Source organism: Cygnus atratus, chromosome 4 (genome assembly GCF_013377495.2).
Source record: "Cygnus atratus isolate AKBS03 ecotype Queensland, Australia chromosome 4, CAtr_DNAZoo_HiC_assembly, whole genome shotgun sequence".
NCBI classification, from domain to species: domain Eukaryota; kingdom Metazoa; phylum Chordata; class Aves; order Anseriformes; family Anatidae; genus Cygnus; species Cygnus atratus.
The window spans coordinates 15602816-15739255 of record NC_066365.1 but is presented as its reverse complement, the minus strand read 5'-3'; the positions used below and the strand labels follow the sequence as shown (position 1 = coordinate 15739255).

General features: G+C 42.1%; 6 protein-coding genes across 12 annotated transcripts; 2 read left to right on the top strand and 4 right to left on the bottom strand.

The window, feature by feature from the left end:
- Positions 1-4651: 4651 nt before the first annotated feature.
- On the bottom strand, positions 4652-15857 carry NAAA (N-acylethanolamine acid amidase). Of its 2 annotated transcripts, none has more exons than XM_035536878.2 (11): positions 15585-15857; positions 15097-15261; positions 13566-13692; positions 12696-12786; positions 10512-10588; positions 8990-9162; positions 8094-8156; positions 7436-7502; positions 6856-6884; positions 5823-5904; positions 4652-5016 (listed from the first exon to the last, which is right to left on the bottom strand). In XM_035536878.2, exons 1-10 carry the CDS (start codon positions 15791-15793, stop codon positions 5829-5831), a joined length of 1077 nt encoding a protein of 358 aa, XP_035392771.1. In that variant the 5' UTR covers positions 15794-15857; the 3' UTR covers positions 4652-5016; positions 5823-5828. The 2 variants fall into 2 exon arrangements, with proteins under 2 accessions (XP_035392771.1, XP_035392778.1); XM_035536885.2 differs by having other exon boundaries at positions 4652-5013.
- Positions 15858-17174: 1317 nt separating this feature from the next.
- On the bottom strand, positions 17175-34959 carry SDAD1 (SDA1 domain containing 1). The gene is made up of 22 exons (XM_035536896.2): positions 34823-34959; positions 34584-34688; positions 34073-34171; positions 33800-33910; positions 33015-33086; positions 32827-32927; positions 31465-31522; positions 30470-30544; positions 29641-29742; positions 29113-29182; positions 28249-28352; positions 27013-27070; positions 26380-26438; positions 25940-26016; positions 24733-24830; positions 24267-24343; positions 23758-23890; positions 22471-22568; positions 21834-22024; positions 21216-21300; positions 20663-20824; positions 17175-17557 (listed from the first exon to the last, which is right to left on the bottom strand). Exons 1-22 carry the CDS (start codon positions 34910-34912, stop codon positions 17507-17509), a joined length of 2076 nt encoding a protein of 691 aa, XP_035392789.1. The 5' UTR covers positions 34913-34959; the 3' UTR covers positions 17175-17506.
- A 19080-nt stretch (positions 34960-54039) lies between these two features.
- JCHAIN (joining chain of multimeric IgA and IgM) lies at positions 54040-59635 on the bottom strand. The gene is made up of 4 exons (XM_035538996.1): positions 59572-59635; positions 55765-55900; positions 54709-54789; positions 54040-54241 (listed from the first exon to the last, which is right to left on the bottom strand). Exons 1-4 carry the CDS (start codon positions 59633-59635, stop codon positions 54040-54042), a joined length of 483 nt encoding a protein of 160 aa, XP_035394889.1.
- Positions 59636-64183: 4548 nt separating this feature from the next.
- UTP3 (UTP3 small subunit processome component) lies at positions 64184-65861 on the top strand. The gene has a single exon (XM_035552776.2). It carries the CDS (start codon positions 64223-64225, stop codon positions 65789-65791), a length of 1569 nt encoding a protein of 522 aa, XP_035408669.1. The 5' UTR covers positions 64184-64222; the 3' UTR covers positions 65792-65861.
- A 4482-nt stretch (positions 65862-70343) lies between these two features.
- RUFY3 (RUN and FYVE domain containing 3) lies at positions 70344-126258 on the top strand. Of its 4 annotated transcripts, XM_035552898.2 has the most exons (18): positions 70344-70657; positions 100065-100238; positions 101523-101640; positions 103452-103553; positions 104571-104694; positions 105353-105414; positions 106608-106673; positions 106770-106839; positions 108764-108856; positions 109609-109689; positions 110323-110490; positions 111919-112016; positions 115474-115593; positions 118502-118604; positions 120412-120491; positions 121901-121928; positions 122626-122700; positions 123727-126258. In XM_035552898.2, the coding sequence occupies exons 1-18, from the start codon at positions 70363-70365 to the stop codon at positions 123868-123870; spliced, it is 2001 nt and encodes a 666-aa protein (XP_035408791.1). In that variant the 5' UTR covers positions 70344-70362; the 3' UTR covers positions 123871-126258. The 4 variants fall into 4 exon arrangements, 3 of the variants coding, with proteins under 3 accessions (XP_035408791.1, XP_035408876.1, XP_050566226.1); XR_007708175.1 differs by lacking the exons at positions 121901-121928; positions 122626-122700; positions 123727-126258 and having other exon boundaries at positions 115454-115593; positions 120412-120447; XM_035552983.2 differs by lacking the exons at positions 115474-115593; positions 118502-118604; positions 120412-120491; ... (1 more) ...; positions 122626-122700; positions 123727-126258 and adding an exon at positions 113107-115265.
- On the bottom strand, positions 125717-134783 carry GRSF1 (G-rich RNA sequence binding factor 1). Of its 3 annotated transcripts, none has more exons than XM_035553107.2 (10): positions 134585-134783; positions 134276-134423; positions 133240-133395; positions 132769-132909; positions 131141-131270; positions 128847-129007; positions 128573-128697; positions 127766-127901; positions 127466-127549; positions 125717-126710 (listed from the first exon to the last, which is right to left on the bottom strand). In XM_035553107.2, the coding sequence occupies exons 1-9, from the start codon at positions 134747-134749 to the stop codon at positions 127491-127493; spliced, it is 1221 nt and encodes a 406-aa protein (XP_035409000.1). In that variant the 5' UTR covers positions 134750-134783; the 3' UTR covers positions 125717-126710; positions 127466-127490. The 3 variants fall into 3 exon arrangements, with proteins under 3 accessions (XP_035409000.1, XP_035409069.1, XP_035409153.1); XM_035553176.1 differs by having other exon boundaries at positions 125717-125980; positions 134585-134773; XM_035553260.2 differs by having other exon boundaries at positions 125717-125977; positions 134585-134753.
- Between the last annotated feature and the right edge of the window lie 1657 nt (positions 134784-136440).

The following is a 136440-nucleotide window of genomic DNA, read 5'->3' as shown; positions in this document are numbered from 1 at the left end:
GGAAAAAAAAAAGGCAAAAAACAACAACAGCAACAAAACCACAAGCATTTGTTGTTTGCACAGCCCTACTTTAAATATGAATTTTGGCCATCTGTACAGAGGTGTAGTCTGTGTTAGCGTACCCTAGGAGCACCTGCAGAGAGCAAGCACAGGCACTAGCACTTACCTACATCTCTTATCTGGTTAACAGGTTTCTCCCAAGCAATCCCTGCAGCTGCAAACTTTTTGACTTTGTTACCCACAGATTCTTCTGAGGGCCACAGCCAGAGCAAAGTCATGCAAAGCAATAAACCAGAGAATCCAAAGGAATGAAACCTGCTTCAAGGGTGGGATGAGTGAGGAAGAAATAGAGCTAACCCAACTGCTCAGCACCTCTGATCCTTCCTCATCCATCCCACAGTGAAATACAACCCTCCCATACCTAAAACCCCGTTTGCAAGGAAAAGTTGCAGTCTAGGAGTCCATAAGGATACAGCCTGAATGACATGATGAAGTTCAGTGGTGGCATCACCTCAAATACAGGCTGTACTAAACAACTAGCTGAGATAAAACAGTGCATTTGTGGAACAACTGTCTGCCTACTCCTTTCTCACCAAAAACACCACTGAACAAGGCATAGACTCGAGAGCTGCACATAGATACAAGCAACTAACAGATCAATAAAGCTCAGTGCCTCAGCAGAAGACCACAGACACATATTGATGCATATTTCCTGTTCAACAGTTAGCGCTGAAAGGCAGAAGAAACTTCTACAGCCATACTCCACATACACCTCCCCAGACATGGGATAACATACTTCCTTTTGCAACACAGGCTGCTGATCTGTTTAATAGTACCCCACGATAAAATAACACATAAAACCCAGTAAAGGAAAACTTGCATAAATCCCTCTGCGTCAACAAGAAGGAAGGAAAGAAGGAAGGAAAGAGAAAAATAAAAGAAAGAAATGAAAGAAAGAAAGAAAGAGAGAGAGAGAGAGAGAGAGAGAAAGGAAACACTCCAAAACAGCAAAAACAAAAGCCTAGGTTTTTCCAGGTTTTTCCTAGTTTTTTTTCTAGTTTTTTTCCAGGCTTACTGCAAGTATTAACTCTTACGAAATGAAAAACAGTGACATCATTTTGAATCAAATTCTACACACACTGTCACATCACTGAGCTCGTCCAGATTACAGATCTGTGCAGAATTTGGGGCTCCACCTACTTGAATCAAAGGCCTGAAAAGAGCAACAAACTACTCTGCCATGCAAAGTTAACTCTAAAACAATGCATTTCCTAAGAAAGACGACACATTCACATGTCATATGCACAACAGAATCCCCACTAGCTTGTAAATTTTACAGACATTTGGATGACCAAGGGAAGAGATGAACAGAATCTAAAATGCAACGAGAGGATAAAACACACATACTGAACGTTTACTAGGAAGAAAACAGTGAAAGAGAGAAGCAAAATTGAAACAAATTTTAAGTTCTCCTAGTAGAAAAACAGCAACAGGTGATTTAAGAGCCATCAATGAATTAAAACAAATAAGAAAATAATTTTGACAAGAATAAAAATGCTCGCTAGCACCAGGGAAAGTGATGATCCTTCCTTTCCCTCCTAGAGTAAATACCCCTGTTCCACGTGTACGACAGACTAAGCTTTGCTCATAGCTGGAAACAAGACAGTGAAACTTGGTTAATTTTACACATGCACTGAACTCTGCACCTGCTCAGTTACTGCAGTGCCAAAAAGGAGAATTTCACTTAGAAAAAGTGATATATAGAAAGGACATTTCACCTCAAACTATGGGTACCAAGTAACTACTGAAGACAAAACAGTTGCAGAGAAAAGAAAAATAAAACTTACCTTGCTACCAATTTCTATCTTAAGGATTTGTTAAAATAAACACAAAAGAAGCTCTCCACTTCTTAAATATTTGTTTGTTTGCTTGTACAACCAGCATTCAGTACCCAAAGCGATCAATAATCTCTGAAGTGATTTACTTGATTACAGATTAGAAACTCCTCCTGAGATCTAAATGATCAAGTAGGCTGTTCCCTTGGGCATGCAGCAGAAATTGCCATTGCTTTCAGCACCTGCAGTACGCAACATACGCGCTGCTCTGCAACAGGCACAGACCCTTCGATTTACTTACCGCACCGTTTTGAGCAGCCTTAAGAATCCTCTCCCATGTGATGCTTAAGAAAGGTTACAGGTCTGAAACGGATTAGGATTACTGAAGAGGATTAGGAATGAGAAAGATGGTACATTGGCTTCTCTCATCTTAAAAGGACCAGTTTGTAAACAGTTTCAAGTTGCCTTTTGTTAAATGCAAATTTCTCAAAGAAAAAAGAAATAAACATTTCACCCGCTCCCCATAGTGGACTGAAAAATCTTTTGGGCTTTATAGCTAGGGAGTCTGGACTGCAGAAACAAAACAACAGACAAAGCAAGGATAACGTAACTTAGTTCTAGTTAATTACTTATCAATTCTAAGTCATGAAGCTGACTGGGCTTGAGAAAGCAGAAAAGCTGTTTTATTTCCCAGTCTCTAAAATGTGAACACAAAGCAGATGAAACGTCAAACAGAAGGATGACCAGTGAGCAATTCCAATAACTATGAATGATCCTTCTTTTTTTAAAGAACAAACAAACCAGATGCCACACACACAAAAAAAACACTCTCAAAACAACCAGTGCTACATTTATTGTTTCCTTATATATCCAGCTTTGTTTTATTTAAACTGTTTAAAAACCTCTCTGCGTTTTTATCAGATTTCAATTCTTAGACAAAAGAAGCTCAACACGTTTCACAGATTAAATCATCTAGTTTGTAATATATGTCATTTAACACTTTGTTTCTATTTTTAACATGTAATTAAACTAAGACCAGAAAGTTATACATATCCTTCTGCTTAGCAAAATACACATGCCTATATCTATATAGGCATAAAGGCTTCATTTTATTGGCAGAGTGTCTGAATGTTTGTTTATAAACTGATAAAACGCAAGGCTTTCAGAAAATATTTTAAAGGAACAAAAGGAAAAAAAAACAGATTACTTCAAATCTAGCTTCCCATTTAAAATTCAAAAAAAAAAATTTTTCACTAATGTGTTCTGTGGCTGAGCCTTACCTGATCAGCATCTGATGAGCTGAGACAATACAGGAGTGGACAACTGTTTGCTGAATATTCATGGATACCAAATATTTACACACTCCGGATCTGCTTGTACACTTGGAAGCAAAAATATTTGATTCATTTTATAAAGGACTGAGAATCTGGGCACACCGCTGGCAGAAGATAATCAGCCTAACACTGCTGAGGTCAAGAAGACTATGCAAAATTATTCCTGTGAGGATTGTTTTGACTTTACTTGTGGGTGGCAGTTACATAAGGAAAACCTGGTGGAATGAGGAGTCAGTGTCTGCTCTGTGGATTAAAGCAACGTCATCCTGGTATCTCAAAGATATTGTAATTTCCATTATTCACATCCTCTTCCAGAAAACCTCTATTTTTCAGCTTTATCAGTTCTGGTATATGACTACTAACATCATTGTACAAACTGGGTCAAGGCAAAGCTGGCAGCGCATTTATCCAGGCAGTAGAGGATGCAGGTAAGTAGGTTACAACACTTAGCCAGACTCAGCGCAAGGAGATAAAGGGACCACATCTCCAGAAGGCTCACTCAGGAACAGTTTGCATAACTGGCGCACCAACACTGCGGATGGCATTGCACATATCTGGAAATGGCTCTCTCACCTAGCGCTATGATCATACCTTCTTCTCCTAGGTAAAATTTTTACAGGCACTCACCTGAATTTTGTCTGGTAAAGAACCAGACCTCTAAGCTTTATGTGAAGGTATCCATTGCTCTTGACTCCTTAAATCCTGTATTTCTGGGGTGCTTGCAAGAAGTGCCTGAATTCACAATATGCGGTCACAGCACAACTAGACAAAACAAAACAAAAAACCACCTCTGCACTAGAAAAGTGAGTCGTAAAGTTTCTATTGAAGACAGCTTTCAAATATTAAAATGGAAAACAATCCATTTTCTAATCTCACAACTACTCCATCACAAAATTCTATCATCTATTGTGGGGAAGATGTCCGTATCATCACATCTCCTTAAATAACTCCTGATTTCTGATGAGTAGCCACATTTCCTCACCTTACACTAAATAGACAGTCCTTAGACAGACTGAAAATCTCTGTTTATGGTCCACTACCTTATCTACTGCTATAAGTCAAGTGCTTTCCGCATCACCTGGGAACCATCTTAAGAATATATACCTCTCAGTCATCTTTCATAAGCCTAATAAAAACAGCTGAAGAACCTGTGCACTGGAGAACCATAGCTGAAGAGGAAAGATACTGCCTGCAGCGGTATTCACACAGTGTAGTCACACTCCTTTGCACTGATGCAGTAATTTTTGTCTTGAGGAAGATCTACAGAGCACATCTGGACAGGATGGCCACAGTGATGCAGCTGAACGAAGGCTGAGACAGCCTCAGGACCTGTGGCAACCCTGTTTTGTAACTCTGCCAGCTTCCCCAGCACTCAGGCCAGTTCTTGCTGGGCACTTGACCCTGCTGGGCTCACACTCACAGGCCCCATACAAGTCAGAAACAGATGATGACAGTGGTAGTATCACCACAGGTCTTCATAAATCAAGCAATCAGCCGCATATTTTTATTTAATTATGTTCAGACCTACATACCACACAAAATATATTTAGTTTTTATTTACTAGTAAGTACATGAGTACAATCAAATTGCACAACTCTTTCCAAAAACAATAAAAACAATTTTTAGCCATCAACATCTGCTAGAACATGAATATAGTTAAAATAAAATCAATCTTCCTTTACAGTTCATTAACAGTATCATCTGCAACACTTCAAAGAACTAACAAGTCATTATTTCCTGAATGGTTTGCACAATTAGTAAGCCAAAACAACTGTTGTGCGTTTGAGTGTGATTTTAAAAGCTTATGCCAGTCTTGGAAAGCTTCAGCTTTTTGCCGATATGGTCTGCTGAAATAAACAGATACACAGGTAAGTAAGAGAGCATAGGTTTGTATGAAGTTAAAAAAGAAACAAATACTTTAGAATCTCTAAAAGAAAGTCCTGCTAAAATCTAATGTCCAATATTAACTGCTATGAATATAATACTAATAATGGTTTAAAAAACTATTCAAACTGAAATGCGATTTCTTATGGTCCTGCCAAGCCTCCCCACACAACCAGAGTTTCTTGGAATAGAAATATCTGTAACTTAATATTTTCCTTTGAACACAGTAAAGCCACCATCTGAAGCTCTGTGGGAGTTCAATCACTTTGACTTTCTCTGCAAAACCACTGGACAAAACCTTCTGAGAATGCTAATGTTCAGGTGGTTGTGAAGGGCTGTTACGAGCTAAGCTTGATCTTTCTTTGTGCCAAGTGCACCGACTTCATCTGCTACAGTTCACCACTGGCAGGGCTTCCTGTCAGCCACTGGAAGGCATGTGAAATATATCACAGTAGTGGAAATGGTAAAAATAATAGGTAAAACGTTCATATAGCCAACAACTACCCATAGCTCACCACACCCACCCTTTCCAATAAAGTACTTTTCCTCAAATAATCCCCAAGGGTTTTGCAAAGAAAGTCAAATACTTAACTCTTATCTCTAAATCAACTAAGGGAAGGTATTTACCCAAGGTCAATAAGCAAACCAAGGGAATGAGGAATTCAGACTAGGTCACTTGAGTGCCATTGCAGTGCTTTGCCCCTCAATGACCCTTCAGTTGAAATTTTATTTAAGTACAAGTAGCTAGGAGTACCAGCACATTACTTACACCTCTTCACTTCATAGTTCTGATCCATGTCTGGTACTTCTCTGGAAATGCAGCGCTCATTACTGTGGTATACACTGTGTTACTGGTAGGGGAAGAAGAAAACAGTCAGTGAAAAATCATTCCAAAGATGAGAAGAATAAGTTATAAAACTAGCAAAGCAGCAGGACAAATTTTAGTGGAAACAAACATTCTGCTTAGGTACAGAAGTGCTAGGAAGAGAGCGAAAGAGACTGATAAAAATGATGGCTGCTGGCACAAGTTTTCAAATTTTTCTTTCCATTTAGTACAGCAAAGAAACAGTATTTCTACATTGGTTTGGGTCACTGTATTAAAAAAACAGCATTGCTAATCTTAACAGTCACACAGATATAATCTTCTCCTTTCCAAATTTCCTCACATTTATAAGAAAGAGGAGAGGAAGTCCTCATACTGACTTTGAAGAAGCCATTGCCAAGCTGTAATGTGAGTGACTGATCTAGAGAAGGTACTGGGTTCCATGTAAAAATAAAGCAAAACAGGATAACCTGCAAAGGTGCAACCTGTGGAACTATGCAGAACCATAATGTTATACTGAAATTAGTCTGTTTTAAAAAGGCAGTAAATGGTACCTAAAAGCTATGTCCCCATTTACGACTTCTTTATTTTTCACACATCAAGCAGAGCGAAATCAGAAGCACCAGAGTCTAGCGTTAACACAAATCCAACCTTTCCAAAAGTCAAAGGTACAAATGAGTTGGCAAAAAGAACGGTAGAAAGTACTGCTGTTCATGTAAGCAGTTACTTGTTTCACTACTACAAAGGAACTTCCCATTACCAGACTAAGCCTAACAAAGCACAGTTCCATGGCTAAAGAGACAAACGGAGTTCTGTGAAAGTCTTCAGCACCATGTGCACAAGCAGAAATCTACACTGGGAAACGACAAGATACTCAAACAGATGTATAGGAAATTCCTGAGGAAATTTGTGATGGCCTTTTAAGTGGCCCAAGGCATGGTAGGAGGCACTGATTGACATCTCTGAATCTAATACTTACTCATTTAAGACTGGCTTCACTGACAACACCTGTACAGAAAGTTTGAAAAGGTGTCATTTTGGTGAAAAGGGAATTAAAATGCTATTTAGAAACAGCAGTAGGATGAAGTTATAAACACAAATAATACAGAATCAAGAATTACTCTTGCTGTGTTTTATTTTTAAGTATTGGACCATTTAACAAAAGAATTAAATAAAAATTCTGAAATATACAAAATTGAAGTTCTCAAAACTAAGTGGTAAATATCACTCTTGTCTAACACTTTAGCTGCCTGCTGTAATATTTATCACTGCGCTTGAACGAGGGAACTGCACGGAGATGATGGTGATGGGATTCATCGCTTACCCTTTCAACTTGGATCGGCAGACTATTATGAAATGACTACACAGGGAGTTCAGAACCATTTTAATGCACAAACTTGTCAGCCTTAAACTCTCCAGAGGTGGCTGCATGGCACATCCTTTTCACCATGCCTTCCTTGCATAGCTTTAAAATCACTGACAACCACGTAACCACTTCTGCTTTGAAAGAGTTTCAAGTGAAAGTCTACGTGCCACAATACAGAATTTAAAAGAAATACCTGAAAGAGCGTATCAAAATTGATATTCTGCTGTCCAGTAGCATTGAGAGCTTTCATGGCTGGAGTTCTGTGGGAGAACAATGCAATATCATTAAACACAGTTTATTGTTCCAAAGGCTACAAACCACCACTGTGAAGAATTTCCTCAGTGAATGCCTTTAATTTTAAAATGCCTGTTTTGGTCTAAAATTATCCACAATTCTGTGCAACATAATCTAGACTCACACTGCTGAAGTTACTGTGTTACTACACCCTGAATTCAGACCCACAGGGAATCTGCCAGCAGCTTTTTGCAGACCACACATCCTAAAGATTGTGTGACATCTGCAAGTCTCTCAATAGTGCCATCAAATACAGGATTTAGATTCACAGTGAAAATGTCATTTTTACTAAATTTTATACGGAAGTTTTTGATACGCAATATATCCTTGCTACTTCTCACCTTGCATGCCATTCAATGCCACACAGACTTACTTTCCTCTGACACATGTCATTGTCACTCCTTAGCTTATCTGTTCTCATTTGAGTGGCATTCCAGAAACTGAACAAACTGCCTGCTCAGCAAGCTAACCCCTGCTCAGAGAAGAAAACACCCAAGTCTCTAAGCTTTTTAAAAATGGAAGCGATATCTCACTGCAGAGGTCTGAACTAAATTTACCTTCGGTCATCAAAAGGAGGAGGGGTAGTCCAATGGTCATAATTTGTCTCCACACGAAACCACCTGTCATGTAACACACAAGAAAGCAAACAAAAGGTGCATCAGCAGGTAATTAACAAAAACCAAGAATCAGTATTTCTGTACTGCCCAAAGGAAAAAAAGTTCCCTCAAAAACCTCTTCCCTGTGTCTCTTGCAAATCCAAGAGATCCTATACATATAGCAGCCTTTACCATAAGCTACTGAACACAAATGAAGAGGAGTGATCTCTTGAACTGCTAATGGCAAAACTACTACTGACGAGGAAAAAAGTAAGATTAGACCTTTAACGAGATAATTAGAGAAAGGATTATGGGTACACACTGCAGCCTGCAGCATTCCACTTGGAGTACACAGAGCCAACAGGCCATCTGGCTGTTGCCAAGCCAGCACTTACTGACTGACAGCAATCATTAAGTTCCATTTTGTCACTGCAGGGCAACTATTAAGGATCTCCTTCATTTATCAAGCAGCTGATTTCACAAAAATCATAGAAACAATTATTTTTGAGCCTTCAACCCTTCTACCATGCTGTGCGAAAACTAACTTGGGAGCACTGAATTTAATCATGCAATACTTGGCAGACAACCAGGATGTGCCCTCAAATCTTGTCTCCTTTGAAATCTATCTAAAAAATGAATACATACAGATGCTTTTTTGATGCTCTGAACTGCCCCAATCTGACAAGGTGGTGTGATGCCTTCCCAGGAAGGGACCGGTGTTCCTTTCTGAGGCTCCCAAGCTTTCCCTTCTCAACACTGGTAAGAGATGGGCCTGGATCTCTAAAGAAAGCTGTCCCACTATCCTTGCCTATCACTTAAGAGGGAGCATGAAAAAACAAAACATTTTGTGTACTTACGCTCCACTTAAAGGATCAAGAGGCCAGAGGTCAGCTGGCCCTCTTCTATTCCTCGTTATGACCATGCCTTCTTTGGGTGATACACCTCCTACAATATAGTAAACTTCAGCAATGATGGGAATGCCAGCTAGTCTGAGAACAGCTGACTGAAAGTCCTCTGCTCTGCTCAGGGTCTAGTGCAAAAAGGAGAGCACAATGAAACAAAATTCACAAAGCACAGTCAAGCACAAAGTAAGCACTGGGACACCTGAAAAAGCACAACAGTCGCAGCTTTATTGCAAACTGCAATCAACTATAAGGTGCTATTTGAAAATACTTCTTTGAAAGCACTTCTGTGATTTTAGCTTGTGATTTTAGCACAGGAACATGAAATGAGTGACTAGCAATAGACCTCATTAATCCCAGCTTTGCAAATACACACAAAGTAAATATACATACATATATATACATGTGTACACATATGTACACACACACATGTATATGGTGAAAAAAGATGAAAAATCTGCCATAAAGGCATGTCCACACTCTGCCAGTTCAATCCTCAAAGTCTTTCAACTTGCAAAACGGGACAGAAATGGGATGAGGAGAAAAAAAAACACACTGCATCCTTGTCTTGCCTTTAGTTTAAGAGGATTTTGGTAACAATGGAGAAGCACTGGCATTGCTCACAGCAAGCCTTCCTTTTCTTGCTATAACCACATGACTAACTTAGTATGAACTGGTAACTCCACCACAGCCAGTGAAGCTACTGTTTACAGGCATAGGGCCACAGTCTACTGAAGTACTTCTTTAAAAATAAGTGCTGTGCAGGAACTAAAGCCGAATATGGAGAACAAACATAAAACAAAATTGCTCTCAGTTGTTTTAAACAATTAATTATTTCTGACAGCAACACTGCAGCTAGTAGTAGGCAAGTCACAGCCTCAGCTCACATCTCAAACTCAAAAAATGTCAACAATGAGGTCTCTAGTAAACATTCCAGTTCTTCAGGGAGGTTTTTAATTACAAAAGATATAATTCATGTTTGCTATAATTCATGAATTGGAGAAGCAGCAAACCTGTTTTATCTTAGCAGTTATACTAACACAACACTCACAAAAAGTGCTATACAAAACACCAGTCTAACTCCTGCCAATCACCAGTAAGCTCTCTGTCTTTAATATGGGAACATATCAAATGTAATAAAACAATTACGAGTTCATATGTTTACTATCTGATAGTACAGCTGCTCAATTTGCTAAATTACTATATCCCTCACAGCTAGCTGAGATCCTCCCTTGGAAGGAAGTCTTTGCACAGATACTCATAGATTTTTGGCAGTGATCAGAGATCGTCCCCCTGAAGGGCTGGAATTGCCTTTATCAAACACGTTGCTGATGATTTGGGGATAATACCTATCTGCCCTTATAAAATACAATCTTAACAATTTATTGAATTTTCTGTGAAAAAAGTCAAATTTACTAGGAGTCTGTAAATTGAAATGACATCACTGAAATCTGAGAATATAACGTAGTGCACTTACATCTCGGACAAGCCAGCTGACAGGGTAATTTCGATTCAGAAAAGCAGCTATTGCATTTTCCCACCAGCTACCACCCGCTGGAAAAAAAAAAGAAAAAAAACTATTGCACATACATGTTACATACACTCTGTAAAATCTATCCTCCTTGTCTTCCTTTCTTCTCCAGGTCCCATCTCTAGCTCTGCAATCTTACCCTCTACTAGATTAAAAACTCTTAATCTGTAGATTAAAAGATTTACAGCAACAGAATTCTCAACCAGTCTGAAAGTTTTCAGTCAGGAAACATGCTCAGAAGTTAAAGATCTCTGTTTCAGTGCCACTGTCAGTACTTTAGGACTCCCTTTCTTTCAGCCTATAGTGATTCCAGCAACAGCTTCAACAATTTCACTTCCAAGAATCCAACAAAGAGCTACAGAGAGATCACGCTGCTGAGAAGGGCCACAGTAAACAGAACATCTGTTTACTGTGCTCTTTGCTTAACTTAGAACAGAAGTTCTCAGGCAAATCACTGTAGGAACCATAATGTGGACGAGAAGCAGAGGATCCAATATCGGCATTAACGAAAGTGAAAAAGGTAGTTAGCTCTTTAGAGAAAATATGCAGTACCTCTCAGAACTTGCAAGTGCTAGCACTTTAAATCAAAAACTCAGTATTGATAATTTACTAGCTTCTCAATTTTTCATCATTTTTTATTCATAGCTGAATGCTGAGCACAGAAGAGTCAAAGGTTACCCTAACAGGAAGAAGCACTTTGCAACACACATTGCAAAAAAGACTGCAGGTCTATTGATATGATTTGTTAGTCTACATCTGTCAGCTCAAATATTAGCATAAATCATCTCATTGTTCATCTTACTGAACTCTTACTACAAGAAGAATTACACTGAAATCTTAAAGTAGCTAAAAAAGGAAAAAAAAAAAAAAAGAGGTAGTAATAGTGATTGTGTGTTTCTGGGGAAAATTAGGAGAACCAAGAAAAACAGAAGGACAACTTTATACTTATTTTTATGCCCAAACAAGAAAAAGGCAACAGAAATAATGTCTGTTATTTGAGAGACCTTCACCCTAATTTAAAGTCATCTCCCTTTCCAGCCAGAGTGCACAAGTTTATTTCCCCAAATTTTATTTCAGTTGTATGGTGACAGATAGACAAGCAAGCAGTCAGTAACAACTGATTTACAGGAGTGCAGCATGTGTTGAGTGAATTACTATTGTCTATAGTAAAAAAGCAACTGAAACAAAGGCATGCAGGTGGATGACAGCACGTCAGCTCCTGACGGACAAGAGGGGCCCATCTCACACAAACATTTGCAGCGCTTGATTCCTGAGATACATTAGAGAGAACAGAACAGCACTGGTTTTGTCCCCAGGTTATGCCCATTCAGACTTTGGTCTTCAAGACTTTCTAAATCAAGCCTTTTGCAAAGATTCAATACATTTAAGACTCTATGTCCTAGTTGATTTTAGTACAAATTAAGAGCATTTTGCACCTCTCAGTATTGGCCCAAGATGATCCAGTTTTGAAAGGATTAAATAATTACACTAGCATCAGAAGCAGGCTTTTAAAAAATATGAATATAAACTATGGAATGAATCTAGAGAATCTTAATATTGCAAGAAAGCAATATTAACAAAGGAAGCAGGAATCAAAAGGCACATGTGCTCCACACCAGAGTCCCTAATTACGGAGATAATGAATATGTATATAATTCTCTCAGTCTTACTCTTCTCTTCTGATCCTTTCATTCAAGCTGTCTTATGGGGACAGAGAAAAACGGGATATAGGGAAAGGAAGAGAGAACTAGGAAAGTGACAGTTTATTTGCTATACAAGGCTCCCTTTTTGTCTCAGCATCAACTCTGTCATCTCTCATTGTGTCTCTCGGACAGATCACAAGATTTTTCTCTTACTGCCTCCTCCTTCTCCTCCGTCTCCTCTGACACTTTTCAAGCTCAGATGACACTGCTGATAAACAAATGCCTCTCTCCTCAGTAGCAGCCAAAAACTGGCAGCATGTGTGCTTTCATCTCCTGAGGGCCAGAGAAGTCATTCAGTTTCATCTCCTTTCTGGCAGACCTAACAGTATTTTTCCCTCTTGGAGAACGTGACAGAAGAGCTGGAAGAGGCAACAACCAACTGAAATAGTATACATGATGTCAAGTGTGGAAGACTGATTTTTTTTACCTCGTTCATCACCAGAGACTGTGAACTTGTGTGGACTTTGTCCAGTCCATAAGCCTACGTAACCAAGAAATGTGGTTCCTTGATATGCTATCTGAAACCAGGAAACATACAGTATTTTAGCATTCTGGAACTAAGCACTTTGTGAAATATAAGCAACATTCCAAAACAGCATCCTGTATTTTTTCCTGTGACTTTCATATATTGTTTTGGAAATCCCTTTAAAACCCTTTGCCTTAAATTATAGTAAACCTTGCAAAGTAAATGATAAAAAGACTCTGGGGACCACAATACACTGCATTTCATTTGTTAATGATCACCAACTGCTACAAAAATTTTGCTCAAGTTAGCAAGGGACCAAGTAAGAAACAAAGAATTCTGTATTTGCAAAAAGGACAAATGAATATTGAGAAAATGAAACTAACGAGGACTGCACTAGCAACTAGTTCATTTTAGACAATATTTATCTAAAACATACACATTGGTCAATAAAATTAACAAGGCCTTAGAAAAGGGCCAAAAAATTGGTCCCTGCCAAAACTGATCTCTTTTCTACATTCTGTAGTATTTCCTTTTTTTTTAATGCCTTGGCATTTTCTTCTTTTACCATCTCCTTCCAAATAATGATCTTGACACACTAGATTACACTGTTTTATTTGTTCCAGTTTTTCACCACTAACTGGATGTCCAGAAAACAAAAAAAACAGCACTCATCCAACATTCCCAGAAAGAGGGACTGTGGTGCTCTGATAATTCAGTAAACTTGGGTTGGGAACCATATTCCCAGATTAAATGCTGCTGCCTGTGCAGCTGTACAACCACACACCATTGCTTCACAGAATACCACCCAGCCATATCAACCACAGTTCATACCTGTCCGCTTTTTATAAACTGCACATCAATTGTAATTTTACTTAATATATCTACAAAGTCATAATCCAGGTTCCGACCATGGTAAATGTTTCCTTTTTCATCCTGAGCAACAATACTAGTACAGAACCTTAAAAAAAAAAAAAGGAGAAAATTATTTTTGAAATATAAGACAACATTATGACAACACTTTCAACATTACAGTCTAGTTGAACTAGCACAGCACTTCAGGAGTAACTGAGTTTATTTTCTTCTAAGTACTTTACACATGGAAGCATACAAATAAGAGCTCACGTTACATCATTAACACTTGCAATTCACAACCTGAAAGAATAGTCTCACCTTATACTTTTTCATACCATTTCACACAGCCTTTACTTTCAATTTAAAGGAAAAAGAAAAGTACGAGAAAGTTTGACAGTGTCCTGTACAAGTCATGCACAATATCCACAAGGTAAAGACTTTCCAGAGAGCCTGGCATACAAAACTGTACAATATTTAACTTACGACATCCCACCTGACTTAGAAAGTCAAAATCCCTGCTACTGTCTGTATCAGGTCAGATATAACAGACCAAGCAGGAATCATGATTTCCACTTAGGAAAAATTTCATTATTTCAAAACTTAGTTTTTCTAAATCAAGATGAAAAGCCAACATCAAAAAATGTCCACAAAGTATCAGTTTGAAACTTTTTTGACTTCCTTTTTTTTATTATTATTTATTTATTTATTTATTTATTTTTACTAATTATAGATTGTTTCATTTCTATCTGGACCCTGATTATATTTTGATTACAGTTAGATTAAATGTTCAAACAAAATCTTTTCAGTTGGGAAACTGATTACTTTCAAAGCGTTGACCATTTCAACAGCAGTCTAACTTCTCTGGGACAGGAAGTGTGCTGAAACTCATTTTTCAGTAATAGTTTCACTTTCATGGAAACAATTTTTAGTAAGTATGTTGTTCAAGAAGTATGCTGTTGCACAATGATCTTAGATATATGTTTGATCACTTAGGTTGCCCTGTGTGGAATCGAGAGTCAGATTCAATGACCCACATGGATCCCTTCCAACTCAGGATACTCCATAATTCTGTAATTGAATTAGCAGGTAATTCACAACTTATTATCTCTGGAGTTGTAAGTTTGTCATCCCAGTGATGCACAGCACTGTCTGTTAAAATTGTAAAGGTAAAGAAAAGTTGCAGACTGGTAGTTTGCTCCTGGTTGCTGTGCATTCTTGAGCATCGTTAGAGCCGAGAAACTTAAAATTTCATAGGTCTTACGGGGGCTCAGGATGATGAGCATGCTCTGTGAAATATGAAGAACTAGCATTTAAAAGACTATTTTATTGGGTATGCTGCTCTGTGCCTCATTCAAATCAGCATGCAAACCGCCTCCCAGCTGAACATCAGAAATAGTATCAGATCGAACTGCGTGATTTATCTGTCATATCTTTATCTGCCTTGTCAGATACTAAGCTAAAATGAATCTGTGTCCACGTCCGTCAGATTCTATTACTCTCAGTCACTTACGCAGTGGATTCATAGGCGAAGTTGAGCAGAACTCCATCGCCCAAACTGATTCCCAGGGCTCTGCACAGCCCCAGGATTTCCCCTGCGAAGGGCTGTGGCATGAAGGACTCCAGCTCTGCTGCAATTGGCTGAATAACTTCGTGGACCCATTTTGGCACAGTTTCACTGCAAAACACGCTCAAGGCATTAGCTACCTATTAGCTGAGAAAGAGACAAAAAGGTTTGCAACTTATGCTCCACTGCGTGCCTGTCCCAAACTGGGACCAGCCGTGCCGGTTGACACCGACCACTTAGCACCCTCGCCCCGCATCCCAGCCCTCGCTACACCTCATCGCCTTTCTACACATCCCTCGAGCACCCTGCACAACCCAGCCATAAGCCACAGCCCAGGCGATTTTGGGACAATTCAGAGCCCTTCAGCCCCTGCACAGCTGTCCCCGCCACCCCACCCCGTCCCAAGGAGGGTCCCCCCGCCGCCCCACACTCACTCGATGACCCGGGCGACGGCGGCGCGCAGGAAGGCGGGCTCGAAGTGCCGCAGCACCGGCAGCCACCGCTCCTCGGCGGGGCTGTCCAGGCTCACGTTGCACAGCAGCGGGGCCGCCCCGAGGCCGGCTGCCGCCGCCGTCCCGCACAGCACCACCGCCACCGCCAGCAGCCCCCACAGCCGGGAGCCCCACGCCGCTGCCCACCCCATGCTGCTGGAAGCGGCCGCAGCGGCCCCCGCCGCGCCCGCAGCCCCACGCCCCCGAAGGGCGGCTCAGGGGGAAGGGCCACGATATGGCGGCGGCGCCGCGAGCCCCAAGGAGCCTCGCCTCAGGGCAGAAGGCGGCCGGCTGCGGCCTCGCCTCTCCCGCCCCGAGCTTCCCCGCAGGCAGCAAACGAGTAAAGGAGAGGTTAGTGCCTGTGTTTCGTTTCCCCTAGCGTTGGTTGATAAATACCTGAAAGAGTGTCTACACCCTCGGTTTTAAAAGGAGGGTAGAGGGGAAACTCGAGAAAGGGAGCACAGCTTGTGAAATTGGCTCTTGGGCACATTGTGAAACTGGGCACAGCTCCTCCTGCCACATATATACCCGGGAAACTGTGCACAGCTGTTCAGCGAAGAGAGAATAGTGCTAGGGGGTTTCCTACAAATGTATATGGCATTCCTACTGTTCTCCCCTACCTGTGATCTCCAGACCCTGACAAGTCCTCTGCCAGCGCCCAGTTACTTGCCCCATTCCCTAGAGAACAGGAGTTGTCCCTATCTTTCCCTCGGGAGAAGCCTTGATTTTCATTTACAGCCTCCAATAGAAAGTTGACTTTCATTCTGTACAAGCTCCCTCAAGCTTCTGTTTTTTTCTTTAGGATACAGGATGTGACCAAGAAAACCCAGCCACAAGCAAGACAAATGGTAATAATTAAAAGTGATACAATTGTGTATTCAACATAAATATACTTATGTTGAGTGAATGCTGGTACAGGATATAAACATTAAGCTGGTTTCTTGAAAATTGAAAACAAGAAAAAACACCCCACCATATATTCCATTACACTGTGCATATGTCACCTGTTTCTCCTCCCCAAGGAAATGGAACAGAACTTGACAAAGGGTAGTATAAGTAAGCTATCAGGGAAACAGGTGACTGGGTAAGGGGCAGAAAGGCCATTAGCAATCCTAGGTGAGGTAAAGGCTGAAACACGAGTTCAACCTTTACTTTAAGGTAAAGAATGCATAGACCAATGTTTTTCTCACACATTCTCACAAAAAATCAAACACAAGCATTACCAAACAACGCATAGATATGGGAGAACAAGACTGCGTATTTCTCCTGCATGTGACATTACCCTTCTATTTAAATGGAAATATGGAGGCCCCCTCCCATGTGTTAATTTTATTCTTGTTACCTTCATAGACTAAGCTGTTCTTTCCCTCCATTTGGTTTTATTAGTAGTAAACATCTTAAAAACAACCACTTACTAAGTCTGTGAAATCACAGCGGTAAGACAGGTATAAAGTGTGTATGTTATGTTTAAGGGTTGAGCTGGAATATTCATTTTCCTTCCAATTATCTATTCATTAATTGAATCAAGTCAAATAGTTTTTACAGTGAGGTTGTATGTTTTAATTAATACTTACACATACAAAAACAGCTGTAAATAAATTATATTCAATAAAAGACAACTACCTTATTTCCTAGAATGCTTTAAAAGCCAAAAGCCTGCAAGGATTAAGGCCTCTTTGGTCTGTCCTATAGATGCAATATCCAACTTTGCAGCAGCCTTCAATTTATAATTCTGAACAGAGTAGAGATGAATCCGTAAGGCAATTCAGTACTTTTTTCTTCCCTTCTTTAAGAGAATGGAAAATAAGCATTTCTAAGTTTCCTGTTTCTTCAAGGATGATTAACTATTCTTCTCCTTTACCATTTTATTTCAGCAGCCGTTTTCTCTGTCTCAGAAGTGCGTCTCTAAGAGCCAGCTGGAATATGAAACAAGAGGGATATTCAGGTATTTCAAACTCTTAACTTTAACTATTAAGGAAACAGTATCACGCTGACAATCCTCTTCAATATGCCCATCATACACATCCCATTGGTATTATAGGAACCAGACACTTGCAGATAAGATCACCAAACTTTTTAAGAGAATGCTACAGCTAACAGCTTCCATCATCTATGCTGAGACAGACATTTATAGAGGCTTTTATGTATTACAGATAAGTAAGACTGCAAGATGAAAAATTAACCTGAATTGTCTTTAAACAGTTGACTCAGGTGCTAGTAACACTGTAACTACAACAGCATTGAGTAGGCAGATCGCAGACAAAAGAGCTAGCCACACAGATCGTTCCTACTGCTGTTTTATGACTACCTATACTCAAGTTCAAAAGCCACTCAAACCTGGCTGTGAATATAGACAACCTGAATCTGATGCAAGAAGCTGGAAGGTAGTAAAATATCAGAATGCAATTAAGAAATTGTTTATAGATTTCTACAGAAAACAGGAGTACAGCATTATCTTCAGCTGTAAAATTAAGAACTTTTGGTAGCACTTATGCAGACATCTAATTGATGGTAAGTCTCGTTAAGCTATTTTCATTAAGGAAGCATAATACTAAGGAAGACTCCTAAAATTTATTCAATCTCAGAGAAATATTAATAATTGATCAGCTAAAACTGGGAGCAGTAACTGGCAAGTGCTAACACATTGGCAGAAATGCTGTGGTTGCTTAGTTAAAACAGTATAGTTAGGGAAAGAGTAGGGCTTCAAAAAATAAAACATTCCTCAATGCATCAGATCATCATTTAAGATCCTACATAGTTAGGAAAAGGATAGAGTAACAAGTTGTTCTTCTACAGACTTGTTTGGCAAGAAGAGATGAGAAAAAAACTTCAGTCCAGCTGAGAGCTAAGTAGGATTAACAGGAATTTTTTGAGATTATTACAAAGCTGCTTTTCAAGGGTAGGAAGGAGGAGATGCTGCAATTTTTAATGAGTGCCATACACAGTCTCTTTAAAGTGATATATTATACACATTTTTGTTGGTAAAAGGATTTAGATCTTGACTATAGACAACGTTCCATTTTATTCTACCACTGAGGAGGACAGCAGAAGGAATTATCTTAAAAACTACAGTACCCCAACCTACTTTTATTTTTACAGTACTTCCCAATCACCATCAACAGGACTGATGCTGTGGTCTAACTTAAATTAGAAGGAAGTAGAAGGGTACTTTCATTTCACTGTTTAGCTGTTACACTGGAACTCAACATTAAATCAGGAGTAAGGACTGAAAACATTCAAGATGACTTTATAAAAACAGGGAGCCAAGTTTAAGAGTCAGTATAATCTCAGAAAAAAAAAGATTAAAGGCACTACACTACAATGGAGATGTTTTTGAGCACATGGACACCTGCTTTTTAAAGAAAAGTTTGTTTTAAAAGAACAAACTGCTAAGAATCCTATCTCAGCAGCTAATCCAAAACTCTTGGGCTAAAATTACACCCAACTTCTCAAGAGAAGGACAGAGAATTAACAGTAGTTTCCTAAAAGCACATGGACTGTTGATTTGCTACATTTTCTGTGTTTTAAGTACTGGGCTAAGGTGTCAGCCTTATACGAGGCAAAGCAGAATGATAAAAAACAAAAGACTATACAGGATATTAGTCCAAGTCTTCTTCTTCAACAGAAATACTCAAGAAATACTTCCTGTTGAGTCTATAAACTTTTTCAGTATTGTTGCTGTTAAGACAACGAATGGCCAACAAATACACATCAACTTAATATGATCCTGGGAACAACTCACAAGGACAGAGGAGAGTTTGTAAAAGCAGCACCTGAACATGCCCTACCACAAGACAGCACTTAAGTAAACACAAATCAGTAACACAGAAAAAAAGAAGCCTGCACACTTGGATTATTCTAGAAGTTTTTCCTCAGAACACCTTCAAAGTAGTTCAGTTTTATAACACCCTGTAACACTCCTGACTGGCCACCTGCCAGGTTAGATAAAGGGATTTTAAGGCCAATTTTTGTTGTTAACACAGATCTACCCTGCCAAGGTGAAACACAGTAGGGCAAAACAATATGCCTGTATTAACACCAGCAACAGCTGCCACAGTTTAGGCATTAACCCCAGCTGTGATGCATCACAGAAGCGAGGGGGCTCTGTCCACACTCCATGTCTGCCACTTCATCTAACCCCAGCTGTGTGGGGAAGCTACGTGGGCTCCCTGGCCAGTACCCTCAGAGACAAAGTCATCAACCTTAAGTTTCTGCCTCACCTTTTAGTTATCCCTTCAGCTACCCTGGCACAGCTGCCTGTGGGAACACACGGTAACTGGACTACTGAACAGATGCATTTTTAACTTACATGTGATTTTGGGAAGACTGTTTTGAATCCTGCATCAGCCCCATAGCTAAGCTCGTAACTGAGGAAGCAGTAGGAGGCATGGGCATCGCCACTGAGAACAGAGTATTGCCAAACTATGGCAGCAGGCTAAACCAAGGAAGTGACTTATTTTTCTGATTAGCTTTAAAAAGTTCTAAAGAGCAATTGCATCTGAGCCTTAAGTGCATTTGTATCGAGCTATCAGATGACCTCAAGCCAGGACAGCTGAGTCCACAATATGACAGTAATAGGAGAAAGGTCAAAGACAGACTATGGGGAGTAAAGAAACACACGCTAGAAGCTTGTCCTGAAGACCAACTCCACTGTATCGTGGGAAAGATTTCTTCTATCACAATATGAGTTTGAACATGATCTGTTATTGCTTAAAGGGAAAAAAGAAATCAAACCACATTTCAATCATCTTGCTAGCCTACCCATGATTTTGCAACAGTGCATGGTTCTTTGTGCATAGTCACGAGCAGATTCTGACAAAGCATTCTCCTGCACCCCCACAGTCTCTGATATACTTCCTCTGGGTAGGTTTCATGGGAAGCAACCTAGCTCACAACCTTTTCCAGTGATTAATCCATCAAATTAAACACCAAAATCTTAGGGTATAGGATAGAAAGCACTTCACCAACATTACAAGTTTATTGCTCAGACTGCCCCATCTAATTTCAACATTCAATGTTACCTGTTTTTCCCTGAAAGAACGCTTATTTTTGGTCCGGACATTACGGCTGTATCTCATCATCATAAAGTTCTTCTGCTTTTTCTTCTCTTTATTGGTAGAGCTGGCAAATGGGTTAATTCTTGTTTTCTTTTTCACAAATTCTTTTCTATCTGTTTTTCCAGCCTAGAATAGACAACACACCATAATAAGAGAAGGCCATTTATCCTTCCCTACAGTAAACGTCAGCTGCTAGGGTGACAGGTTCTAGAGCAGCAAGTATACATCCAGATTCAGTATGACTTCCTGTGTGTATTAACTGCATTCCTCCATGCTGGCTGTATTAAGTATCAGTGAAAATGGGGGTGTCTGTATTTTCATCTTCACCTGCGACCAGCAAGAGGTTGCTTATCAGTTACAGCCACGATGCAATAGTAAAAAATAAGTTAATCAAAACACAGATGGCAGCTGGGCATCTGTCTTACAGATTCAACACCACCTCCTTATTCCACAGGAGACAAGAACACAAACCCCACAAATGTCTAAAAAGAGGATATGAAACAGCCCGGTTCCTCACCATTGCAGTTGCCAATCTTGTCTCCTTGTCTGACTTCGGCTTCTTATGTAGATGTTCGATATCTCTGAGTGAAAGCAACTCGCCCCTACGCACACAGAAATTCAACAGAAGGCTGTCACACACAAAACATCATCTGGCCAGAACAACAAAATGTCCTCCTGACCTTTTGTCTCTCACCCATCTCTTAGGCCATTGTTCCCCTATACATGTTCACACAGGCACTTTTTGTTCTTCCTCTCAGGCTAATCCTCATGCTTGGGACAACCCTTACAAAATTCTTTCATGACTGTTTTTTTGAGTCCAGCTTGAACCACAACATTTAAGAAACTCTAGAGATACAGACTTGCAACTACTGCTAAAAAAGTAACACTCCTATTCCTCTGAACAAACAAACTAGTCCCAGTTTCCATTGGCCCCTCTTGCTTTTTTCTCCCAGGTATAAATAAATCCCCCAGGCCAGGATCCATTCTAGGCCATGTGGCTGTTTGCTACCTGCCACCATGGGATAACGGCCAAGAGCCGTTACTTAAGGCCAAGAGCTCTGTACCCTAAGGCAATTAAAAATTTTATCACCAGACTGTGGGGAAAAAATGCACTTGACAATATTTCACATCCTACCTGCTCTCCTCTTCATCATCTATTTCAATATTTTTCCTCTTTGCAGCTTTGCCTGGTGCAGAATTAAGCTCTTTGGAGAGCTGAGCAAGACGTATTTTGTGGAAGTCTTCTTGAGTTAGCAGCCTGCTTGTACTGACTGCTGCAGCTTTAGCTTTCCGTTCCTCTATAGGCATGCTTTTCACCTTCTCTGCCTTCGAAACAAGTACAAAAGAACAATCATCCAGAGCTCTACAAACCATTTGTTCTACAATCCATGACACTCTTGCCTCCCAAATATCCACACAGGGGGAACAACGTTGGGAAACGCTACAGTTATTAGAATTCTTAAGAGTCATATCTAACATGTGGTATTAAAAAAAAAAAAGGAGTACTTTATTTCCTCTGAAATATTAAGTAGGTGAAAGTTAACATAGCTTTGAAGGAGCTTAGCACTGGAAGAGAATTCCCCAACTCTCCCCCCTCACCCTGAGAGCAAACATATTTCAGCACAGGTGCAAAAACATACTTCAACTCACTGATTTTGGTCAAGTTACCATGCAGGTAGTTATGAGCAGCCGTGAGAAGGTAAAACATGAGAATGTGGACTGCTATTAACAAGTCCCTTTTCTATTTGGGGTAGAATACGCTTGGAACTCACCACTTCTTGCTGCTCCTCATCTGAAGAGTGGTGGACGTCAATCCAGTCTCCATCTTCATCATCTTCCCCCTCACTCATACTAGCACTTTCCCATCCATCTGCTCAAGGGAACAAATGCACAGAGCTGCTAGTACAGAGCTGGTTGAACTTTTTGCATTTCAAATAATTTCAGTGTGGATCCTAAGCTCTCACTGCCTTTTACTACCTAACTACATTTGTGCTCAGGAACACACTCAAAACTGTAGGATCTCAGCATCCCAGCCTCAGAACTACATAGACGTTCGTAAGACTTAAGATACTTCACACATTTGATCGTTAGTTGGGAGTAATATTTCTAGACATCCACGGTTGAACAAACCAGTAGCTCTCATGCTGTCCCACTGGCAAGTTCAGCTACCGAATTCTACCTGGCCTGCAAAGTCAAAGCATCACACGGTGTAACTCTGAAAGCAACTGATTCAGAGCTGTACAAAGACATCTCAGCCTTCGTTTCTTAGCGCACCTACATCGTGCGCACGTACAGCTATGGACACCAATTTTTAGTGATAACCACATACGGCTGCCGTAAGATATTTGAACACACACAACAGACTTGTTAAAACCTGTTCTATCTTGTCATTACTGTGAGCTGCAGTCTCTTATTTAAAAGATTTTTGTTATGAACTTAAATAAACCTGCAACAATGGTGAACAAAGCCTTTACAGGAAATGCATTTACATACATTTCTTTCATTCTAAAGAATGCCAATCATAGAGGATAGCTAATCAGTTTACAGCAAGTCACTGTTGCAGCAAATTGTACCAAAACCCTATGCTTTGTAAAGCATAACTCTCAAGTTATGTTCAAGGCCCTCAAAACAAGCAGCTGCATTTAGGAGAATCTCTGAAGAAACACTAGTTTACAAATGCTAATCCTTACCACACTGCGTTCAGCAACATTTCCAGCCCCCTCCACTTCATATATCCCAAGGAAGGAAGCAATGCAATTTAAAGCAAAGTTGCTCTCTATGACCTATTTTGCTTCTCTCTGCTGTTCAAAATCCCTCTTTCCTCTCTCTCCTCTCTTTCATCTCTCTATTACATGAAGCAATGCAGTGACTATCAGATCTCTCAGGATAAATTGCACTTGACTTGAGGACAGTATCAGTGCTTCTTAATGGATAAATACGGACACATACAAACCATGCAGCATGTGACAGCAGCAAACAAAATGCATGAACGCCAAGTCCAAATAAAATCTTAGCAGCAATGATGCACAACATGGAAGTAATAAAGAAAAAAGGCCAACCTTCCTCTTGGTTTTCTCCTTTTTCCTCTTCATTCACAACCTCCAGTACTTCTGCTCCTGGAATATAGTCTTTGGCATCCAGTTCTCCATATTCATGAATCCTGGCTTCCACCGAGGCTTCAGTAGGTTTACCCTGTAAGTAAATAAAACACATATTAAGAAGGCTGCCATCTTAACTCACACAAGCCTATAAAAATACGGGGTGGAGTTGTAGGAAAGAAATTCTGCCTGATGAAACATGAAAAGATCCTGAATTACTATAAAGAAGTTGAACAAACTGCAGGAAGACAGGCTTCTGCAGCATGAAGCTTCTGTCAATAAGTTTGATGAGTCTGAACTAAAGAAGCCTTGAAACAAGAGAAAGCCATGTCAAAATGCAGCAAGGGAAAAGGCCTGGAGAGAAAAAACGTGTGATTCCATCACATTCTCAAGAGGCTCTGAGAGCAGTTATTATTTTTGAGCACATAAGCTTACATTTATAGTGAACGCAATACAGAGGAAACACTTACTCTGTATTTCTTCTGTAGCATCTCTGGGTTCAGCGAACGGAAGAGGTGTATCAGAGTTCTTGCAGACATCATCACATCTAGCCAGAAAAATAAGAGTCAGGACTAAGTATAGTAAAGCAGAATCCTGAGCAAACCACAGTGCACTGAGATAAACAGTATTACAGCCTATTCATGTATTTTCTGAAATACTAGCTCCCACTGATTTCTCCAATGCAGGATCCAGCTCTCAGGGCCAAATCTTTGTTAACAAGCAGCTGCCCTTCTCCAGTTCTGTCAGCTGTCTCCCTTGCCGTAACTACCCATGACTGTTTGACTAAGTATATGCATAGAAATGCAACAGACATTAAAAATGATACCTCTCAGCCCACTAGAAAATGCAGTACTATTATGAAGGCTATAACAGAGGACCAGATGACAAGAAAAAAGTAAGAAAGATCTAAGAGTCATATCCATATAACATACTCACTTTTATTTTTATGAGTCTTGTAGTGAGCAAGGTCATGGAGCAGATCTTCAGTCATGGCTAATGGACATCTCGCTGTGATTTCTTTTATTGCATTGATTCTAAAAATTCAAAGTGAAATATTTTCCTGAATAACATGGTTGGGAGAGACACTCACTGGCCCAGCAAGAGACTGAATTATCTCAAACTTGATGAATCTTCTGAAGTGTTAGGTGTAACAGAGGGGAACATAACAGGATGCTCTCTGCCATAGTTCTCCAAAACTTCTTCCAAAACTTCCATCCTTGGTCCATACTCTACACTCTCTACCTAGTATTTTGTAGGATCTTGGACCTCAGGATTCTGCAACTAAAAGCTAGGTCCAACCACACATATTTGCAAAAAGCTGTCAAACTATCACCAGGCCTAGGCCAGGCCAAAATCAAGAAATAATTCTCCTGTCAAGCATGGGCAGACAAACAACACTATAAAGGAAGCCTGTGTGCTTACACCACGTTTCTTTTTAAATCACCTTCATGCACACACACAATACACTAAATTTGTTGCTGGACTATAACCATGTTAAGAGGAAAAAAGTAGTTCATGAAAATATTCAAAACATAGCTGCCCACAGTAGCTTCCCCCGCCAACTACTTCATCTTCTTCAGGCACAGCTCAGCTCTCTCCTACATTTACTGGTCATATTCTACTCTGCCTGCACCAGACCTATTCCAAAAGCATACTTTCTTCAACAGAGATAGCAAGCACTTTATAGTTTCACTAACAGCAACACTTGAATTTGTTGTCAATAATAAAATTTAATCTACTAGACAGTAAAAGTCCTGAATTATGATGCTGTCTACTCACTCTGTGTATACAAATGAAAGTTATTTTGATTCAAACACAAGAGGGTGTACCCTCAAACTAGAAATAACATAGTACTTGGGAAGGAAGAGAAACACAAGACCAAACAAGAAATCAAAAAAGGCCATCACAAAATCCAAAAGAGTTAAGTCATAGCACTGGCTAAATACAGAAACCCATTGCGCTGAGGAATTTACAACACTGACAAGAAAATTAAGGGAAGTTTATGTTTACTGTCTTGTTTTTATTAAAGCAGGTTCTTAAAAGCAAAGATGAACGACAGGAATAGGCTGAAGGTCATTTTAAAAAATGGAAAATATTTTTCCACATTCAGAGTTTTACAGTTGTAATAAAATTCTGTACTCACCCTACAGTCATGACCTCCCCAGAATTCTTGTCAGTGACAAAGTTGTTGGCGATGGTCATCAACACTGACTGGATAATCTGAAAATACGGAAGAAAGGGTAAATATACTTACTATTTAATATAATTGTGAGGTGATTACATCTTATTAACAGAGCTCTTTTCACAGAAAGGCAGAGCTTGTGACTTAACACTATAGCCTGCAAATAACTTCTAGACAAATTCTCCTGCAGAAATTGAAGACCTTGGGCATTGGGGTTGTATCCCTTTACAAAAAACAACCACCCTTGCAGAAATTGTCAATGAGAGCAAAAATTCCCACGTGGTTTTCAAGAAAAAGGGTCTGACCAGATTCCTTGTCCCCCACCCCCAGTGAATGCACTTAACACTTCCAGCTTGCACACTGTCCATTTTAACATCACCAAAAGTTTATGGAATACTGACCTCAGGTGGTACTAGCTGATGCGAAGCTTGCGCCGCAAACAGAAGAATCTTTGTCACTTCTGGAAGTAAAAATAAAAAGGAAGGGGGAGAAGATGTCCAAGTACATCAGTGCAACTTATTTTGGCCATTACCCACATCCACCAATACATCTAACTCAATGAGATCCTAAGCTTCTAAGCCTCAAAGCCGTTTCAGGCTGAAGTTATTTGAGACATCTTGTACTCCTCTCTCACAAAGCATTAGGAACACATCTGGATCTCTACCCCAACAGCACTGCAGACCCTTAATAGCCAGCTACACCAAAATACACGTTTCCATTCTAGAGTGAAACAGAAGGAAAAAAGCAGCAAAAGGCAGTCACAGCTGTGCTCAACAAGTCAGGTTCTGCAAGGAACTAGGAACTCACTTGATCCCATTGCTGAAGTTTCTCAAACACTTAAGAGCATCAAGTGGGCACAGCTTCCATGAAAGTCCAGTTTTGGACAACTGGAGCCTTTTGCCTCCTTCATCCACAATCCCTGGACTATTCTTGCTTCCAACTTTGCTACTGCTACCTACTCACAGCACCACTTAGGAAGTGACTGTACATGTGAAATGACAGACCAACACTGTTATCAACTAGTAGCTGCTTACCTCTCTGATGGGGCTGTAGGAATCTCTGAATGAAGGGGTAGAAATTAAAAAGAAAAAGCTGCAGGAAAGATAAAAGTTGTAACAGGTTAGTCGCTTCTCTTTTGAGATCACTTTTATAACCTGACATGCTGTAAACAATCAACAAACCTACACAGCCTGCTCTGCAAATGCCTCAGATTTTATTGTGTAACACATTCACCTGTCTTGAACTTGAAATACATGGAGGTGAGAAAGGGACTTTTTCAAAGGAAATTAAGACTCAATGCCAAAATCTGAAATCCACAGTGGTTCTTGTTTGACTGCACAGAAATCCAATTGGGTGGTCTCCTGCACAATGACGTGCCACTTCTTCCCACAGCTTCAGGAACATAGTCTTCTCAAAACAGAGACTGTCCCTAAATTCATGCTCATTTAGCGTCTGAGTCCCTTCACTAACTTCTCCAGCAAGCCTAAATGAATATTTGATGCTGAAGCAGCCTAACACCTGGACACACACCTCCCAAGTGACAAGTACTTCATATTCCTCCTGGACTCAGACTTACACGTGGTTAAGTTCTATGTAAGCTTTATGCAATGAGGAAGTAGCGTGGGCTCAGGTTTGACACCACCGCAACACCGGGGTCTCTGTGATGTGCAAGACCTGACAATTCAGATGCCCTGGTCACTGCGAGGAATGCTTTGGGCAGAGACCAAAGCACAAAGTGGCAGCTGTATGTGCCTAGGCGTGAACCCAGTAGTGTCAAAAAAAAAACAACTGGACTTTCTCATGCTCCCTATATTCAAGAGTGCTCATACAGCCACAGTGAGCATTTCCACCTTTTTGTTAGCCTTGAGGATACCCGCAAGGACTAGTATTTCCCTCGCCCCACAGAGCCCCCAAGAGGAACAGATTCTTGAGGAAGTCTGATCACACTTGGTTATACCTCAGAGTGGTGTTCTTAAGCTATTGCTAGACTCAATTAAAAAACTACACTGAAGACACAAGTTTTTAAATAGGCATTTTCCCCTCTAGTCACAACATCCCAGCTATTACACACCACCAGCCTTCTCAAGCTGAATTCACTTAGTACTATACAAGCCTACATCACTGTGCCATACCATAAAGCCCACTGGCAACTCCATGGGTATACTCAGCTTCATTTTTCAACATACAGGAAAATTAACTCACTTTCCAGAGGCACAAGGCCAGAGCACACCACCACCCAACCGTCAGGCCATTACAAGATTATTATGTACCTCATGGATTCCAACTAGCCTAGATATTAGGTCCATGAGCATCATCTTCACTTCAAATCGTTCCTTACAGTTCTCCAGCTGCTTCAGCAGTTTCTCTGCAAAGTCTAGAAGAAGCAATAATAGGTTTGTGGTACTCTCAAAAGGCACTGTGCCAAACTCAGCTGAGACTGGGTTAAAAAAAGATAGTCAAGTTCTGTTGTTGTTTAGTTTTTCTTTAAAGCTCCATTGTCCTTGCACAGAAGAAACTTAAGGTGCTCAAAGCACTGCTCCCAGTTCTTTATTTTTCCTCTCACATGCCTAGAAAATCTAAAGCTGCACACGGGTCCAAAAGAAAGGACACAAAGCAGAAGCTCTGCAACATCATAAATACAGGGTCAGTATTTAAAGCTAGTTTGTTTGTTTGTTTTAAAAAGATGCATTTCAACCCATCTGAAAAACAAAATCCCCGGAGTTTCACTACATGAGACTGTGAATGAGTCAAGTGGTATTAGACAAATGGCAGACTGATAATAGGAATACAATTCTACAAAGGCGTAAGCTAAAAAAGCTGCAGAAGATAAACTACTTCCCTTTTGCAAAAACTATGGCCTTCACACATACAAGATATAAGCTGAAAGACACATCCTGATTTGTAGCAACCCAAAGCAGATGGTGCAGTATAGCTCCTTCTTCCTTGTCTGGCCACCTACACGTGTTCCACTATGACAAGTGCAACAAGACTGGTCTCACATTTTAAGTGTTTTAAGTGTAAAAAAGCATCCTATTATCACATTTGCGTCTACTTTCATTCTCCTTGCAGAGTTTTGTCTAAACTTTAGTATCTGGGAAAAACAGTTTGAAAAACAGAATACGATGCATGCTTACCCTGGGGATCATGAATCAAGTGAATAGCAGAAAAGTTGAACACCTCTGGCTTGCTCTTCTTTTTGTGTTTCTGCATGGCAAGAAGAGTAAAGGAGACATTTTTCTTTCTATGAAAAAGCTGCAGGTGCTTCAGTTTCAGGCTGCTGTTGGAAGCTGCTATTCCTCATTATTCTCTTCAAAAAGAGGTGCTTTGGTTTTTAGCAAGTAAACTACCATTCTTTTCAATTGCATTAGGTTTTCAACCACCTGACCTAACAGGCAACAGGAACCACATCAGAAAGTTGCTTCTCAAGACACAGTATGCTCTAAGTAAGGGACCACAGAAGGGGCACCCAAGAGCAGAACCAGTCCACAACTCAGACAAGTGTGTTTCAGAAAACTGCCCGACCAGCGGATGCTAGTATGCTCTAGAAGCCTCACCTAAATTAGATGGCAAAAGATAACTAAGATGACTGTGGAAACAAAAAGATTTCTGCATGTGAAGGATTAAGCTAGAACACCAGCAAGTCAAAACACCATTCTCCTCACCCTAAGAACCTTCATCGCTTTTTCCAGTTTCTTCTTGCGCTTGGTCGTTTTCTTGTTTGTTGCATACCGCACCATCAGATCTCTGGCAGTGGGGCCATCGTCCTTCAGAAGGAACACAACGAAAACAAGACTCAGGTGAAATCAGGCTTCAAACGGGAAGCAGAAATACAAAAAGTATCAACGTACTACATCTGAAAATGGTCTCTTCCCACCTAAGTTTCATCATACAGAGATAGTAGCCTTTAAAATCACAATTCCATAAAACCATTTATATAAGAGAGTAATTTTTACAGCTGGGTAATCACAGGGTACTAGGCAGTCACACACAATGGCCGTGTATTAGCAGGTTCTAAACTGTAATTGTGACAGGTTATCAGCATTCTCAGGGTAACTGAATTATTTCATTTGTACATAAATGGGAAATGCAGTTTAAGAGGCAGAACTGAAGGGATATCTAAAAAATTAAACCTGCCTCTTAAAAATCAAGTTAAAATCTCTTCCCACAACTCTAAAGTTACATATCTACGAATTCATTAGCTTAAAAAAAAAAAAGGATTGGCCAGCCCTCACTTATCTCTTACAAGTGAAGAACATCCTTCATAATGAGTATAGGAAAGCAAGGGAGCCCTTAGGCTATAGACAGATAGTAAAGGTAACCTGCTATCAACTGGGACCAGGTGGCAAAAAATTAAACATTTTTGTGAGGTGGATCAACAACTGGAGGAAACAAAACAGAAAATTCTGTAGGACAACAGTAGATGCATTGGTGTAGTCAAAAGCCTGCAGGATAACAGAACTTTGGTTGTGAAGATTTAATCACAACACTCACCTCAGATTCTGAGTCACTCTCTTGATTCTCACTTTCATCCTTCCCAAGGAAGAACTTCAAACCAGCAACTAATACCTGAGAAATTAAGTAAAATGTAGGACATGACAAACAGACAAGAGTATTTACAACAGCCAAGAATCCTGATCTTAAGTTATGCTAAAACATTTCCAATTATTGGTAGAAAAGAATACATAAAGAAAGCAAAAAAAAGCTGAAAAGACTGAAAAAGCTGAAAAGACTGAAAGCATTCTGAACAAAGTCAATTTTTGCTGCTAACCCTCATCAGCCAGAGGCACATAAAGGATCAAAAAACAGCTGGGCTTCCCCAGTGACAGGAGCAAATCCAGAGACTGAAATCTTCCTAGCTTTCTGCAAAGCAATGCAATTGCTCCATGCCAATATTATTGATAACTCCTGCACAGCCGATACCTGATCAGCTGTGCTAAGCACTCCAAGCTTTCATTAGTTTATATGGGTTTGTTGGTTGTTGGGTTTTGATTGTTTGTTTTGGTTTTTAATCAACTGGAACAGCTTTTGGACTTTCACTATGAAAGAACGTATCTCAAACCGTAACACGCATTTTTAGAGCATCTAGCATTGGAAAACCTACAAACATGACAGGCAGCCTCAGATCCACTCAGATCCCAGGCAAGATATCAGCTCTCTCCACATTTAAAAAGTAAATGCCTTAATGATGCTGATTATAAGGTGGCAATATCCTGACAGTCTCTTCTGAGTAGCAAGGGAAAGTACACCCACCCTCCCCACTCCAGCCTGCACTTGTAATAAGACAAGCATCCCATTCTGCTGCTCTGCACCTAAGCACCAAATGTGTCCTACTCCCAGAACAAAAGTGGCATTTTGAAATTAAACAACAAAAGACAAATAATCAGTGAAGCTTGTTAGCAGTTTGGGTACTGAAATAAGAAACTGCATCCCCAGGATAACGGTAGCTTAGATTAAATCCAGTTTCATCAAATGACTTCTGTCCTCACCTTTGTCACTCTGGAAAAGCAAGCAGTTGTGATGACATTGACCGTTTTGGCATCGTTCCTAGAATAAAACAAAACATTGCCTTTTACTTCAAGTTTTAAAATTCCAAGTTATTCTCAGAAAATTAAGTTGCATGAACTAGGTCTCCTAAAAAATATTTTGAGTTTATATCAAGTCTTAGTTACTTAAAAATCTACTCATTAAAACTGCAAGAAGTCTTATCTTTTCAGCAACACTAATATTTTTTCAGCTATCCTAATTTTCCCTCTGTTATAGTAATTCTCAACCTACCATTACACCAACAAAAATCTTAACATAGCTGCTGTGACCTTGTGCATGCCATGGAATAGACCGTTTCCTTGAACACTACATATCAAAACTCCTCATGACAAATACCACCTGGCACTGCATCCTGCCTGCCAGCTGAGGTTTCTCTTAATGCCAAGGTAAAGCAACGTTGCCATTCACCTCCCCGCATGCTGGAAACTGCTGGGAATAAGCAATACAAGAACTACACCGTTAAGGCTCTGTCACTAACTTATCTCAGAAATACGTAAAAAGCAGCAGACACATCGCACACCAGCGGTATTCCTTGTTGTATTCACACATCTCCGCAGTTTATCTCTGTACAAGAACTGGGAAGAACAACGGAATTAGAAACTGAAGGGCTTAAAAAAAAACCCTTTGTTTTTACAGTCAAAAAGTTGAGTGAAAAAACTACCATCTTCTCATGCAATTTTCCACTGGGTAACATCTGCTCTGGCATTTTATAACACAAGAGGAAGATTCAGCAACATCTTAGACATCAACTAGCACTGAGAAAGCAACTGAACACTCAGTGCACTTTTTCTGCTTTCAGTATTTCTCTAAGCAATAATTTTTCAAGCTGGTGTCTGCTAAAAATAAAAGCTATATTACAGCTTCACCTAAAAACAACAAAAAGCCCTCAAAGCACTTATTAGATCAGTCATCTAGAATTACCCTAATGACTTTAGAGAATAAGAAGAAACAAAATTCATTTTTTCACTGTACATCACAGACTGTATGCCAATACCAACAGCTGTATATGCAAACGTTCAAACAAGTGAGCTGCACAAGGCTTGTTTCAACTGCAGTACATACAACTTGCGTATTTTCAACTAAAATGTGAAAGATTCAACCTAAGTAACTCAGACTTTAAGGAGGACAGCATTTCTTCCCAACTAGACCATGCTCCATAAAATCCAGCCACTGGAACACAAAGAAGATAAATATACTGAAAGTCAGAGGCCTTCCACATCACATTTTGCACAACATGCCATGAGTGATGTCAAGATGGCTGCCCCACATTAAATAGGAAAAAAGCATGGGCCTGCCAAACCTACCAAATATTCCTTCTGTAAAGTTCAATCATCACATCCAGAGAGATCTTGGCAGCAGTGGGATTGCTGTCCCTCAACATGGTGTACATGAAGTTCTGTAGTGTCTAAGAAAAAAGTTGGGAAACATTTATTACCAATCTTCTATAAACACAGTAGTAAAACAAAGTGCACCTGAAAACTAGAATACTTACTGTGTTTATTTTATTGTTTTTGTGCTTAGCATTTACATTCTTGATGTCTGTCACAATGTGAGTATACAGAGTCTGCAGAAGGAGAAAGAAAAAGTAACATTTGTAAGTCACACAGGGAACACTGCACATGCACTGCAATTTCCCCAAAGCCTCCAAATACCAAAATGAGAGACCTGATACCTTTTAATTTGTAGTTAGAAAAACAACACGTTACCTCGTAAATCCTCATATATGCTTGATTTTTGTGGATTTGAAAAAAACGTACTTAATTTACAGCACAGTGAGGAAGGAAAACAAAGAGCATGAAGCTTAACTCAAAAAATCCCACTACTGTTTCATATGTACATTCTGACAGCAAGTTTAGTAATCCTGATCACAGAAAGCAACCAATCTCACGTTTCTTGCAGAATACACGAAACAAAGCTTTTACTAGCAACTTTTTTTTTTTAAACTTTAAACTAAAAATTTTCACATAGAATTCAGTAATTCCTGCTCTGACATCAACGTGCTTATGGTTTTTATCTGCAGACACATTCAGGCTGCTCAACTGCAAATGCAGGACAGGCTTACAAGCTGTTGCATGTAAAAGTGTTTACAGCGGCATGCTTCATTACTAATAAGATATACAAATCGAGTCTTGCCTTTGGCACTTTCAGTTTCTGAAGGAACAGACCCATGTCCCACTTATTTCACAAACATCAACAGTGGAACTGTCTACTATTTCTTCTGTTAGGCAGGTCAAAACCCACTGGAAGTCAAGCCCAGCTTTTGTAATCACAGCTTACTTTTCGTAGAAGTTTATCGTGACATCGCAGCAGCTGAAAGAAGAGCTCCAGCAAACTCGTTGGATTTATCAGATTCCTGTTTCTTAACAACATCAAAGCCTTACAGAAGGTCTGTACGGGAGAAGCAGAGATCAGAATCACAATTTCACAGCACCCCCCAGTTTCCATCTTTATTAAAAGATGCAAAAGCAAACTTGAAGCGCTGAATTCTCACAGGTATACTTGAAGCAGAGGCCGTGGTCTGCCCCAAACACCTTTTGGTGGCAGCCTTACCATTCGAAGGTCTGCGTCCAGCACCGTATGGTGGTACGAGAGCATCTCTTTGAGCTGCTGTGGGAAGTTGGCCATTTGGTCCGGGTAGCAGTGGGCAACCTGGGCAAAGACAGGCTGGAGTGAGCTCGCTACGAAAAACCTTGAGTTACCAGTCAGCTGCAGGAATATGAGATGTTATAAGCAACTAATAAAATTATTCATACAATAGCAGTTTATCTACACCAGAAGAAAAGTTATCAGTGAAACACTGATGTGAAACGCATGGTGCAGTTACAAGATCCTTTTTAAAACTGAACCAAAGCCTCAAAAGAAAAACTTGCCTACCTGTAAATGGCTAATAACACGGAAATTTTGGTAAATACAGCTTTACAGCAGCTCGGGGAGGGCTCTGACAACAAGATGACACGAAATACAACCTCTCACAACCCCAGCAGTCGCGGGGAGGCCGCCGTGCCCGGCGAGGGGCTCGAGCCCAGCTCCGACGTTTTCCTCCGGGACAAGAGCAGCTCACCTGCGCCAGGAACATGACCAGCTCCGCCAGCTCCTTGCTGGGCTTGTCGGGCTGGAAGGTGAAGATCTCCACATGGGACTGGTAGTGGTGGTACTGCTGCAGGAACTGCAAGCACAGGAAGCGTTACTGAGGCACAAGGAGCCGCGGCAGCCCCTGTTACCGTCTCCCTCGAATTATTAACCCTTTTTTCCCCCCTTTCTCCCCCCCAGGCGCCACGGGGGCTGGCGGAGGCGCCTCACCTCCTCGGTGTAGGAGGTCGGGTCGCGCTTGATGAGGTTCTGCAGCTGGGGCAGGTTGCTGGGCAGCTTGTTGCCCTGCCGGCCCGACATGGCGGTGCCCACGTGACTGCCGCCGCGGCGCCGCCATCTTAGAGTCCCCGCCCCGCCACGGAAGCCGCCCAGGGACAAAGCTGGGCGCTTTGACAAAGCTCACTGGGGGTTAGGCACCAGGGCTTTTGCCCACCACTATCTCGTTTGGGTGGTTTAGCCTACCAAACGTTCACAACATTAAAGCTTTCTCACTATACAAATGACTTTCTTCACCCGTAGTATCAACATACTACTCCAGTGTGGTTAGTAAGCTCCATATGCTTGATCAAAGCATGATAGCACATAACATTTTGTCATGTGGAAGAGAAAAAGCTGTTGTATTCATCCAGTCTCATCTGCTAAAAGGGCTACACTGCAAAAATGACAGGAAGGAAAACAGCTCCACTGCATACATATATGTTCAATAACACTGTTGTAGTTAAGGTGCTGCTAATCTTACTCATGACTCTTTCATGTTATAAAGGCATTCATTGCCTCTAAGTTCCCTTATAGACTTTTTGGACAGTGTCCTCTTATTCAAGGATTACTAGCACATGCAACTTATGCACCAGAATGAAGTGACTTAGGCATTCCCTATGTCACTTTAGTGAAACATCTGACAGTCAAAAAACGTTTACAATATAGATATTAAACATTATACATCTATACAATATAAATAAGTACAATTTAGGCTTTGTTAGTAGTACAAACAGTAAATTCCCTTTCCTTACCTAGGATTTCAATTAAAATGACAAGCATGGAACAGAACAAATATTTATTCATGATGTTCAAAATGGAAGTTTTTCCTGTAATATTCTTGAATAATACCTCCTGGAGTCTGGAAAAAACACAAAACTAGGGAAATATTTCCCAACATATAGTTATACTCAAGGCTTTTTCCTTTTTCCCCACCCCACACTTATTGGTCTGCAGTAACATCCTATTGTCTAAAGAGTAGGGACTTGACAGTCTGAAGGGAAAACCTAGTAGGCAGCTGACCTCATGAATTCCCTTTTCAAAGGAGCTGCTCATCTGTCATAAGAAAGTGGGCTAAAACGTTACTTCAGTAGTTCTAGGGGAAAGGTTTGGCAGAAGCACGCAGATGAGATTGTTTCCCCCCATGCAGCCTGCTCCCTGCCCTCTGGAAAATGATGGAAGGATTTGGGCAAGGGACTAGCATGGGGGGCCAACTCTAACAGACCATATTTGAGTCAAGTCGGTCTCAGTTTAAGTAGAGCAAGAATAATTATTCTTCTGTATCAGTAGCACTCAGTTAAGACGTTAGGGCTCAGAACAGCTGATGACAGCTACAAACCCCAATTAATTTAACCAAACTAGGAGCAATAGGACAAAGCTAAAAATCATGTGTGATCAAGTGCTGCTTATTCCCCACAGATCTTGCCTTTTCTTCTTCATCTGCCTTACTGGTCATACATGGACAATTATAGGCAGCTACCTAATCAGAGTGCAGTGAGTACTTGCTTACATTTCCTCCCTTTGCAGTAGCTGTTGGCTTCAGGACTGCAGCCTGTAGGTGTGAGTCATTGCCCTTATGTTGTAGGGTAAGAGAGGACTCCTAAGGAGTGATACTGTCCCCTCCTGCACTGAGGAAGATTTTCTGCCATACAGCCACAATGAGTGCACAGAAGTGGTCAGCACTAAGTTGAGGCTTCACCCGAGGAAATGCATCATTTCAGTTTACCTTTTAAACAGTATAATAGGAACCTGAAGTTGCATTGCTATTTTTCCTTTCTATAACTATTTACACTGTGGTGCATTTATACTTATTTTACACAGTATCATTCACTTCCAAATTATGAAAGCATTTGTTTATGAAAGAACTGGTATCCAATAATTACTCTCATTATATACAAATAGATGTAAATTAATAACATGCATTTAGGGCTTAAACATGCCATTGTTAGGGCATCCAAAAGTATTGTTTCTTCTCTTTCAGAGTAACCCAAGGCTTTCTTAGTAAAAGGCTTTTAAGCATAGTGGTACCAATACAGCAGCCAGCTGTAGCCACTTAAGCATAGACTTACTTGTTAACAGAAGCCACTGCTTAAGATTACACCTGTCTTCCCTGAAACCTTTAGAACAAGGGGATTTCAGTAGGAAGGACATCCATGCACAATGCCTGTTGGGACATGCAGGATATAGCAGGCATCCCCAAGAGCCCAAATACTGAAAATAAGGTAAAGCCCCAGCATTTGGTCAGAGAACGGTACAGAGCTGATGGGGAATTACATCCTAACTTCCTCTTGGCACAAGCACTGGATCTCCATAATGGTGGTCTAACAGGCCTCTTCTAGTTACTCATAGGAAGTCCCTCCACAAAGATAGCAAAGCATACACACCAGAAATATAGTCCTTTTTTCCAATTCGGATTTACAGGACAATTTGTGTATCTCCTTCACTTATAACAAGTACAGATACTTGCTAGAGTATAGTCCAAGCCTGAAAGACCGGATGTTACCACCAGATACAGGGTTGTAGAGGTTAACTATCAAGGTTTTTTTGTTACTCTAGCATACTGACTAGAGCATAAGCAATGTGTTCTTCCTTTATGCTTACCCAGCTGTCAAGAAACTTGTCTGCATCCAGGAGCTCTGGGTGAGTGTAGAAATAAGAATATAATCCACATGTAATCTGTTATCAGCTTTTGGGAGAAACCAAGCTGCTTGTTATTCAGAAGTTACTAAATGCAATTATATTTCAAAAATGAAACTTATCTTTATTTTACTATTTTGTAATTAGCTTGATTATACCTTGACATGTTTAGCTTTCAGGTTCAGGCATCTTTGTGAGTTAAGATAGCATTGTACTGAAATGAATGTGCTAGGGATTATTTTATCCTGCACATTCGCTTACACGTTTTAGTCTCAATACTTTCAAACCGTAGCTCATTAAGGATTGAGAGTCCTCAAAAACAAAGTGAAGTTACATAGCTATTCTAGAGGCTAGTAACTAGAAAGTCAGGAAGATTTAGTCTAACGTGGTCAGGGATGAGAGAAATAGTTGAGTAAAACATAGCACCTTCTGCAAGTGTTAGGAACAACCCAATCAAGACAGTGCTTTACTTACACTCTCAGCATTCACAGAACAAGCTCTGAAAAATCACTGTGTTTTTTTTTTTTCAGTATTTTTCAAGAAATAGTGTTATATCAAGAAAAATATCTCTATAAAGAGCTCAAAATGCTGAAAAGTGACAGAAGTTATTAGCTTAAGAATAGTATATTCACCTAACAAATACAATAATGCATTTAAGAAATTGTTTATACATGAAATGATTTTTATGCAAGAAAAATCTTGTTTCTTACATTAACTGCGTATTCTTGTAAAGACAAAGAACTAATGCATAATTGCAATATCTTTAACGAAGCAATAGCTTGTTGATTTTTTCTTAAAGTTTTAACATTATGTTCATAGAGAACTTTATTATTATGCTGAGGATTTTCATAATAACAAAAATAAAATGAAAATTATTCTAGATATTTACCTTACATAGCAATTAAGAATATAAATATTAAAAAAAAAAAATACAAATTTTAAATGAAAAATAAAAGACCATTCCTTGCTACTACTCCAAAACAACAACAACAAAAAAAAACACATACAAAGCAAAGCCCACAGTGAGAGTATTTATAATCCAAGCCCTTTCCCTCCTGCATGCTGATTGGTCTGATTTTCATGACCTAATCAAGGCAGGAATTATTAAATTCACATGCGAAAACCCTCATCAGTTTTGCTAGTTTTTTTTTCTAGGAGAAAAAGATTTTTTTGTTTGAGGAAAGAAACAACAATTTTATTTTCAGTATCTTTCAGGAGGTGGTTAGGGAGATTATTATATGCGTAATGTGAAGTATGTTTACTTTAGTTAATTGTTACTTGGAAAATTCTGCTCTGTAAACTATTTGCTATCATTAGATGGAGAACTATTTATGTTATCTTTGTTCTGTGTTATACTTTCTAAACTATGTGTACTTCTAAGCTCTATAGTTTTTTCATTTGAGCACTGTGAGCTAAAATCTTCATTGCTATCTATTTTCTACAAGGTGGAGACTTTTTCTGTTTTTGAAAATACATTTTTTCATTTCTCTGCAGAGCACGTGTGGATGAGTAGCTTTTAGCTCTGTTTTGCCCAGACCTAGATTTTTCTCTTTTAGTGGGTTATTTAGGTCAGTACTCAACTATGTAAGAAATGCTTGTTTTCAATGCTGTATAAAAAACATTTCTGTACTGGGCTGCAACAACTGGCAAAGTAGAAAAACGTTGCTGTCCTTGCTGTAGTCAGTCCACAAATTTTCATATCCCATAGGATTTGTAGGGTTTAAGTAGTGTTCATTGAAAATCTGGGAGGTTTCACTTAAACAAAATACTATAGTACTTTTGGTATTATATTTCAATTACATTTAAATTTATGGTGTTCAGTTCTTGCAGGGACCTTGTCTTCCTGGTCTTGGGTTTGTCTTTTTTTTTTAATTGAGAACAGCAGCCACAAATGAGTTCGTACTAATCACAGTTCATTGCCTTGAAACTGCAGTTGGTCAGGCTGTGCTTCCCAAGGACTCTACTTCTCAGCTGTACCATATGCTTCCAAAAGCGTTTCTACTCTTCACCTGATGGATGGACAGGAGAGAAGCAAAGTCCTTGTAAGATGACAGGAGTAACATAAAAATTATATTGGACCTTTTAATAGAGGGAGAGTCAATTTAGGAATTCTGTTTTGCAGTACCTCCACTTTGGTCATCTGTGATTACAATACACCTGTTAAAATAAACTAGTGAACTTAGAGCATCAGGCTATAGATAAAGCCTTCAAAAGCCATACTAGTGGTACCTGTATCCATAAAGGAGAGATGTATGTTGCATGCATAGGTAGTTACATCAGACATTTGCTAGACAAAATGTGCCAGGTGTTTTCTTCAGTGGGGTTCAGTCACTTTGGGATACACATTCAGCTAGTATTAGCCCATTATTATAATAGACCACTGGTGCAGAGTGAAAAGGAGGCTTAGTAACATTAAGTACAGACAAAGAAATAGGATTTGTTGCTGAAGGGAAACTGTACCAACATGGTAGCTAAAACCAAACTTTAACAAATATGTTGAAAGTGATCTATAGCATAGCAGGACAAGCTACTGTTGTTTGTATTCAAACCAAAATGATAGTCTGGCTTTAATATCGAGTGAGCACTCCAGAAACAGAGGTCTGCTTGAGAAAACATTTCTTAGTCCATTAATTAATATCATGTTACTGTTTTACTGTCTCCTCATACAGCATCTGTCTGCATTTTAAAAGATATCCTAGCACTATCTTAAAGACATGGATCCAGCACAGATTTTTTTCCTGTTATTGTCTCAAACTAGAAAATGAAGAAAGATGTAAATGCATTGTTCCAGTAGCAAGAGCCAAAACCTCTCACACAATATTTGCAAAGGCAGCTAAATGTGTTGCGTGCTTCCCTGACAGGAGCTTCCAAGTTCTTCCTGCCCCAATACTGCCCCTTCACTACTGCTGGGTGGAAGAATAATCCAGCTAAATACCACTTGGCCAGGAGCTAAGTATGGCTGTGAGAGAGATGGCAGTGTTGTGGAATGGGGCTTTGTCATGATTTGGGTGCACAGCTGGGAGGATGTTTTCACTTGGCTTCTGATTTTTTTTTTTGTAGATTAAAGGGACGCTGGCTGAAAGTGAGTACAACCTTGAGAGCAGCAGCAGGAGCACCTGCTCACTGTGCAGTTGGACTTTGGTTTTTACTGGCCCTGTCTCTGTCATTATCCAATCTTACAGGCAAAGGTGAGTCTGAAGGATGAGCTATGTTTAATGACATTGGCCAGGCTTGATTCTGTACATGTCTTGGAAGTGTCTCTAGATATTTCAGCAGAATTTTCTGGGAAATGTGTATTTTACAAGATGTATAATCTGTGTCTTTACTCAAAAGCACAAGACGTTAAGTGACACACTTGGCCCATGTTTGCTTCTTATGTTTTTCTTGAAGAACAATGTTAATGAACACTTAAGTGAAGGCACACTGAACAGTGTATTGTATCATGTTTCATCAGCAGTAAAGACTTTTGACTGTTCTGTTCTTGAATAAGTACTGGTGTTAAAAAGATCAAGATATATGTTGTGACAAAACACAATTTTTCTTTAATTCAAGTTTTTCCTCTAAAGTCCCTAGGAGCTCTCTGTATATGTCTCTGTGGAAAAAAACCTTTGTTGTAGGCAGACAGTCATGGATCTGGTTTCCCCAACAACCATCTTGAGACATGCCTAGGGTATTACGCCAGCAGGGGCTTGAAACTAGTGCCTCATCTGATGTAATACTACAGAAGTCTTAACTTTTGCATGTTTTCCTGTAGGTTTTTAAGATTTTCTGGAGATTTCCTTGCAGAGTGATGTTGAATTAGTCTACTTTACACCTTGTATTCCAGAGGAAGTTGCCATTTTTGCCTAGGGTATCTTCACAGTCAGAGCTGTAAAATGCCAGGTATGTGCTTTTCTCTTTACAGTTCTTGTAATACTTAATGGTACTTTCTTAGAACACGTTTTGTACAGAGTTACTCAGGGGTTTCTTTGTCTAGAGGCATTTGCTATCTCAAGTGAATAGCACTGATTATCTCTGAAGCAAACTTTTTATGGCGTTCTGTACTGTTATGCTTTAGCAAGCAAGGACAGTATTGCTAAGGCAAAGTAGCCATTTAAATAGTTTGTCATTTGCTACTGACACAATCATTGAAGCAAGCCAATACAGGTAAGCATGAAACTAACCACATGAGTACAATGAGCAGTTTGACCTGGTAGCACCATGTACAGTTTAAAACATGAAATCTAGGTGGAAGAAGATTTCTGTAGACGTGAAAGCAAGCCAAGAGTGAATTACAGCCCATCAAAATATGGGCAGTCTGGGCTGAAGGAATAGATTATTTTGTCTTAGAAATCCAGTGTGGTCTCCATATCTCAACTCTACAGCTGCTGGAAGAAAGTGAAGTAGGAGTGCAATGGCCTTCTTTGGCCTGACTGCTCCTGTGGAGGTGGCTGGGGTGGCATTTTCTCTGGCAGCATTTGGAGGCTCTGTTTAGCACTTTGACCTGGAGCAACTGTGAAAACTGCTCATCTGTGCAGTACAGCTGAAAATATTTGGATCTGGCTTTGTATCACTAGAAGCATCCAAACTAGCTCGTGCATGGCTTTGTGGTGGCACTTGAATATTTGCTGTAAATAGACATCCTTCCCAGATGCTGAATGATTTGGCAGAGAAAAAAAATGCCCTGCTAGCATCCAAAGAATAAGTAAAACCAAGAGCAAAGCATAATGAGGATGTATTTAGTGTGACATAGTGAAACTGAAGTAGCATCGACACTTGTATCAATATCTGGTACATGCAGAATGCTGGAGGTTTAGTGATGCTTATCTTGTTTTATTCCATTTGCTTTGGAGCAGTCTTTACCATAGTGCAGACAATGCTTTTCTTGTGAAGACAGATAGTAAATACTATGTCACTACTTTATTGTCCTCAATTTAATCCCTGATCAAAAAGGATTAAAATGTTTCATAATGCTGAATCACCTTGTTACTGTGCTTGTAAAGTTCAAAAAGTATTTGAAGAAGTGAATTGCTGCTACCTGGCAGCTAATGCAGCTTCAGACCCTTGTAGCAAACAGTCAGGGACTCCCAATCCAGTTTGCTTGTTCTGTGCTGGCATGATTCCCCTCCTGCAACAACCTGAACCTCCTCGGAAACTGCAGGTTGGGCACTTGAAAATGTGGATTGGTTTAGCCACCAACTTCTACCTCTCTGAAACTGCCAAAACTATTTTGCTCAAAATATTCATTTAGTAGGCCACCAATGAGAGATTTCATGTGGAATGGATGAAAGTTGGAAAAGTTAGTGATCTGAAATGAGGCAGAATAAGAATAAGGGCATTCTTTACTGGACATTTGGCTACAAATACTTGATGGAAGGATCTGCTGTCAGAAAATGCTGTCCTGGATCATGTCTGAATCATGACAGTTTTATCAAAACCTTATTTTGACTACATTTCTGACTACATACATGGTATAACACGATTTACAGTGTAATGGTGGGAACAGTCAAAACTAAGCTTTAAAATATTTTGATGTTGATGGTGTTGAAGCAAGCTCTATAACATCATGACTTTTTTTATTTAAAAATAAATTTCTGAAATGCCAGAAATTTCTGTGAGTGGGCAACTCTGATGTTTGACAGTTGTTCAGTCATACAGAATAAGTCAGTGTTTTATAAGCTTTTTTCCAAAGCTGAATAGCAACAAAAAGATGGCTAGTATGGGTAAGCATGCTTGGAGCAGAATATCCCTTTTTACTTTCAGTGTACTCCTGTCTTTTTCATTAGAACCCAGCCTTTGTAAGCTGGATTCTTTGTAAGCAAATGCAATTTGCTTACAGAAAGGAGAAATGTCTTACAACAACTTCCGAGAAAGCAGACTGCAGTTCTCAGACTCCCTTAATGGCCAGCGCTGGATATTCCTGAGAAAAGGCCTAGATGACTTCCGAGATGGCTTTCCCCCTTCATCTGATAACATGATTGTGTATGGTAAAAAGCGTCCGTCTCAATTATCGTGAAAAACAGCACAGGGAACTCTTCATACACAGCTCCAGGGAAGAAAAGCAAGAAGTGCACCAAAACACAGATTTATCTTTCCAAGCTCAGCCCTCTGCAGCAAGCCAGGAGGGATTACGTTGCACAGATATAGCACTGCCTGAAACAGCATCCCACAGTGCTCCGCCCACATTTGGAAAAAAGTAGCTCCCCAAAGGTAATGATTTTTGTAACCCTGGTTATACAGATTCTTCAGAAAATTGAAACGGGAAACTAATCTAACTGATGACTATTTTCAATTAACAACAACAAAAATAGATAAATCCACCACCTCTTTCTTTCCATAGTAAAAACAAAGTGAGTGATATCAAAGGTAGCTTAGATTTAGACAGTAGGTCCAGATTGTCAGCAAGTAATTCGCAGAACACTATTATAAACAGGCTGAGAAATTGAGTGCCTGCCTTCACAGATTACAGAACATCTTATCTGTTAGGCTATCACCAGGCACTGACACAAATGGATGCTATGGGGCAGGAAGCAAGTCTAATCAAAATTGAAAAGTTATCTGTGCTCGAGATAGTTGGGTATAATCTCATTACTTTTATTTTTCAGCCTGTTTACAGAAGCTTATCTCTTTTCCCAGCCTCTGGTTCTTCAAATTTCTCTCCTTCATGCAAGCAAAAGGTAGCAGATAGTTCTCTTGTTTGTCTCGGAGTTTTCAGAACTTGGTTATTTGGATATTGCAAACAGAGGACTGTGACCAAACACAGTGGCAGAATTGGTCTTTTCACTTCTAGTACTTCACAAAAGGAACAGGGGAGAGCTGGGAGACTGTATTGGAAAGGGCAGACTTCATACTACAGTACAAGGGGACACTGGGTATCGAGCACCTTCGTCTGTATTGCTGTTTAGGCTGCTCCAGGGGTTTATACTAACCTAAGCTTGGATGCGGTAAGATGTTGAAGGATGGATTCATTGAGAGAAACCTTAGGGTTCGGAAAAGGGAATTGGGTCTCTGTTCTGTAAGATTATGCAACAGCAGAGCTCTCCCTGATCCCTGGCTGCTATTACCGGGGGAATGGAACATGAAACACGGGGTTGTCCTGAAGGGAAGAAACTTAAAATCTGCTGAAATAAAATCTTATATGTAGTACAGCAGATTGCCATAGGAGATGGCTGAGACCAGAAATTCAGCATGATTCAGAGGTTTGGCAAGCAGCCTGAGTTGCAATTAATACTTTAGAGACTTTGGGGAAAAAAAAAAAAAAAAAGTCTCTTAACTTGAAGCTTCTGCACTATGAACAGCCTTAACTGCTAGAAAACTTCCAGAGACTTGTATGTTGCACAGTCCTTCACACAGCCCCCAAGAGCAATTCATCCAATGAGTGTTTTTTTTTTTGAACAGATACTCTCCCTTTGCTTGGCTTGCAGCTCTTCAAAGAGGTTGCTGGTGTCCTAGGTCCTGAAATCCTTTTTAAGAGTAAGGCTGGATACAATGACTATCAGTGGGAGACCCAAACTCCTCAGGAGGTGCAGGATCACACGGAGGACAAGCAAATGAAAGTAACAGGTTGCAAGAAGCTAGTACAGTGAGTACAGGACAAGATGAGAAGAGCAATACAAATGGCTCTGGATATTCCTTATCCGAAATCAGATGTGTGGAAAGAGGAAACTCAGGTGCCTATGAACAGGCTCGTTTACAATTTGAACCAAAGACAAACTCACTATAGCGAGCCTTCTCAGCTAGTGCTGATGAACTTAACATACAATAATTTGCTTGCTGTTTCTGTCTTAGATTCAGTGTTCCTATGAGCATTTTCTAAAAATTTTCCTCTTCAGCCAGCTCTTTTGCCCGAAATCTGTCATGGGGGTGGTTTCCATCGAGATAGGTTCCTTTGTCTTCCTCAGTGATAGTAATGACAAACTGATATCCCACAACCTGTTCAGAGACTAGTCAGGATTAGTTCTGGGTGTTAAACTGTAAGAAGTCAGCCTCACTGCTGGTTAATTTTTACAGTCTGAGTCAGTTGAGAAAAAATATAATCAGTCTCATTTTATGCTTTCCCAGGCCCTTTTAGTAATGACATATAGGCATGTTGATGGGCACCATATAGAGCTGTACGCTTCCATTTTTAAGAGTTTTCTATTTAGAAAATGGTAAATTATTTCCCAAGTCTTGCTTCCAAATGCTTCCAAACCTTGACTGTCTTGCTAGACATATCAGGTGTGGCCAAACTGGTCTTTACAACTAGTTCAAGTTGCCCAGACTATTCCTGGCCAAAATCATGTCATGTCTGGTGGTAAACTGCACCATTTGTGATTTAAAGGCATATGGCTGTTGTCTACAGCTATTGCTGCAGCTAATCAAATGGTGTTTCTCATTTTATTGCTTTAATACTGCAGCAGTAAGGAGTCTCTGGGCAAAAAAGCATGTACCTCGCTTTCGAAGAAGAAGGTAACAGAAGAAGGAAAAAAGGCCACACAGAGTCACTTAGCTCCACTTGATGAACACACAAAGCGAGTAACCAAGCATTTTTGTGACTGGCTTATGTCTTTGGTAAGTAAAATGAAACTGCCACCATCTGTTCTCTTTCATTCTAAAAACCCAATTACTGTGTTCAGGGCAAACGTCTTTAGATTTGAAAAGTAAAAATATGACTCAGGGTATGTGAATACAGGAGCCAAAGTCAGAAACAAGATTTCTTGTTTCTGACTCCCAGCTCTGTTGTGTCGTGCCTACCAGGGCTCAGTCCTTTGAAATTTAAAGCAAAGAATGAGTATCTTCGTACAAAAATACCGTTAAGTAAGCTTGCTTCAGAAAGATTTTCCAGGGGATCCATCTCTGTTCAAGCTACTATTTAACTGTCTCACCTGGGAGACTTCCCTATATATCTGAAATGGATACAGTAATTCATGTCTTAGCTCCAGACTGACTTTGTGCTTGCATCGTCACAGTGATGCAAATAGCAAGCGTATGTGTAGATAAGCCGAAACTAACCCTGGTTTTAATTGTACTTATAGATAGGAATGGGGGCAGGAAGGAAATACATGGAAGGAAAAAATATTTTCCCCCTGCCACTCCGAGATTGTTTTGATTTCGTTTTGCCAGGAAGGTGGGAACTGTGGTATTGAAGAAGATGCACTTAAGAGTTTGCTCCACCCCAGCAGTGAAAGTAAGGAGGCCGGCCTCCTTACACCTTTCTGTGCAGTGAAACTCAATGATGGGCAAGCAGACCAGTCGGGAAAACAGGAGATTTCACCTCTCAAGTTTGCTGTCAGGAGTTCTCATCATCTAGGTTGCCTGCCCTGCCAAGTTAAGGTAAAAGAGCCCACATTTACATTTGATAGAATCATAATCATAGAATGGTTTGGGTTGGAAGGGACATTGAAGATCATCCAGTTGCAACCCCCTGCCATGGGTAGGGATGCTACCTGCTAAATCAGGTTGTCCAGGGTCTCATCCAACCTAGCCTTGAACACCTCCAGGGATGGGGCATCCACAGCTTCTCTGGGCAACCTGTTCCAGTGCCTCACCACCCTCAGAGTAAAGAATTTCCTCCTAACATCTAATCTAGTTTAAAGTTTAGTTTAAAACTGTTCCCCCTCGTTATTTCACTGAGCAAAAAGTCTTTGCAAAAGTGTGTTTGGGGTGGCTTGTGGTGGAGACTGCTGGAGTTGAGGATGGAGCTTTGTTTTCACAAGTACTGATAATTCTCTATATGCTTATCTCAAGAACTCCGAGTGTAGTTAAAAAAGAGCTATTTAATAGCAGTTACTTTTTGCAAGCAGCAGGGAAGTAAAATAGGAGAATGAGAACTAAGAGTACTATTTAAGGCCTTGACCATACAGTCTTTTTGCTGGTCAAACTGTAGAGAATTCTCAGCGGTTTTGCTTGTACCCAAAGTCAGTGAAATCAATGGAAAAACACAGCTTGGATCAAGTTAAGCAGGCCATGCCCGATACACCTCAGAAGCAGTTTGTTAGGTGTTAGTTACACTTGGAGCCCCTAATCTTCTCATGGTGGAGGTGTAAACAATTGGAGGAAACTGTAGTATAGTACAATGATCTTCCAGTCCCTACCTTTCCTGTTACCTGCTTTTCTTGCTGTACTTCCTTTTAATCATTATTAACAGACGAGGGCTATATGCAGCTGAGGTAAAAACTTGAGGAGGATCTGAGGGAAAGCCTCTGCTGGGGGATTTTAGGTAAGTGGTTGAAATTGGACCAATTTTGTCTTAAACTGAAAGCTTGCCATTTCTCTAACCTTGCAGTTAGTTCGGTCACCGTGTTCAGAAATTCTGTTTTGAAATAGAAAAAGAATTTATCTTATTCTGACTCCCAAAGTTTAAACCTCACAGACCTTCTTCCCAAGTTTTCCATTAAACAAATCAGTTAAATAAAGTAGTGGCCAGGTGACTTGAGGCTAGTGATTCCCAGTAGCAGCTTGTAATACTGTTTACCTCTGTGAGGAAAAAGAAAAAAAAAAACGCTAGTCAGGTTTTCTCATCAGCCATCAAAATTTGTATTACAGAGTTTAGGGTACGGGATTATCCCTGGTAGACTCTTCAGAGATGGTATCCAGGTTCTGGGACAGTGATAGTGTCTTTACTACCTGTGGCTTAAGGGAAAAATGCCAGTGTGATGAAACAAAACTGCATTAGTATTTTTGCAGGTCCCTTACCAACTGAAAAGGGAGAAGATCCGATACGGAGCGTGGTATCTTGACCCCAAAACATGGAGAAAAGAGATAGTGAATAAACCATTAGAAGCTCTGGAGAAAGCAATAGCCTCAGGAATGCAAAGCATCATTTGAGTAAAAAGGTACCATGAATGTAAAACTGATGGCTTTCTTTTGTGACATTGCTACAAGAGAGCTTATGTTATGATGCGAACATCTCTGAATAATGTGGAACAAATGTGGAACAGACCATATTATCCAAGCGGAGATAACTGTGGTTCAAACAGGCTCATTGATGTGAATGATTAGGCTGTAACTTTATGGCACCTACATGTGGGCAATAGCTCTAGAAGGTGAATGAGCACAGATCAGGATTTTGTTGAAGGATTTTCTTTTAGTTCCTTCAATACAGTTGATGCACATGCATACGTTTTGGCCACATATGGCAGAAGACAATGAATTGGCATTCTAGAACAATGGAGGGTGTTTTTATCTTTGTTTTGTAATAGCAAAATACCTGCCTTTACAAAGGAGCTGGATTCAGCTGCGGTAGTTTGCCTACCCAAAATATTTTATGGAGAGATGGGACATAAAGGTTACTAGCATTCTGCTTTGGGATTTTCAGGTTATAGGAGGAGTAGGAAGAGCAGACAGGCTTTTTTTTTTTTTTTCCCAATTGCTACATTTATCTAGATGTAGGTTTAGTTTCCTCTGTTTAAAAAAAAAAAAAAAGTCTATTCCATCTCCATTCTTGCTGCATGCACAAAGGGAAGACATTGTTCATGCTCTAGAGGGCACTCCTTCCAAAGGTAAAGCTGAGTTGTACATGACTAAAACCATGCCCTGTGCAAGGGGCTGGTGAGCTGGATGACAAGTGCCACTACTGTTGTCTTATGAAGAAATGCTGTCTGTAAGACAAAGGAGTTTTCGCAAAAAGGATGCTTGGGAACAGCTGAGTCAGAAGAACACCAAGACAAAGGTCATGGTTTTGTTAATACTGTCTAAAATTAAAGGTCAACTTTATGGTTGAATGGGTGACCACCTCATTTTGTCCAATACTCCTGGGAATTCAACGACCATTGAAGGTAGGTGTATTTACTGCATTATAGAGTAACTCTTGCTGCCTTCATTAGCAAAAGTGCTGAGGGGAAATGGCTTTATGTAGCATGGGACATCTGGTTTACAGGATCACAGGTTATAACTTACTAAAAACCACTTCAAATTCATGAAGCAACCTCATTTCTTTCAAAAGAACAAAGATATAGCTCTTGGTAGATAAAATATTTATTGGTTAGATTAGCTATAACAGCTGGAGGGATGCACACTGTAGTTTATTTAGAATAGTGGAACCTACACTTAAAAATGAATTTTGAATGTTTTTTAATCTACTTTGGAAATTAATTTAGGAGATGGAAGTTGCACAGCTCCACAGCACACAGGCCTTTAAGGAGTTCCTGGAGAGAAAGGGCTACCAAAAGCCTCAGGTGAGTCACGAGAATCTGTTAATGTCTGTGCCTCCATTTTATTGTGCTTGTGGTTATTGCTGTGTCATCCCAAAGTCCTGGCTGTAAAACTACCTAGATCAGGGCCTCCTGGTTCCCCTCTCTCCTGTGTGCTGGAGCTTTTGGAGGGGAGGGACTCACAGACAGCATCCTCAGAATGCAGCCAGGGACTCAGTTCAGCAGGGGAACTTTAAAGTGGTGCTGGGATTGCCCTGTTCAGGCTTAGCCTGAAGGACCCTGTAGCAGGACTCAGTGCTATGTCAGCAGCAAGTGAACAGTTATTTTGATGTACAATCGTAACTCATGTAGCTTTTCAGCTTAATGTGGCTGAGGCACTTTCAAAGGTGCCATCAGCAGCATGTGCAGAAGACAACGATTTGTGTTAAGTGTGGGAATGAAAAAGGCTTTTAATTCTCTGAAGGCCCAATAAGGGATTTCACAGCATTTGGTTTAATACTGTAAGCAACAGCTGCAGCTATGAGCAATGTGTGCACTGGCTTTTTGACTCTTTCCCTTTACATGTTTTTGCCTTTTTTTTCAGTTTCTCTCCAGTAAGTGTTGCTTGAGTCTGTTAATCATGCATTACATGCTTTTGTTTCAGTTCCTTCTGAAAATGCTGGCTGGGGGAAATGATAGTGGAGCTCAGGAGGAGACATCCAAATCTTCCAAGAAATGGTGTCCAGAGAGAAACGACAAAATCAAAGAAAGTTCTTCCACTACTGTTAATACGGATTTCTAAATTCTCTTAAAATGAACAAGCTAGTAGCTGAGCTGTTCCTAAAAATGTTCTTATATTAGAGTAAACTTAAAGATAGCTTTGAGTTTCTTCTGAAGTGGCCAGATTGAAGATCTTATTTGTACTACTAAATTGTAAGCATAAACTACATAGCGAGCTTGGTAGTGCTTCAGCCTGCCTAAAAGGCACTTGAGATGTCTTGTGTGTTTTAACATACTGGCTTAATTAAAGATCCTGGGCTACAATCGAATTTTTGGTTTTTAATTATCCACATTGTGCCTACTGCTTTACAGAATATAAGTAAATAATTTCTGTGAAATCTTTAAATTATATCTGGCAGCAATCTTTTTAACCACTGAAAAAAAAACACAAACCTTCCATCTGAGAGAACAGTACTGCTTTGTACACTGCAGAATGATTTCTGCATGGACGAACCTTGCACTAACAAAAGCAGTGTTAATATAGGAAGGCTGCTAAAAATCATAGCCTGTCATCTGTTTGTATACCACAAATACCTAATAAAGACAACTCAAACCCATTCTCGCATAGAACCATTAATTCCTGGTTCATCCTGTATACCCTAGGGGAGGAGAGAAAACACTTTTTTCAGCAGGGATGACCAGACCTAACTTACTCTTATTTTACTGTCCTCATCTTTCAGGTAAGAATAGAGAGCCTGACTGTTTATTGCTTTGAGCTATCACTTAAAATTTGTCTAACACAATTGAGTAACAAAGGGTGAGCAAGGCTGTCAGTTTTGGACTCTCCCTCAGAAAATATGTGGAGAATTAATCCTGCTTTATTAGAAAGCTCAGTAGCATGTGGACTCTGCTGAAACCTTTTTTCTTATTTCCCAGTGACTGCTCTAAGATCATCAAAGCAAGTATTTGTTCACAGCTGCTTGGACCATGTTCTGTGCTCTGATTTCCTTTTCCTTGAATGCCTTGTGTGAGTCTCTTCTGCTGCCATTGCTGGACTCCCAAGATGTGCTGCAGTGTGATTTCCAGTGGTCCGTCCTGTTGTAAGTAAATAGCTATCTCCTACAGCCTCTACAAGGTCAGTACTGTGCTGAGCAGGAGTTCCAGGTGCATGGGTTTGAAGGACCAGTGGCTAATACCCATTGACTAATATGCAAAGTATTCGAGGGAGGTTAACTAGTTACCTCAAATACTTCTGTCCATTGGGTATTTGTAGGATACTACATGCTGGAGGATTTTTCTGACATGTTTGATGTAGTTGTGTCCTGGTGTGACAACACCTGCTTCTGTGTTGACAAAGTGCTTCACCAGCTCTGGGCCACGTAGATCTAAAGTCTGTTAACGCAAGCCATCTTCTGAATATATCTGCTATGGTTCTGTGTCCATGTGTTACACATGATTTTCCTTAGAGGCAAATGTTGTATGTGTTCATTTTCTTCATGGCAGTCTTTTGGACTTTGTTACAACAGTATTTGAGCATTTTGATGCCTTAAATCTGTATTTACCAGCAGCCCTATGAGAATGAATTGTATGTTCAGCTCTGTTTCAGCGATGAAAAGCTAGTCCTACAAAGGAGATGATGTTGGTGCCTGTTCATTGTGCTAGGGAACTCTGTGTCTAAAGGATCTTGCAACACTAGATGTACAGGCTGAATCATTTGCTGGGTGGGTACCTGTGAGAGGGGTTTCATACCACAGGCTTTCCATTGCATACGTGGCAGTTTCACAGTTCTGCTGAGGCTTAGGGGCTCAGAGCACTAGCAACTGAGGCTTCAGCTGGTGTCTGCTAATCTGCCAACTATGGTAAAAGCTAGATAGGAGGCCCTCTTCACTCACCGAGGTGTGACTCTTGCTGTATCTGAGCCCAAGGTGTACACCACACAGCCACTTGAAGGCAGCTTGCAGTAAGGCCAAGAGCTGAACTTGGTCTCCCAAACTCTGGACTGTTACCTGCTCTAGCAGCCTTCTCCCCCTGCTCAGGCTGAACTTGGCCCACAACCCAAACCTGAATGATTTCCAAGTCATTTACCTACACCTTACTCAGAATTGGAAATTTCACATTTAGGCAGATAACTCCTGTGGCAGAGCTCCAAGCGCTGTCAAGAGTACCCCCAAAAGGTGCATTTTTCAATAGTGTGGTAAAATTCCTATCTGCAGTTTAAAATGTAGAGAGGGATTTAGGTGTTAATTGGATTTTTTTTAATTCCAATCCTGTGCAGAATCACAGCACCTTGAAACAGCTCAATTATGCAGAACTGATGGTAAAATAAATCAGTTCAGCCTCTGTCTATCATAGGTTCCACAAGTGCATCATAATATTTCTATCTCAGTATTTCAGGAGGGTTCTCCTGTACGTAAAACAGTTGCTTAGTGAGAGCTTCCTGTGAAGTAGGCAAGAATATCATTATAGACTTGGCTTCTTATGAACACCACTGGAACATAACAGTGCTGCAGAAAAAATTTATTTAATGCCTCATTGATAAAATTAAAACTATGGTAATAAGGATTTTGCTGTTTTTTCATTATTGCAATAATGTGTGACGCCAGATGTGACCTTTTCAGAACAGCCTAAGCCTTTACAATCAACTTCTGACAACACTGAGAAACATACCAGCCATCCCAAATACAAAGCTAGACACCTTATGCACTCGCGTACATGATGTATATATGGAAAATACCAGGTGTAATACATTTAAATGTAATGTACAGTACAGAATCAACTTTAATTGGGGAAAGTTTCTTGTATGAACAGAAAGAAGACTTGTGAAAAAGGGAATTAATCCCTAACTAGGGCCCTGCCCTTGCAATTGTGGCAGCTTCGTAGGATTTTTTGCAGCTCTAAATGCAAAATCAGGAACAAGAAATTCAAGCCAACTTGATTTTTTTTTTATCCTCGATTGAACTGGGAATGCATCATTATCAGTTAGTAAATGTGGGAAGCGAAGTACCTAACATGTCCTAAAGAAGTTTACTACTGCAAGAAGAGCTGAGGTCCTGTTGGCTTTGCATAACATTTCAGGGTGGCAACATTTTCACTATATCTATGTGAAAACAGGAAGCTTATCATTGTCAAAGCACTAAAAGGATCCTAAATGCCTAATTACAAAAAAAAAAAAAAAAAGTTGAAATGTGAATTCAGTCTCACCTGATTTTTTCTCAAATGTGATTGTACAACAGACTTCTAATAATGGCAAAAATTGTGCTAATATAATCAAAGAGTATTGTGGAATGTTTGTGCAGAGGTTTGTTTTAGATTGCTCAGGAAACAATCAGGAAACATGGACATTGCTGCTGATGTCCATGATAGTCTTGCTGAGATAGACTGATGGAAGATGGTCAGGAAAGATTCTATACTGTTGTAAACTAATGTAGTTCCTTTGATTTCAAGGGAATTACTGATTTACAGCTGTTTGAGGATCTGGTCTAGCTGGTGATAATGTCTAAGACATATAATGGTGTTGCAGATATGTGCCAGGGATAAGAGAACAGAATCTGACAACCAGCGAGTATTCAAGGGGGTGGTATTCTTGATATGAAGCACAAGAAGTAAGCTTGCATTATTCTGGGAGCTGATACTTTGGACGCTGTTGTCCAGGTACTATGGTGCTATACATGTATGGCTGATAGGAAAAGAGAAAGCAACAAGGTGTTAGGATAGCAGTGGGTTGAGCTAATCAGCATAGCAGGATGCTGGTGTCAGAGCTGCTTGAATGTGTTTGGTCTCCCCGCGGTAGATGAATGGGAAGGTTGTGGTGTAGCACTTGTCCCTGTTGTAGGTGTAGCAGGTTTCTGGCTCGTTGCAGGAGGTGCTCTGCTGGGCCTCGTATATCTCACCACCTAGCTCAACTTCTACAGGATCACATTTTTTGCAGCTGGAAGAGATGAGGAACAGAAAAAGTATTCAGAGCTGTGATTAAAATGTCCCTGACGAAACTCCACTCTTCCTCACTGATCTGGCACCGCTGGCGACTTGGGTACTGTGGCTTTTCCAGGCCATGTATCTTACACAGGCACTCCCAGACAGCTGCTCTCATTTTTTTCAAACTGCTGTTCACATAACTGGCCCCCTAAAAGGGAGGCTTGATATTTCAGACATTCAAGATAAACAGGGGTCAGCATGAAACCTTACCTGCAAATGTGAGGCCTTTTTATCCAACTTAATCATGGAGATAATTTATTGGTTTGCAACAGAATAGAAAAAACAGGCTGAAAAAGAACAACTTCACTCTGTAATGTTGCCTCATTTTATCTACTATCCTTCAAGATGTTTGTGAACCATTGGGGGCAGTGCTGCAGGGTAGGATGTTAGGAAATGAATTTAGTGAAGAAAAATACTTACAGTTCGGCCATGCGGTAGACAAAATTGGTTCTGAGCGGGGATGTGGGGTCAGAGATGTTCTGTCGGCTCCTGAGTGGGACACTGGAAAGGAAAGGAGAGAATTCCTCTTGTGAAAACTGCTTGTTAGACAGGGGACTACTCTGCTGTAATGAATTCCCAACTCTGATCTTGTTCTTTGTTCAGGTTATTTCCTTTCTGACCCTTCTCCAAGAACAGCAAGTCTTAGCCTTTCTGTGCCCCTGAAGGCAATGAGATATTTTTTGCCTGGTTTCTAGGCATCTCTGGAAAGACTGTAAAATTCACCCCAAGAATAACGTAGCAACTTCTGGAAGTGCTGCCTTTCACTAATGATATTTTCAAGCTATCAGTTCTGATATTCCTTTTTTTTCTTTAAAAAAAAAAAAAAGAAAAATCTGAGCTGGCAGAGGCCTGTGAGACTTGCAAGACACTGACAGAGGTATTTAATGATTATTTCTTCTGTTGTGAGCTTTGCCAGAACTCCTGCGGATCTGAGCCTGTGTTGTCCTGGAGAGATACACGTGCACTTCTCTGTCAGGTTTATGTGAATAAAGAGGACAAAGTCCTGAACTGAAATCTGCCTCATAGGATCAACCTTTTCTGATAGTTTTGGCGTTAACTAGTTTTCCCAGCCTGTGAAATCGCAGGCTTGTAACAAAGATCAAATCTGGAAATTAGAGTTCAGTGTCACCAACCCAGTTTTGTTTCAGACAAGATGAACTGTAAGAAATGTTATGCTCTACTTCCATAGCCTATTTTGTGAAGCTGCTACTAGACCTCTTAAAACATTGAGATGCTTCTTGTACCTGAAGGGACAAACACTGCACAGCTGCATGTGAGCTAGGAAAACATCATTAGACTCTGGATGGAAGCAAAAGGAGTTAGTCCAGGATAGCACAGAAAGTGGTCCATGGGAAAAACAGGTCTAAATTCTCAACAGCAGGACGTGTGAAAAAATGCAAGCAAAAAGGAAAAGGGGAACCCCTGCAACACAGTCTCCTGCTCACCATCTCCATGTAAGACTTGTCTGCCACTTACGTGATGCGTATGTTTCTTTCCAGGATTTCTTCATCAGGATTTTCTTTGGAGGGGACGAACTTTGAGGTCACTGTTGTGCATTTACACTTGTTGTTCACCAGCACGCGCTCCTCACCATCATAGTCCTGTAGAGTACCTGCAAACACAGGATATGCCATCTCAGGGTTAGAAAAGAAAAACCTTGTGACATGCTCTGTCAGAAAGCGAAGAAATGAGAAACTCAGCGATGCCCCATTATGGCATCTATATTGATTGAAGTTGAGGTCACAACAAGTAGAAATGAGATGATTGACAAAGATTAGTTCAGTCTACAAAGATTCTGCTCAGCCTACAGTCCATTTCTACATGTGGAGGAGATGCAAGTGGCAGGGAGAAAATGATGAACCTGAGCACTGTGTTGCTGATAAGTGAGGCAAAACAAGTAGGGATCTCTCATGAAACGCAAGCCTATGTCTATACCTGGCAGCTAAAGTGCTGTTTTTACACTTGCCTCTGCTAGGAGGTTACCTCATTGCTGTATCACGCACAAGGACTAGTCTAGCAGTCCAAACCCTAGTTGGGGTCTGGGCTTTCTAAACATCTATGACCATGCCAACACGGCAGATGTGTCAGCTTTCTGTTGGTGTTATTTTTCCTTCCAGGTCCTTGAGGGAATCAACGCCAAAAAGCACTAGAGGATGAAGCAGAAGGCAGCCTGATGAACTGGTATTGGAAGGCAAGTGGCCCTTACAATCCCATGGTTTGCACAGAAAACTCCAGTCCTGAATTTCTGATCTTCTGTTCCTAATGAAACTGAGTTTGGCAGCTGTGGAGCTGAGTCAAATAGAGAAGAGCCAGCTTTGGGTATGTTTGTATCCTGCACTTCTAGCATATTATTCAATATGAAACTCAGTCAAAACAACTGGGTGAAACTTCCCATCTGTCACCCAGAGGCTTTTTGAATGTTCCTGTTGGCATGCAATGCCTGCTTCCTCTCTGAACATGCAAATGGATTTGAAATAATTTGTTCTCTCCTAGCTGTCTTTCCCCAGCAGCCTCTGGTCTCCTCACCTATAACCAGCTGGCTTTGCTTTTACATGCACACAGTCACACCCTTCTTAAATGGTCACTTTCACATTCCTTTATCTCTTAATGCTGCTATATAATCACCGCCATCACTTTGCTACACCATCCACCTAATAGGTGGATTCTTCTGGGTCACCGAAGAATGGCTCACTAAGGGAGTAGCTGCCCCTGCTGCATAAGCTCACGGCTGCTTTTTCATTTTCATGTCCAATGCTGCCGGCTTGTATGAACAACAGATCCTGTTTCTACAGGGTGAGTGGGATAGTGCTCAAAGCCTGTGGGAGCACTAGGAAAGCTGGGATCCAGGAGAAGCACGTGGAGTTTACACTCTAAGGTTTCTAATTGTTAGATGCTATTAGCGGCAGCTTAGCTGTCAGGTGAAGCTGTCTGCAAGACTGAATGGGAACAAGTCCTCTGCAGCACTGATCAGGAGACCTTACTTTATGTCCCAAGAGTATATAGTCCATACAATGCCATGTAAAAGCACTCCAGGTTTTCTACATAAGGTTTCTTGGAGCTTCACTCTGTCCCTACAATATGCTGGTCCCATCTGCTTGCATTGCACTGGGTTATTTACTAAGATCCTTAGAGGCCTCATATTGATGAAAAAGGCACTAAAACATTTTGAAATCATGCCTCAGAGTGATCTTAAAATTCAGCGACTGGTAGGAATGCTGCTTCTGTGACAACTGGCAGCAGAATACCTTCTAAAGAAGGTTCAGTGGGGCTGTTCTCAGTTGGGAAAGAAGCTTTTGCAGTCCCTCACTTTGTCCAATAGAGCAAGCCACTACAGGCATGGGGGAGATGCTGCCTTTGCTACTGCTCTCGGGGATATCTTTGTCCCTCTAGAGCATGTGCTTGTTTAGCCCTTTTACAGCAGTGGCTGGCATTTAGCATTTGTCTGTATTGCACCTAGCACAACTAGCCGTCTATACACATGCCAATTGCAAACCATGCAGAATGGAAGTCCGGTTTCACATCTGATTGTGCTGTACCAAGGCAGAAATCCAAAACATGACACAGATGAATATTCACAATTTAGTGGTACTTATCTGTCGTTGCACACCTTCTTCCATTCTCTATTGCTTTGTATGTTTCCCTGCTGCCAACTCATCATATAACACAAACACTGCCCTCTGAAGCAGAAGCTAACTAGTAAAGTCTCTTTAGTCTCTGCCTCTTTGAGTCTTGGTCTTTCTTTTTTCTTATAGAAAAACTCTTTGAAGAACAGAAGCTAGAGATCTTCCTCTGTTGTCTGTCACTGTATTTTCTATGCAATGTTGTGTGTGATTCTTCTAAGACATTTATCAAAACCCAATATTTAAGTTGTCCCCAAATCTTTGGGAGCGGACTTTAATTTATCTTAATCATAAAATGCTATTAACAATTTTTTTTAATAAATATGCAGGGATTTTTAGATTGTACTCTAAAACCACTGTCCTGAATTTAATTCCTTGTGTAATACTACTGGTGTCAGTAACCATAAAATTTACAGGTGCTCCACATTTTTAAAGTAAAATTACAAAGCTGCAAATAAGACTCTTTTTTTTTTTTAGATTTATCAGTGATGATTCCATGAATTGACCTATAAAGTTCCTTTAAAGAGAAGGTAGTTAAATGCAAAAGTTCTTAATGCTGTTCTAAATGTTTGCAGGGTTGGATCTTCCGGTGCATAACTTACTGCAATGTGGTGTTCCTTCCCTGATGAATACTCATGCAGAGATTTTGATAACATTTCTCATATTTGAAAATGTCCTGTAATATGATATATGGAGACGAAGCTCAACAAAATCCCGCTGCTGCACATTGAAGAAGCAAACTAATTCCAAAAATACCTGTTCAAACTCTGCTGCATGTGAAGGTGGCTACTTCATTAAAGGAAGAAGAGGCTCAGTTAGGCCAGAAAGATGTTTTGATGAAAGTAGTAAAAATGTCACTCCTGTAGCTGCACACAACTAAATTTTGACTTCCCTGCAGTTATAATACACTTCACAGAAAGCAGGGCTTTTCGAGGACCTGCCTGGCTCTGCAGTAAGATGCCACTTTCCAAAAGCTGGAGGAAATGCATGGATGCTGTTATCCATGCTGCTAGGGTAGTTCTTCTTAAGCATGGGTTTAGTCCTGTGGACAGGATCCGCTGTGTGAATGAGGATGACTTTAAACCGTTTTATAGAGATCTGGCAGTAGGATAGTCAGAATCCATTACCTGTGAACCACACTGAATAATGTGCTGGGATGAGAGTCTGATCTCAGTACCGATGGTAAAAATCAAGAGTCCTTCCACAAAATGCAGTGGAATTAAATAACAGTTTAATCAGAAATGGCCACAGCCATGTGACAGGATCAGCAAGAGGATTTTAGAAGCCTCAAAACCTAGCAGCTAAGTCTTTCAAGCTTCCTAGGGCTGCATAAAAACAGGCTGCATTTTTGTGGTTTGTTGCTTCAGAAACATGATTAAGAATGGCTAATTATAAAAGCTTGAATTTGCCGCCATTCATCACTCTTTTAGGCTTTATTAAAATAAATATAGTAAAATAAAAAAAATATTAAAATAAACGGGAATTAAAAACACACTGCTCTGTGTGGTGCAGGAAGACACCAAGGTGTCCAAGCACCACCAAAGCAAGACTTCTTCAGCAGGCATCAAGGTTTGATTTACACTGTTAAAATTATTAACAGACACCTACACAGCACACATCCCTCATAAAGCAAGTTTTTCCATGGTTTTCATTTCTCACCTACCTGCCACAAGGACGAACTCCAAGGAGACGGCGAAGGCCACCCACGGCAACAAAGAGCTCTTCATCTTGCCTTCACTTCTTTTGAAGAATGTGAGTGGAGAGCGTGTGTCTGCCTATAAGGGCGTGTGCAAATGATACAGCTATTTGTTTCCTAAAATAAACAGCCCAGCCGGCTACCACTGACACTGTGAAAGATGTGGCTTGGGGACTGAAACCTGGCATGTTCAATGTGCAGAGACTTCTGCCTTTCAAAGGTGATTGGGGGCAGGGGGTTGCACTATTACTATGCACTTTTATTCTGTTCATCACCAACATGCAACAAAGTTGCTGGGTACAAGGGAGTGGAAAAAAAGCCCTGGGCTTGAGGGACTAATTTATCACTGGGGTCACTGGCACTCTACCACCTCAAGCTCAGGAGTGTAATGTAAGAAAGTGTCCAGGTAGCCAAGAGGTCACAGTTCTTACTCTCGAGTGTTGAGAAATCAGATCTTTGTGGGCATAGTTTGACCCATACTATAAGAACATGCTAGGTAGGCTTCAGAATCAGAATCCTTTTTGCACCAGATGCTATGCAACATATATTAAGGACTTGACCGGCCCCCAAGGAGTTTTCAGTCAAAGCAGACAAAAGGAGAGGTGGGAGGGGTAAAAGAGGTAAAGCAACGGCATGGCAGTGGCAAAGCTGAGATCTTCCTCCAGTGCTCTCCCTGTGGCATCAAGGAGTTTCTTTCCCTATGAATAGAGAAGGGACTCCATGGGATGCGTGATATATGAAAGGCTCTGTGTAAGGTCCAAGGCAACCATTCCCCAGTGAACGCAGATATTTTAATTTCTTTGAGGTATTTGTCATGCAGACTTTCCTTAATGTGCTTGGTTCACTCTGGAAGAAAGAGTAGTGGAGATGATTTTTTTTTTTAATTGTACCAGGGTTTGTGTTCACCTGTGTAACTCTGGGAAGAAATATAATAATAATAATAATAACAACAACAACACATTGCAATATAGCTTGCAATGACTGGGGTTTTCTTTGGAGTGTATGCCTATATATCGCACAGGAAAGGCCACTTTGTAAGGGATGTTGAATCTCTAATAACACCTTTTACCAGGTGCTATTAGAGATATCTACGATGGAATAAAATCTTGTAATTTGATTTAAGGCAGATGGGAGGCAGAGCAAGGTATGATGCTAGCAGGCCCGTTGCAGTATTAGTGTTTCCTGAATTTCTGCCAGCTGCAAGGATAGTTTATTCTTGATTAACAATAGCAGCACACAGCAAATCTTCCTGTGCTGCTCCAGCTGCTGCTTATGCAGCAGGGTAGCAGCCCCATGATGCTATACAAGCTTTTCACACTGCACGTGCCACCCTTGGCTCCCCAGGGTTGGTCATTCTTGCCAGGTTCTCAAGAGGCTGATGTTATTAGTAACGTTGCCAACATCCCAGACCCTGAAATAGCAGCCTGTCACCTTACAGGTTGTTTTCCCTTTCTTTGGACCTTGCTAGCTGGGTTCCTAAAGGTTGAGCTGTTTGAAGACCCTGGCATTTGTGTCCTGAACTTTCTCCTGCCAGCACAAGCACCTCATCAGGCAGTCGCATGATGCAAAAAGCTTTTGTGTTGCATCAGCAGCACTGACGCGAGGGGCTTTCCCCAGGGAGGTAGCAGGTGACGATGGGTGCAAGCCCAGCTCCAAGCAAGGCATCAGGCTATTCCATGACTCTTTGGTACAAACCCTGATCTCTCAGCAAGGCTGCAGCCTTATGACGGCAAAATTTGCTTTTCTTTCATCTCCCTCCTCCCCAGAAAGTATTGCCAACAGAGTTTAACGTGGAGCTTCCTTCTGAAGCAGGAAGGTGCCCATCTAGTGCATAAGGTTAAAAATAAACCTGGCTAACCGTGGTGGGGATAAAGGGGGGAAGGAATATCTACCTAAAGCACTATTTGTTTCAGTCACCTTTTGTAGTCACTTTTTGTGATCAAAGATTTTTAAAAAATAAGAAGGATGAATGAATGCAGCAAAACAGAGCACATGCAAAAGAGGCTGGCACATTCTGCATATCTACATTGATAAAAATACAAAACCAATAAAATCCAAGCAAAGGTATCTATGAATTTTTAAAAAGAAAATGAATGGAGAGACTGTGCAGAATGATACTCTGTGTGATTCTGTTGATTTCGGTGGATTCCCTGACTGCTGGTGCTCAGCATAGCTGAATTTCAGTTGCTAAATCTGTGTGTCTGCATGTGCAGTCCCTTGGTCTTTACGTGGTGGCGTGAGAGCCATTTTTAGTCACCCTCAGCCACCTGCATCTCTCTGAGGCTTTCTGTCTAGATTTCAAACTCTTTAGAGTAGAATTTGTTTTGCAGGCTGTTACTTTTAAGGACTATCCCCTTTTTACTGTGTGACACGTTAGATAACCATAAAATTATCTGGGCGAGCAGGCATTAAAAAAATGGAGGCAGTTTGTCAAGGGGCTGGCAAACCATCATCCCAGGCTTGAATTCTGGGCTGAGTGGGGAGCTACCCAAGGCAGAGGCTACTGGAAGAATAACTGAGAATTTGAAAAGAAATATGAACCAGCCTTGTAGTCTCAGCCTTGCTGTGCCTCCAGTTAGCCTGGGACACAATGAATTAGGCTTTTCCAGATTAGAAACTGGGCAGATACCTGGATGAGGTGAGGCAAAATAGTTGGGTCATTGTGTGCCCTTGCTATGCTGGAGAGAAAGCTATCCATACCATTGCGCAGGGTATCTCCAAATTACATTCTATCCACTCACAGTCTGTCCCACGCCTTTCTTTTCTCCTTGCTTCTCACTCAGAAGCGGAGAAAATGGTGGATTAAAAACAGACCTGCAGCAGTCACCAGTTGCCATCTGAGGAGCAGTGATTGCCTACATCAAAGCAGTGTGCTTCAGCTTGGCAGGCCCTGAAAACTGGGTAAACTAACTCAAACTGGAGGTTGGCTCCAGTTTCACTTGAAGTTTTCAGCAAATCCTGAAGGAGATTAAATGTTTCTAAGTAACACTTCTTTTCTGCTCATAAAAAAAAATAATAAATAACCTTACATTGAGAGATAAGGTAGCATTAAATCAATGAGAATCTAAGTGGAAGTTGGTCTGCTGTTACAGCCCTGAATTTCTGGAAGGGCAGACTTTTAAGAAACAGGGCATTACATTGCTAGGGCAGTTGGATGGAAATATTCAGGGTCTGGGACATGAGGAAGGCCTGGATTTCCGTAAGACACACTTGCAAAAGTTATCTAGAATTTTAACCATGTGGCTGCAGACTGCTCTGGATGGGCTTCACAAAAAATGGTAAGATTAAGCAGGCAGATTACAAAGTCTGATCAGCAAAGACGGTTGTGTTTTAGTGGCCAATAGTACAAAGTGAGAATTTCTACCTATGTGTGGGTAACAAGCTATGCGAATGTTATGTCTCACTTATCAAAACCAAGTCATTTTTATTGCTGTCTCTGACACAGGCCTGTATCCAGAGGAGGTGATATCTGAAAATTGGCACTGATGGATTTGGATAAGGTGTCTTTGTCTGAGGCAAAACATATCTTCGGTGTGCGAGCAAGTATGGAAAATTTTGACCCAGAAGTGACTAGGTGGAAAAGCTGAGCGTGTCAGGACAAAGGCTCATAACTGAGCTTGGTCTGCCATCAAATCTGTCAGAATCCAAGTGAAGCACCAAAAAGTGAGTGAAGTTGCACCCCCATCCTCTTGTTTTAGTTAACTTTAATATTTGCCCAATGTGACTTTTTCCCCAGGGAGTTGGACACGAGTATTTATAAATAAAACTGCACCTGTTCTGTGGCTAGAAAAAAGCACCTGTGCTGCTTCTGCACAGAACTTCTCTTGCTGGGATTGTGTGGCTGCCAAATTTATCAGACTCATCAGGGTTTCAGATCATACTGAACTCTTTACCGCGAACTACTTACTCCCTCTACTCTTGTGATGTGTCTGTCCGCATTACTTCCAAACAGACCGCTTCCATGTGGCTTGGTATTAATGCGATTTTCCCAGTGGAAAGCTGGGGGAGGCCGGGCCAGGCCCTCCATGCCTGATGCCAGAAACAAACAGGCAGCCATCCAGGACGTGAATGTAAGTTTGAAGGAGTATAGACAACCCGAAAAACCCTCCTGATGAGGGCTTCCCCGCTGCTGAAAATCCACATTGCTCCTTTACTGATGCCCTGCTTGGATTTGTTGGCATATGAGGGGTGATCCACGGAGCATGGGCGCTGCTCGAGCAGGCCCAGCAATGCTTACTACCAGGAGATGCCCAAATTCTGGCAGAGAAGCAATTTAGTGAGGGTGAAGAGCTGGAGAGAGAATACACATAGCTCAGGGGAGGTTTTCAAGCGCTTCTCTCTGAAACTTTGGCCTGGCTGTGGGGAAGTAATGAGAAATTTCCGTTAATAAGCGCGCAGATGGCAGAATAAGCTCACATCCGGCACCATTTCGCGTACCCATCAGCTAAGCTAAAAAAAAACAAACACTTTTGGATGGCCAGCTGCGTTCAAACCCCCGCGCTGGGCACGGGCCGAGGGGGAACCACCGCGCAGGGGGACGAGGAGCGGAGGGGGACGGGAGCGGCGGCGGAGCGGAAGGGGCGGCGGAGGCCGGGCCTGAGCCGGCAGCAGCGGCGCCATGAGGACGCGGCGCGGCACCGTCCTGCGGCCCCCGCCGCAACCCGCCGGCCGCGATGGAGGCGAGGAGGAGGAGGACGAGGAGGAGGAGGTGGTGCCCCGCGGGGACGTGGGGCTCGAGGGGCTGGGGGACGAGGTGGAGGACTTCCACGAGGCGCAGTTCCAGGCGGTGATGGCGGCCTTGGAGAGCGGGGAGGAGGCCGGGGGGAGCGAGGAGGAGGAGGAGGAGGAGGAGGTGCTGGGGCTGCAGCTGCCGGAGGAGGACGAGGAAGAGGAGGAAGAAGTGCTGGGGCTGCAGCTGGAGGAGGAGGAGGAGGAGGGTGACGGTGGTGAGGAAGAGAAGGAGGGAGCTGAGTTCTATGTGGATCGCAGCGCAGAGGAGGATGAGGAGGATGAAGATGAGGACCTGTCCATGGAAAGCGACTTGGAAGAGCGCAGCAAGGACACCAAGCTCCCCCACGAGCTGTCCTGGGGCCGCCGCAAGCAGCTCTACTACGACACGGACTATGGGAGCGACGGCCAGGCCAAGGGCAAGCGTAGCCAGCAAGAGGTCGATGCTGAGGAGGAGGAAGAGGAGCAGGAGGCTCAAGTCATCCAGAGGCGGTTGGTGCAGGACCTGGGGGAGGATGATTATGGGCTGGATGTGATCCAGGGCTATGTGGCGGGGCAGCAGAAAACCCACGACAGCAAGGGGCAGAAGATTGCCAAGGATTTGCAGGCCCTTTCCAAGAAGGAGCAGCTGAAGCTACTGAAGCAGGAGTCCCCTGAGCTCCTGCATCTGATTGAGGACTTTGAAGTCAAGCTGATGGAACTCAAGGATGAGCTGCAGCCACTGCTGGAAATGGTCAGAAGCGGCGTTATCCCTCAGGGAAAGGGCAGCCGCTATCTGCAGATGAAGTATCAGATCTACCTGAATTACTGCGCCAATATCAGTTTCTATTTGGTTTTAAAGTCAAAGAGAATGCCAGCTCACAGTCACCCCGTCATTGAGCGGTTGGTCGCTTACAGAAATATCATCAATGACCTGGCTGTGATAGACCAGAGGTTATCCTCGCAGGTTCGCCTGCTCCTGAGGAACTATTATGATAAGAAGGAGGAAAAACTGCGAGAGCAGAAGAAGTTTCCGGCGCTTCTATATCTGGCTGCCAGGAAAAACAAACCAAAACGTGCTTCTGCACTTGCTAACGGCCGTCTTGCTGCAGAGGAACAGGCAGACGAGTCCGACCTGGATGAAGAGGCTGCCCTAAAATACTATAAGCTGATGGAGGATAAGCTGAAACTCAAGAGGAAGAGAACGGAAGACCAGGACATGCTTGAAGAAGGACCGTTGGAGGAGGAGGATCCAAATAAAAAGAGAGGTGTGACCTATCAGATGATCAAGAACAAAGGCCTCACCCCCAGGAGGAAGAAGATTGATCGCAACCCCAGGGTCAAGCACCGGGAGAAGTTTCGGCGGGCCAAGATTCGCCGGAAGGGCCAGGTCCGTGAAGTTCGGACAGAGATGCACCGATACGGCGGGGAGCTGTCCGGCATTCGCGCCGGGGTTAAGAAAAGCAGAAAGCTTCAGTGAAACTTATTTTTCTCTGTTTCAGAGAGCTGCAAGTAACAGTTTTGAATGCAATAAAATTTTTGTTAAAGAATGTGTGGTTTTCATCCTTAATTGGGATTTTTTTCTTTGATTTTTTTTGTTTGTTTTTCTCTTTCTGTGCTGTAAATACCGGCTTTGAGAGGCTACAAGGGGTGTGTCAGGTGAGGGGAAGGGAATGGGCCAGGTGGGATGAGAGCAGAGGGGGAAGGAAGGGGGCATCCTGCCGAGGGTGGGCCGAGAATGGGATTTGTGCAGCTGTCACCACCACCTCCTCCTTACGGTCTTGTCCTCTTACATCCTTTTTTCTGTGTAGGGTTACAGATACATGGTTATGGTATTTCCTCTAGTTTGTGCTCTGATTAAGTCATCCTTGTGTTCATACATGTAAGAATCAACTGTTCTTACCCTCCTAAATCTTTTTAATTTAGTAGCGAAGCAGGAAGCTGTTACCTAAATCCCATATGGCTGAGATGCTATTTCACCTGCTCCTGAATTCAGTGAGAGGCAAAGCAAGGACATTTCTGGATTGCATAGTTACTTACCTATGATGAGTACATTAACTTCATCTATGATAAATTTCCTAACTGTTACACAGTTGTATGTTTAACATGGCATTGCTGCAGGACAAGTTGGTAAGACATAACGTAGTTTGCACTTTGAAGGTAAATTTTCAACATGTTTTGATTACTTCCCTCTGGTGGGAAAACGCATCTAACCTGGCACTGAAATAAATTCTTGCTGGGAACTGATTGTGAGTGGGCACTTTCAGTTCACATGAAGGAGGAGTGACTGATTTCTTTCTCATGAAGCTTACAAGTGTAACACTGTCTTGAGGTAAGACGTGCATATGTGGCTGGGATCTGCTTCAGTGAGCCTGCATCTTACTTGGGTACCGGTACCACCTGAAAGGCACTCTTGTCTGTTTCCCACGTGAACTCCCTTAAGGGGGACAGTTGTCTAGTTAGTAACAACCATTTCCTGTTATGGAAGCACCAGTGTAGCTAGTGTTTATTGCGACAGTCTCAGGGAAGCCAAAATATGAATGTGTAGTGGTGAACCTGCAACAGGCTAGGCGCTTTACTTAAAACATGCAGACACTGCTCGTTTTCTGCACGTGAAAAGTGCTTCCGTAGCATTTGTTGCAAACTTTTCCATCCTAAGCCTTTTCCTGCCAGGAACATTCTTGATTGCTGACTGGAGATAGTTTTGTTAACTTTTAAAGCTGATTCTTAAAGGGAGAGGTGAAAAAAGAACAAACATAGGCTGGACAGATGGGAATGGAAGTAGGGAGGCTTTTTGTAGTCTTTATATGTCCAAATTTCAGAAAGAACTCAGTTCAGTATAGGAATGCACACAGCTAAATGTTAAAATGACAAGTTCTGCTGACTTTAATGGTCCTGTACTCGTTTGCCCCCTGCTGTTCATAGGCCAAACAACAGTTAAACACTGCTTTAAAAAAACACAGAAAGAAATAAACCCCTGCTCCATAGAAACCAGCTCACTGTGAATTGATCCCTTCCATGCAATTGACCGGGAGGTCTTTGCCTGCCTGCAGAGCCAAGGCATTTTGCACGACAAGGGGTAATAGAAACTACTGTAAGTGCCTGAGGAGTGTTGATGGCAGCAAAGAAGAATTTGGTGTTTCTGGTCAGTGCTGGTCTTGTCTGTGCTGGTAGGAGGTCTCTACATGGGGAGAGGAAAGGTTGGAGGTGATTGCAAGGGTAAGGATTCATTTCTCACATCCCAAAGTCCCAGCATCGACTGCTAGAAGGTGAAAATTGTTGTCTGACGCCCTGCGGCTGCCTTCTCTGGGGAAGCTGGGTCTAAGAGGCACATGTCAAACCCTTGTTCTGCAAGAGCATCACAGAGGCAAATGTGTGGCTTGCTTGAAGAGGTCACTGAAAATGCCTTTTCATTTGAGCGATGCCCTGTCTGACCAGATGACCTCAGGCGAGAAGTGTAACCTGTTGGCCTTGGGGATGAAGACATTCTTTCTGGGTGCTTGCTCTCTCGTACTGTGAGCTGCAATCAACAGCATTCGCTGCTTGCTGCTCCCAGAGAAAAATGCATGGCTTTGAGTGGGTAGTCATGTGAAACATGACAAGTCTGCTCCAAAATGAGAAAGTAGTCTAAGCCTTACCAAGGAGGGAACTGGTGCTTTTCCCAAAACAAAACCATTTCTATTAATTCTGCACTGGGATCATGACGGAGGCCACTAGTGATGATGCTGAGCTACACTTTTTGGTCAGTGAAAGCTTATGTGCTGGGGAAAAAACAGCCTAGGTGATTTTTCAGGAGAGGAGCGGTGTTTCCTGGCAGGCATCACACGGGATGTGAAAAACATCCCGCAGAGATGCTAACTGATCTCATTACTACAGCATCTGCTCGTGCACGTTTCACACTTTGTGCAAAAATGAGGGGCTGACGCGCTTCCGCAGACAGGCAGGCAAGCTGCAAGTATCCGAGGTGGTTTTGTGTTCCCTCGAAAAGCTTTAGGCAGCTGGCAAGCAAAATTCTGGCAGCTTCCATCTGAGCAATAAATAAGGGATATATGTTATGGTGCAATTACAGGCTCGCTTTCCAGAAACGTCGAGATTAAAGCTAAAGGCAAGGGCAAGTGCAGCGTGTCAGCGTGCCCACCGCAGGCAGCCAGCAGATGGCCCAGCTCATCTCCCAGGTCTGCGGCACCAACTCGTTTTAATGAAGATTAAACATGGCATTTTGTTCAGTTGGTTGGTTCAGAAACTGGACGAAGCCATAAATAGTTCTTTCCAGTATGGTTTTATGTATGAGTAATCATGGGAAGGCTGTGATTATAAATGCCATGGGAGGGGGAACACCGTAGCACTGCTCTAAGAAATGCTTATTAAGATGTTTAGTGCTGAAAGGAAATCCCTGACGATAAACAGATTTTGAAGACCCCTGTTAAAACAGATGCATGTGAAAGATGCGGAGGATCACGGATCATGGTTAGGAAAATAAGTGGAGCAAGTTCATGGCTAACACTGTTTTGTGTTTTGTTTTTCCTTCTTCTAGTAGTTGCATCCAGAGTAAGCCTGGCTTGCCTTTGGAAGCTGGAACTGAAAAAATCCAAGGGCAGAGAGTTGGACAGTGCTTTCTGTGTCACAACATAAAATTTCCATTTGTGCAGGGTAAGGAAAATGTATTCAATAACTCAGAAGGAAGTACATTTGCTACTGCTTTAATTTTGTCAAGGCTTTCAGATTTGTCTCCCATTGTTTGCTATCAGCAACAGTTTGGACGTGATTTTGCTCTCGCTAGCACTGGCAAATACAAATCTCAAAACCAAACATTTGGATTTCTGAAAGGGATTAAAGCATGTGTTAAATTAGCTGCAACATATTGCATGACTTGGGGCAGTGCTACAGAAAAGTCTCCAGCAATCAGTTGCCTTTGCAGCTTTGGTTTTGCAACTGTTATGTGAGATTAAAAAAAAAAAAAAAAAGCAGCCTGTTTCAGTCTGACCTAAGTATCCTGAATAAACAGGATATTCTTTAAAAACTGGCAGATTGGCATTCTCCCTCTGCTGACAACACTGTGGTCCACATTTAAAGCCCTGGCTGAATGAAAATTCTTTATTGCTGCCTTTCTGAAGGCCGTCTTTGAGGTGAGATTCCTATGGGGTACCACCAATGTGTTTGTTTTAATGGTAAAGACTGTATTTGGAGTTTGTGTTGTCACCTCTTGTCAAAGGATCTGAAAATGCTGTTGTCAGTGAGATCTTGCACTCCGGAAAGCAAGGGGGAGGCAAGAGGTAGGGGAATGGCTTGATTTTACAGATAAGTTAACACATGTGGGTACCTGAATTCCTGGAGATTGTTTCCCCAGATTAAAATCTGCATTTCCACAGATTAAAATCCACGTTTCCCCATGAAGCTTGTGGTCCAGTGAACCACAGCAGCTGAGGCAGCCCCGCACCTCCCTGGGCTGCTTTCTCCATTCTTTGCCGCTTACTTGCCAGCTACATGGGGAATGCAGGTGGAAGGGGCAGCGGCACGTTTTGAACCACAGCTGTCCCTAGCAGGGCAGTGGTGTTTTATCTGGGAGGCTGGGGCTGCCTGCTTCGTGCCATAGCCACAGCCTGGCTTCTGTGACCGCCTCCTGTGGTGGGGACGTGGGGATTTAGAATCACGGAGTCATTAACATTGGAAAAGCCCTCCAAGATCTTCTGGTCCAACAGTCCCCTCACTACCACTGTCACCCACTAAACCATGTCCCCGAGCACCACGTCCAACCTTTCCTTAAACACCCCTAAGGACGGTGACTCCACCACCTCCCTGGGCAACCCGTCCCAGTGCCTGACTGCTCTTTGTGAGAGGAAACGTCTCCTCATTTCCAACCTGAACCTCCCCTGGCGCAACTTGAGGCCATTCCCCCTACTCCTAGGCCATTCCCCCTACCCCTACTCGAGGGGAAAAGGCACAGCAGCCGGACTCGCCGCCACCACCCGCCGGGCCCGGCCGTGGGCGGAGGCCGGAGGCCGGCCCAGGCCCAGCTTCCCCACCGGGGCGGAGCCGCGGCCCGGGGCGGCGATGGCGGAGGCGGAGCGGGCGCCGCTTGTGGCCGAAAGTTGCCGGGACGGGGGCGGTGAGGAGCTCCCCCCCGCCATGGAGCAGCGGGACGAGGCCGGCCCGGCGGCGGCAGAAGACGACGAGGCGCCCCCAGCCTCGCCGCCCCCAGCCTCGCCGCCTTTCTTCCTCCTCTACCCCGGCCATGGAGGCGCCGCCGCGCCGCCCAGCGTGTGGAGACCCCCGGCGCCCCGCGGCGGGGCCGCCCTGCCGGTGCTGCTGCTGAGCTACCCGGGGCCGGAGGGAGCCGCCGGCGCCCGTGAGTAGCCTCGGGGCCGGGAGCCTCCTTTTTGCCCTCCTCCCTCCCGAGCCGGCGTGGATCGGGGTGCTGGGGGTGTGGGGAGCGGGGGGTCCCCCCCTGGGCGCCCCCTGAGCTGGGGGGGTTGCGGGGAGTGGGGTTGGGGAGGTGCCGTCGTGGCATCGCCGCTCCCCAGGCAGCACACGTGTGTGCCTCCGGTTAGGGGAGGTGTGCTGCACCCCAAACGCAGCCAGAGCACTGCTCTGGAGACACGTTCGTGGGGTCTTCTCTCCTTTCGGGACCGTTCCTCTGAGAGCCGTGCAGCCGTGGGGAGCCTCTTCTCACAGGTAACCAGCGACAGGGCTAGAGGGAATGGCCTCAAGTTGCACCAGGGGACGTTCAGGTTGGAAATGAGGAGACATTTCCTCTCAGAAAGAGCAGTCAGGTGTCGGAAGGGGTTGCCTAGGGAAGTGGTGGAGTCGCCGTCCCTGGGGATGTTCAAGGAGGGGTTGGACGTGGTGCCTGGGGACATGGTTTAGTGGGTGACATTGGTGGTAGGGGGATGGTTGCACCAGAAGATCTTGGAGGTCTTTTCCAATGTTAATAGTTCTTTGAAGCCTAACAGCCCAGCCCTGCCTCACAATGTGGTTAGGAGATGGAAAACACCCACTGGGGCTTCCTCCTTGTGCTGGGGCAGAGGGTATTTGTTCTGGGTGCCAGGCGAGGCCGAAGTGTTTTGCTATGTGTGCTCTCTCCTGTGGGGCGTGCTGGGTGGGAAGCTGTTTTCAGCTTCACGGTGATCTTTATGATGTTCTTGCAGTGCATTTGGATAAACTGAAATAGTGCAAAATGGGTGTGTTTTAGAAACAAAAACTATGCATAGGGGTGCGTATAGCAGAGATTTTCCCTTATCCATCCATCTTGAAAATTGCCAGTAGCTTTGTCATCTTCTGGGCTTGTGCCTGGGCACGGGTGACAGCTTTTTACCTTTGTTTTATTTCCTTCTGGCTGCGTCTCAGGTGTGTATTCACTCACACAATAGCTGATGATTTAGGGGAAGGTATCTTTGTTGGGTTTTACTCCTTCTCTGAAGGTAATGTACATTATTTAAACTATTAGTCAGTAAAGCTATAACCAGTGAGATAAGTTAATTTCTGTAATTTAAAGAGCAGGTGAAGTGACCCACCTTTGTTCTTAGTTATATGAAGGGCTCTCTCTGGTCGCAGATTTCTTTCTGCGGACTAAGTATCCCTCCCTCCTGACTCGTCATTTTCAACTGTTAACTTCCTCTCAAAACCATGATATTTTAAAAAAGTGTCTACTAATCAGGAAATCTTCACACTCTGTAGCTGTGTGATGTGCGTGCAAGGAAGTGAGCTATTCGTGACAGAGAAAAGAATTCTCTGAAGGGTTTAAAAATATTTATTTAGTCTTTGCTATCGTGCTTGTACTGTTCAAACTGCTTAATTGTTCTAGTACCTTTCTAGGAGGGGTTCTGCGTAGATGTGGTGAGGCTGAGGCACGTTTGTTCAAGATCACAAGGAGTTAGTGTACACGCTCATCAGCTGAGCAATGCTTTATCCCTTGTGTTGGTGTTACTCTGCAGCGGATATTCATATAGACTATGTGAAAAAAGCGTTATAAAACATATCTGGAGTCTCCCTTGCTCTTTCTTATCTCAGAGGTAATATCTGCCTGCGCAATATCGTGTCGAAGCCTGCTCAGCGACTGACACAGCTGGGTATGAAGGGAACAGGAATCATAAGCCATTTGCACAGTGTCATGGACTCTGATCTGTTTCTCCTGGGGGGTGTCTTGTCTGCAAATCAACTTTTTCATCATGCCTGTTGTTCTGTGGGTGTTGTTGTTTTTTTTCCTTGGTTCTCATGTCTCTGGAAAACAGCAGCTCTCGTTTGCGCATCGCTGAGCAGCAGGAGCAACGGATCCTGCTGCAGAGTTTCGCTTGTTTGCTTGCTGCTTTGGGACTGATGTTAAAGCAGTGGGTAGAGCTCAGCTCCGCAACAGAAAACATTTTGTGTGTTTGAGTGCTGAACTGAGTCTCAGCTACCTGTAGAGTACCTGGCCTTGCAGGTGTCATCACTTGCTGCATCTGCTCTAGATGGCTGTTACTCTGCAGCCTTGAGGTGTGGTGTCATTAGTGATGGCCGGGCTATCAAGATTGTCCTGCCTGTGTTACTGGGGAAACCCGTTGGCCTGTTTCACAGGCTCTTCTCAAATGTTGTGAGTTCATGTTGCAATAGCATGTGACTGCTTAGCATCGACTATTTTTGGACTGCTTTTCTTTGTTCTGCAATAGTACCTGAAGTGATTGTTCATGTCTGCTTCCCTTGATTCTTCAGCGCTTTAGTTATTTTTGGAGTTGAGATAAACCGGGAAGTGTGAAGAAATTTTTTTTTGCATGATGTGCCTGTGTTACGAAAATGTGATGTACTCTGTGAATGCTTAATCCCTTCCTACATAGCTGTAAAGTGAAAGGAGAGTTTTAAGTGAAAGACGGTTCCTGGCAGATCATGAGTTCCTTCCTTCAGTGCCCTGAAGCCTGTCATTTCCACAAATAGTAATGAAAGTAATTACTCTTTATTGACATTAGCCTCTTACAGTGAAGGCAGTGATCAACGCACTGAAAAGTCAGTATTGCAGGATGTTTTGGAGGTTTATTTGAAGTAGTCTTCTTATTTCCTGTCATGACACAGTCATGTAACTGTTCTCTTGAGAGAGGTATCTGTGCAGGGTAGAAGGGGCCTGTAGAGCTGTTTAATTTCATATTTGAAAGTTTAGAAGAGCATATTTCCTATTGGTGAAGTAACTGCAGTCTTTGTAGCTCCATTAGGGTTCTCCTGGGGAGCGGTGGCCTCATGGGATTCTGTGTGTGACTGTTGCCTCCATCGGTAGAAACCAACTAAAGCGTTATTCGAGCCCAGGCAGCAGCATTACCCTCGTGCTACCAGGGCGGTGGAGCAAGCTGTGTGGTGCCGGTGATGTGAAGCCCAGCAACTAACATTTGTGGTGACAAAGAATGAACTTGTAAGAGTAGTTATTACTCTTACTGTTATAACTATTTATTTTCTGTATCAGCTTTGTCTCGTGCTTTTTTTTTTCCTGTTTTTCCAGGACTGATCTTTCTCCTTCTTATCCAAGTTTTATTTACAAGGTGAGAGAGGTGAGATGATGGCAAACGTCAGGTCAAGATGAGAGCTGCTAAGGGAAGGAGACTGCAAAAGCTTTTAATGCCAGCAGCACCTGCTTTTTTTGATACAGATGGTTCCAGACAGAGAACAAGAGGGAGACTTACTTAAACATGCTGAGCTGTAGTGAATCCTCCGAAGACTTAAATGCTATAAAAGCAGCTTGATCGTGCTGTCTTTGAGGAGGGAAAAAAACAACAAAGTTCCTTGCTCCCACTCAAAGCCTGACAGATACAATACTTCAAGTAGACTTTTCTTTCCTGTTACTTAATTGTACCCTCAGCTATGTCAAGTATTTAAATCCTTAAATATCTCTACTTCCCAGAAGGTAGAAAACAAAGTTTATCGCATGTTCAGGGAGCTGAGAAATTGTGTTGCTGGTTTCTAGCTCATTAAATTGTCTTTTGCCTGTTTGTGTTTTTTTGGCATGCAGCGTTCAAAGTGCCACAGTTAGGTGAGGTATGTGCGTGTGTCTGTGCTGGCAGAAGTGTCAGAAACAGCCTGAAAGAGAGGTGGCACGAGAGGAGGAGTCATGTTCAAAGGTCTGCCAGGAAGAGGTTTTTGCGTATCAGGAAAGAGCATGGGCAGAAAATAGGAAGACCAGATTTTTTTTCACGTAGAAGTGTGGGAGCTGCCTTGCTGGACCAGACTGACAGGCTGTCTGATGTATGCAGCAGCCACAAAGAGGTTACATGCTTTGGGAGAAACTTGCACGAACTTGCTCATGATTCATGCTCATCTTACGCTGTGATACAAAAGCTTGTGTTTCATCATAATTTGTATCCTTTTTGCGTGAAGTTACCTCTGATATCGTACTCTTTTTCGAGATGCTCTGAGCAGCTATTTTAGAGCTCAGTGGTGCATCTGAGCTGTTACCAACAGTTTCCTTCAGCAGTGGTTCCCATTTGCATAGTACTAGTGGCTTTTTTATGGTTCTGTGGTCTCCTGCAATCTTAAATAACCAGAAATAGTGCAGTCATCTGAAGCAGTAATCTCATTGCCAACTTTGCCTTTTTGTTGTATGGCTGCTGTGCAATCTCTACGCAGCAATCAGGGAAAGGTTTCTCGTAAGGATGCTAAGTCAGCTTGGTTGCAGGCTGGATTTCCTGGCATTGGCAGTAAAACTCCACCCAAAGGTGCCCCCTGGAGTCCAAAAGGTGCTTTGGGGATTTGTTTGTTTTTTATTGCTTAGATCCTTTTCATTTCAAAAGCTGAATAAATTAGGAATATTTTCTAGTACAGCTGAGATATGAAATGCTTCTGGCTGGTGAAATCGTTTGCTTTCAGATGGTTAAGTCCTAAAACACAAACGTTTTTTAAACTGCTGCATTTTATCGCCTGTCCAAGCCTCTATTCTGCTTTGCCAACGCGTGGTTAATATTAGAATTTTGTAAGACCAGTCAAAGCCTCCTGACTTGTCTGAGATTCAGAAAGTGGTTGTGTGTTACTAACCTCCTCTTCATTTATACTTACTCTTGGTCCTCTTCTGTCTTTTGACCACTCTTTGAACCTTCCTGAAGCTTGAGCACTCAGTATGGAGTTGCAGGGGATTTTTATCAAATGCTTTATGAAGTCTACAAATATTTGACACTGTTGCTTTATAAGATTCTTTGTTGATTCGTAGCTTTGAAGCCCAGGATGGGGTGGGGGTGTAGGTTTAGTATCCTGATTTCCAGGTGGGGTAAAAGGCTGTCAGGTCAGTAAATCACAGGATAGTTCATGTGAGATTTTTGTTTGTTGCTGTTAGTGGGGGGGTTATTGGGTGGGGTGGGGGACATTGTTTGCTTGTTTCATGAGTATATCCTTCATTTTCCAACAGTGCTGTAACTGGCATATAGACTTTTTTTTTTTTTAAAGCATTCTTGATACTTGTTTTAGCCTACCCTGAAAGTGGTGTTTGAAAGCGAAGTTCTCTGTTTTCGTTCTGTGGGAGTAAATTCAGTCGTGCTAAAACTTGAAGGTTGCCACATTCTCAGGGCAGGTGAGGAGTTTTTAGCTATTCAAATACCCATATCAGAACTCCGTAAGAAAAAAAATCAACTTGAAAAAGAAATTCTGTACTTGTCTTTAAAAATAAATAATCAGTTTTTGGGTATCTGCATAGATGATAATGATTTTGTGCCTTAAGGAGTAGAAGTTTTGTAGAGGTGAAGTAGCTCTGTTTCTTTTAAGCTGGCAGTTGTTCAAAATCTGCTAGGTGGTATGCTCTGTCCAAAGCTCTGCTTTATGTAAGAGATACTAATACACTGAAAATTTTCAGAGCTGGGCAATACTTGGAATTACTTCTGTTTTCTTTAATAAAATATCCCCATGCGGTCTCTACAGCAGGAACACTGATTGCATAAGGGAGCCTGAAAATGCAACTGAGCTGAAGGGGACAGACTGGCTTCTTTTATTTCTTCATGCTAAGAAGCAGCAAATGGCATAAAAGAAAACGAATAGAGCAGTTGGTTAATTTTTAAACAAACTTCAACTGTGGTCCCGCTATATGGGTCATTTGTCAGTGCTGAATCAGTGGAAGACCTTTGTTGTGAAATGGGAGCTGCAGGGTTACGCCTGACGTTGTTTGTAGTTGTTTTTTTTTTTTCCCAAAGGAAAAAAGTTAGACTGTCAATTAGATATGTCAGATAATAGCTTATGGAATAGCTTATGGTATTTGGTTGATTTTCAAGGGTTTAATTTTTGCTGTTTGTTCAGGTCCTTTCAAAAGGTAGCAAGAGTGAAGTGAACAGCTGTTCTCCTGTACCTGTTTGCATATGGCAACTTTCACTGGTTTTAAAAGTATTAAAATGTGACTGCTGAAACCAGAGATTGTTGTTGAAAGGATTTATAAATACAATCCGAGTTAAAATGCTGTCAGCGTGGATTATAAAACCCATTCTTTCCTAGGGAGAAGGAACAATAGGGACTGTTGTCATTTGTGAAATAATTCTCCTTTGCATCGCTGTAATAACATGCTGCGTGGCTCTTTGTTCTAGTCTAATGGGGAGAAAGAGTTGCTGAGTCAAAATGCTCTGCACCAAGCAGGAAGTTTTCACGGAAAGCAACTGCTTCCTCTTAACTGTTAGAAATAGCAACCACGATTCCTGTTTTTTGCCAGTTTTATGAGTTTTTGGCAGAATAGGTGCTTTTTTCAAAAGGCTGTGTGTGTTGGCATTCTGAATTCTGCATCAAGCGATCAATTATTGTATTTCATATTGCTAAGAAATAGACACGCATCCTTTTGAGTGTTTCTTAAGGAAAAAACATACGGCCAATAACTAAGGTCTCCTGAGTTAATCGTTCACGTGTTTCTATCAATTTGTTTTTTTGGTGAACAGTCAGCTTTCACCGGATTTGTGTGGTGGGGGAGAACGAGGCATCCATTTCAGATGCTACCCAGCTGCTCTCCACAATATCCTCGAGCCACACGGGAATAAGATAAACCAATTTATTACTGCCTCATATCACAGTTCAAGTGGGTGACGATGCTGTGTCAGGAGCCCCGGTTAATCAGTGACCTTAGGAATAAGAAAGGTGCCTGCTGACTTGGGGCCAGCGCAGCTCCTTGTGCCCTAGAGGTGGGGCTGGGGGCACCGAGGGGACTGAGCTGGCAGGACGACGCAGTGCTGTCACCTGGTTCTTGAGAAACTGGAAGCCCCTTCCTCTACCTGCGGAGAGGTAATGCTTCTTCGCGGGCCTCACCTGAGCAAGATACCCATTTTCAGATGAGGTTTTTAAGTGTAAGATTGAGTTGAGTGCCTCTCTTTGTGCTGTTCTTCCTCATTGTTCTTCCGTGTGCATGTGCCCTTCTAGAAGAGCTTAATCCTACAGTGCTGGAATGCTTAGCTCTGGGTCTTTTTTTTCCCACGTTGTTTCCCTGAGATGATAAATCCATCCTAAAAATACTTTTATATGTCAGGAATCTTAGTTCCCTTTGAGAATGTTGCGTGGTAAAAAATTAAAATGAAGCTGCGACTTGCGCGCCTCCTGCGAAAACAAAGGTGCTTATTTTTTATTCACCCGGTGCCATCGGGGCGCGTGAAAGGAATACAAACGCCTCTTTGTGTGCCTCGCGCCGCTGGTCTGCGCCTCTCCGTAGCGTGCGGCGTGTCGCGCTGGCTCCCAGATGGACTAGCAGAGCCTGGCGAGGAGGTGCTGCGGATGATGAGCGCCTAATTGCCGTCCCTGCATCAGCAGCCTCTACGAAGCATCCTGGGAATCGCTCGCCCTGCGCTCGGAGCAGCTGATCACATGAGCCTGAATTTTCAGTTCAGTTCATTAGTCAGCCATTTTGGTCAACACCCTGCTTACTGCGCACAACCAATCCTATCAGCACTCGCTGCCCTGGCTCATCTGGGAAGAAAGGAACCTGCAGCTTGATTTCAGCAAACCTGGATATCCTCCTCTCTGTCCTTTCTTTGTTTTTGTTTGGGTGGTCGTCAGAGGAAGCCCTTCTTTTTCTTCCCCCTGCTTATTTTCTTCTGTTTATAATTTTTTTCATGTTTGATGCGGAAGTCAGGTTTTCTGTGGCTGCTTAGGATCAATAGCCTTCGGCATATCTGAAGACAACGACAGTGGTGGAAAGGAGGGAGGAAGAGACGAGCGTGAAGGAGCAGCGTTTTTACCTTGCTTTATATATGAAAAGGCCAAAGCAGTCTGTGCGATCCTGAGCATATCTGTCCTATACTAGCAAGGTATTTCTCCTTTTCTTCTTCAGAAAGCTTTTCTTTTTAGTTTTTTTTTTCCCCTTGTTGTTGTTGTACCAGCTGAGTCATCATGTCTGCTCTGACGCCTCAAAGCGACATGCCAACCCCCACCACAGACAAGATCACTCAGGCTGCCATGGAGACCATCTATCTTTGCAAATTCCGAGTGTCGATGGATGGAGAATGGCTCTGCTTGCGCGAGCTGGACGACATCTCACTGACACCTGACCCAGAGCCTACCCACGAAGGTACGGTCCAGTTCTCTGCCTCGGGATCCCCGCAGCCGCCGCATTGTTACGGCCGCTGCACAAGTTGGGAGGGGGTGTCTCTGGGATGAGATGCTCTTGGCCTGCCTGGAGAACCTGGACACCATCTAACGTATCAAAAAGCCAACTCGGTGCTTCAGATTGCTGTTGGAATTTGGTGTGTCCTTTGTAATCCACCCTTTAACAGAGACAGACTTGTGTGGGGTTTTTTTAAGGTGTTATCAGGAAAGATCAGGTTTGTGTCTCAGGAAGGAACATACCATGTCGTGTATTCAATAACATCTGTAATCACGACTTTAATCTTATAGCTGTATTTGTCAAATGTCAGCTTCTACAGCTGGAGCACACTGTCAAAATACTGCCTTCTGTCTGTACATGGCCAGTGGGTAGTTTTTGGAAAGCCCCAAGTGATTACGCAGCTATGCTGACTGTCAAGTGATAACACCATCACAAGTCTTGCAGCTCACTTCTGCTGGCCGTGCTGTTGTTTGTTATGGCTTAGAAGCCTGAAATGTGCAGGTGTAACGCATCTTGCTTTTTGTTGGAAAAGGATTTGTGATCTGGGTTGATGGTGAAAGCAGTTTAATACCAGGTCAGGTGAAACGACAACTGAAAGCTTTGTGAAAACTGAGGGGAGGTTAAAAAAAACCCAAAGGACAGCGACGCATTGCCTTATCAGTAAAGAAGCGGGGAAGGGGGAGATGCAAAATTCCTGCAGAAATTGACTGTAAGGTAGCTAGTGCTTCCATGGTCACTTAGCACCAATACTGCTGGGTTCGGAGTGCCCCTTGCCGGATGCTGAGCATCTTTCGGTCATACAGCGAGGGAACCCCATCTTTCATCCCTTTTCCAGTAACTAGTGAAGTGTGTAGTCCCACCAAGTAGTCCTGCTTGACCCATTTGATGCTGGTTTAGCAACTCAGTAATATCTTACTGTATCGCTGTCTTGCTGGATGAGGCAGCTTAAATTGTGGGGAGGACTCGAGCTTTAAACTTAATTCAGTGGTAGCAGCCCTCTGGTTCGTATTTGCTTGCCAAATATGTGGTAGTGGAGAGAGATTTAAACAGCAGAGACTGACGTTCCCTTTGAAGCACATCCCAGCCTTTCAGAGAGCTGCTGTGGGCTCAGGAAAATGGAGCCAGAGCAGTCAGTACAGGGTGAGCCAAGGGTGCAGTAATTCAGCTGACTTCCCATTTCTACGGTCTTGCGTGTGGCATAGACGTACTCTTGTGTGGCTTTGGGCTTCAGGTTTTTTGTGTTGTTTTAGCAGCATCATCTTGTGTTGGTGGATTGATTGTTACTCTTTGTCCTTCTCCCTCCCTCTGTCTGATAAACAGTAACCGCCCTTTTGGTTTGTCACACTGTGATTAGTAAATGATCTAAGCAGTCCAGGGCTCTTGGTATAGCCTGGAAAATCTTTCTGTAGCACTGTGAGTTTGTTATTTAGGTCCTTGTTCTTGTATGGGTCTTTTTTTTCATTCTTCATCTTCTCACTCTGGCCAAACTCAGGGGGAAGGTAGGCTTAGGTGAATCCAGTTCCTGTAATAAAGCTTCTCTGGATTACCTTTCTGAAACATGTTGAAAGCGTGTCCCTGTAGACTACAGATTGCACTCTTGCATGTTTCTGTAAACAAGGCAAAGGCTGGAATAACCCTTCCCCAAACTACAAAAATAATTGCTTTTTAAACTGCAATTATAGTCACTCTCTTGCAGGTACCAGAGAGAGTTGAAAAATAGCATTCGCTCATTTCACTGCAACATTATTTCATTTGCATGTCAAAAATTAGTAAAAAGAGTGCTCTGTCATAATGACCTTGATGCAGCTATTTATACATTCATAACTTAAGAAAGTTGCTTGTTGGGAGGGAGAGACTTTTTTTTTTTGATCCAAGTTATGTTTTTAGTAGAGATAAGCTCAGGGAGAAGTGTTCATAATAGGAAAGCTGACAGAGCTTGATCCCTTGTGTTGAAACTGCAGTTACTGCATCAGCACTGCTTCGGTGTCCTCGGTGCATGCCAGGGTTGAGGGGACGGGATGGCGGGGCTTGCAAACACCAAGTGCTTGTCTGAGAGGAAAAGCAAGGGAGCTGGGGCTGGCTTGTTCTGAAATAGCTCTATAACACTGACGCAGAAATGTAGGGACTGTGAAGAAAAAAAAGCCCTAGGGTTCTGCCAAAGGCTTAACAAGAAGTTGCATTTTTTTCCTACGAAGCAAGACATGTAAAATAACAAATAAAAAAAAAAGAATATATTGCAGTTGCACATCCAACGTCCTGCTTGAAAGAAGGATTTGAAGCCCCAGGTTACTGTCCTTCAGTTCCTGCTGCTCCCAGAGAGGTTTTGCCTCCAGCCTCTCTCTGCTCTGCGACCTGCTGTGCCCCCTTCCCCTGCCCACAAGCAGCCATCCCGCCATCCTCCTCCTCCTCCTCCCGCATCATTGCGCTGGGGATGAGCAGAAGCCGTGCTCCTGGCCTTGCATCACAGCCGTCTGCACCCAGAACTGCCTGCCCGTCACGTCACAGCGAGAGGAGGACCTGGGAATGAGGGAGACAGCAGCTCTGGGCAGTGGAAAAGTAAGGAGACAAGACAGAGGGTCACGAACAGAACAGCAGAGAGGATGGGGAAGGCTGAATATGCGATGGGAAAATAAGAGTTGAGTCTCACGAATTTGGACTCGTCGGGGCTGCTCTCACGAGGCGCCCTGTGATGACTCAGTGAATTGCATGGGAGACTGGGGGTCTCCAGTTGCACCTTCTGGGTTCCCTTATTTTATTTTTAAACCAATAACTCTTACAGACTTTACACCTTCAAGCTTTGCTCCCAATTTTTGGCTATGGTGTGAGATTCAATTTCTGTATTTTTAAAGATTTTGTTGTTGTTGTGGTTATACCAAAGGCAGGGCTAAACAAGTAAAATAACAGAAAACTGGATTGCTGCTAAACAAGTAGCTGCAGGTTTTTTTCCTTTCCCATGAAAGGAGACTTGTTAGCTGTTACTTCTATTACTGCTTTTTTATGGATGCTTTAGAGCAGATGACTTAGGAAATAGGGTTTAAATGTACAAGAGGAAGCTAAAGGAGGTGATTCTTGTTCACTCTGGTTTGGTATCCTTCATCAAACCCCTGCGTTTCGATTTCAGTAAGAGAGAGACATCAGAAGACAAGTTTAAATAGTGCCAGATTGTGGAAATATGATGTTAGGGGGAGCTAGAGGCAGGTTGCTGTGCTTCCTGATTTTGCTTTGAAAGTTCCCTAAGCAGAGAGGCAGCTGGTGCTTATTTTTGAGGCCAAACCTCCTGCCAGCTCTTTCCTCAGGAATCTGTTGGCCTTAGCCTTCGCTGGAGTAATCCAACTTGAGGCCAGTTTTGTGCTTGGAGTTGGAGGGACAGGGAGGGAGCTAGTAATTTCAGGACCTAGCGGTAAATACAGTTGTATTCACTGATGTTAAAAAACAGTAGGCATCTCCCTGTAGTGATGTTGATTTCCAGTAAAACCAAGCCCAGTTGTGCTGGGAGATGGGTTCTGGTCTGAGAAGAAAATCTGGGGCTGTTTCATTTCTTGCCATAGAGTTTGATAGCATAACTCAGAGCAAAACTGAGTTGTTCCTCAAGTTGGGTAGCAGTAATGCAGTTTCATTAGTACAGTTAGCGAGTTTCTTGCAACTGTATGTGTTCAAGATACCATGTAATAGGGATGCTGCAGTTTAACAATGAAAGCATTTCCTTTTCCTTTGAAACAGTTCTTTGGACATGAAATAGGCTTGTTTTGCTATAAAGTATAAGTCTGCTTGGCCTAGAAATATCTATATTTTTAAACAATGGGCCTTAATTAGGAAGTCAAAACTTTTGTTCTATACCAAAGTGATGAGGTGTGGCACTGGTGGCTATTAGACTCTTGTTTGTTTGCAATATATATAACAGTTTAGGCATCCTTAGGGACTGAGGTGTGGAAAAGCATCTTATATTTTCTGTTGCTCATTCAAGCATGCATGCAGAGATAAGAGTCAACACAGATCTGAACTTTTGGGGCAACATAGTAAGTGCAAAATGGTCTTGTATTGTTTTACAGCATGGCAAATTTCTGCTTTGAATAATCATTCTTTATGAGGAGCTTCACGTTAGAGCAATGGAAATTTTCATCCTCATGAGAGCAGCTTGTAATTGAGAGCGGAAGGAATACATGTGATAGCTGTATGATCTGAATTGATATGCAGCTATTACAGTATCACTTTTAAAAAAAATCCTATTGTATTTGCTCTAAAATGGGGAATTAGAGCAGTATGTTCATAACATGCAAATATTAAATCATTTTTTCCATAGTATATTTTTTGCTAGCTAAAATTAGCTTTTTCTTTACTTTTTTTTGACCACTAGTTTAAAAGTCTTACTTTCAGCTGCATGTTTGTGTGAGATGCCATGAGTAGAAGTCGAGGATTTGCTGTTACTGACAAGTTGTACTTCTATGTGCTCAAACACCTCTTGCCTATTAATCTGTTATTCTGCTTATTAGGTTGTCCTTTAGATTCTACCTTTTCTCTCTATTTTCTCTTTAACTATTTTCCCATCTTTCTTGCATAAGCAGATTCTCAGCACAGAGTTTGCATGCTGGGGGCTGTGAGAATCGCCTCATTTTCAGTGGGGGAGCTACAAAGCCATTTGGTTTTGTCCAAATTGTGTGCCATAAGGGGCTTGTGCCAGACTGGGCCGCGTGAGTGGGGAGGCTGGGGGCCTGGTGTAAATCATTGGTTTGCAGAGGACGAAAGGCACCTAGGAAGAAACCCTGTGGACTCTTAGTTGGTTTTGGGTTTTCTGCAGTGTGGAATAGGAAGAGCAAACTGTTGAGAGACGTGGAATTGCCCCATGAATTGTGCCTTTCAGACTGCAAACCAAATCCGGTGTGAGCACCCTACTGAGAGTAGCAGCGACCTTTCACTCACTGGCAGAAACCGCGTGAGATTTATTCTTTTGTCATAAAAGTACTCTTCTAATGTGTGAATGGTGGCAGAAACCTCTGAACAGGCCAGAAGTTTGAAGGAGCTTAAAAAAGCATGTGGCTTGCCAGATTGGCAGTTGTGGTACTCTTGGGTCATGCGCCCTCCCGACAAGCGTGAGCTGGAGACTGGATTTAATAGAACAAATGCGAAGTTGATTATGTGTGAGATACATGAATTAGTCTGTTAGTAATCCTAGGTCTTTTGAATAGCAGTTAGGTCATGTAATCCAGACAGCACATACTGAAAAGCAATGTGATAAAGATTGTCATCCTCCTGGAGAGGAGGAAGGAGATGCCCTGCTTACTGTATTTGCACTGAATCCCATCACAAGCCGGGAAGAGAGCTGTGAAGAAAGAGAAATGACCGACAGAAGACTTGACCCTGAACCAGTGGGGAAGGAAGATGAAGCTTTAAAAAGCTCCTCGGGACGATTGGTATTGTGCAGCAGCCCTCAAGTTAATTGGAAAAGAGAATGCCCTGTTAGGTGAGGATGAGATGGATGTCACAACAGCACTTCTCTAGTTTGGGTTTGTTTTAAAGGTTAAACTTCTATAAATATTTTCAACATTGTAATTAAGGAATTGCAATTAAGAGTTGTTTGCTCTCCTAAGCTTGCTCTCTCTAAATGAAGACAGATGAGCCTGGGAAATGTGGAGAAGGTTTACTTCCCTCAGAAATAATGATTCAGAAGTTGCAGAGAAACCCCTTAGGTGTTAACCAAGATGGGAAGTGAAAGACGGAGGAAAAGAAGTAGGGTGGTTTTTCTCTTGTTTGTGTGTGTGAACTGTCAAGTGCCAAAATAAAATCAAAAATTTCCCATAGTAGTTATTCATGGCCTTAACAATGGCCTTTAAAAGAATCTCGTAAGTGTAAATTTTTTCACTAAAAACACGTAAATGTTACAATTGATGGAAGCACAAACTGTTGGTGCTGCAACGTGAGGTAAAGAAAGAAATTCTGGACAGCTGGATGCCAGGTAAGGTTGCACTGGCTGAGAGGACGAGGATAGGAGGTGGAGCGTAGCAGCACAGGGATTGAGGCAACGTGTGATGTGCGGTCGGAGGAAATAGGTAAAACTAACTGCTATCTGCAGAGAGCAGGCTGCGCCAGTGTCAGTCGCGTCAGCAAAGTACAGCTCTGGGCAGCGAGGGGAAGCAGCGGTACCCATGCGCTCGGTGTTCTCCCTGCTGTTCTCACGGGAAGGATAGCCAGCATTTGCAAGCAGGCATGTGTCGGTGCAGCAGGACGGGACGATGTGTGTAAGTGTTTTTAGTATCTGTTTTTTTAACTTTCCCATTCTGGGAATAGCTTGCACAGGCAGAAATTGCAGGCTGAAGTGAATGGACTTTTTTTCTCCCCCCATTTTTATGTAGAGAGTTTTTTTTTCTTTCTCTTTAAACCACTTGCTAAGTTTTTAATAAATAGTTGCCGTCATTAGGGTCTGCAGGCAGTCTGGTCGCTTTTTGAATTCTGTGGATTTCTTTCAATATGATGCTTAATCTCTTTTTGGCTGTTCCCTTTTCTTCGTTGACTCTGTGAGCCACCTGATTTGCAAAGCTCATATGAAGAAGTTATTTATTACATACCTACATACATACCTTTCTTGACCGGCTTATTTTTTCCTTCTTAAACATATCATACCTAAGGCATTAAATATGGGATAATGCAATTTAAGTAAACATAAGAACATGACTAAAGCTTTCCTTTTAATGGTAAAAGTATTAGTTGCCCATTAGTTGCCCCAATGAAGGACAATGTTAGCCTTAAAGAAAAGAAAGACTCAAGTGCGATTTGTCGTGCATATTCAGTACTTCTGAGAAAACTCTTCCAACTTTCCCTTGTGGGATGCTTTGGCCCAGAAAAGACGAGCAAGTGGTTAGAGCAGCAGACTAAAAGCTAATTATAGGACTATTTGTCTGATTTTAGCCTTCTAATGAGCGCATGTGTCATCATTTCTTCCATCAGCAGCCCTCTGTAGGACGTGGCTAGTACTTCTCTTCAGGGCACAATGAGACATGACTGACAGTGAAAATATCTGTAACTTACGGTTATATTTATGGTTGCTGTGGAATTTCACTTGCTCTTTGAAGTGCATTTAAGTGAATCTGAGAAGTGCTGTAGTTAGGCTCACGCCTGTTAATAAGGCATGGAGGAGTGGTCTTTTCTTTCCTTTCTGGAGGAAAAAGAAAGATCTTAGCTTTGAATATAGGGTCTTAGATGAAAGGTAGATGTTTGTGTACTTAGAGGAAGAAGGGGAGTCAGGAGAGAGCTACCCTTGTTGCTTGGCGTTTTTGTTTGCAGTTTAGTTAGGTTCAGTTCATTTCATCATCGTCCTGATTCCTGCCTATGTTGTTTGGTCATAACCAACTAGTCAGCACTTCTGTAGGTCTTTCTTTAAATACGTTGGCTGTCCTTGCTTCTCTCCTCAGAACTGTTGTCAGTCACAGCAAATCACCAGCAGGAGCAGAGGGGATTTGAGACAGAAGTGCATCGAGACAACCAGATTGCACTCAGGCGGTCTCTCTGGTCTTGGCCCTTAGCTGCTGACATGTGCAGTATGTGTCACAAGCCCTGTTGAGCTTAAAAAAAAAAAAAAAAAAAAAAAAAAAAAAACTTTTTTGGTTGGTGAGCAGAACACGAGGGCCATGGGCTAGCTGTATTTCTGTTTGTTTGTAAATCTTCAGCTGAGTTAATGTTTTATGTAAGTGCCTGTGCAAAAACCAACAGATTCGGGTCAGGTCTTTTCATAGCCAAAGAGGTATGATACACATTTCACTGTTGCTGAGTACTTTCTGGACCAGCCTCTGTTTTCACTTCCCAAAATTGATGCTGTTTGTTTTTTTTTTTTGGCTAATAACTGACTTCTCAGCTTCTCCTTATGCAGTTTTAAGGACTTCTGTGCTTACAAAAAAAAAAAAAACAAAAAACATCCTGACCTATTTAGTCTGCATTTGAAGGAACTTGATTTTCATATTATGCTTGGAAGCTATTTAAAAAAAAAAAAGCGTGGATTCACTGCTTTGTTCTGTGCATCTTTCTTTACGCAGGAAAAAATGCTGTAGCTATATATGAAGTTCTGGTTTCTCCATCCTGCTAGTTGTACTTGCAAGGTGTTTACTAATAAAAGTACAGAGGACATGGGCAGAAAACGGATGGGTGGGATGGACTGGGAAACTGTGTGGTGGGGAACTTGCAGTTCCACTTCTAGGCTCACAGTGAATTGTGGGAGTCTACTTGTAGGTGGTATCCCAGCATAGTCTGAGACGCTGTTGGAGCTGGTAATACGCATTTCACACTATTTCTTAACGAACGCATTCTGTAAAAGCAGTTTGAAGGAAATAGGTAAGTTTTTGTGCAGTGCAGGTCTTTGGGAACTTGCTCAGCATTTATTAAAGGCCACACGTTCAGCACTTGTTTAGGTTTGTTTAAAATACCCCACGGATGCTTCTACGTATTTGGGAACTCTAGCTGTTTCCTTCTTGTGTGCCACCTGTTCAAAAACCCTGTAAATTGAATCTGGTGCTTTTTTTATCCCTGACCTGCCCACGATGTAAGAAGCCACAATTTGACTTCCCCTTCATGTAGTCAGCTTCAGCATGTAGCATGTTTTCTTGGCATTGTGTAGTAGTGTGGCAAATCGCTGCTGAGCAGTGTTGCCTTTGGACTTCAACTTTTTCATGAAATTAATTTTATACTGGTACATTCTTCCAGGGCTTAATTATAAAAACTTTTGTTTTCTGGGGAAGCGTATCTGCTGGCAATATCTGTTATTCCTGCAGGACTTGTTACAAATTTCAGTGCAGCTGTTAGGTATTGCATATGTCTTTGAGAAATACTAAAACAAACATTGAGATGTGAACAAATTCAGAAGATAAGGTTGGGAGGGGAAGATATTTTTTTGTTACTGTTTTCATACTGTACGCGTCATTCATTAATCGACACCTTCTTAAACATCATTGTTAAGAGAAACAAAGTGGTAGCAGGGAGCAGCTGCTTCTTCCTGTACATTAGTTTCCCTGCTCATTGAGATCTGCTTGTATTACTATTTATTTTTTTTACATTGCTAGCAAAAGGATAAAAATGTCCTGAAAAACCTTATTTGACGTGGGATTTGGTAGGCTTTGTGACTGGTTCTAAAAGCGTGGCTAAACTCGTGCTGCTCCGCTGCTGCTGGAGCCATCGTACTGGGGCTGCGAGGGCTTTCTCGCCCCCCTGTGAAGATGGCTCCATCCCAGTGGATGGATCAGCCCAAAGTGGATCTCCTGCTGCTGCTGGATCCAGACTGTCTCTCGTATTCAAACCAGTTAAGATAACTGCTGCTGTGTCGGCCAAGCAGAGAAGAAAATAACTTTACAAAACTTTATTGCTAAAATAATGGATGGGTTTCTCATGATTAATATGTTAATCATAAAAGTGCTTTGGTTCCTTTGTACCTTTGTAAAGAGCAGGGCTGTGTATTTATTCCAGCGTAACACTCTATTCCGTAATGCTAATCTTCCTGAGAGTCTGGCTGGAATGAGGCAGCTCTTCGACGGAGACGTAGTCTTGGTCAGCCTGTTTTCTAAATGTGGTGTATGTCAGTTATAACTGATACGTTATTGCTATCATTTTTGCAGAAAAATCAAAGGTATTGAATTTGTCTTGGATTTACTGTGAGGAGGACCGTGGAAACTATCTATTTGCAGTTCTTTGTTACCATTTTGTGTCTTAAGAAGAATTTTTTCCCCAGTCTTGTTAGGGGAAAATTCCAAACAAGTAGAGAAAGCTGTGCAGTGTAAAAGAGGAGATGAAATGTATGCAAACCCTCTGCTAGATGCACAAGGAAATGAACAAAAAATATGAAAGGAGGTGCTAATTAAATGTGTTCCTTTTCCTCTAAATCTGTACGGGTCCCGTAGTCCCTCAGTGCCAATGTAAATTCATGCAATTCTCACGAGCATTTCTCATTAGAAAGAGGCTGAGATTATTGCCTGCAGGGATATGATAGGATAAAATATTTGAGACTGCACTGGACACTTGTTTGCAAGCTTTACGTGGACTACTTGGTAAGGGTTTAAATTAAAAACAAAACAAACAAACAAAAAACCACCCTTCGTCTTTTAATGTGAATTAGGTGGCAATGGTCCAGATGTAGCCAGCTCAGCTGGAAGGTTTCTTGCACCTTTCTGTGAAACATTGAGCCCCAATGTGATGGTGGAGGGGGATTGGACTGCTTGGAATTTGCTGACCGGACATAGTTCAGTTATTTCCCATGTTGGTTAAGAATAATTCCAAGCGATGAGAGCTCAAAACCCGTGTTTTCAGTGTGCAAGCCTCCGTGCCCTTTGCTAACAGCTGTCTTAGTAAGATGGAGGACCAGGGTGGTGTCTGGATACAGAGCAGAGCAAAGACAGGTTTAGAGGAGTAGAGATGTTAAATATTTGGCTTATGCGTGGCCCATGCAGTGCATGTATAGATTTTTTATTTTTTATTTTTTGATTATGAGATCTTCCTCACTGTTTACACTTCAGATAAAGAAAAAAGCCCTCAGTATTTGGTGAGAGACCATTCGCTGGGGATGTTTGTCCTTGATCTCAGTGTGCAGGTAGGGATTATGGGACGATTAGAATCTGGTTCTGATCTTTGTGCGTGGTGGAAAATGCTATTAAATAAATGGTTGTATGAGCAGCTAGATTTTGGCCTCATTTAATTTTAGAAATACCTAGAAATACAGGTAGAAAATGCTAGCTGTATTAACTTGTTTGTGTAGATGTGTTATGAAAAGCGTTTTCCCCAGATACTGAATACTCGAAGCACACTAGTATCTGCATTATATGTACTTAAAAAAAAAAAAAGGGGGGGGGGGGGCATGGCACTCCGAGGAGCAAGTGCAGTGGAGTCCAGAAAAGTGCAAGAGAAATGTCCGTCCACTGCTGCACTAAGCTAGGGAAAGTTTACGTTAACTTTGAACTCTGGGAAGCCTTTGGGACTACATTAACACCTGTAATAAACGACCAAAAGCCATGCGTGGAGCGGAAGCAGGTGCGGGAGGCGGGGGGGGGACATTATCGGTGCCTTGCTGCTGCAGGGCAATTGCAGGTGCCTTGCTGCTGCAGGGGATTTCTCAAGCGAAACTCCCAGCCGCACCTGGGGAGCGGAGGTAGGTAGGTCTGATTTGATTGCTCTCATCCTCCCTCTCTGCTCACCCAGAACTAGGATGGGAGAAAATCCCCGCTGAATCCAAAGCGGTTGGTCAGTTCAGTCAGGACATGGGTAAGACACAGCGAGTGGTGGTGTTCTACCGTTGTCGTTGTTGCAGTAACGCTCAGCCATAGGGGAGGAAGTGAATTTATGCTTTATGGAGAAAACTGATTTCTAAAAAACATCTACTGGAATAAAACCGTTTGTAAGGATACGGTGACTGTGGCTATTGCAGCGTAAGAAGCTTTTGGGGATCAGCTGAATTACTGGTCATAGTGGTATTTATATTTTTTTCTTCAAATGCAGCCAGCATGAATGTGCCGTTTGTTAGCCAGCGCTGGGTCCCAGGGCAGGAGGAGGCTGGCGGTAACTTTTCCGTGGGAGGGAGGAGGTCCTAGCAGTATGTGAACTTTGCTCAGGACTCTGGCACGGCTGGCGTGTGAAGGGGAACAGAGCCTTCCCTGTGCTTCAGCGGGCTGCAAATCAGTGCTGGGGACAGCGGGCATGTAAGTAGGGAGCTGAAAATCACACGGGGCACAGACCATCCGGGGCTTCATCAGGCTTTGTTTTGTGGGTTCAAACCCAGGGAATTAGTGGGCGTGCTGAAACGAGTTTTCCCTGTCCTGCCTGCTCCTCTGCCAGGATACCTACCTCCTCCCCGTGCCTGCCAGCCCTCTGCAGGCTCCCAGCGAGGAGAAAAGTGTTTTCTGGTTGAGGTCTTAGTGAATCAACATCAGAACGACGACGTGAAACCTGTGACCCGAGTCCAGGCTCAGCTGGATCACCTCTACACTGTTTTTCTTTTGAATCGATGGTTGTAACAGAGTTAGACCTTCATCGAAGCCTATTCAAAAAGTCCTCAGTATGTAATTTGCCTGAAATGTGCAAAGCTTGTCATGCTTGATTTTCATGTATAGTTGCATTTCCCTGTTATTTTGGGGGTTCTTTTGGGGGCTGGGTAGGAGGGAATTGAAACAAATGCTGACGTTGCGTAAACACCAAACGTTTAGTGCTTTGGTCTTACAAACAAAATAACGTATTTCTTGCTTTTCTTTTTAGGATGTGCTTTACTAAAATATTGATTGTCTTAATGCAAAAAAAGCAACAGAGTTTCTCAAGCTTTATTAAAGCTTACCTTAATTTGCCCCTAAAGGAGGAAAAAATAAGCTTTGCTGTATTGCTTTGTGCAGACTAACAAACCCTTTTGACTTGCAAGTTCCTTGCCAATATGAATTGAGTCTTGTATTATGCGAATCTCCCTTTCAGTTATCCTTCCCTTGTACCTTGATTTTGAATCTTTCCTTTAGATCTTGGCTTGCATGACATTTTCTTTCTTTTCCTTTCTTTTTGCTGTTTGCAAAGACTCTTGGGAGGATTTGACAGATGTGGTGGAGCAATTGCGTGATGATACTGAAGGTGCGTGCCACACCAACATCTTTCAGCTATTATTTCCACTAATGATTGGCTTTTGACTTATGTTTTAGAGCCTGAGTGCAAAATACGGTTCTCCTTTCCAGTGCTAATGGCTTTGGCTTTCTGAACGTGCTTGTCTGGTTGCGCCAGGTTCACAGCCAGAACGTGCTGTACTCGTTGCACTGTGGATGGATGTTTGGTTTCTGCTGTTAGCGTGTTAAAGACAATGCCTTTGATCACTCTCATTTATGTATTACTCCTTCAATTGTATTAATTTACCTTTAAAATGGGTATTGTGAAGGCTTTTCTGCTAAATTTTACCAATGCCTTCATGGGTTCTGCATGATCAATTTTGGTTTCTAAATTCTAACTGATCTCTTTTAGAAAATATGGGGATACTCTATCAATGTTTCTTTTTTTTTTTAAAAAAAAAAAGGGGGGGGCGGGGAAGAAAAAAACCTGCTACTAATTTTGAGCCTTGCAGTGAAAGTAGAAAAAGTGAACAAAGAGGGTCTAGTTTTCTTACATTAAATAGATTCTGGGATGATTGTTTTCCTGAGCCTGATATAAAAGATCCAGCAATATGTAGAAGCTAAATTTTAAATAAGGTTTCAGAAATAACCCCAAAGTTTCAGTTTTTCTGAGGTACTTATTTCTATTTATCAAGTCAAGACTTGGCAAAAATGACTCTAAAACTTGTTTTGCAAATTTTGATTAAAACTTGTACTAAATGAGAATTTTTAGTATTGCACCGCTTGATTCTTAAAGCGGGGCAGGCGTGAAATACGTGAATCCCAGTTCAGTATGCACTGAAGTAAACTTGTAGTCTTACTAAAAACAGCTGTGCATGGCTGGGATGGAAGTGCTTGCAGCACAGAAGGTGGACGTGCCTTCTAGAGACAAGAGCATTTTCCTCTTGAGGCTGAGAAGTTTGCGTTCATCATTTGCAAGAATATAAAATACAATGTAAAAATATGATTAGGGGCATATACATTTGAAAGGCCAAATTCTTTAAAAATGGTGATCTCAAATTGGAAGCCAACACTAGGGCTGTTGAAATGTGGAAGTCTTGAGAACACAAGTCCTGTTATTCCTGTATTGATAACCATGAAGGAATAAAACCAGCAGATGTGTTTTGGCTCCTTTTGCCAATTTGTGAGTTGAGCCAACACAATGGCTTTTTTTTCTTACCAGTGCTTTGTTCAGTTTTGGTCTCATTCTCACTGGAAGAATCTTAATCAGAAACTTCATTTGTTGCTTTATAGTACAGATAAGCAATTTAAACCTAAACTTGGCAAAGCAAAATGGTAAAAGCAAGTGAAGCGTGATTATATGATAGACTCAGGGTTCTAAACAGAAGGTCAAGTCTGAGCGATGAAGGGTACATCTGTCTTAAAATATGTAGTAAATATTACCAGAGTAATAACTGATAAATACGGGGGCAAAACAATGCAGCAGGTATGAGACTTGCTAGAAAAAAACCTTCCCATGCAAGGAATTTGAAGCATATTTCTGGCTGAAGAAAAAAGCAAGAGCAACCATGACATAGCAAAAATACATTTTTATTTATGTTTGGAAGTTGAAATGGTATAAATTTTTCTAAAGAGGGTGTGTTGTGCGCAAGAAATTGTTCTGATGTATTAACTACGTGGAGGGCTTGCTGGTCAGCTTCTGTGGCTGCTGCTTTCCCTAACTGTTGTGCTTGGTTATGTGCTTGGGCTTCTGCCTGGTGGACACAGCCAGCTTTCCTCAGCCCTGGGAGATGTGCTCTCTCCCGACACAGCAGCTAATTCTGCCCCAGCAGCGCCAGCCGAGAGATTTCCGAGGTAGTCTTTAAGGAAGAAAAGGGGTTGATTCTTTTCTTCTGTAAAGCATTGTCCAGGTTTTTTTGCACTTATTTTTGTGGGATGGTGATGAAATGTATTTCAAAGATACATTTGAAATGTCTGACCTGTCTGTTTTCCCTTGCATCTGTTTCCCGTGCCTACCACCCTATTCTGTTTTTGCTGAAACTCTTGTATGCTTACTTGTTGGGAACTTGTCCTCCCTGGTAATAGAGTGTGCCTTCCCCCTCGAGGCGAAGATGAAGAGCGTAATGGCAAGAACAAATGAGGCAACCATTGAAACTCTATAAAAATGCTGCTTCTCTCAGGAAATGAGATGCGTGTTTGTAATGTGGTGTTAGTACAGCTCCTTTCCAGTTTATCCACAGTCCCTTAGAGTAGGCAGACTGAGTTTGGAATACAGAAGCAAAAAATTAGAGTAAAACATTTTTCTGTAGAAACAGACATGCCTCTACTTTTCATTTGTGAGCGTTCATTCATTTTTATTTTAATTGCTGCTTACCTCTGAGGGAGTGAGTTGGCGATAAGCAAAAAGTGTGTATCACCTCTTCTTGGCTGTGGTAGGCAGGGAAGTGTGCTGCTAGAAGGCAGATGAGGACTTTGGATATGAGGGAGTGTCAGGAAAGCTCCAGCTGAGATAGAAGCTTAAAAGATACACACGGATGCTCAACTCCTGTTTGCTTTTGCAGCACTGAAGTAGCCTGAGCTTGCTTGAACTTATTTGTCCATCGGGACTGAAGGACTCTGCATCGGATGCCAAAAGCAAACAGCTCAGGTTGCAGGTACTCCCCTGGCCCCCAGCTCACTGTGCAAGCCATTCAGCTGGAAACAGCTGCCACTAAAGCTGGGGTGGCAAAGAGGAGACGACCACGGCGTGGTTACCTTGACCATAAGTCAGTCTGTTAGCACAGGCCCCTGCTGTCAGCCTGAATTCGGGTGCCAGGCCCTGCCATGGGGCAGCTGGCTTGTAGGTAGGTGCTTGTATCCTCTGCGGCTTTGACCACAAGGATGGCAATTTCTGATGTCCTCAGGCTCGTGGCAAGGGAGGTTATTTGACTCCCTGTCAGTAATATGCAGAGGGACAGCTTCAGCTTTTTGAGAGGAGTTTTCTCACCTTCTGCATCATGTAGTGTGGCAGAACAGAGGCAGGGAAAAAGTCATTTCAAGCCCTTAATTTATCTAGGGATTTGCTTCAAATTTATTTCATTTGCATTTATTTCAAATTATACATGTGTTTTTGATTTCAGAGCCTGAGCAGCTAGAACTAATGTCTTTCCTAATGTGAATTTGCTTAACTGAAACTCAGTGCTGGCTGGTTTGCTGTGCAAGCCAGTGCTTCATCATTACCATGTATCTCAGTTAATCTGTGTGCAGCATGAACTGCTCACAAGTTGTTGTTCCTCTGCTGTGCACAGCAGTAGCCTTTATAAATTTCAGATTGCTGGAAATTTGGATTCTTGACTTTTAAAATGGGTTCAGTGTGTGGACAACCTTGCTAATCAATAGGCACTACTTTGAGCAGACATGTTCACACTTGGAGTATTTCATGAGTCCCTGCGTTTGATCAAAGTTCTGGCTTTATTTTCTTCTTAAATCTGTTACAGGAATTTAGTATGAGGAGTGATAAAATTTATTGTCGCTAGGAGGGAAGTCCCTAGAAGCACAGTCACGGCTTAATCTTTTGAGATCCAATATTGCATTGACTTTTCCCTTGAATTTTTATGTTCCTAGTTATATATTTTACCTTCTAAAAAATGATGGGGTTCCTGAGGTTCTTGGATGCTTTTGAAAGGTTTTTTTTTTTTTTTTTTTTTTCCTGGAAGCTTCTCAGGAATGCTTTGCTTTTCATGCAGTTTGCATGTGAATGATTATGGCAGAGTTACACATCTTCAAAAACCTGAGAGTTTAGTGTTTTAGGGAAACAGTAGGATGAGCAGAGTATTTAATACCTGCCATTTTAATGGGATGCAAGCCCAGTGCAGTCATGACCACTGCGTGGTCACGGCTAGGTCTGTTCTGTAGAAGCTACAATTTTTAAATAGCAAAATTGTCTGGAGAATTTCAGATTACTTGAATTGAAATCCAGACCACATTGAAAGGCCAAGTGTAAGGACCAAGGCTTTACTCTTAAAGTCCACAACATGACATTTATGGTCAACACAGGTTGAGCTTTCTGCAGTTAATGGCAGAGAGAGAAAGTTGGAGAAGGTATTGGCATGAAGTGAGAATCTCAGCTTGATGTCAGGTTCAGGTTGTCAGAGCAGAAAATGGCTGGGTTGACTTGAAGCTGCCTGGACAGCCTTAGTGTATGAAAGTCATTTTTACTTGCTTGCCCTGCACTTTTAGACTCAAATTCAATGTTGTGTATGTTGCAACATTACAAACAAGGGTATACGTTATTTAGGATTTTATTTTTGGAATAAGTCTTTGGGATTTTATGCACTTTTATACCATATGACAGTTGATTTATTTACAGGATGAAAATCTTGGGTAAGATGCATACACAGAGCACCATCATTCACAACAGACTAATGAAGAAGCTGCCTTTAATTAGTCAATGTGATTAAAACATTTTTCAGTGATATGGTATTATAGTTCTTTAGACTGTGACTGTGTTTTAGTCTTAAATATGTAGCCCAGCTTTCCCTTCTTTAACTAAGTGCTTTCATCAGCTCGCATCTCCATTAGCTCTTATCCTTTAAAGGTGTTGAAAGAACGTAGTTACCTTGAACGTGCTTCATACACATATCCATATCCATTTTTTTCTTTTTTAATTAGTGTCGCATTGACGCCAGTTGATACACGGCAGTCACAGACCTCTGACTCATGGAAAACCATGCATCTTGCCTCAAAAAACATAGCATACCCTTGACCTTAGCGTAGGTCTGCATGAGGCAGCAACTTGATACTGGAAGAAATGTCTATGGTTTCCTGTGAGTGTACAGTGGAATAGCACCTGAATTCTGAACAGTGTAGTTGGAATCGATCCTAATTCAAATAAGCTGATAGCCATAGCCTAAGTAACGTTTTCTGTGTATGTATCTTGTAAGGTTTCTTTAATTTTGCATTAGCCATTGATTTGCCACTTGAGCAGAATCGCTTTGGATGCCTGCCCCGCTACTGATGCGATCGAAGAGTCGCTCCCGCAGCTCGGTAATGCAGCAGGGCTCCATTACTTACAGGCACGCCTTGGCCAGTGAAGGAAAAATGTTGGTAAGAAAGGATAGAAGCTCTCTCCATCTTCCTGTATCTTGCTGTTTCCCTGATAGGAAAGAAGAACTAGAAGCTGTGATTATTGACAAGGTTTAAGTCTAGTCTGCCGTAGATGGAGTAAAACTATACCAGAAGTACTGTGGGAGGGAGCTGGCTGTTTCTTTGTAGATGAGGTGGTTCTGAATGGGCTTTGAACCATGGAACCAAAGCAAAACATAATTTTGTGCCTACAGCCCACTGTGGTAGAAGCAAATGCTGTAGTGACAGTCGTGTGCTCTTAGAAGCCAACTGTGATGGATATAGTCAGAGGTGGCATTCGTTAGCATCATCCAGAAGTGCACGGAAGGGAATACTTGGGAGTGCTGAATGTATTTTTAACTGCATGTACAAAAATTATGTTTTTGCAATCAATTTGGTGTTATATTACATCTGATTTTTTTGTTTTCCTGGGCCAGCGTTTCTAGTAATGATGACTGTTCTCTTAGCTACATAGCAAATCATAAAATGGATTGCAAATCATAAAACAGGTATTCTGCTCAATTTAAGTGCCAAATCTATCAGTTTAAAATAATAGTAGTTCTGCAAAAGCAATAAAATTCACCCACTAAATTACATCTTTCTACAGTCCAATGCTCCTGCAAGAATTCTGTTGCTAAATGAATAGTTTAAGTTACCTAAACGGTGAAAATAAGTTGCAAATGCCTCGTCCCTGACTTCTTATAAGCTGGGAGCCAAGACAATCAGTGCTTGAAGAGTGTAGAGTTAAAAACATAACTCGCCAGGAGTCTTGATCGCTCTGTCCCTCAGCAGTAGAAGACTGGGTGGAGACACAGGAACAGCTGAACTTGTCTGGTGCTTCTCTGAAAAAGAAGACACTCTTCTGTGGCAGCAGATGTGGCCTGGAGTGAAATTAGATGCGTGGCTGTCAATCAATGGCGATTTCAGTTGGCATTGCTTAGCACTGGCTCCATGCTCTCCTTCTCTGTTGGATGGCTTCACTGCTTGAGCTGCTCTGTGCAGGACCTACCAGGATGGTTCCAGTGAAATTTAGAGAAGACAGCTTCGGGTGCTGCTTGATCCTGGAGAAGAAAAGGGAGAAGAGAGAGGCCTTGTCCTAACACACTTGAAGAGACTAAACAAAAGCAGTTGTGGTACCACGTTTGAGTGGTGGCAGCTGCCCTGATGGGTCCCTCTCCCTGGACTGTGGATTTTTTCACACCCCTTAACATTAACAGGGGCTACTCAACTGTTGCTAGCTCAATTGCCACAGAGCTAGGTCTGAGTATTTCTTGGGCCATCAGCATCCCTGATAAAAGCAGCCCATCCGCTAGCAGACGGGCCATGCAAAACTAAGCAGCAATACCCAGACATTACCACATGGAGTGCCAGCTAGCTTTGGAGCCGTGGGAACCTGAGTGTGGAATGCTTCAGAGGCAGATTCGGCTTGTTCCCAGGTTTTGGTGGCTCCTAGGTTTCACAAATAGTCTCTTTTGATCCCCTTGTATAACTTCTCTGGTTCTTTGATTGGGGATGGTTGTCTGTGCTTGAGTAGTTGCTTTTCCTCTCCTAGCCCCGAGGTGCCTTTCACTGCCTCCTTTGTCTGGCATAGGAAGTCTCAATCACGCAGTAGCAGCTGCTGCTCTTGTTGCTTATTTTGTATTCAGTCATAGGGCATTAAAATTAAATATTGCTCGTATCAGCTAAGGGCAGTTGGGCCTATAGTGCTTTTCAACCTGCATGATGTGGCCAAAATTGAAAGCAGGATCGATGTGATTTCTAATTTCTAATAGTTCTGTGAAGTTTTGCTCCTTGCTTTGTTTCTGGATGGTGGGTACTGACAAGATGCCTCGTTGCAATGGTAGGATGTTTGAGATGACAAGGAGGCTGTAGTCACCCACACATGAGCAACTGGGCTCATCAGTATCGGCGCCGTGATGAAGCACGATGATGCCTTTCATCAGCAGAACAGGTGCTACAGGAGACGGCAGTAGTCTGAGAAAAACATACCCCTTTTGGCTAGGTTGTTACATCTTAGATTATGAGAAATCATCCCTCGCATTGCTATGGACAGCAGGATATGGGAGCTGTTACAAACCCAGACAGCTCAAGTCTACGTGTCTGGCAGAGGTTTGATGTCTAGTCAGTGGCAAATGTGCTGAAGACAAAGCCAGGCTTCTGCAAGAGCTTACGTGGGGAGTAGATCCACTGAGGATGGGGGTTGCATCTCTTCCTCAACAATGACGGATGTTTCAAGGCAAGAGAGACATGGGAACCTGTCTAAGCTGTCTGAGTGTTGAGGAGAGGGAATCTCTGAGCAGCCAAAAAGAGCTTGAGAACCCCCCCAGTGGCAGCGAGAGTCACTTTATGGGTGTAAGTGGTAGTGCTGGGTGATAGCAGCAACAGCCATGTCAATTTTTCCACTGCTTAGGTTTGTAGTTATCTTCATGGCTCCTTCCATCAAACTTAGCCATGCTTTTCTCTGCGTTCCCTGCAACAGAAATACAGTTCTTCCTGAAATCCTTCACGGATTTCAGTCTCGGGTATTTTAGTTGCTTGCTGAGCACAAGCACGTTTTGTTAGTACAGTGGATGACATATCTAAGCACTGGGTATGCATCCAGTCTTAGATGCTCTGTGGTCACCTTTTTTCTGCTAGGTGTAATAAACTCACTGGTGGAGGTGGTAAATCAGTGTTCAAAGGTCTGTGGCTGTCTACAGCACCCTAGAATAAATGGGCCTTACAAGGATGGAACTGCTGCTTGTGCTGAGGAACCTGAGCTCAAAAATTGGGTATGAGATTGCAGGTGGAGCAGAGGCAAACAGAAGACTTGCAGCTGATGCAACTCTGTATTTTAACAGCAAGGATTTGTCTCTGTTACTGTGTGTCTCCAGGCCTAAAGTTTGAGCAAGCTGTATTGTGGACGTATGACAATTTCACTCTGGTTACAGGACAGTAATGCTGTGAAAAAGTTTGTTTCTTGAGGTGTTGGAAAGGAAGGTGTTTGGGAAAAGAGGCATTTTGTGTTGGCATTGGCATGTTGTGCTGTGCCAGAGACAGGTCGGGGGGCAGGAGGCCTGTAGGCAAGGTGAATTAGCTCTGTTACACCCAAATTAAAAAAAAAAAAAGTCACAAAAGATGCAAAACTTGATAGAGAGGAACATTGATGGATTAAGTGTGAGACGATTCATGGTTGGCTGTAGGTTGAAGAAAAAATCACCGCTGCAGAGTTCTTACTGGATTGTAGCTGATGGATATAGCTGGGGATTTGAGCTAGAGCAAGTGACAGCCGTAACATTCAGTAACACCTTGTCAAGATGGAAAGCACAATGTTATCATCTGCCTTCAAACTGTGATTTCTTCAAAAATTAAGGATTTTGTAGTGAAAGTATTGAGGAAACCCTTAATATATCACTTACTCCCACGTCAGTATGGCTTTCATCATAAAGTGCAAGTTAATTTTGATTTTTCTCAAGAAAAGACCTGCAGAGAGCACCTCTCATCAAACTGTTACTGCCATTAAAAACATCTTCAAGCTGGGGGACAAAAAGAGGGAGATGGGATATCTATCTTATTGTACTGAAAATAACTTCTGTTATTCAACAGTATTTTTCTTCTATTTTCTGTAGATCCTAATTATCTCATGGCTAATGAACGCATGAACCTGATGAACATGGCAAAACTGAGTATCAAGGGGTTGATCGAATCTGCACTTAATCTGGGCAGGACGCTGGACTCTGACTATGCACCTCTTCAGCAGTTCTTCGTTGTGATGGAACATTGCCTTAAACATGGCTTGAAAGGTAACCTTCCTTGAGAGGAGTCCTCCCAGGCTGTTGGTCATAGCATAGGAGCGAGAAAGAGCAATCTCGTTTTAGGGTCTGGTTTGGTATTCAACAGCAGGCTAAAGAGAGCAGGATGTCTGTTATGATCACAGGTGACTTGACAGAAAGAAGAAAATGTCTGCTGAAGATGTAATACCGCAGGTGAAAAGTTCAGTTGTTGGTGTTGCTTGTCGCTTGTTATAACAGCATTGCAGATGTGACTCAAATATGAGTAAGTCATCAGGAATAAAATTGTCTCCTCAGCAAGATCATGACTCCGCTTTTTTTTTTGCATGTCTTCACGGTTCAGAGGGGCAATGGTCCTCTTGCTGGAAGTGGGGATGTAGTGCTGAGATTGTTTCTCAGTTCTCTCAAAATTGAGGATTTGGGCTGTGTGCAGCTGTCATGTAAGCTGCTTTTTAAAATGGCAGGCAGAGCATATATTTATATCTACAATTTGGAGTCACAACTTAAACTGCCCGGTATCATGCTACTTCTCTTGATTTGCTGTCCTTGATTGATAGTAGCTTGGGATGAAAAGCAGGGGATATTAAACTCCCTCTCAGCACCTGTACATACATCTTGCGGTGCTGCTTTAGTGGTTGAGTTCAGCATTACGCGCTGATAAAGCGATTCCTGTGCTGGGTAAGGTAACATTGTGCAAGGGAGAAGTGTTCATACTCCTCAGCTTGGTTTATATGTTTGCTGGTGTCCCTACTGCAGGTTTTAAGTTAACTGAGTTTTCAGTTTCCTTACAGCTGCTGCAAAGTAGCATTAAAACTATGGAAGAAGCAAATTAATTTCCAGTGTTAAAATGTAGGGGTTATTAAAACCTTTCCTGAAGGAGGAAAGGATGTACAGAGAAGCCCCTGGAAACTGCGGCAAAAGAGTGGATTCAAAGTGATGCAATTCTCTTCCATGTAATGTGATGGACAGTGAGGGAAAATTACTGTGCATGCAATGTGTAACTTGGACAGTGAGAGCAGCCTTTGCCACTAGCACTGAATCTCAGTTGTTGGTTATCACTGGATGTTGTTTTGCAGTATCTGGGATGTATAAAATTATTTCTGGCATCCATCTCAAGCTCCTGTTGCTTTATTTGAATGATGCCAGTAATCGCCACACTCGTTCTTAAAAAGTAACCTGTTGTACTTGCCCAGTAGAATCTTTCTGTCAACTGTTCATTCGTTTCTGACCTTGTTTGAGAATGCAGATAGTCAACAGAGGCTTAATGGACTAATTTTATACCTTTTCCTTTTCTAGCCAAAAAGACTTTTCTTGGGCAAAATAAGTCATTTTGGGGACCTCTAGAACTAGTAGAAAAACTTGTTCCTGAAGCTGCAGAGATTACAGCAAGTGTTAAGGATCTCCCAGGTCTGAAGTAAGTATAGTTTTTTACTGCACAAATATGTTTTTTATTTTAATTGTAAGAAGGATCCAGAAGAAGAGAAGGGGGGACAAACATAATCAGGAATCTGTCTGCCATGTTCTGTTGATACAAATGGTTCTTCAGTCTTTTTTTTTCCTTAAGGAACTACAGAAGGAGAGGAAAGGATATGTTATTTCTTACATTAAGCTCAAGGGATCTTATGGACAATAGTACATTGCTTGTCACTCATTTATGGTTAGCAGTGTGTGCTTGGAATGTGTCAGTCTTTACTGACTCCCTGACTGTAGAGGAAGGGAATTGGAAGGAAAGTGATAGAGGTCATTTTCCTTTTTAAATAAATTCGGATGAACTTGTAAAGTTTGTGTAAAAGGGAGGCTCACAGAGGTGGAGAAGATGCTAGTGTATGCTGAAGAAACCACTTTGAGGATATATTGCTCTTAAAAATTGCATAGTCATTTCAGATATCACATTCAGGTTTGCTTATTCCATTGCTAAAGAAAAAAAATTGTTAGCGTGAAGGCTTTCAGTCTAGAAAATAGCTAAAAGGTTTGAGGAAACTTTTGTACGAGCATCATGACTAAGAATCAGATCTTCCTTGCTCAAAGAAAGGGTGAATAGATTCAATAACAGCTTCTCTTGGGTTAGTAACTAGTGAAGTATATATGGACAGGTGCTTGTACTGGAGGACTGGCAGGATTCTGCCTAGAACAGCTTACAAGATCAGCATGGAGCGCCAGGAGTGTCATGCCAGAGCTCCTGTTACCTTTTCCTGTTGTAACAGAAAACTGCAACATGACATAAAATAAAGGACAGACGGATTTGGAAGAGGTCTCTGAAACACTGTCTTATATACATACTAACCCTTGGGTTATGAAGTGTCATGTGTTAGTGAGGTCAAGACCACAACAGGCAATAACGAAGATGACTTCCATGTGCAATTGCTACTTATACTGGTTAAGATTGGAAAATAAAGCGCTCCACGTGCTGCTTGCTATAAGACAGCCGACTGCTGGAGACTGAAAAGAAATTTCCTTCTAATCAGGGTACTGCCCAACACGGTGGGATTTAACACCTTCCTTTAGAGCATCTGATACTGGCTCCTGGCTAGTATGCCAGGGTAGAGGAGCCAGAGCTGTGATGCAGCATGTCAGTTCTCATATTTTTAAAGCCGTGTGCTTCAGATTGTCAGGAGAAATGGGGCGGAAGGGCTGTACACTCACTATTGCACTCACTATACACTCACTATTGCATCCTGTGAGTGCGTTCATGAGCAAAATACTTGAAGAGAACAGTGGTGAATTTGTGATTTTGTTGTCTTTGTGGATTCTCAGCAGGCTTAACACCTACCTGAAGAAGTGATGCTTGGGCATCAATGTTGAGCTGAATATACACGTGTTCTTCTGATTTGCTGTATACAAAACTGTATTTGAACTAGAGTTCATCTGCTTCAGTAAATCACCTTCTATGTAGTATCATCCAGCATCAGTGAAGTCAGGAAAATATTCTTAATATAGTAACAAATATAAAATTAGGAGAGAAGCAGTGATAATTCTTTAGATAATTGTTTACATAATTACTTGCACTATGTGATCTCTATAAAGGCCCCTTCCAACCCAAACCATTCTATGATTATATGATAAACTTGTCTGTAACTATTCATGCTTAAATACCTTGTATATCCCTCTTGTCATCAATGGCAGCTGTATCTTCAGGGTGCAGAAACTTCAGACACAATGGGATTATTAAAGCTGTCTGTGAATGTGTATTGCAGTTTGTAACTGTTTTGTTTCTTGCCTTTGTAGGACACCTGTAGGTAGAGGAAGAGCTTGGCTTCGCCTGGCTCTAATGCAGAAGAAGCTTTCAGAATACATGAAAGCCTTGATTAACAGAAAGGATCTTCTCAGGTGAGTGGTGAACTCTCTCTCAGATTAGATAAGGTTCCCTTCTGCCCTATTGTAAGATTTTTTTTTTTAAGATCTTTTACACCCAAAAGGTAAGGGTGTGTGTACTCTTCCTGATGTGATGGTAATGTTTGTGAAATGTAGAGCTTCCTTTGAAGGAATAAAAATGCTTAATATTCTTTCTTTATTCAGGAGCTGCCACTTTGCCACCCTTATTGTCTCAAGTGTCTGTCTGTTAGAATAAACAAAAATTTTGTTTCCAAAGAGGTGACTTGGGTGAAATATTTGTATAGGTGGGATGCAGCATTCTCGTTTGTGAGATTTTGGCCCTGGACTTGTTTCTGACCTTGTCACTTCATCAGCATCTGACTCAGAACAAGTCATTTCGCTTCTCTCTGTCTACTTCCCCATTCATAAAACAGCAGTTAGTTTTTAGGCTAATTGCAAGTCCACAGATTTGAACTGCTATGATTACGTTAAGTAGTAGGATTTAATAAATATGTTAATGTTTCTTTACTTAAGCAAGTAGGTTTTTTTTGTTGTTGTTGTCTGTCCATGCAAATCCATAGCTGACTTGGGGTTGGAACGGAGAACTTCCTATTGTCCACTGGAAAGTGTGGTGGTGTCTTATGTTAGACAAGTATTTAATGGAGCAGTAAAAGCATGCTATTTGTAAAACTCTAATATTAAGCCTCAGTCTTGAATCTTCGCTGTGCTCTGATATTGCTCAACTTTCATGCTTGCTTTGCATCACCTTCTAACAGCTGAGAGCCCAGATCTCCTACTTACTGGGTCTTTGCCTCACCCCAAGATGTACTGTGCTGGCAGATGTTTGGTCAGAGCATCAGTTTATTGATAGGACTACACTTCTGTGTAGTTTTTGTTACTGCCTGTTTTTTATTAAGCCTGACTTGTGTTTTATTATTGTATGAAATACCAGAAAAGCCATTCTAGTTGACCTTGTTCTGGTCGAATTTTAAAAGATGCAACACTTGTTTTCTCCTGTTGTCCATCCTGCAGTGAATTTTACGAGCCTAATGCACTAATGATGGAAGAAGAAGGTGCGATCATTGCTGGCCTGCTAGTAGGTTTGAATGTCATTGATGCAAACTTCTGCATGAAAGGAGAAGACCTGGATTCACAGGTACTGGGTGTTCCGTTAATGTTTTTTCTGCTCATTTAAATTGGACCAATTTTCTGTTGTAGAGGACTTTGTTTATCTGAGATTCAAATCTTTTTCTGTAAGTAATTTAAGACTAATACAAGCTTGCTACCGTTATAGTGTTCATCGGTTAGCTGGCAGCACTGAGATCAGAGATTCAAGATTTTGGTTTTCTCTTTGTTATGCTTTCATGCAGTCTGCATTTGGATTGCTGTGGCGTGAAATGTAGAAGATAAAGGAGAATGCTGGGATGGACTTCCCCAAAAAGGGGGGGAGAAGTGGACTGATCTTGTAATTCACTCATGCCATATGACTAGATCAATGTAGCCATTAAACAAAAGAGAAAAGGCCCACAAGCACTTATATTACAGCTTGCATAAGCAATGTATGTATAGTTCTAGTGATGATAATGTTTGTCCTTATCTGCTAAGACTTGCTTGCTAACTTGCTGTTTCTGCTAGCATATTCTTGCTTGAACGAGGATATGTTTTCCTTCATTTTGGCTAGATTACTGGTATAATGAATCTTTGTTATGATACAACATGTGCTGATGTTCTAACTGAACGACCCTGAACTTCCATAGCTATGAATAGTGTTTCTTAAGAGAAGCATTTAATATAAAATGCATTTTTTTCCCTAGGTTGGAGTTATTGATTTCTCAATGTATTTGAAAGATGGGAACAGCACAAAAGGCAGTGAAGGGTAAGCACACGCATGAGAGTCCTGCTTGTCATCTCCTGATAACTTTTCGAGTTTTCAGGATAAATTGTCGAGTTATCTCTTGATGATTTTTCAAGTATTTCAAGTTGCCCTGCAAGCTGTTAATTTTTTCACTAAAACATTTCTTAGAGTGAATTGCTCCTCTATGAAAAACAATGTATAAATAAGACACTGGAAGTATTGGGAGGCGGCAGGGGAAGGGAAGGTGTCCCAGGAATTCTGTGTGTTCTTTATTAACTGGCAATTTAAGATAATGAAAATACCTTAAAAGTGACCCTTTGCTGAGTTAGGTCTGCCATTCTTGAAAACCTTTTCGGTAAGCAGCTTAGTAGCCTTTACCAGTCGTGCAGCTAGCAGGATAGCAGTTGATTTTTGGCACCATACCATCCCTAAATAAATTCTCCACTTAGAACTGATCATAAGTGTAATAGTTCTGAATACTTGTGCCAGTGTACACAAATGTAGCTATTCAACTTTCAGAGCAAGATCTTGAAAAGTAGTGTGGGTACACTGACACACAGATCCAGTCTTGTGGTTTTCTGAGACTTTTGAGACTCTTTCTTCCTATTTACGAGGTTCTGCCATTTTGAATTCAAGTACATGTTTAATTATTGTACCTCAGGGTCTGGTGTTTTGATTGCCTTTATTTTATCTGTAGTTTCATTTCTAAATTTCTCCTTTAGTTAGGATTTCCTGCTGGAAATGCATGCAAAAAGCACATTTGTTGATGGCTTTCCTTGAATGAATTTTGGCAAGATAACTCTTGTCCAATATAAAAGTAGAGCAAAGCTGTTTTTTAATTCAAAATTGTTTTGTACTCACTAAAACGTTTTCTGCCTTAATCCTTCCGTTTCTTGTGTCACAAAACGCCTGAATGTTGTCCAGTTGAACATAACAGTTGGCCGCATTTCCTCTTAGACCTTTAATGGTGTCTCTTAGGTCTATTAATACAAATAGTGAGGTTTAGGATCAAAGAGAAACTGTGCTATTTCCTCTTCAGCTTGTCTTTCTGTTTTGACTTGGGATTGGCTCCTCTCTGTCTCATCATCTTTTGGCTTGGCGGAGGAGGCCTTCTGGTCTGCTTGGGGCCTCCACAAACATGCCACACAGTCATTGGCTTTAGATATGAAAGGACTATGCTCTGGCTGAGCTGAATGATTTTTTTTTTTCTCCAGAGATGGTCAAATAACTGCTATTTTGGACCAGAAGAACTATGTAGAAGAACTCAACAGACACTTAAGGTAATACATGATGTATTTATTCTTTATTATATAGCACAATAGAAATGAGACTACTAAAAAAGAAGGAATTAATGTAGGCTTTCTTCTTTTCACCAGTGCTACAGTGAACAACCTACAGGCAAAAGTGGATGCTTTAGAAAAATCCAACACTAAACTGACCGAGGAGGTAAGTGTAATAGGGAAGCATCTGATGTTTTGGCCTTATGGAATTAAGTGTAGAAACGGTAAGGAAGGATTTATTTTCAGAGTTGTGGTGTAAGTAATGATGTCGGTTTAATAATGGAACTGGAATAACTGAGCTGCCAAGGAATTACACTGACTGTTGCTGCTAACTAAATATGATGTAGAAAACAGCTAAATCTTTGTTAAAAATCCAAACCTAATTGAATCCCCTTTTTCCTTCTGAAGTCTTATGAATACTTTCTGATTTTTGCAAAGTGTCTTAGAGTAAATTGTACAATGGATGTGGTTTCAAATACCATACAGCTGACATGTCTTGAGACATCAAGATGGTATGAAAAACTTTATGAACTTCTGTTTATTTTTGACAGATGCAGAAGTTTACTACTATGTTAAGATACTATTTGAAACATAGCAATAACGTTTCCTCTAGCCTGTCATGATTTGTAAGAAATCAAGTCTTTCTGGATAAAACATTGTTCAATCTGAGCATGGAAGGTGGTTGGCACATGAGTTGTAGGTGTAATCTGTGTCTTGAAATTGGTTTTGCAGTTTATTAATAATGGAATATATGTAATAAAATCGTCATAGGTCAATTCCCCCGACAAACGGGTGAAAGTAATTGTCATCCTAAAGGTTTTACAGTGTCTCTGTCAGCATGTCACTTAGCTCAGCGGAATGACTTTGGTTAGGACATCTCACTGCCCTGGCAGTACAAATATGAAATAGAAATTCTTTCTTGCTTGTTCACCCTCATCAGAGGTCTGTGTGTCTGATTCTTGAACACCTTCTCTAATGGATGATGCCAAATGATGAGAAGCTTTAGTAGTGGAAGTTAGTGTATCCAGTCTCAGAGTTAGAATTAACTTTCACAGTTAAAAATGACTAACTTTTAATCCTTTTTAATTTTGAAAAGGTGGTCTACTGTAGGCTTCAATTCTTAGTGCTAATATAATATATGGCTTTTGATTTATTACCTGCAGTGTATGAATGCTGTGTCCATTAAGCATGGTACCCGTGAAATTAATTACAATAATGACTCAAGTATACGTTGAGTTTTAGTAACTTGCTTGTCTCTTAGTGAAGTCTCTCTTGGAATGTAACTGATCTTTTCTTGCGTGCAAGACTTACAGAAGTTCCAATTTACCAAGTCAGAAGGAGTTTTCTGAAGTTGTTTTGGACTTTGACCACACACTCAAAGTAGTCTGTTAGTCTGCAGGCATGTCTTTATGGGGAATTATTCTGAGGCAATGTCTTGTCTCGTAAGGGTGGTGTGTGCTGCTGACCCTCAGTTTCCAGTTAAGTCTTCCTCCTGTAATGAGGAGCACTTTTAGTAGCACTTCTCCTGCCCAAATGCTTAAACGCTCAGAGCATCTGAAGTGCATGTTTAAATCTTGCACTTCAGATGCTCTGAGCAGCAATGTATCCAAACTAGCAAAGCTATAGCAAATCCACGCAAGTACTACTTCTCTGGTTGTTTATTTCCATTGCTAAAGTTCTGGTTTTTTAAAGCTATTTTTTTTATGTTCACATTTTTATTTTTTTGTTATGCCTGTCAAAGGAAGAAGAATGGAGTGAGGATTTACATTGAATTGTGCTAACCACAGGTTATGTAGAGTCTAGCAGGTAGTGACCCTTAGAACTGAATAACTTTACTGAAAGACATGAACAGAAATGGTTTGGAAAGTCTGTTTTAGTTACCAGTGTGACAGACTTCCACTGTTGGCTAACCGATACTCTTTCAGACGGTCTGTCTTCATGACGGGGGTTGAACTGTCTTTTGTCACTTCAACTATTTGTTTTTCTCACTTGGAATATGAACAAATTAATACGGGAAATCTATCTAGAGGGGAAAAAAACCTGCCAAGTGTGTGTTTGATATATTTACTGTTGTTCTGTTTTGTACACAGCTTGCTGTTGCAAACAACAGGATTATTACACTGCAGGAAGAGATGGAGCGGGTTAAAGAAGAAAGTTCTTACATCTTGGAGTCCAATCGTAAGGTTGGTGTGTGTAGATGATTCTGGAACCCTTTGGGCAGTTCCAGCCCAAATTTGATGCAGAGTAGGTGTTTTGAAGAGACTTAATTTCCTTATGTATCTCACAGAAATCTGTAATAAGTAAAGGTAACTCCAGGTGGGCCTTCTGCAGAGGGTAACAGATGGACCCTGGCCACAGTAAATCCTGCCTGGCAGTAGCTGATGAAACAGTGAGCATGTGCAGAGCTGAAAGCTAACACAGCATGCTCGTGGCTTGCTGGGTGGAGGTGTCAGAAGGGACAGGAAGAAGGATGATTTAATTAAGGGGTGGCAAAAAAAATTTGAAAGTAGGAGTTCTGCTTTTTTGGCCTGAAACACTACCCTTTTCAGAAATAAAGGGGCAGGAAAGGATGTTGAAATACTCTATCATCTTTTCTTTGATTTGTTTAAAGTACTCGTAACTCTGACAGAATCTGTTAGGGGTTTTAAACCCCATCAGATATTTGTCTGAGACTTTGTAACCATACGTAGTATATTGTCTAAGATCTGAAAATAGACAGTCTGTCCATTTTATTCATATTCATTGAATTGCACTGAGCAACTTGGGGAAATGGGGGAATAGTCACTTCACGTAAGCTGCATGCTGCATTAACTGAGTAGAGCTGCTGAGTTTTGATATTTGCAGAATTTGTTTTCAAAGTGGGAAAAGCAAATGATCACCAAATGTGAGGATTACTGGCGTATATAATGACAAGTTAATTGGGTTTCTTCCTTAGGTCACTAAAGACAGAACTGCAGATGGACATGCACTGACTGAGGCACGAAAACAGTTAAAGGAAGAGACTCAGCTGCGGCTGGTAAGGACAGCGTGAGGTTGAAGCTCACTATGAATGGCTTTTTCACATAATTACTCCATACTAGAGGATCACTTTTCAACATGTTTGGTCAGGTGCTTACTGTCATTTCTGCCTGCCTACCACCTCACCCTGATCTGAGATAGTCTTGTCAGAATTAATGTTAATTTTGTGACTATTTATCAGTTCAAGGTCTCTTTTTCTCAAAATGAGCAGTGCAGTTGCTTTTCTAGGTCTGACGCATCCCCCTTGCAGGTAAGGGTATTGCCACTATCTGAACTGTTACTCAGTACCTTGTGTTCAGCTGGTGCAAAATAAAATGCCCGAGCAGAACCTTCTAAGGAAATTAAGTCTGCCAGCTTTTTCACTAGTCCCCTCCATCAGAAGGATGGACTCAGGTAGTGCTTTCTGACTCTTTGCTAGTAATGCTGGTTACATTGCTTTAATATTGGATTGAAATAGCATATTTGTTGTCCTTAATTGTTTTTGATGTGTCAGATTTGTAACTGTGATGCTGTGGCAATGCAGCACACTTCGGGGTTGTGACTCCATTGCCAAGAGCACCAGTGAAGGGTGGTTACTTCATTGATGGTGAAGAAAGCTGGCGAGTAGTGCTGACTGAGCTGTGTATTTCAGGATGTGGAAAAGGAGCTGGAGGTCCAGATTGGGATGAGACAGGAAATGGAGTTAGCCATGAAGATGCTGGAGAAAGATGTCTGCGAGAAGCAAGATGCTCTGGTGGCGCTCAGACAGCAACTGGATGATCTCAGGGCCCTTAAGCATGAACTATCTTTCAAGCTGCAGGTAGGAAAATAGTTAAATCAAATGTAATGAATTCCAGGTAAAAGTTTATTTTAGGGCCTTTGTTTCCACACCCCACCTTGTTTTAAAAGTACTGGGTGTGGAAGGGTGACAGGCAGTATACCATACTTCTGTCTTGCTCCTGTTTAAACCTTCTCCCTACCTGTATATTGTTTTTCTACATTTGTTTCTGTTTGCTGCTTTCATTAGGGCTGGCATTCTACAGGTTAGAGTTGATTTGTGCAAGAAACTTCAAGGAAGATATTTCTATAATGACATATGCACTGATAGTATTTTTGCCTTTTTTAAATTTATAAACCAACAGAAGATTGAAAAAATAAAAAATGTCTTAAGTGAAAGGAATGTTTCCCTGTGTAGGTTACCGTCACAAGTGTCTGTTAGAGCACATTATTGGTAAGGATGGGATTTTCCCCAGTGTAGCAAAGTGCACACACTGTAGTTATGATTTGGGGGAGGGTATCTTAGTAGTGGGCCACTCTTCAGTTGAGCATGTTTTTCAGGTGTTTGCATGATTGATCTGTGTTCAGTAGTTCCGTGCTGGTTTCTTTCCTTGCAGGGTAGAAAACAGATTTTTAGCTTTACCAGTTCTCTGGGATGATCTCCCTTTATGCCTTGTTTTACTTTTTTGTCGGTGCAGATACTCACTTTTAGAGCCCACAGGCTTTTTTCTCCAGGGTCAAGCCAAGAATTTAAACAGCAGGAATCATGAGGTTTGGTTCAGACTGCTTTCCAGCCTGTGGATGTGCTCTGTAATCCCAGTGATGTTTATTCAGTTTAGTAAAGAGGACGTGAGCTGCTGAGGGGCAAGACAGAAAGCTGTAGTGTTTTAAGCGATTGACCATGTTGGGAGTTAAAGGAAAATGCTGTTTGTTGTGAAGAAAGACTGGCAGTGATTTGGAAATGTGTGTGTTTCAGTGGGGAAAGCATCTTCTGGCTTTTGTGCTGTAAAAACTAAACCATGACAGCTTCTGTTCCAATACGATCTCATATTTAAAAGTATATGGTATCTTTACATACATTACTGCATAATGGCAAAGAGCAGCACATAATGCTCAGAAATAAACAATAAAATAAATTTTAGAGTAGCAAAGTGTTGCTTCTGTGCTCCTTGAGCCAATCATTCCGTGCACAGCAGTTGAGTGATCTTAGCAGCTGCTGCATCACTACATATACTACATATTATACAGAAAGCAGAACTGATTATGGTATTGTCTTTCTGTGGGGTCCCCAGATATAGCCTGCACCTGTAGGGCAAGATGCTTGGCCTTATGATATTGACCTGGCATTTGCTTTTTGAGCACCTTCTGTCTGTTTGGGTTCTGTCTCTTTCATTTCATTTGTCACATGATATGTCCTGGCTTATTTTGGTTTCACCCGTACTTACAGAAAGCATGTTGCTATTTTTTCCAGAGTTCAGATATGGGAGTGAAACAGAAGAGTGAATTAAACAGCCGTTTGGAAGAAAAAACAAATCAGATGGCTGCTACCATTAAACAGCTTGAACAAAGGTAAAAAATGAAACTTTTACAATTATTATAATTGTGTTCATTATAGTGACAGTGTCAAACTGAAATGAATGAAGTGAGTGAGTCCAAATGCAGTGCTTAGTCACCTCTAAATAGCTCTACCTGAAGCGAGTAGGATTCAGTCTCAGTGATAATTTTGAGATACTGTTAGGAGAAGTGTTTTGCATATTTTTTAGGAGGGCTTCCATTAAAAAATATACTGCTAGAACAGTAATAAACATAGCAGCTTTGTTTATCTATGTCAGCTGCATATTTGTATGTTACGCAGTCAGTTACCATCTCTGATAGCACTGATACATCTGATAGCACAGTCGCGCAGTTAAAGAAGTGCTTGACTTTTGGTAGCTATTGCCATGGGAGCAGGGAGGACAAACATACAACAGAGACCAGTTTTACAGATGCTTGGTTATTCCAGATCTCTCTGGTACTGTTTTGAAGAAAAAAAAAAAACACACCCCAAAATTTGAACCATTCTCTTTACGAACTGACAAATGCTCTGATTCTTATGCTTTCTGAGGAAAAAAAAGCTTGAAAAAAATCTCACGTGAAAGTACATCAAGGAAGATGATAGGGCAGCCTGATTGTCACTAAAGGTTGATAGAGATAGCCTGTAGGAATGACATCCATCTAGTCTAGGACAAGCTCCAACCTCATGGCTGTGTTGCTTCCATGTTATTAACCCTCATGTAATTAAGAGGGCCTCAGCAGTGAAGCTGGGCTGATATGGCAAGGAGCAGTGCTCCTTTTCCCCTTTTTTCTTGTTTGGCCAAAGGTTCAAAAGTTTGATCTCTGTGAATTGCTGTGACTGCTAGCTCTGAGCAAAACCAGGGGAAACCTTAGGTCATGGCAAGATGTATTGTATGAGACTTATTTAATGAATAGTTCATTGCACTAAATTAATGTTCTTATTTTCAGGATTTATGACTCTTAATGACATAGGTCAGTTTGCTTGTAGAAAAATTGTATTTTAAAATGTATTATATCTTCTCAGCTAATTGACTTGCTCTTTTTCTCTTGCTGTTCTTATTTTTTTCCATTTCCTCCTCATCCTCATTCTGACTTACTTATACAGTGAAAAGGATTTGGTGAAACAGGCAAAAACCTTAAATAGTGCAGCAAACAAACTGATCCAGAAGCATCATTAAACATTTTTATGTCTGGTCACCTCACAGCTCTGACATCAGAACTCATTTATGAGGGAAGAACTTGAGAATTGCTAAAAATCAACTGTTAAAATGTTAATTGTCATCTAAAGTTGATTTGGAATTTGCTGAGTTTTTAAAATCAGTGAGTTTTTCTTCAGAGATTTAGTCGGATATAAAAATCCCCAACTTTGCCATTTAAACTGTGTTAAAAGTACCAATGAGTTGGCCAATAAACACACCAGAAAAGCGTAAGGAATGTGGCTCTGTACATCCTGGTGATGCATGCCGTATACAGCAGCACAAGTCTTCAACATGTATGGATACTAGGCGTGTTGGCCAAGCCAATATTGCATTGGCCAGCTCTGGAAAGTCAACTAGTTTTCTGTGTTTCCCTTTTTGTGAAGTAGAGGAGAAAATGCATCCCTGGAAGTTGTTGAAAGTAGTTGTGTGCGTACCCCAAGCTGTTTACCCATTCACTTCTGTTCTGTGGGTTCAGCCCCAAGTCAAAGACAGATGGGCGCGACTCGATAGCTCATCGCCGCGAAGACCAGCCCTCTTGTAACCAAGACTGCTTGCAACGATTTTGCCTTAGTGACTTGGTGGGAGGGTAGGGAGTTATCCTTATTCCTTTAAACTTCATGTGTCCAGAATTAGTAGCTAGGTGTCTTAGAGTAACATGATAGAGTGGTAAGTTCAGTGAAAACCTCCTTATCTCTGCATTGCCTTCTACCTCTGCCATGAATCCCTCTAGACATACCTTGCTGTTCTTCCTGACTGAAGGAACCTGAGGAGAGGTTTTTTTTGATAGGTCTCTCCTCTCCCTAGAAAGGGAAGTTACATGTTTTACAAAAAAAAATAAAAATAAATCTGATCTTTATACTCTAGTGTTTGAAACAAACAAAATGAAAAATGTGCAGTGGTGGGGAGTGGAAATGGTAATTTGGTACTTGACCACTCCTTGTCTGAGTAGTTAGTGGTTTAAAAGGAAGAGTTGCCTTTTACTGTTACACTTCTTTCATTTGCTTCTAAGTTTCTGTTGCTCAATACAAACATGGAATTTGCTAGTGAAAGAACAGCTAAAGCTTGGAAACATCTCCGGATAGGAAAAATAATTGTCATTGTAACATCCTAGTGCAAAACTGTAAGCAACTGTACCTTGGACTATTATAAATTAATATCCTCTTCCCTGTGGCCACAGAAGTTCAATATGCTGGCCCTTTACAGCCTTTACCTTATAAGTGCTCCTAGAGATGTTTTTCTCTCAAGAAAATGATGTTTGGGAGGTTTGAGTCAAATAAGGTTTTTTTTTGCTCTGGTGAGATGGTTGTAAAAATTCTTTGGTGCCAGTTCCCCCTTTGTGCTGTTGGATAGTGCTCCGTGGGGCAGCAGGAGGCAGATGTGACTGAAATACAACTGGGAAAAAATACCTATTGACTCTCGCTAGGTACATGTAAAAATCCGTGAGGCTCAGCCTAGTCCTCCTATGCACAAGCGTGTACCACTGCTTAGCTTGTTCAATGGACTCCTGCACACAAGCAGACGTGGAGACCAGGTCTCAATCTTTAAGCGAAGTCTCATGCTTGAAAGTATAAACTTAACCTTCAGTAATCTTTTACTAGAAATACATTTTAACTACCTGTGGGGGGCAAAAAAATGGTAAAAGCTTTCATCAAGGTGTATCCGAGTAGCGAGTTAGAACTATTAATGCCCCTGCCTCTCCTCAAATTTCTTCTGTAGGAATAGGGGATTGGGCTGGTTTTGTTTGCTGTCACAACAGTGTTAAAATCAGACAATTACGCATCTGGCAATTTCTGATGTCAGGCCCGAAGCAGAGATGCTTTGGTGTACTAATGCCTGGGTACTTGAGTCAGCGTGACAGTCTGTGGAAGAAACCAGGAAAATGCACTAATTCTAAATATAGTAGCTAACCTATGTTGCAAGTTCCAGTTACGTGCATAAAGCTGAGTTGTAACATACATTAAAATCAAATTTGACTTAAAATTCTGTGTACTTGAGGTTTGCTTTGAATCTGGATAAAAGTGATGTTTTATGTTTTTCATCTAATGGCTGTAAACTGTAGTAATAGAATAAAAAAAATTGAAAATCAGCGCTTCTGCCTGGTTCACCTACATTTTGCTTTTCTTTAAAACATTTCCCTCCTTCCCATTGCTTTTACCATCCCTTTTTTTGGCTTTACCTTTTCACTGGGTTTTTTTAATTTGTTGTTTAAACTCGGTCTTCCTCCCCACCATGGCTTTTGTTTTTTATCACAAGTTCATGTGGCTCAAATCCAGATTGCGACAGGCAGAGAAGGACCGTCAGTTGGCCCAGCAGGACAACCGTCTCTTCAAGCAGGAGTTTGGGGACAAAATCAACAGCCTCCAGCTAGAAGTGGAAGAGCTCTCCAGGCAGCGGTGAAGAGATCCTTTTCTAATTTATTTCCTGGGTTGTTCTTACTGTGTCTAGACAAAAGCAGGCAGGGCAGTTCTAAAAGGAGGAAGGGGCTGCAGGCAGAGAGACAAGAGGTGTTTTTGATTCCAAGTGAGATTAACAGTGGGGAGGTGAAACGCTTTGTGAGACAGCAAGGCTTTTAACATGGGTATCTTTAAAGTTAAAGTGTCGAAAATGTGATTGGAAGGAAATGCAAAAAAACCTGAGTGGTCAGCAGAACTCACAAGCAAAAGTACAAATCTTTGTGGTGATGAAATATCAGAAACAGGCTGCAGAACATCTCTTGGGTGGAAATGAAAAGTCAGGATATTCTTTTTGAATACAGAAATTTCCATGGATGCTTTCTGCACTTTGAGCATCTGCCCAGAACCATCTCTTTTGGGAACTGGCAGTGCTAGTGAGGTAGGAGGATGGAGATCACTGCAAAGTACAAAACGTGTTTGGGAAGCTTGGTCGATCCTTGATGTGCACCAAGATCCTGTTGCAGGTTAGTCTGCTCTAGGGAGCTTGAGTTAGTTGGTTGTATGCTTCAACGTGCAGGCAGGCCTCTGACACCCACACAGACCTCGCCAAAATCTAGCATTACACTAGACTTCTCACTTGTAGCAGCATAACCTGGAACCTAAAGGGAACCTGGAGCAAACAAGAAAAGCAAACAATTTGCTGCTTATAGTCAGAGATGTAGCTCAAAGATGCCTTTGCCTAGAGCTATCATGGAAGAGTTAAGGAGCAAGGGAGGGAGCAAGGGAAGCGATCTTGACGGTCAGTCCGACAAAGTGCTATGATTTTTCTAGTTGAAACCCTGCCATCACATATATTTTTATAAATATATTCATATATTTCATATATACACATATATTCATATAAAGCGACTATCACCATATTGATAAACATTCTTTGGAACCACTCTGGCAGGGGTCTCAGTTTTGCTGGGTGACAACTAAAAAGCTGGAAGCCAAATACAGAAAACTTAACGAGAGCTGTCAGCTTTCCCCCCTGCAGTGTCATCAGTTTACCAACAAGAGGGAAACAGAGAAATCCTCTTATGTTAAAATAGCAGAGCATCTTTCTATCTGCAGCCATGACGCTTCCTCTCTTCTGCAGCAAGGTCACTGGAGTGAATGGTGTGGAAGCACTGCTGGGTGGATTTTTTCGTCCCTAATCATGGCACGGCTTCTTTTGTTTCCTATTTCAAAAAGTTACCGAGGCTGCCCACAAAGCCGGCAAATGGCTTTTATCAGAAACTTGTGCTAGTCCCAGGTGTGCGTGGGCGAGTTCAGTGATATTATTAGGTATGTGCAGGGAATATATCTTCGCACATGCAATTCACACTAAGTCAGTTTAACTGAATTAGCGTAGCATCTGGGGAGGATGTTTTCAAACTGGTACATTTTGGCATCAATCCACCCCTTTCTGAATACAGTATTGCTCATGCTAAATCGAGGCGGCAGTATGAAAATGATTGTGCCTCCTTTACCAGGAGGCTGTACTGATAGATTTAAGTGAGGGTAGCAGGTAGTCTTGCTTGAATTGTGTCCTTTTGAGAGGAAATGAGGAATTTTGTGTTAATCAAATTGTAAGCAAGATTCCCCTGGGTGGTTTGTTTTTGAATGTCCACATGGATAAGGAATCGTTTCTGGATTTAAGTTTCCACCAGCTTTACTCATTTCAGTTAGGCTTTGTAATTAATGAGGACGCAGTCAAATAAGTTATTTAAAAGAAGCTGTTTGAGCATTGAGACTGGTGAGGTTAATAACAGACATATTTTTTTCTTAACAGAACTGAGGATTATGAGTGTTTGGTAGTACAAATCCTGCCAATGTGTTTACCAGCATGTACGTTATTCAATTTCTAGCCTTTGCTTTTGGAGCAGGAGTTGTTCTTCACTGTAGCTACCGTATTACTGTCCAATTAACTTGTAAAGATTTCAGAAAATGGGATTTCTGGTGCTTCAGTCCCCAGTTCTGTGCGCTCCAACAGCTTTGTTGCTGCTGTGTGCTGGCAGGCCACGGTTGTGGAGTTTTCTGGTGCCCCAGAGTAAGGGGTGTGTGACCCACGGCTGGATTTGGAGTTGTGCTTTTCTTCAGGCTGTATCAGGGACCTCAGATGTGCTTGCTCATCTGTCCTTGACCCGCTGATCAGCTGTCATCCCGAATACAAATGTGCTGCACTCAGCCTCGCCTTTGTTCCCTCCGGCTCGATGTACCACAGCACGCCCCGCATGAGGTGACACAAAAGCCTCGGCGGGGCTGCAGTGCAGAGCAGCGGCCTGGCTGCTTAGCAGTCTCGAGGGAGCGTGCGTCACCCCATGGTTACCGATAAGGCTAGGCCAGTGAGGTAACTGCAGGCTCTAAAACAACACTCACGGCCTGCTTTCAGCCCAGGGGCTCGTTTCTCCTGTTCAAGTCTACACAAGGGCTTGAAGGATTGCCACAGCTCAGAGGGAGGAGGATTCTATCCTTCATGTCCGGATGGCTTTGAGAAGTGGTTGAGGATATTGCCTTGGGTTTCACAGCCTGTCATGTAGCAGGTCATCTGCTGAAGAATGTCTTGAACAGGGCACTGATGAACAGTGCTAGAATGAATGAATAGATTGGTATTTTTTAAAGACTTGCAGACCTAGTCAACAGGCTTATTTCCGGCAAATTTGTGCTAGAATTACATGAAGAACATTTAGATTCTCCATCCTGGCCTTTTGTGGCTTCACACATGTGAAACAGCCTTTTACTGAGAGGCAGTTTTTAGCTCTGGGATTGGGCTTCAATTGCTTTAGGATAAAGAGAGTTAATTAGTTTTTATAATGTAACGGCTCTTGATATTGAGTGTTATAAAACCATAGCCTTTATTCATAATTCCACCGTGATATTGCAGGAGCCACCTTGAACTGGAACTGAAGCGAGAAAGAGACAGATGGTCACAAAATCACCAAAGCAGCCAAGGAAACAAAAAAGTCCCAAAGAATTTGTTAAAACCGGTGGGTAACATGACTTATTTTTTCCTCTTGGATTAAATTTGAAATAAGGTTTCATTATGCTCATTCTCTTTTCTGAAGCTTTATTAGGCAATAAATAAGTATTGCTAATGTCTCACAACAAGGTAAGCTTTGGAACACTTCTTGCACGTGGTAAATAGGCATTTTATTTGGTTGAGACTCAAAAGAAAGATTTTATACGTTACATTGAATTGCAGAACACAGAATTGCTCTTCTAGGCTGGGTACCTGACAAAATCTTGAGAGTGATTATGATTTCCTTCAATAGTTTATGAAAACCAAATGTAATACAGCAGGAGAGATGCTGTATGCGTTACATGTAGTGAAAAGCAAGCTTGCTCACTCTACTTTTTTGCATCATAATAAGGGAAATTCTCCTGAAAAATAGTACAACTTGGAAAACAAAATTATCTTTTAAGGGAATCACAAATCACTTTCAGTGTTCTTTCAGTGCTGTGCATTAGTGAATTCAGTGTTTTTCAAAGTAAAATGCAATGTTAATCTCCAGAGTAAAACTGATAGTCCCCGAGTGAAACTCCCTTTTTAGAAGTAATTTGCCTTTGAAAGTGAAAATCTGCTCTACAGGTTTTTGTATAAAACAAAACGGGTTCTCTTGCTGGAAATTGGCAGTTGTTTTGGAGAGCAAAACTCATAAATATGAGAACTGTGAAAAAAGAGATGGTTTCTGAAATTCATACGTGGGTTGCTGCACTTGAGAGTTGCCTTCACTGGGCTCCCCTGGGTTGCTTTAAGCTTCCTCTTTTTTTCCCTGATATTACACACAATTTCTGCGAAGTTACTTATGCATCACGATTCATTTATCAAAATGTCACATTGCTCTACTGGAACAGCTATAATTCAACAGAAAGAATTGAGATCTAAGTGCAATGCTGTTGGCCAGTAAAAACAGACCAAAATGGGACAGTCTAACCTCCTAAAGCAGAAGTTGGCTAGCTATCTGGAAGGCAGAATTGTTGCTTTTCTTGACTGCTTGTGTGCCAGCTTGTCACTGGGTGTGAGAACGGGTGGTGGCCTGTGGTTAGCCTCCTTTACTCAGCAAGCCTCAGTAGGGTGCTCCTGCTAAGAGCAAATAGGCCAATTTGGAGGGGGGGAAAAAACCGAACACATTTCAGAATGGATTTCTTTTGCCACAAAACTTGTCGGTGGTTCCCAGTCTAATGGAAGTTTGCATTTTCAGGAATTTAAGGGCTGCACTGCAATGATGGCTGCAACTTGAGAGCCATGCGTGCGTGGGTGATTCTGCCAGTACTTGCTATATAGTGAGCAGGCGAATTCTGACAGTCACGTTTCAAAGAGTTGTTCCGTACATATATGGCTCAGGCTATGACCCAGTTATCAGATAGGGAGTAGGAGGGGATTTTTCTTTACTGGTTGAGAAGATTTGTCACCCTGATCAGTTCTCAAAAAGCCTGTAGAGCCTATTTACCTTTTCAACCTCTGTTGTACAGGAGAATTAAAAAAATAAAAATAAAGTGGCCAAAATTTCTTGTCCTTTAGTAAAAGGATACCATTGGACATCTTTAAGAGTCCAGCTCTGAAATGTGAAATCAGCTGTGTTCATAGCAAAAGAAAAGCATGCAGAGTTGCTCTTAGGGTGGACTGGTGACTGTATGTTTTCGAGTGTCCAAACACACCTTCATGTCAAGAGTGGGGCAGTGAGATCAGTGTTCCCTAAGTATCAGTGTAAAGTCTCCTTTTGCGGTGTGGCAGAGGTGAAGCAGGAGCTGTTAACATGGTTTGACTGACGGATAAATGTTTCCTTTTGGCAGGATGGGAAGCTCAAAATCCAGGAAGAAAATGCGAAACTGAAACAGCCTCTGAGAGAGGAAAACAGTGTCCTGACATACAAGTATGGAAGAAATCTCATTTTTGCCTTCTCTTTTTCTAATTCCTGTCAAAGGGAAGAAGCAGGTTCTACTGCTTGCCATCAAGGTTTCTGGATGCGAAAAGCACTCTCTCTCTCTCCTATTTACCTTTGAACTTGTTTCTATATAAATCTAGTGTTTCCTAATTTTTCATATTTAATGAAGCCTCATAAACCAAATCCGGCACAGAGCTGGACCTTTGATGCTAGTGTCCAAAGAAGGTATCTTTTGTTGGTGGGGGACAGGAGAAGAGTTGGTGAACCTGTGACACCTGCAGTTAATAATAGTGGCTTCTGGATGAAAATAGAAGCTGTTTGAGAAGAACTTAAAATAGTGGTGATTCAAGAATGTGGCCATATTTAAAAAAAAAAAAAAAAAAAAAGTACTTCAGGTAGCATGTTTCTAAACAGAATGTTAATGAGGATTGTTGTCACAGGGTTTGTTTAGCCTTTGAAAGTTAAGCTTAAGATTTAGGTTTAAATGTAAGTTTTAAAAACTGATAGGGAAGAGCTCTGTAATGAGGATGTTGCTCAGAGATGGTAACAGCCTTTTTTCTGAATAACTCTCTGAAATAACTCTCTGAAAGTGAGTGGAAATACACAGCGCTCTGACATGGTGCACTGAATGCTAATATAAAGGCGATTGGAAAAGTATTGTCTTAAAAACAGCATAAGCTCTATTCAAATCTTCTTTACTGGATATTAAAACCTTCCAGGCCTCTGATGCTTTTTGCCCCTGTTTCACCTTGAGCACATTAGCAATATTAGCATCGGTCTGCCAATTTGTCTGGAAGGCTTTTTAATATAATGTTATCATTGCCTGTTCACAGATCTGGGGGATCAATCATTTTGCAATAATAAGTTTAATGTTAATTTTGAACTATGTGTATATTGTCTAAACTGTTCTTCCATGTTTGGGCTCCCTTTTTTCTGCTTTTCAGGAGTCATTTTATAAGTTTTTCCATTTAGCCAGGAGTGTGCTGCATGTCTAACATTTATTCTACAACACCAGTGACATGCTGCCTCTTTGCTTCTCTGATGAAGTTTATGAATGCCTCAGCTCTCGTGTGAGCAGACTTGGCAGTGTGGTTTTGAAGAAACAAAACCAGAAATCACTGTGGGTGGGATGTTAATAACAGGATGGAGGAATCCTCTGATTGTCCAGATGTTAGTCACTGCACCAAGCCTGTCTGAATTTAAGAAGCAATTAGACTGTGCACTTAGTCACATGGTCTAAAATTTTGGGTAGACCTGTGTGGTGCCAGGAGTTGGACTCGATGATCCTTATGGGTCCCTTCCAATTCGGGATATTCTGTGATTCTGATTCTATGTTTTTCTCAACAGTAGCAGCGACTGAAGTACCGGCTCAAAGTGATGATGTTTTTCTCTTGTAGGTTGCAGAGTGACACGCAGGAAGAGCAGGTTGGTGATTCCTTTTCTAGCATTGAAATACTGAACAGCAAGTGTGCTGAGGGAGCTCCTGGGTTACTGCAGTATTTTCCTTGGCCCAAATACCCTGGAGTTTGTGCTTTGGGTTTTTTGTCTTTGTGAGGATTTATGTGTGTAGAGCGTGTAGCAACAATCTGGTTCCCTAGTGGAAAAGTGCTGCTTATTTCAGTAGGAAGGCTTTTAGTTGTTGGTGCTACATTTACGTGTGTTCATTTTGCCTTTTCAGCAAAAACTATATTAACCTCTTTTATGGTTCCTTTCCTAGGTCGGTGTCTTTAAAAAGAACAACGAAAAAATAATTTAATATTTGTGAAAATGGCAGTCCTTGGTCTGGGTTAGGGTTTTGCCAGTTCCTGTGTAGGCTAGAGGGAAGGGTTATTTGTTTTTCTGTTTGGTTGGTTGCTTCTGTGCACGTCAAATTGACCAGAGCCTGTTCTTTCTCCTGAGTGCCCGGCAAAGCACAGCCAGAGCCATGGTGTAGCCAGGGCAACTGTCCTGCAGATAAATGCACATTGGTCCAGCATGGCTGCCTGGTGGGTTGTGAATTGAGAGGGGCTAAAAACACAACAGTGTGAAATCTTCATCCTGGTTTTAAAATAAGGATCAGCCGCAGGGGTCTACTACAGGACCCAAGTAAAGCAAAATGTCTTGGGTTTCATCACGGGTTTAGGAACAGCCATCAGGACCTGGAAACGCCCAGATCTGCCAGCTCTGCCAGGAAGAAAGCAGCCGAAACAAGAAAAAGGTAACTGAGGGCTGGTATTGTCACCTCGGCCATGTGGTGAATGTGCATTTCCTCCGATTTATCTCTTCAAGTAGCGCAGATTTCCTACTAGTGACCTGGGACAAAGAAATTAACCTTTTTCTGATGTGTATTTGACCCATAAGATGTAGTTGTTAGACAGTGGCCACTTAAGGGTTCCCAGCTTGCGCTGTGCTCCATGGTTTGCTTTTCCTTCTCTTTTGCAGCACATTTCCTTTTTAACTAGATGATTTTCTCTGGGATCAATCAGAAGTGAGAAGAGGGTGTTAATGCTAGTTACTTCTCCACTTCAGCCACTATACCTTTTTCTCTTGCCTTTTTTCCACAAACTGTCACTTTTTTATCCTTCTTTGTGGCCAGCAGTCAAGGCACTGATACCAACTGCTGTCAGTGCAGCAGGCACCCTGGCCGTACTGCTGCACGTACTTTAATGGCAAGCTAGGTGTTGTTTTGCTGTGTTTTCCCCTATTTTTCCTAACAAGACCCCCACCAGAAAGCTCTGGTGGGGATCTGGGGACAGACCAGAGCAAGGAGGAGTCTTCAGCTCCCGGCACAAGGCTCTGACCTCCACCCCAGGTTGAAGATGAACCAGTACCATGGTTCCAAGTATTTCCTTGGAAATTTTTTGGGGGGAGGCTAGGGAACACAGCGAGGTTATCTGACCAGGGAGCTTTCAGGTAAGACTTGTCATTCCTGTATGTTTGTCTGACTATAAAATAATAACGTCCATCTCATGACAAAATGCTCTAGCTGTAAGTTGAGACTGAACTGAGTCAAAACTTAAATGGTTTGTTACCGATTACTCGTACCACTTCACTACAAGTCCTCACCTGCTCTTCTCTGATGTTATAAGCACAAGAAAAACTTCTGGTCTTCAGAGGGGGCAAGAGTGCAATTTTGAGCATCTTTCTCTAGTCCAGTAGAGGATTTGATTTGACTGAAGGTTAATGAGAAAAAACTCAAGTGTCTTTAGCATCCCTTAATTTTTCTCTTCTCTTCCTGTTTCAGAATATCTGCAAGAACTGTGGCGGTATCTTCTGCGAAGCCTGTTCAGCAAATGAGCTGCCCCTCCCGTCCAGTATTAACCCGGAGTCCGTCTGCAATCCCTGTCACAAGCAACTCATCCAGCAGTATTCAACCAGTCCCTTGTAGGAGCCGGGCTGCAGAGAGTGGTGACCGTAAAAATTGTTGTAGCTAATCAATGTCTCTGGGGTTGTTCAAGAGGAATTTGAAGAGAAGATGCTTGCCTGTGTTCTTGGGAGGTCAGAGGGGGAAGCAGCTTTGATGGTGTTTAGTCTCTTGCGACTAAAACGAAGTCTGAGCCTTCCCTGTAGAAAAATCTGCCAGTTCTCAGACCTGAGCTTGTGCCAGGGAGAACTGCTTGGGGAATTTCACATCGAGTAGCCATAAGGTGTGACTGAGCAGCCTCAGGACACTGTGAGAACAGAGCCCCCACCCCCAAAAAGAGCCTTGTGTCTGTGTATACAAGTCAGGAATGTTGTCATCCCCGAGCACGTCATGTGAGGGCATGCTGCTGCTAAGCAATGGCTCACTGAAAGCAAAACAGGAGCATTTTTTAATCCTCATGTCTGGCTGCACTTGAAATACCATTTCCCCTTTCCTTGCTGCCTTTGACAATCTGGCTCAACCGTGCTACTTCAGTGCCAGGTGAAAGAGTCCAGGTAACACGCCAAAAAAAAAGTTTTCTGGCTTAATTTCTTCAGTCCTCTAGCCATGCGCTTGCTATGCAAATCAGTATCAAACAAAACTGTGAAATTATCCTTTTTTAGGGACTTTGGAGGGGGGGCTAAGGTTGTTTTGTTTTTTTTTAAGGCGTGTGTGATGTGAAAGCTCACCTGCACTGATCTAGCAGGGAAGTGCTTTAAGGTATCTCTGACCTTCTTACCAGAGACCCTCACTGTGACTTCACGGCCACAAAATGGTGGTCAGTCCTAAGGGCTGCAACTCTGCTTCCTATCTTGATACAGCATCTGGGGGAATTTGAGTCACAAATATTTAAATACAAAATACTGTTACACAGAGGATTTAGGGCCATGTCTGTGCACCTCTCTTCTCTCCATTGTGCATGTGAAAGAGTGGTTGTAATACAGCTCATCTTTCACTGGTTTTGCTTTAGATCACAATGAAGGTGATATGAAGTCAAAGTACTTTGCACCTATAAGAAATCCTGATCCGAACACAGTTTAGAGTTTTTGTGATTCATGCTACATCTATTTTTGCTGCTGTTAAAAGGAATTGCATGTTACTCAAAAAGCAGTGGTGGCTTCCTCGTAAAGCACGCAGTATGTCATAGTTTATTTGGTCTATTCTGTACTGGGAGACTTCAGTCTTTAGGGCCACAGTATGTTTTGTAATCTGTAGAAAACTGATGTATTTATATGTGACAAATGTATTTGGTTTTGTAGAAATTCTATTGGGGGTAGTGGTTTAACACCCCAGAGAGGATTCTCCATTCACTAGACTGGCTGGAACTGCACTAAAAAGCACGTCAAGAGTTGAGGTTCTTTATGTGCTTGGTGCTAGAGTTTGTACCAAAAACTTCCCCTTTCCTACTTCCCCGTAGGCCTCGGTGTGTTCAGCCGCCCAAGTTCTCCAACTCCTCTTAGCGCCCTTCATAGAGCACTAAACAGAGGGGAGCAACTTCCAACTTTCCCCTTATCTGCTCTTTAGTCCCCCTGTGGTAGTTACCACATGCATTTCCTTGCTGCTATCCCTTAAAGTAGGTTAAAAAAAAATTGTAAATAGCGTTGAAATTGGGAAAAGCCTAGAATTTAAGTGTGAGCAAACACTGCTTTGAAGGGGTGAGACACCACAGATAATGCACGAGATACTGAATTTATTGTTAGTAGCTTTGTGTACACGTTGTACACACTTGGGATAGCGAATTCCTGCACCCAACCTAGAGTGACTCATCCCCCAGGAGAAAGTCGGACCCATGCAACTTCAGTGCTGGAGAATTAAACTGGAAACCAGGCACTTACTGTGAAGTGACTTTATTGCTGGGGCGTCCGAGCAATTTTGCAGCTCTGGAATCACAGCTTATTTGTGACCTGTATGTAGCTTTCTGCTGCTTCACCAGGAGTGGCTGCTGCTCTGCTTGCTTGTAGTGAATGTTGTGATCATCTTCGTGTAAAAAGCAGGACAGTTCTTGAGCAGGTCCTTTATCGTTACACGAGATCTCTATGAACAAGCAGCCCTTTCCGGAGGCAGCTGAAAACCCTTCGAAATATGGCGCCGGCTGCTGTAACAGAAACTGGCGTTCAGAAAGACCAGAGCACGACCAAGTTGGCTGTCAGTCGCGTCAACAGTCGCTGCCTTCCTGGTTTATCTTGGTGAAAGGCTCTGCTTTTAAGTACTGGATGTTACACTTGGTGATGCTGCAGATGTTAAAGGCATGTTTGCTCAGGTAGTGCTGGATTTTTGGGTTCATACCTGGACATTTGGATGGGGCGGAGCAGAAGGCTGTTTTTCTGTTGTTAATTTTGTTCCACATGCAACAATAAAAACTTTCTCATCTGTATCCTGCGTCCTGAATGGGCTTTCCCTTCTGCTTTGGCGGTGGGTATGAAAGTATTTCAAAACCAGTAACAGATGCCAACGCAGAAACAAGAGAAGCATGGCAGGAGGGACGAGGTATTAGCTATACTACGCAGCACACCTACTGCATTCTGTGTACTGGGATCTTCAATCACTTGGGTGGTGTTAATGGCCCATACTGGTGTTTTACTAATGCTTTGTACACCAGTACACAGCTGGAGACCAGAACCGCTCCATCCTGCAACATTTGCTGTTCCTCCAGTACAGCTTTTTCTACTCTGGGGACAGACAACCTTCCCACAGTATGTCAACACAGTTTATTACATGCTTTTTACATAAATCCAAACTAAATTTTATAGTTTGTCCTTGTAATTGAGCGGTGACACTCGTACTCAATCCTTATGCTTGTACCCAAGGAATGTGTTCGCTCAGGCCTAAAAAGAAAGGGGTGGGGGAGAGAAATAAAAACCATCACTACCTCACTGCAGCTTACTAGTGTCCCCCTTTTTTTTTTTTTAATGTACCACTGCATCTTATTCTTAATTATGGTCACCAATAATGGAATTGTAGAATTCAGCAGTGGTGGAAGATGTCAGCAAAAAGGTAAGATGAGACAGCCAGCCTCCAAGAGGTGAGTAACTTTCACGTGGTGCTCAAGTTGATCTTACACAGGGGGAGCTGATTCTGCTGGGACCAAGTCCCAGCACAAAAGCCGGGAACGGTTCTGGGCGCTCCTGCACCAATGGGACACCGCGACTGTAGAAAAATATTTAGCCACTCCTTGGTGTCTGTGCCAGGGAATATGACCCCATCAGAACCTCGAACAGATGAAAAGTAGGACAGCGTCAAGGGGAGGAGGAAAAAGGTAGGGGAAGAAGCACTGTTGCACATTCCAGCAGGCCTCAGCTACAACATGGCACGTTTCTGTGTGGTGCTGCAGTGTCAGGATAGTGCAGCAACCACTGGCTGTGATCTCGGACAAGAGCTGCTGCCCCTCTGCCACAAGAATTTATCCCTGGGGATTCCAGCTTCACGGGCCAGCGTGAGGTGTGAGGCCTGCCCTCAGATTAGCTGTGATGATCGGCCTCAGCCACTTGCTCTCAGTTTTAGCCTGGAAGCTATGTGAAATGCAAAATATCAAGCATGCTAGAAGTAGAACAGGAGCAATAGAATAGAAGGATGTGCTCACCAAAGCTGCGATCTTGCCCCTGTCACTAGCAGTCCTGTTTTGCCTTTGGATGTTCATTCAGGAATAATTCAATGGTACCGCACTCTAGGGAACAACATGAGAGGTAATTTGTGTTCAGTGACTTGTAGCTGCTGCATTTTTTTTCTCTCCCAGAAAGCCAATTTAACATTTTAGGGTAATTTGGAATTCTAGCTCCAAGACAATCCTGTTGCACAGGATGCTACAAGTAGCTAGACAAGAAGGAGTGCTTGAGGAGGGGGGAGTCTCAGCATTGTAGGTTCCCCCTTCCTCTTTACTCACGCAGCTGTGTCCCCTCCTTTGCCATTGCAGTGACTGCATCGTCGTGGCTCTCAAAATGCACATCTGCTTCTCCTGTGACATCTCCATGGGAGTTGTATTCCACCATGATCCTCGTGGGCTTCAGTGGAGCAAAAAACTGGAAGGGGGGGGGGGGAAAGCATTACCAGAAAAGCCTCTTCCCAGAAACCATCATGTTTTTACTCGCAAAGCTTGTCCAACCCTAGGGACTGAGCGCTTGAGCAGCTCAAGTCCCCTCCCAGCTGGGTGAGGCCGATGCGCACCCACCTGCCCCATGGTGTACGGCCTCCTGCCCTCTGCACGTGCCTGGCAGGGTAACTCCTGACAGGAGGAAATAGCCTCACACAGCACCCTTCTGTACAACGACCAAAGGCATCAAATGCGGGTGCACTCGCTCTGTGACCATACACTATTAAAATGAAATATATTTGATATTAAAAGGACCGGGAAATTTATTTCTGTGCAGTCAGTTGTGCAGAAATTCAGCTAAGGGTACAAAAGGATGCTCAATTCACACTGGTGAGCATTCAGCACAGCCCTGCAAGCTGTCACCTTCCCCAGGTACCACCACTGCACCCATGAGGCCAGAGCACATGGGGGAGCCCGCAACCCTTCTACTGTCCCTCAGCAATGCAATGTTGGTTCAAGTTTCCCAACACTCAGTGCCACGCAGCACTGAGGACTGACATAGAAAAAGCAAAAATTTTCAGTCATTTCAGCTGGACAGATTGATCAGCTTTACAGCAGTAGTTGCAACTGAACTCGATGCGTACTTTTACCGCTACTCACGTTTATTATGTCTTGGGCTTTAGTTTGGGTAGGAAAACCCCTCACGTGGACAATGTGTGATGGTGATGAGGTGCTCCCAGGTTCTGAGCAGTGCCCGGAGCTTTCTGTTTCTTCGTTACCTAGTTCTGTTGGATCAAGGGAAAACATCATTAACACTTGCAATTATCACCTTCCTCATCTGAAAGCTGTAGACACACAGGGCTGTGCCCACAGCAGCAGTGAGGGTAAAACAAAGGGGCCTCAAAGAACACACATGCCACAAGGTGCGACTCACGGTTCTGTCTCTTGGCATCGGAGCTTCCACTGTCACTCAACCTCCTTCCTTCAGAAATCAATTCAAGCTCCCTTCTCAGTCTGGGGAAGGTCTCTATCTGCTTGTGATAAGGCGCATGCCTTTGCATTTGCTGCTTTCTACTTATGTATACTTCTATATACCTAAAATTATAAGGAAAAGATTACATGGCACTTCTTGGCCCACCACAAAGACCACAAGGATTTCAGAAAGTACCATTAATTCCGGATGTTCTCCCAGCTCAGCTGTGCTCACAAACTAAGTATGAGAGCCATGGTACATAGTTACAATTCTGGCTTAGCTGGCAAGCAAAGGTCTTGAAGAATTCATTTAAATTGTACAGTTATGTCTATGAAAGCCCTTTTCAACGCACAATGAGAGTCACCGTCCTGTCTAAACCCACACAGTGTGAGCCAGTTTGTTCTGGACAAGGTCTTTAGTTTATGGCCTTACCCAAAATTCTTGTAGAAGTACTAGGTTTACAAGCCAAAGCTATGTTTTACTGCAGAAATACAGCGTTACTCAAAAACCACGATCTCTTTCCTGCAGTAGCATGCATCCTTTTGAGGCTGTTTTCCCCAGTACACCTCTGCCAACTGCTTCATCTCAAACCCTCCAAACCCCCAATTAAAAAAAAAAAAAAATTTCAACCCCAAAGCAGATAAAAGCATTAACAGGGTAGTAGCTTGTATCTCTAGCCACCCACCCCAGAACTCCTTGTTCAGACTCTCCTATGAGGACCTTTTAGAGCTGGTGGCAGCACCCAGCTGGGCCTCAAGCAGGTTTAACTACCAGCGCCCAAGCAGGTGGCTTCCAGAGCACGGAAGAAACAATCCGATGGAGAAGAGAACGTGCACATCCAAGTGAGGCGGCCTTCCTCCCTGCCTAAGGAGAGCAGCCTCAGGAAGAGAAGTCACCTCACGTACAGCCAGACAGAGCTTACAGCTCAGCACCCGCTTGCCCAAGCTCAGCACAGTGTCTGTTTCTGGACAAAAGCGATGACCCAGGAAGAACGAGAGCAAATTGGCAGCAGGTTTGGAAACTACTCAGTTCCTTGGCTAGTCACGCAGAAAGAAAGGTTAAAAAAAAACCCCTAATGGCAGACTGGGAATTAATTAATCCCTCCTGGAGGGTAGGGAATTGTGTCAAGCTGCCACACCTATTGAATTATTGAGCACACCTGCAGAGAAGCTGTTTTCTTTTAATATGGGTGGGGGGACAAACACAAGGAAATAGTCTTGAAACAGGAAGTAAAGAAATAGAAGGGAAGCAAGCCCTTCGTAGGGTATGTGAGAAGAAAAGGTTGGGAGAGGTTTCTTGTAATCTGGCATTCAGAAAAGTAAATCAGTGAGTTATCAGAGAGCACTCTAAAAGCCAACCAGGGTAAAAACAAGTGGTTTTTTTTGAATGTACTTTGGGATGGTGGGGAAAAAAAGCTGCAAATACTTCTGCTTAAGGCAAGGGAAGTTCTCAGGTGGGAAGTACATAATGTGGGGCCTCAGCATGCTGGAGAAAGGCGCTTAAATGCAAGGTGCTGAGGAAAGAGGACAGCCCAGGCAGATGCTGTCACCAAGGAGGCTGGTACCTGACCACAGTCAGCCGAGGCAATGGATTCAAGCCAGAGGTGCGGTGAGTTGTGCTCTGTACAACATGCTATCCACATAGAAACACTGACTGTACTTAGTGCTGGGAACTAGAAGGGAAGGGCTGCCTGTATTGTGGGCCCCATCGCAGAAGCCTTGGCAACAGCAAACCTTGCAGGAGGCGCAGGATCCCTATGCGCTTGTGACTGGGCAGGTGGGATCTACCCCTGTGTAACTCTTCCCCACTCTGAATGCTGTCACCCAATTTGGGCCAGGGTGGGACTGGCTTCAGGAGAACTTCAAAAGAACAATCTTTGACAGAGCCCCAAATTTGCTTAAGCTGTAAGCGGTGAACATGCTTCTGCAGCGCACAAAGCTTTCTGTTTTCATCCACATCTTTGTCAAGGCTCCTCAGAAAACCTCACCAGAGGAGGTAACGCTTAGGAAACACAGAGTTCTTCAGCAAGACGGTATGAAAAAAGGATACGTTCCAAGTCATAAAGAAACAGTATGACACACTCTGAGAAAGATTTTACTGTGATTCCTTCTGGAATTTGATACTAAAAACTGGGTTCTACGCATGCTTCAATAAAACTACGAGTATGATACCTTAAGCTAAGAGGCAAGCTGTAAGTCACACCACGTGGTTCATATCAAGTTGTCCTACTCTGTTAACTCCAGCAAAGCACCTACCTACTCCCCATGTATTCCTTATGCTTTAAGAGGGCTTTAGCTGCCATTTCAGGAGCTGCAAACTGCACGTAAGCTTCTCCTGATTTTCTTTCTCCACGGTAAACAAAAGCTATGTCAGTTATCCTCAAACCTAAAGGAGGAAAAAAAGCATTTACAATGTTAGGAACTTGTGCTCAAACTTGTGCCCTTTCACTTCTGTTTTTTGACAAATTAATCCAGTAGCCCCTAGTCCTGCAACAACTGGTCATGTTGGCCTAAGTATACCTTTATTTTTCTCTTTTTTTAAAAAAACCTCTGGTTTATAGGACTTGTGCTAGTTTCCACAGAAGCCTTAATTGCTAATAACGAACCCACCTCAGGCTTCAAGTAACTACAAAAACTACAAATGAATGGAAGTTCTACACAAAAGGAGGTCCAGAGCACAAATGCTCTTGAAATATTCTCTTATTCAGGCTGTTTTTCCTTTCTCTTTAAAATCCAGCCAAAATCTAGTTTACTTAACTTTTTTTTTTTTTAATTGCGTAGTATCTTTCTGGGGAGCCTGTAAACCATTAAGTTGTTGTATCTGACACAATACAGACCAAGAGCTGCAACTCCTATCTTAATCAGTGATTATACCAGTGCATACTGGGCTGGGCTCCTACACTTGTGAACTTTTGAAAACCCACATTTGTGGTTGGTTTTGTAGTCTTTTATTGGTTTTTTTTTTTTTTTTTTTTTGACCTTCTGGAATGGTCTCACCAGCTCTCAAAGAAACAGCAACTTCAAAATGCTTTCCTAGGTACCTCATTGTGATAGCTCTGCTCTAGATTGATTTTAAACATTATTTAACTGCTGGCGATCAGTTCAAAAATCTACTATCAGCAGCCTTTGCTTTTGGCATCATGTTGACTATCATGAGCCTTAATGCTGGAGAACTGTGTGCATGCCTACCTGGAGTGGCAGAAACATGACGAATAAGTGTTTTTGGTTTACTCTACAGTCTAATCTTTTGTCTAAAAAAAGTAAACTCTGCAAACACCAGGAAGGCTTCTTTCCTAGTAAGCGTACGTAGCAGCCACCTGGCCTGCTCCAGCCCTGAGGGCAGGGGGGAAACATACTGTTCAGTAGCTGATTGGCTGAGAAATTGTGCAGTAACTATTCACAACCACAAACAAGCCATTATTTAAAACAAACAAAAAAAAATTAGCTGAGTTCTAAACATTGGCATACGTGATCTATTACGATTATACTGTTGAAAGGCCCCATGCTACACTCACTTGTGCTTTATCTGTAATACAGGCATACTTTTTTCCTCTATGGCAAATTATGTGCTGGTAGCAGTCCAGGAGAAGTAAATTGAACCTAGATTACTCCCTTCACTTATTTTTCCCCTAAAATGAGTGCTGCAAGTACCAAAGCTAGGTTAGACCTGCAGAAAGTCAAAGGTAGCTGATAATCTTGAAGGTTGTTCAATAAAGCTTTAGTTGCCTTCTAACTGCAGGGGGATAGCAATCTGTTACACTGCTAAGGTGTTCATGGCTGCATGTGCTCTTGTAGCTCTCCTTTAGAGGAATGACTGCCTGACCAAGCGTGAACTTGGAGCACAGAACACCTTTTAAACAAGAGTAAAAACTATTTTGAGTTACCTGAGAAAAAATCTGCAATGTCATCCTCAGTGGAGCTGAACGGGAGGCCTCTGAGTAGTACGACTCCATCACTGATGGCTTGCGACTCATTCTGCAGACTCTGCAGTAAGCCCTCTACATCTCTATCATGTACTTCAAAAACTGCAAGGAATATAAGCACAAAACATGTTTTCCTTCATGGTACACAGAAAGTAGCACTCTGCAGGCACCTTTTTCTAAGGCACCATTTCCCTCCATGCATGCACCTTCATTCCCGTTCTCCCCATGCAACCAAGGGTCCCCCCAGTGCTGCCCCTCATACCACAAGGTGCTTTGCTTTTTCTGCCCAGCCCAAGCAGCTTTGACTCCATGATGCTTTGTTCGCTAGTTTTGTCCCCGACCGTCCCCCTGGCACAAGCATGTTCTGGTATTCACACAGCTCTTATTCACTCCACCGTCTTTCCTTCAATTCAACCTCTGTTCCAAACTCACCTTTCACGTAGCGTGGGCCCATGTATCTCAGGTTTTTTTCCAAGGCTTTCTGGACATCTGCTTTTGACTCCAGCTCAATCAAGGCATCTCCCCTGCGTCTCCCATCCCTGTTTAAGAGGAAGTGTATGCCGTTCTCACCGTTCCGAATTCTACAGCCTAGAAATCAGGGAACACGTGATACAGAAACATACGCAACTGTATCAAACACGGGGGGTCTTTTGATTCCAGACTAAAACAGCAAATTCTGCATGGAGCCATTCACCTGTCTTGAAGCACAGGTTAAGAGACTCATACTTCTACCACTCACTTTAATATGCAATGCTTCTCACTGAGAAGAAAGTGATTTGGCATCCCATAGCATCCACAGCTGTATAACTGGGTAATAAATATCCTCATATTGCTGGTAAACTTTGTTTTTGAGGTACTTGAAATCTCAAACAAATGCTATAGCGCCTTTCAGTCATTTATGCTCTGCCTGTTCTACGTTCCTTTCTCTAGGAGTTCAAAGAGACTGAATTTAGTTCAGCAGGTTATTAACCATTTAAAAACTTGATTTGATCACCTAACTTACACTGAAGGGATGCATCTTAATATTACAGTATGGGGGGATCAGCTCCACAAAGCTGAGCAAAAGTCTATTAATCAGCACTGGCAAGCAACTCTGAAGTTTCACCCTGTAAGCATCACTTTTTGATTAAAAAGAGAGGAGGGGGGAGGAAAGCCAACCATAATGGTATTCTAGTCAAGCAGTTAGATGTGGATCAGTGTAACTTTATTACTGAAACACAGACCAAGAAGGGGAAGATGTGCTCAATTAAATGTGAAACACTTTGCTGGAAGATGACTAGAAACTTGACAGTAGCCTGGAAGCTGATTATTGGCTTTATTATGTGTGAACTGCTGTGATGGAACTGAAAACCCATCTTGCTCTGAGTAGTGGTCTGTAAGTTTTTTGTTTTCCTTCTTCACTAATTATCAGGTATTAGCTTCAATAACACCACGCTGAACCATTACTCAGGTAAATGATCTTCCTTACCATCAAAAAAGGTAAGCACATCTTCCTCAGAGCACGAGAAGGGGAATCCCTGCGCCCTGATGAGGAAGACGGCGTCTTCATTTTCTCCCTTGGTTGGCTCCGCGTCCTGCTCCGAGAGCTGACCCTCCTGGGACGGCGAGCCTACAACCTGACCCCAAAAACACCTTTTAAAAAAAAATATATCGAAGAAGGGAAGAGGCGAGCGCCTGTCACCCGCGGTACCCTTGGCAGCCCGGGCGGTTGGCGCCCCCCCCCCCACGCTTCACCCATGGCCGCCGCCATTTTAGGCCCGCTCCCGCCCGCCCCTACCTGGCTGCAGCGGCGGGCGGCGGCGCGGAGCGGCCGGAGGGAGGCGGCGGCGGCGCTGAGGAGGAGGCGGCGGGCGGGCGGCGGGGACGGGCAGGGCAGGAGGCGGCGGCGGCCCAGCAGCAGCACCGCGGCCAGGCCGCGGCGAGCGACGACGGTGGCGGCCATGGGCAGGCGGGGCGAGGGCCGAGGGGCTCCGCCTTCCCTTCCCAGGAGGCGCCGGCCGCGGGGGGCGGCAGCCGAGCCCCGCTTGGCGGCGTGAGGAGAGAGGGGTTCGGGGTCACCGTCAATGTGGTGGTGTCCATAGCAAACGCACGGCAGGAGGGGAAAACCAAAAAAAAAAAAAAAGATGGGTACATGCGGTCGTTGTCTCTTCTTGAGCGCAGTGGTTGGACCAGGTGACCTCCACAGGTCCCTTCCAACCTCAACCATTTTGTGGAAGAGAGCGGGAACGTAAAAGATTAGCCAAGGGAACATATTAGCCAAGGGAAAGAAAAAAAGTGTGGAGGCCGAGGTCCGGGGAACCTGAGGGATCTGAGCAGTATGTCAGGAAGACAACGTGCCAAACCTTCCTGTCGTGTGGTCAGGAAGGCAGTGATGGATGGCCGTGACAGGGAAGATGGTCCTCTGCTGTCCTGCATCCTCTACTTCCAGTCTTGGCATCCTCAAGTGTTGTGTTATCAAGCTGTCACGAGCTATCAGTCCAAGTGTCTCAGGATTTCAACAGAAGTCTTTCACCTTGTAGTACTGCCAACCCATTAATAACTCAGAAGCCTTGAACGTTTCTTATCAGTGTTTTGAAATTGTAAACAACCTATTCTAAGTCATCTCGTTGACAGCTGCTGCTTTTATAAACTATTTCATGCAATAAACTCTTTTAGAGACTCTTATAGACTATTAAACAACATTAAAATATTAAAAGAATTAAAACATGATCTCTTGGCAATAGCATTCAATTTTTTACTCTTAATTTTCAAGGTGAATCATATACTTATTTTCCAAGTAATGTCTATTCCTTTAGTGGTACTGAAGTGTTTCACCTTCAAGACTTTTCCTATTCTAAATGTCAGGTTTCTCTTTAAAACCTTCTTTAAATGAGAAAACTTTACTGGTGCAAAAATTAATTACTGTAATTCCTCTCAAACACTTCTTTTTCTAGGCTAGCTGTCTGTCATGCTGTAAATTGTCACTGAATAAGCAGATTAGTGAGTCTTACACGTCAAGTGAATGCTATGTGCGTTCCTCGTTCATGCAGATTAATTGTTCTTGAAGGTTTGTGATCCAGACAAGGTGTAAGGCTGATTCTCCTCAACGGAGATACAAGTCTTCTACCCACTTTACCTCCAAAACACCTGCCTCCCAAGTTCAGTGAAACATAGCCCACTGCTGAGTGTCCCGTAGCTTGTCAGTGTGTGCGAGTTACCTTTAGAGGGCACCATTTTGTTGGGCATCTGTCGACACTGAAGTTTTCCAGGAATCTCCGGGCTTCAGCATGCCCGAGGGAGCAAAACCCCTGCACTTCTGATAACAGGAACTGGAGGAAGAAAAAGAAAATCATCCTAGGACGATAGAACTTGCATTTATTCACTCTTCGGTAGTGATGTTGAGTGAATCTTACTTACCAGAGGAAATCAGTTACACTAAGTAAAAATAAAGAGACTAAGAAGATGCCCCTTCCATGCTGCTTGTTGACCAAGCAGCCTTTTCCAGCCTTGTAAGATACTATTTTTTTTTAAAAGGCACCATTAAAAAGATTATTGTTAAAAATAACTTATACTAGCTATTCTTTTGTTTGGTCAGCTCATACTAAAACAAATATTTAGTGTTGGGATGCATTATTTATCAATGCAATCTGTCAT

What these genes read in the sequence shown, in the direction of transcription:
- GRSF1 (XM_035553107.2), bottom strand. Translation starts at nt 134,749, where the DNA reads ATGGCCGCCACCGTCGTCGCTCGCCGCGGCCTGGCCGCGGTGCTGCTG. An exon ending in TGTGCTTACCTTTTTTGATG is followed by an intron (nt 133,396 to 134,275) that starts GTAAGGAAGATC and finishes CCTGATTTCTAG; the next exon opens with GCTGTAGAATTCGGAACGGT. An exon ending in GGGCCCACGCTACGTGAAAG is followed by an intron (nt 132,910 to 133,239) that starts GTGAGTTTGGAA and finishes TATTCCTTGCAG; the next exon opens with TTTTTGAAGTACATGATAGA.
- SDAD1 (XM_035536896.2), bottom strand. Translation starts at nt 34,912, where the DNA reads ATGTCGGGCCGGCAGGGCAACAAGCTGCCCAGCAACCTGCCCCAGCTG. An exon ending in AAAACAATAAAATAAACACA is followed by an intron (nt 32,928 to 33,014) that starts GTAAGTATTCTA and finishes CTTTTTTCTTAG; the next exon opens with ACACTACAGAACTTCATGTA. An exon ending in ATGAGGAGCAGCAAGAAGTG is followed by an intron (nt 22,025 to 22,470) that starts GTGAGTTCCAAG and finishes CTTGTTTCGAAG; the next exon opens with GCAGAGAAGGTGAAAAGCAT.
- UTP3 (XM_035552776.2), top strand. Translation starts at nt 64,223, where the DNA reads ATGAGGACGCGGCGCGGCACCGTCCTGCGGCCCCCGCCGCAACCCGCC.
- NAAA (XM_035536878.2), bottom strand. Translation starts at nt 15,793, where the DNA reads ATGGGGTGGGCAGCGGCGTGGGGCTCCCGGCTGTGGGGGCTGCTGGCG. An exon ending in CCTCCTTTTGATGACCGAAG is followed by an intron (nt 7,503 to 8,093) that starts GTAAATTTAGTT and finishes GTTCTCCCACAG; the next exon opens with AACTCCAGCCATGAAAGCTC. An exon ending in ATTTTGATACGCTCTTTCAG is followed by an intron (nt 6,885 to 7,435) that starts GTATTTCTTTTA and finishes CTTTCTGTACAG; the next exon opens with GTGTTGTCAGTGAAGCCAGT.
- RUFY3 (XM_035552898.2), top strand. Translation starts at nt 70,363, where the DNA reads ATGGCGGAGGCGGAGCGGGCGCCGCTTGTGGCCGAAAGTTGCCGGGAC. An exon ending in AGCACAAAAGGCAGTGAAGG is followed by an intron (nt 105,415 to 106,607) that starts GTAAGCACACGC and finishes TTTTTTCTCCAG; the next exon opens with AGATGGTCAAATAACTGCTA. An exon ending in GAAGAGCTCTCCAGGCAGCG is followed by an intron (nt 115,594 to 118,501) that starts GTGAAGAGATCC and finishes GTGATATTGCAG; the next exon opens with GAGCCACCTTGAACTGGAAC.
- JCHAIN (XM_035538996.1), bottom strand. Translation starts at nt 59,635, where the DNA reads ATGAAGAGCTCTTTGTTGCCGTGGGTGGCCTTCGCCGTCTCCTTGGAG. An exon ending in GGAGTTCGTCCTTGTGGCAG is followed by an intron (nt 55,901 to 59,571) that starts GTAGGTGAGAAA and finishes CTGTGTTTGCAG; the next exon opens with GTACTCTACAGGACTATGAT. An exon ending in GTCTACCGCATGGCCGAACT is followed by an intron (nt 54,242 to 54,708) that starts GTAAGTATTTTT and finishes CATCTCTTCCAG; the next exon opens with CTGCAAAAAATGTGATCCTG.